The sequence below is a fragment of the Corvus moneduloides genome, chromosome 6 (genome assembly GCF_009650955.1).
Source record: "Corvus moneduloides isolate bCorMon1 chromosome 6, bCorMon1.pri, whole genome shotgun sequence".
Lineage (NCBI taxonomy): Eukaryota > Metazoa > Chordata > Aves > Passeriformes > Corvidae > Corvus > Corvus moneduloides.
In genome coordinates, this window is record NC_045481.1 from 59,602,355 (window position 1) to 59,746,533 (window position 144,179).

The following is a 144,179-nucleotide window of genomic DNA, read 5'->3' on the forward strand; positions in this document are numbered from 1 at the left end:
TTTCCCTTCTCAACAGAATCAACCTCTCAGATGCCCTCTTCCAGTTCCTGTATTAACTACTAATACAACTGGCCTCCCTCTCCTAGGAAGGGGAGACCTGCTGACAGACTAGCATTTACATTCAAAGGCTTCTTTTACACACCTGAATATTAAAAATTTCTCTACAAATGCTGGCTTCAAGCCTGTCTTGTGCCCCAGCTTTTGTGTCTTCTCCAGTTCATGAGGCCCTACACTTCTGTTTATTCAACTTCCTCCTTCTGAAGAGAAAGTAATTAATAAAAACTTCATAGTTCCTTCCTATTTTCAGTTCCCTCCACATGTTCAGGATGTAACCCCAGCACTCTGAACTTACAGCAAAATATGAAGCAGGCTCTTCTTCTGCTTTGATTTCCTCTACCCGTGTCACCTCCCTCAGTTCTAATCACAGCAGCGACCCCATTAACTAGACCATCATCCTTTTACTCATCCCACAGAGAGTACGTTCAGTCGATGAAAAAGTTGGATGTTGGTACCCGGCGACTCAATGTACTGTGGCATCTTTAAATTAAAACACAAGTTATTGTGACAGGCAGGTTGCAGCCACAGAATCATTTGCTATTTCCACATAAATGCAAACAAAAACCTAACGAAAAAGCACTTACTGCTTACCATAAAATGTATAGGATCTTTCTCCCTGACTCAAAACATGAAACTTTTCTGCTACATTGTCTCCTGTGCTGCTTCTGAGGAAGTGAAAAAGCTGTCATTGACACAGAGGCAAGCAATCCTATGTGAAAAGGGAAAGCAGGGAATCCTTCCTGATTGCAATGCACTGGTGGCTTGCTTAGAGCAGCATGAACTCTAGATACCTTAAAATTAACAGATTGCTATTATGTGGTGAGCTGCATATGAATCTCTTGGCCCATCTACTTCAGCTGTTTGGTTTTTTACCTGGATCTTTGTTGCAGAGATGTTGAAATCTTGGCCACATCTGAAAATAATAGTACAATTTACATCAGAATAGATGGAGACAGAATTTTATCCGAAGAATAACATATTGATGCCACCACCAGAGAACAGGCTTACCTGTATTACTGTTTGCTGGCACTAGTAATGGGCTAATGTCAGCAGAAATGTTTATTTGAGATAATCTGACAGTAAAACTGTTGTGAAGAGGTAATATGGCAGCGAATCCAGCCTTCCTATCAGTTTTCCCTGCTAAAACCTTCTGTCTGGAGCATTTTTACTCCTTTTTGAAAAACCTATTAAAAGAGCTATTGAGCGTGCAGTGCTGGAACATTCCAGCACTATTTGTTTAACATTTCTCCAAGCACTAGCTGAGAAAAATAAGTAAAAGCCACCAGTGTGGAAGATACAAAGACCTAGGGGCCATCTGAGCCAGAGGTTTTCTATCTTTGCAGCTTTTCATTGCCAAGGATGGTGTGGGCCAGATAGAGCCACAACATCAAGTGTTTCAAACCTACTGTGGTTAAGGAAAGGCCAACATAACAACAAAGCTCATTTATTTAATGCCTCCTGATGACAGAAGCAGTTACTATGGCCTCTGCATCTTTCAGTACCAAAACTGAAATGCTGAGTAGTGTTGGTTGCTTTGAACACCCAAGGGCCAAGCGAGGTCAGTCAGTAACTTAAATACAAGTATTTCTGACAAGCTAATGGCAGTAGTTTGTTGAGGAGTTGAAAAGAATAATTCAAAAGAATCCTACCTTTATCAAATGGTTCAGACTGACTCATTTCTGACTGAGAAAGCATAGTCACTAATTATTGCAGGGGAATGTGTGTATGCACCTTCCAAAAATTGATACGGCTGCTGAATTTCACATCCTACTCATCATCTCCCAGCAGATTTCTCAGTACTTGCTAAAAAAATCCCTTCCTGAGTTGCATCTGAATGATGTAAGTGTTGTGTTGAGACAACTGATTATTTAAAACCAGAATGAGATTTAATTTAGCTACTCCTTTTTAAGGATGCCAAGGCAAGAATTGTTGTGACCACCCCTAACAAGGCAGACAGACAAGAAAACGTAGCTGTGGCTTAATGACGTTACACAGTAATTCATATAGTCTGGAAATAATTTTGTTATCCTTCATATGGTAATGATCATCCTTTTTTTCCCCCCTTTCCTTCTCTCCATCTGTTTAGGGAAGGAAGGTTTTTTAAATAAGTCCTTTGTGAGGGCTCCCTTTACCCTCTCTGGATACAATATCTTGGCCACACCAGATGGTAGGACCCCTGACCCTTCCCCTGTGTCTCCCAGAAGTGTGTCCTAAACATTTAAGACAGTATTTTGAGAAACACTGGTTTTCTACTAATTTTGAACATTTTGAGGAATACTAGACAAGATTTTGTTTCAGAGCCTACACACCTTAAATTGCAGACTTCAGATGCTGGCATATTGTTTTTCCCACATCTTGCTGTTCTTTCCCACTAATCCACTGGTGAATGGGTTACTTATTTTTCTGCTCCTGTAAGAAAATGTATTTAACACCACTTGAGATGCAAATGTTGGAAAAACGTCTTCTATTTCAAAGCTCCCTATATTTTTTTTCTTTGTATAGAATAAACATGGACTTATTTTTAGAAAGACTCTTTAATCTGGGTAGATGATATAGATGCCTTACCTATTTTTCTCATTCAGAAAGTAGAACCACTGAATTTTGGCGCATCTCTTCATTTTACTGCACAAGTTTCATGAAGGAACTAAGACTTTTGAAGGGTAGCTACAATTTTCAATCATGCAGAGAGCCAAGTTTGTACCAGAATTTGTGAATGTCTTCTCACAACCTACCATGCTACTCTTTTTCATAAAATATAATTGGCTTTGGATGACATTGTACCCCAAATTAAACTTTAAATTACCCATTTACCACAGGCCTTGGTGGAGGCAAGGTTTTGCCTTCAAGAACAAAGCTTGAATGCACCTCAAAACTTCCAACTTATTACATAAATATCCCCTATATCCTGCATATCAACTGCACCTTCCTTAATATTTTTTTCTCACTCCTCTCTTTCCTTTGCTACCAATTTCTCCTCCATTTTAATGCTTTAGTTTTCATTTTCATACTTAATTTAAGTACCCTATCAGTGGTGGTACCATAATATATAATTATACCCTGCTTGTTTTGCTCTTTTTTTCTTCTCTCCTTTTTTAATACAGAGAAGATTCTTTTATTCATCTTATATCTTTCTTTAATTTGCTTAAATTGCATGTGTCTTAGTCTATAATTTCAAAGTTGCACAGGAAATGACCTACCAAGCCTGGCAGGTGACCCTGTTCCCAGAGTCCTGACAATGTGGTACAACAGGAGAGGTGAGATGCTGAGGTAAAAACATCTACTGAGAGCAAGTCATAAACTTCAACCCAGAGTCCCTGTGATTTAATCCAAAGCCTTTCACTGGTACCAGAAGTGAGTTTTAAGAAAGATCAAAATATGTATAGTAAGACTTTACCAGTCCCTTGGGAAAGCTTCAGCTCTGCGATCTTTTCCAGTATATGTACTCAAAGCTATTTAAAGTGCACGTACGTGAACCACTTGTGCTGTGCGTGGAAACTGCATGTGTGACTGAGAACTTGAGAAGTCACCTCAGGTCCTGGCATTGCAGGAATAAAAACTGTATCCAGACAATGCAGGGAAAAGCAGCCTGGCTGAAAATGGATCTGTATGAACATTACACACATGAGTTGCAGAAATCTGTATGAATACTTTTCTCCAGGAGGCTCTCCAGGCATTGACTCTTAGTACTTCAGCTCCTCTCTCAATTCTTGGAATTTTCACACACAAGTTGACAGCACATTAAAAATGAACGCAGCTTTATTTGCTAGATTTAGGTCTTATTAAATGTGCATATTAAATGTTAGCAGAATGTTTAAAAAATTTATTCTGACATTAGTGTATCATATGTATCAGCAACATACTCAGCGAACAAAAATGCCACTCGGTTACACGACAGTACAAGTCAAACAAGTGGAATAGCCAGAAACTCCCATCTATTTTCACTCCATTCTGTTGCCTCAAACAGACATCATTACATAAAAAAGTAAAAGCATAGTAAGAAAACTTTCTAGAAAAAACAGTATAGTGTCTCATAGTAGCATTCTTCTTTTGCAGTCCTTTGCTTAGAACATACCACACTAAATCTTCCCAAGGTATAAAACCTAAATTTTAATTGCAAAAAAAAAAAAAATCCCTGATTGTATTACACCTGAAATGTCAATTTTGTTTTGTGTCACTAATTCTAATGAGGCAATCTATTGTTGTTTAAATTACAGTAATTGCAACACAGAACTTCATTCACTTTGGTTAAAGGGCATTTTTAGATACTGAATCACATCAAAATGAAATATTCCAACAGTAAGAATCAGCACATCTCCAAACTGACCAGGCCTTCCTTACTTTTGTCAGTTTTCAAGAACACTTTAGGAAACTTATGTGAACCATTATAAACCCAACCATACTGACACCTTTAGTCAAAATACTTGCTTAATGGCAAGTAAAGGCAAACTATGATGTAAAAAGGTGTTAAGACTAATTTTTTTATGTGATATTAGCTTTTAGTATGACAACAGATTCTCTTTTCAACAGTTTCTGTATATGAAGAAGTAATGCTATGAAGTGTAATGACATATTTTTAAGATATATACACATTTCTTTCTAAATAAGCTGATCCCAGGTTTTCTTCCACTTTCTATTGTATGGTACAACATATACAAAACATCTATTTGTACTGCATTAAATAGCAAGTGATCTTAAAAAATAAGTTTGAAAGAAGCACGAAGTAGGAGTCAAAACATCAATTCAAATTTAGGGTCTGCATGCAGGGCTTCTGCATATCAATGCTGTACCCCAAACAAATGTATTTCCTTATTTTTCTTCATCTTGCTTTTAAACAGCATCGTTCATTCACAACACACCTATTTTGCTGATATCTTTTCAAGGGTAGTATATTAGGACACTATTACTAGAAGAAACTAATCTTCCATAAGCAAAAATAGTACATCTAACACTGAATTTCCATTCTGTTTTCCGCTTCAATCAGGTTGTACGTTTTGCACAGAAATATCCTTTTGCATCTCATTACCTTTCTGTTTGAAGCAACTGTTTGCATTGCAAACAGTAACAAACCCACGCCATCTAAATAAAGCAGTTTAATTAGCAGTTTATGTGCAAGATGCAGCACAGTGCTTTCATTGTGCAAATTGTGGTGTTTGATATGTGATTACGACTGATGGCTGATACTCTTCTTTGGCTTACACATTAAGCAGCAGAGCTAATTCATTTACACATGCATTCTTCCAACAGATCCATTATCTCAAATATATTTGAATATTCAAGAAGATGATCAGTTCATCATGAACATGAATTGCCAATATGCTTGATTGATCAAGCAACCTTAGAGAATGAAGGTGAATAACTTACAGTAACGAGAAATGTACATCAGTATCCACTCCTTGACTGGCAGCCAAACCACGTGATGTGTGCTCGAGGTAGGCACTTAATATTAATCCTTTAGCTAATAACAACAGCTCCACTCAGGACATTGATTTAAAACTGTTACAACATTAAAGTTACTTGCCAAGTACTCCAAGACACAGGCAAGGTTTGCTAAAACAAAATACCCTAAGTTGTGGTACTAGTAAACAGTACATCATTCAGCTGATATGGAATACAAATCTCGATTTTTATGCGTATACCCGCGAGGAAGTATAACTTTCAAAGTGCAAATAGAGCAAAATTTTCTAATTTTGTCTACCTGGTGTATTCAGCATGAGAGAACTCAATAATCCGGTGTTATGACAATCTGCAGTCTAGGCATGAACTGCTCTCCAAGAGTCCACATGGCACTGAAACCCAAGTGTGCCAAGGCAGGCATGGTTTGGTAACACTGAACAGCTCTGTCTGCAGGTTCACTATATCCTGATGCCTGCAAGCACATTTTGGAAATGGGCACTGCCCTGCAGAGATCATTTTCACACCTTTTTCCAAATGCAAAGAAACAAGGCACTAAGCATGGAAGCGTTGATATGTTTTAAATATACAGCAAAATCATAAAAATTCCTATCTGCTTCAAACTAGAAAATGATGGCACATTCTTAAACAGCTGGAAGCTACTTTGCCAATAGTTTATTATACATTTATAAACTCAGTAACTTCATAGAAAAGCCACCTAACAAAAGAGAAAAAAAAAATTCCTTCCCAAAGATTCAAAATGGGAAAAAAAACCAACCCAACCCCAAGCCTCAGGCTACTACGTATAAGGACAATAACAGCATAAACATAGATTATCCGGCATGCTTAAAATCTTGTGGATAAAAATCCAAGACCAAACCATTCAGCTAGATCTGATATGGTGGTCCAGCTCCCAATCCACTGCCATGGAGTACAGGCACACTCCATGCATCGAGGACAGACACACAGCTTTAGCCCTTTGCTGGCATTTCACTGAGAATCCAAACAAAGAAATAAATAAATGAGCAACTTTGGCCAAAACCAATGTCAAACACAATCTTCCAATGGTAGTTTTTGAGAATGAGAAATTAAGTAACTGTTATTCTCCAAATCACATACATCTTTTCAAAACCCCCTGCAATTAGGTGATTCCACAATATCTGCATTTAAAGAGAAAACTCTTCGGTAAACCATATCTTTATGAAAATAAATTATGGCTTTTTTTTCCTGCACTAGTATGAATTAACTGAATTCTGTGCCTATAAATAATTCCAAGTGGAATTAAGCCCATATGTCTTTAAAGATCAATTACTTCTACAAAATGTACAGAAGTTCAAACCAATGTTTCATAAGACATTATATGAATATATAAAAAAAAAACCCCAAACCTTAACCCTTCAATCAGGAGTGTTCTATTTAAGTGACCACAAAATAAAAATAATAATTTTTCAACATTTTCCACAGCAGTGGTCCTCTGTGGTATCCTTTTCAGTCAGCTGAGATACAGCCTGGAGTCTTGCAATTAGCCACACAGAGGGGGCTTGGTGGTAAATGACCTTATCATGTGTCCTGTGAGCCCTTTGTGGTTAACAGCGCTTATACCTGGAGTCCAAATTCTAGAATTACAAGATTACATTTACTACCCAAAGTCATGGGAAAATAAAAACCAGTGCCGAAATCATACAGTTAAGTAGATTTCCTAAAACTTGTAAGCTCAGTAAAACTTTTAAAGAAAAGTCTATCATCTTTGGACTGAAAGAGAAGGGTTGAACTCTCCTACAGCTTTCAACATGATGCATACTGAGCAAACCACAGATAAGAAAAGCTAAAACAAGCTAAATCCCCAACAGTTGGGTTTTGGCTACATTGCCCTGGATAGCTCCATTCTCCCTTCCGTGGCGATGAACTCCTTTTCTGTGGCTTGTTTATCACCTTGGCACAGTCTCTCCTTCAGTTTTTCAAGTTCATACTCATGTAGGATTTTTTGTGTTAAGTACTTTTCACGTTTTATTTTGGCTTTCACATCTGCAGGAACATCAGGAATCATCCATGCTACAAAGAACTTGACGATGAATACAACATGCTAAAAAGAAAAAAAATTAACAACTCATTACCAAATGAAACACCTTTTGTTTTATGTGTCACCAAATGGGTCACTTTTTGTTCACAAACAGAATACATTTCATTTGGCTGTCCTGGAACAATATATACCAAATTAATGTGTATTTAAGACGTGCATGAAGATTAAAACACACCGTCTTATGGAGAAATTTTAATTCCAAACCATTAATGATTTAGCAAATCCAACAGAAGAGTGTCAGGGCCTGAATCTTAACCATCACTTTTTAACTCCTCTGTGTGATTTGTTAGAAAGTTCACACAGCTGTGCTGATAACACTTAGCTTTTGAGAGCTGATGAAACACAGCAGGAAAAGTGATGAGAAGAGCACTTTAGCTACTCCGTTTTCCCTTCATAACTTGCAAAGCAGTGGCTTAACACTGAAGTGCCAGTTATCCAAACTATTGATTTAGCTGTTTTTAACCAATATACATCACTGCAAAACGCTGTCTGGATTTTGAATACAGTCATCTCACATACAGCTCTTTAATGAAAGCAAGACGAGTGGAAGTGCTAGTCCTGGTGGCTTTCATCTCTTACACTGGCATAAAGACTTTTTTTATTTTGCTGATTATTTTGATCAACATTAGCAGTCTCCTCAGCCATTTTCACTGTTCCTACTCTGAGGTCAGCTCGCTGAAGTTAAAAGGCCCAGTAATAGTAATCATTTAGGACATGAGTACTCGGTTATTACCTAGGGAACAGATTATTTTATACTCCCAGCAATTCTGTTTTCTGTAATATTAGTAACAATCTAGAAAATCACAAGGTACCAGTGTTAGAAGAAAATTTCGTTGGGAACATACCTCCATAATAATTATAAAGGCCAGTTTTGCAGCAAGAATGTGCCAGAACTGCATAGTGTGAAAGTATTTCCTCTCATGATCTGGAGGATATCGATAGTCTCTGTACCTGTTGGAATGACAGACATGCAAAGGTGAAATGTCACAGTCAGCCTGGGACAGACTGCAAGCTTAGTGACACTTACAAGCAAGTATAGCTGTCACTTAAGGAACCTTTTCTTGTTTTAAATGGTCTGTTTCCTTTTGCAGAAAAAGGTTGCCTCTCAATTTGTTTCTATCTTTGTGTTTGCTTAAGCACCCTCACATACACAGCAACAGAGCAGAGATGAGGATGTGAGACATGAAATTTGGTACACAGGTTACTTGTTTTTCAGGCAATGGTCAAATAATACAGGACAGAGTGATGGGATGTATCACAGGGTAATGGGCACGGATTGAATAAATGTGACAGACATGAACAGATTACGGACTGGACAGATGCAGAATTTCATTAAAGGACAGACTCGAGTACATGTTCTACACCACCAAATAAATGTAGCTTCTGAAGGTGCTGGGGTGGTTGGTTTGGGGTTTTTTTTGTTTGCTTTGAGATTTTTTTCATCAAATCAATACTCTTCTTTCACCCTTTGCAAAGTTATTTTCCAACTATTCTAGAATCTCCAATGCTTCTGCTAGCAAGAAAGGACTACTTTTTAAATGGATAGGTCTGATTCTTGGTCTGATCAAGCAAAATAAGGATTGATTTAAAATACCATATCTCATTTTCAGCTTTGGAATCTAAACATCCCCTTTTTTCTGCTTCCTTGTCCACTTATGCAGCCTAAAAATCTTTGAAAATACAGGCTGAAGTTCACAACTTCAAGGATATAAATTTCCTTCCTCACTCAAAAATCAATAGTGTAATTAAGTAAACAAAAAATCCAATGAAGAAAAAGCAAAATGCACATTAGCAACGAGACTCTTAGGGGTGATTTTTTTTGTGGTGATTGCTTTTGTTATTGGCTTGATCTCTTACCACCTCAAGCATTACCTTGTTGATAGCCTAAATATTACCTCGCACACTTCAGAATGATGAGAATGACATAATTTATTTTCTAATGGACTACTTAGATCTGCATTGATTTTTTTATGCTGTATTCTAAACCAGGTGATAAAATAATTATTATTACACCAACCTGCATATGACAAAGTTTTCTGGATTCTCTTTAGGTTCATTTCTCTCAGGAAAATCTGAGATTAGAAACACTGACAAACTGCTGTTTATGTATCCAGACATAGGTGAATCTTCATTTTCAGAATAAGCATAGTAGTAAACTAAACGAGGGATCATATCTGATGTGAATGCAACAATAAAGGCCTGAAAAAAAATCGGAATAAGAAATTAAGAAAGTGGCACACAAAATTCGTGAGCAGATTTATAAGGGGGTTGTGGTTCTGTGACTCTGGCATTACCCAGAATCTATTAAGAAAGGGTGAGAAGCATGATTAGGGCACTTCACCTTGGTAAAAGATGCTGAGTGCAGCCTCCGCACATTTTGCCTGGAAGCTTGAGATACTTAAGGTGCTGAGGTATCGTGCTACGTTGGCAGTACCTGCAAGTGGGTTTGTTGCCTAAGACACACTAAAAAGAGGCATCTCTTTTGCTCAGTAGTCTGCTTTACATATGCTTCTGATGAAATACTGGCATAGCAGTGTATATATATAAGTTACCAGCTTATAAAAACTACTTGGAGGCACTGCTCCCACAGGGGCATCCAGAAGCAGCTGACTGAGCAGAGTTCCCACAGAACAGGCCTCATAGTGACAAGGACAAAAATGCATCTGACCCACAGAATTCATCCACCTTTCCTGTCCCCTACAGTTCCCTCTGGGCAATCAGGGTGCTTCATCAGACTAAGCTTCGTACTGGCTTATGCCACTCCAAAAGGCTGGAAAACACACACAACTGAATGAAAGATTATGGCCAAAAAAATGTGGATTGGGAGCTGCACACTGCCAACATACGGACAAGCCAAACCACTTAAATGGTTTGATGGTATCTTTGTAGGTTAACAAGATACAGTGTTGATGAAGGAGAATAAGTATCAGCTGGTTTTTATTTTTTCACATTTTGAGTACATGGAAGAATCAGTGTTGATGTAGCACAGCTAACATACTTACATTAGTGACAACAGACAGGATGGCCATCCCGTTCAGGATTTCCTGCCACACTCCTATGCTATGTGCTTTTGCAGCCACAGGTCTTCTGTACTGAGTGGTTAATTTCCAGGAGTCTACTCGAATCTCCAGGATATTATTCATCAGAGCAAGAAGGGGAGCCAGGGGAAAGGATGCCACAAAGAGGGTAATGAATCCAAACTGAATGACTGCAAGGGAGAAAAAAAAAGTGTCAAAATCTGCTCTTCCAAAAGTATCCTCAGAATCACAGGGGTCTACCACTAGCAGACAAATGGCAAACTTCTGCCATGCTACTCAAGCCTGAGCTAAGTGACAATCAGCCCCAGCCCCAAGACTTCTCCTGTCGTTTCAGGCTGCCATTCAGCAGCACCCATAGGAATGGGCATTCACGTTCTCTGAAATGATGCCAGCAGTGCTGGATACCAATCCTTTCAGGGTGCTGCAGTTCTCATATGACTGGTGTGTAACTGCAGGGGAATTGGGAGGTATTCATCCATCAAATTTTTCACTTTTAGGCCAGTTTTATTCTCTTGCAGTTAGTTTGTACAGATAACACACCTCACAACCTTACCTCCACCTATTGTTACTGATTTAATCAAAACATTCATACCAATTCTATATGCAACAGTTCCACTGGGGAGTCTTGACATTAGTTTAAGAATTGCAAATAAGATATACAATGATCCTTTCAGTTGTTACCAAAATTGAGTATCTCAGTACAGAATGTGGTAATTCTTGGTGCACAGCCAATACTGCCACTGTATTTCAAATAAAGGAAACAGAGTGTTTCATCTGGTTTAGGTAGTGCATAAAAATAAATTCCCATACACCAGTCATTCACTCTTCCATGATTTCAGTGCTAAATTATTCACCTTAGACGAGCAACAAAATTCCTACTAGCTTAGCAGCCCTGGGACAATGTTGGAGCATAGTGGTTCAGTTCTGATTCTGGAAGAGCAAGGACATGGCTGGCACCAGTGATTGCTCTGAGTGTGTTAATTTCACAAGATCACAGCCCCGTATCAAATTACAGTGATAATAACTCTATGCATCTCTAGAACACTTAAAACTATTTCTGCAGAAATAAAACAATACAAACGTTCATTTTTCAACAAAATGTATCCTTGTAATAGCCAAATACGAACTTCTTTAAAGTCTCCTTTAGATTTAGCTTAGCTTCAGTTCTAGTTTCAGTTCCACAGGTTTTGTAAACTACTGTTATATGCTGACATGCTCATGTTACCTTTCAAAACCTGTATTTTCCCTTGCCCACACTCCCTCTGCTGGTCTAATAGACTGAACAGAAGCACTGATCAGTGCAAGACTAAAGCTGAAGGGATTCTCCTCTAGCAGTTCGTAGACCTCATGTCTGCAGTACCCATCCTTACAGCATATTTGGCACTCTTCCCATACTTAGAATTTCCACCGGCATCAGCTAAGAATATGCTTTGGAACAAGAAAGAACAGACACTAAGGCAGCTGCTGCACTGAGAATAATGTTCCTCATTCAAATGAGGAAAAACAAAAGTCTTTGCAGTGTTTCTGTGAAATTCCCAGCAGCTAAAGATGCAAAGACAGCTTTTTTTTTTTTAAATGGGCTGACCTATTTAATGCTTTCCAGCAGTTAATCATCCACTGTTATGCAGATGAAAGTGGTGGCATCAACCCACAAACAATTAATCGAGAAAATGTTCTTTTGAAAGTGTCAGTAACAAGGTGTCCTGTCCTCAATTCCAAATGTGTAATTTTAAACTTACCCATTTCTAAATATTCATAGAACAGGCCTAAGGCTCCAAATGTCTGCAGATCATGGTCTTGCTCCCAGCGACTGTATAAATTTTCGGGATATTTCTGGCTTTCCGACGACCCCACCAGTTACAAATCACAGCTGAATATGCAGAAAAAGTTAACATGAGAGAAGCAGATCAGATTGGTGCATTTAGAGCGTGGTGCTAATAACACCAAGCTTATGGGTTCAGTTCCTGCATGGACCATTCACTTAAGAGCTGGACTCGATCCTTGTAGGTCCCTTCCCCCTCAGGTATTCTGTAAAGCTCCCCTTCTTCTGAGCAAGCTCCTTAATACAACATGCTTCTATAAGCATGGTTTCCACAAAAGAGGCTGAAAGCCTCTATGAAATGAGTCTACATGTCAGAATTTGTGCTTAATTTCCGAGTTTCTTCTTATCTTCCTCATATGGCAATCACTCCTGCCAGGAATTCCTCTGGCTATAAGATGAGCATCTCAGTGTCAGAGGGAACTTACGGAACAATAGCCTCTTGGATATTCCCCAGATCTGTTTGCCAGCCAGACTATGGTGAGCTGTGTCGTCAGTTCTATCAAACAGCCCGCAGGATCGCACTGGTGGAAACAAACTGTGTGTTAATGGACATGAATAATGGGTATCACCCAGATAAACTATATTCTACTACTGTATAAATGCAAGAAAGGAGATCTTAAAACTTGGAAGGACAGTACTTAATTTCCACATGGACTGCCAGCTAAGCTACCCTCTCAGGAAGGCTGTTAGAGAAGGGCTTTCAGTGTTCAAAGTGTGAGAAGAAACACACACCACAACATAACCATTTGAAGACAGAGTAATTCAGGGATGCTTCAGCAGGACCTGCGTGCAGCACACACCCCTCAGCCCCCAAAAAGGTGAATCTTCTGCACTCAGTGAGCTCTCAAGTACCAGACTTTTTTTTCAAGACCTATGGTGAGACCTACTAGTATTTCAGGAGAACTGGGACCAAGAAAACCTTTAGGATTTTTCACTCTTGTGACTGACAGGTTTTCACTGCTGGTGTTTCCCTGTCTAGCAACAGCAGGAAGAGTCACTGGAAGCCTCAGCATCAGCTTCAGTATAGCCAGCTGAGGTCCAGCCTCAGTTCAGACCAACCCTGCAGTTGGAAATTTACGACTCTGCAGGTTGAAGGGAACAATCCACCTTAATTAAGAAAATCTTACCTCTTCATTTCGCCAGCGATTAAACATGTATGTGTAGGCACCTGGGTAACCCAACAAACTTCCCTTTGAAGAAGGCACATAGAAGGCAGGATGAATAGTAGTTGACAAACTGGAACAAAAACATTTTCATAGTGAGCCTGTTCTCATACTCATATGAGTTCTGGGGATCTCTGTGAAACCAGAAAACAGTAATTTTATGTTCCTTTATTCCTTTCAAAAGGATACAGATTCACAAATACTCATCATGTACAGTGACCTTAACGGAAAAAAAAGGAAAAAGAAGAACACCTACAAACATTTCAGCAGATGGAGTTCCTGCTTTCAGACACCCTACCCTTATTTTTACAATGCAACATTTGATGCAGGCAGGCAAAGGAAATTCATATTTAAAACTTTTATAAAATTTAATTTCCCCTTCTTTGTACTGTCCATTAGCATTTGTCCATCCCCAAAAGTTACACTACTTTAAGAGATCCAAGACGAATCTCGAACTAGCAGAATCTCCTTTAGTATGAAGATTTCACTGTAAGCACACACATGATCATTTTTTTTTCTTTGTGGTAGAGAAGTATGTTACAGTATTTTTTTCCCCAACATGCTGTATGTTTATACCATAAAAATCAGCAGAAACTGGATGGCCCATGTGCCTCTGAAAGACAAGGCTCATAATGGGCAGAAAAAATAGGGGGAGAGTACAGGCCATCTTGGAGGTACCAAACATCACCAAACTTTTGCTTAGGATTTTGCCGCCTTTTGCTGCTCATTGTCTATCACATTTATATTTTTAAAGGGAGCAGGAAGCCCTAAACATATTATTGTCAAATGTCCTGTCAAATGATAACACACAACCATTCAAGGAAGTAGCATAAGGAAATACACTACAAACATTCAAGTCCCTCTGAATTGCTCAGGGACCTGGCAGATGTGTTGAACTCACCTGCCTTATTGTAAAGTTGCTTTATATAACCGAGTAAACCGATGTTTTCCAAGCTTGGTGTAAGTTTGCATGCCAGAAGAACATGAGGTATTTACTGGGAACCTGATATTGGAGTGTAGGACAGAGCACTCAGGTGAGGCAGTCTGCCTAGCCTGCAGCTCCCTAAAATACTTTTATTTTCAGTGAGCTGTTAAAATACTGATGTGAGGCACACAAAGTTCAGAGCACCAGAGGCAGGTTATACCTGCTTGTCTCAACACCAAACTCTGGCCGAAGCATTTCAAGGTGTTCAAGAGTGAATAAATCTGGCAGACACTCCTGACAGCCCGGGCCAGGCGCAGCCACCTCGGCCGCCCGAGGAGGGCAGCAGTCCCACCCACACCAGTGAACTGTTCTGTTCCCCTGTAACACATAACCCCAGGTGGTGCTGACACTTGAGAAATCAATCGTCTACACTTGCAAACTCGCCAAATTACACTGCTGAGCCTTCACACTTATAATTCTTGATCCTCAAGAAAGCAAGATGAAAAAAATTACGATTTTCTGCTTGTTTCTGTGTTTGTTAGGGGCAATTTTAGTCATTACTTGTCCTGTTTCTGATTTGGCCAAGAGAGATAAGGAATACAGATCTCAGAGACAAGAGATGGCCTATGACAAATCAAAATAAACCAAATGCAACATCCCTTTAAGTTTCTGCAAGAAACACCTTCATTCTTGACTTGACTTGCAAGATCTCACAAAAAAAATCAACTGTTTTATGACAACTGCACAAACTGCAAGTACCTAATATTTTCAGCTCCCCTCCCCAAACTGAATATATTCTGCAATTATTTTGCTATGAAACACCTGCAGGGACTTCTATCTCTAAATCATTAAGGACAAATAAATGAAATAAAAAAACCCCCATATGTAAGAAGGGCTCTCAGGAAGGATATTTCCAGCATGCAAGCAAAGTCAAACACAAAATATATGACAAAAGCAGTCACTCTTTCTGGGCCTCCAGCTCTGCAGCGAGGTTACTGCTATCAATGGCTACTGCCACAATAAACACATCCTGGGCACAGCTTCTCATCCTGCTCACAACCTCTGCTTCCATCTGTGTAACTCCAAATCTGTAAAGCCAGAGCTAAGGGAATCAATGCTCAGAAAAAAATGGAAAATGTACTATCCCATCGCATATTTCCCACAGACTAAGATTTATGATTATTTAGTCTTTTTTTCTTGTAAAGATGGCTGTGATTTATTTTTTAAAATATATTTACAGGATTTCTAACTGAAATACTGCTAGTTCAAGACAGTCTGATCTTGCTTTGGTGACTCTAATACAACACAAGGTGATTTTTAACTATGTTCAGGTCTGTGATTGTCTCTGTAGACTAGTTTTAGTATAAGTAAGCATTATATGAAGAGAAACAAGGTTAGAGAACTACTGAAATGCAAGGAAAAGGTTGTATGGCCATGGATACACCTGAGTCATTGCTGCAAGCCACTGCATGGTACAGAGCTGCCATGTGCCTGAGTTGAGAACAACAGCACAGAACACCTTGATGGTGTTCAATGGAACCTTCAATGATTCCTTCAAAGTTTTGCCTACAAGTAAGTACCTCTGCTTACCCATATCAGTAATCCAGATGGCTATTCTCTCATAGAAGAAATTCAGTATCATGATGATGATAAAATTGAGGCAGGAGGCTGTGACTGAAGTTGCCAGCTGAGGGGTCAGTAACCCGCTGATGGGCTGCAGCGTCTGAGTGTTCTCCATGAGGCTGGCGAAGGCAGCGTACACTGCAAGGCGATACACTATCACAGCTATCATGCTGGCTATGATCAGGGACACCTGAGGAATGAGGGAGATTTGAAAGGACACTTCAGCTTGGTATAGCTATATTCTATAGCTATATGCATGCAGCTTTAAAAACAAGATGTAAAACCATCATGCTTTATATTTTTAAAATTTTATTCTTTGTGGATATGAGTTCAGCAGCACGGAAATGCAAATCAAACAGGCAAAACAGTTTGTTATATTACATACATTAAAACCAACAAAATTATTTTGTTGGCATAAGAAAAGCAGACAATAAAATGCCATATCTGAGAAAGTACAGAAGAGTATAGACAGGAGATGGAAAGGACACGCTAGATTAAACTGTCCACTCTGAAACTCACTCTGCATTCATTATTGTGAATTCTTTTCTTTGTTTGCCTTTACTACAATTTTTTCGGTGGTGTCCCTTAACCTCAAATAAGTCACAGAGAAAGTTATCCCCATGTTAAAATGTCTAATCAAATTACTAATTAGTGACAAATTTCCCATGTCTTTTTTAAAAAAAAAAATTATCAGAATTTAAGTGCACTTTAACTGGACAGCATGAAAATCTGCAGGACAATAATAAAAACATGTGTTAACATCACAATTAAAACCAATTTGTGTCAATGGGATGATTAGTAATAATCAACATCTCTGACATATGGTAAAACGATGATTAAAAAAGATGCTCAACCCAGAACAACACTGTAGCTCCTGAGATGCAGAATCTCATAGCCTGGCTAGTTAAAGGCAAATAAGGCTCCATCTCCTGAAACAGTCAAGTACAGCACAGTTCATCTTATTCCCACATTTTACTCCAGCATCGAGCAGCACACAGAGCTCTCACCAGCTGTATGAAAGTGCTCACATTTCAAGGGAAACCATCCAGAACCCTGTCCCTCTAAAATGGCAGACAGGACACAATTTTGAGTGTGCTGGGGGCGAGGGTGGGGGGTAGGGGGGGGCAGAAAGATCAGGACAGAAGTGGCCATAAAACTGCTACAAGTAAAGACAGTACCTGGAAAGAATGGTTAAACTTTTGCAAAATCAATCAGTAGCGAAAGGAAAAAGACCAACTTCCTGAGATGAGCAGACCACAACTATTACTGGAATGCTAGCTTAGCTGTCAAACAGCTCTGAGTCCACAACTGGACTCAAGTTTTATAAATTCTTCCTGCTGAGATTCCTTAAATTTGTCATTTGGATGTGCCAGTCAGAGTGTGCTTTTCTCCACTCCTTCAATTTTATTTGTTTTTTTAGTTGAAGAAATGGCTGTTAATGTGCTGCCAAGTTTGCTGCAGCACCAGGCAACTGGGTCTTAGCCATGCCAATATCCCCAGACAACACATGAACAATTTTCAATGCTCGTGTAAAGTTTTGCAACCAATTCTAGTTCCTAAAATATCAAGAGTGCATGTTTTATGACAGAATCTTCTATTTATGAACTAATGCCAGTTGGTAGAAGATGCAGTGAAAAATAAACCTGAATTTGATAAATCTTGGGACAAGGCACTGTAGAATGCTTACCCTCCTCTTGAAACAAGTCACAGAGTACTACAGATGGGTGCAAACCCCCAATGTAATGCAGGCAGTAAGGTGCAATGACAGAGCCTAAGTTTGATTGAATGCTTCATTATTTATGTAAATTAGAATTCTACTGTGATCAGAAAACCCAGATTCTAGCTATGATCTAGTTAGATAGTTTGGCACCATGAATAAATAAATTAATGATAGCCTCAAGATGGCAATTTCAGTTTTCAGTGCACTTAGAATTTTGAGTCATGAATAATGACAAAATAATTTTCTAAGTGAAGCAAAACCAGCTGTGGGACACAAGAAAGTCATTGTCCTGTACCCACATACCTTATTGGTTACTGCAGAATTAACTTATTTGAAAGCACTGTCCTTTCCACATGTCCAGTATAGCACGTGCTCTAATAGGAGAAATTACACTACTATTACCTCTACAGGTTAGCCTATAATTGGGTACTGATAAGGGATCACTGATAACCCCTACTGCAAAAAAGTTTCTGAAAAAACCACTGAGACAGTAAATTGAAGTGTCACAAAACAAAGGCTTGTATAGTCCGTTGAATTTTTATGGCAATTGTTGATGCATACTAAGAAAATACAGAGGAGTGCAGTTATCTCGCACTGAGATAGGAGAAGTGTATTACAGTCCTTTTCTATTTCCTAAAAAAAGTTCAAAAAACCCTATCTCACCTAAGGGATCCGGATTAATTTAGAGTCTTCTCCCTCAGGACAGCTATACAAGCACACCCAAGCCTTTGGCTGCACTCTGGTACAGCTGACTCATCTCACCTGGCTACAGGTTTTGGTCCATGCTGTACACAACCACAGCCAACCAGTCAGCCCATTACCACCCTGTCCTAACATGATCACTCTCTCTTGCAGAGCACACAGGGGCCAACACTTGCCTGCTGGAAAGAGGGCCAGCACCTCCCTGCTCTTTCCCTCAGCTGCAGCACAACCACAGCAGTCTGGCAGGGCTTGGGCCCTGTACAGCCACAGAAGAGGGGGGGTTTTGAGCCAGAGCATACACAGGGATGCAAACCAGCAAATAACACATAACTAGCAGGCATGTGTTTTCAATTAGTAGAGCTAACTAATGAAAATTGATTTACCTGAACCTGTTTTCCTGGACGTGCAGAAATTAATACTTCAGTAGAGCTACACTCTTACACATAGTGCACTGTTATTGAAGAGCTCTGTGCAATGTACTCAGAGCTAGTTACAACAGCAGAATTAATGCTGCGTGTGTAGAAGGGGGAAAACCCTCTCTCATGAGAAATAAGATTAGTATATGTAATTTCCTATGATTAAGGAGACAAGCCTGAAAGACAGGGCTACTGTTTATAGAACAAAGACTCTTCCCACATTCTGGCTAAGCTTCTATTTCTTTACTGAAGACTGTGCTATCTAAGTATAACTTAGGATTAGTGACAATAAGCTATTTATATGCAATTCTATGAAAGGGAAAAGATAATTTAAAAAATACATTAAACGGGGTGTGGTAGATGTTGTGTTGGAATGCAACCAGCTGATCCCTAAATTTGTGAAATAACTCTTACCTAAAATAAACTTAAAATGAAAACAATTAACATCTAATATTTATATAGAGTGTTTAACAGAGTTAAATTGGGTCACTAATTATTATCCCAATTAGATTTCAGAGAAAGGACTTCAGCAACCTTCATTTTCTCTGGTGTTCCCCAACAAAGTGGTTGTGTATCAGAAAGCAAAACCACAGCTAGACCAACTTATTACTTTAGATCATGGTGACTGCTTCTTCATATGTTGTGTATGGATAAGAAAGAGTGGTTTTAAAGGCATGAAGGTTTCAGAGGACTGCTACCCTGAAATGTGAAAGATGCTGTAAATATGGTGTCAAAACCATAAACTTTGCCTTTGTTTTCCTGATTTAATGTGTCGATTTCCTGTTACGAAACTTTCAGCATACAACTGAATTTGCACACGTGTCAACTCAGCATGTTCATTACCTGAGTTACGGGATTCTTCTTCTTTTGGGTACATTTTGCCTCGTATTCAGGCCTCAGCTGGAGCTGTTGCTGTTCCTCTTCAAAATCAACCAAATTCCCATTCATATTTCAGTCTAGCTTGCCGCCTCTTCCAAAACTCCAAGAAAAGTGTAACTACAATTTGAAAATGTTAAAATAGTGTCAAGGAAGATGTGAACAAGTTCATGAACCAAGTTAAACATCTGCACTGGCTTCTTTTCGGTGGTTTATTATTTATCCTTACAGTGTGACTCAACTATTTTTACTGACTACCTACTATAGCTCACAGATAAGACCACAATATGGATCCCAGTGATTTATTAGCTAATTGAATTCCAGAAGTGGATGACAAGGAAGATGCCAAGACAAGATATAGGTATTTCCATGGTTATGATGACCATGTTTTAATTACAGCTTAACTACTCTGCATATGCAAAAAGTAACATGAATTAGGAAAAGAACCTGATAATTCAACTAATTGCTGTGTATAAATCTATAGCACATAAATAACTATTACAACAAATAAGCAGAACAGCTTTCAGTAGTATGCTCCAAAGATTTCTGTTGCTTTTTGATGTTTATTTGATATCATGGCTCATTTAAAGACAGTGAATGTCTGATGATTTTCATATAATCAAGAGTTGGGCTGGCTTAAGAAATTTTTAAGATGCTAGAGGGAACTGATTTCATATATAAACAACTATAAAATTTATAATACTATATAACATTTTAAGAGCCCTTATAAACTACTTTAAAATATAAACATTTTGTAATCTGATTGTTCTTATTGGAACTGGAGACATTTTATGATGTAGACAAACACAGGAAAGCTTATCTTCTGCAGTTCTAAACTCTCTGGCTGGTACTTCCTGAATGACTAATCCATGTCATGCAAATGCTAGTTCTTAGGAAACCGGAAAAGTTTAGTAAAACAAGCCATACAACAAAAATCTTATTTGGTAACAAATACACAGGTTTTCTATTAGCACACAAGAATCTTTGTGAGTTAATGAAATATCTATATACAAGTTGAAGATTTAATTACGATATTTCATACAAACAGAATGAAACAAGAGAAATGTATTTAAAGAAATTAGAAACAATAACTATGCTATGCTGAATTGCAACCTTCAAAGAGTTGAAGAAAAGAACATGTATTCTACACAATATGAACGTAAAAGTCTGAAGAAGTATCATTGGTGTGAAACTATGATTATAGAGGCCAGAAATCACCAATTTCTACATCATCAGAACATACTACAATGCATGAAGTTCACTGGAGTAGAACCCAATGAATTTTCTCATCCCAAAAGTACAGCTAATAGAGTGGCAGTGATGGGACCACCACCCAGTGACAGGGACACAAAGCTCCCAACTCCCTCACAGGGACACTGATGATGTGCAGGACTTAGCAGAGAGGACTCTTATATAGGCTGCTCTGGTTACTAAGGAAAGAATCAAATGTTAGCAGTTGAAAGTACACAATACTTATGATATTCTTACAGTATCCTAGATGCATGCTAGATTTTCTTTGGGTTTTTTTAAGTCTTAATTCCTCTGTAACTGTGAATTATTTTCACTCTTTCATCACTTTTGCACCTGAGGCAAGATACTATGGTGAAGCCTTTATTCCCCTTCTTCCCACTTCATCCAGTGTCCCTCAGCAGCTTGGCCAAGATCTCCTTATTGCTTGACATAAAACTTACCAAATGTACTCACCCCATATGCCCATGAAAATGGCAAAAAAAAGAGTTGCCACGTTGTCAAACAAATGGGAATACTGCAACAGAATAACCCAGGAACAGGTCAGTACCCAGACAGTTTTCAGGACGAACAAAAATGGCAAGTGGCTGCAGAACCAGATACAGACCTGCGAGGACTCACAGGTGGTGTTTAGTCTCCAGTATTCACACTCTCGGTCACAAAGCGGGCACATGATGATCTCTCCTCCAATTGCAGGGTCACAGATTTCTTTGCTAGGGAGGAAAACATTGTAAAGTATCTGTTTCCACAGCATCTTAAAAGCTGTTACATGAAATTTATCTAAAAAAATAAATAGGAGCTTCATTTGTACAAAGCTCAGCATTTGCAGCTTCACACCAAAGATGCTGCATCTTGTCACATTCACTGGTGTTAAGCAGTGGCTGGTCAGGGCAAGCCACGAATGAAGCAGCTGCTACAAGGAGTAGAATTAAACAATTCCCTCGATATGGGCTTTTTGGCTCTATCAGCAATGAATCAGGAGTCTCTCAGGAGCTGTACTACACATGCACTGCTTTCAGGCAAGATATAAACCATGTTATTCCCATCAGGTTAGCAATGACATCAAAACACCCTTTTCTAAAAGCAGAGATACCACTTCAGCTTTGATAATCTGCAGTAAAATTTGCTACTTCAATTTAATGACAGTGGTGAAGTTTACAATCCTATGATAGTCCTTTAGTATCCAGAGAAATCTCAATATGTATAGCAGTATTCCCAGATGAATTTCTTAACCTAGCTAAAATATAAGTCTCAAAATTATATTGTTCAACAGAACAGATGAGACTTTTAACCTGTTACTCATCTTTTATGGTTAAACCTCAAAATTTTAGGGAAGCCTTATTATAGAAAACAGCAAGCAGTGAAGTCAACCCTCTTTTCCTCTCTCCACCCCCAATCCCTGAATACAATAAATCTTTGGACTTCTGATAAAAACAAATACTATGCTTATTTAAAAATAACCACCCAAACTATGGCTTCTAAGATACTGGATCCCTCTTTGATGAGAGAACCATGCTGATCTGTTTTTACTCATGCTTCTGGTTAGTACAAATGATGACCTACGCAAAAAGGTCAGACTGCTCTGCAAGATAGATTAAATAGACAAGCTTAAGCCAACAATAACACTTAAACAATTTGAGAGATCTAAGGGGTACTCCTAGGTCTTCACATATTGCAGGTTCTCCAACACAGAAAGCTATGCCCAACAAAATATTGCTTTTCACCTACAGGTTGAGTCTTACTAACTGATAGTTACAAGTTCTGCATGAGTGGTCCACCACCTTTTCAGTCAATAGACGGCTGAAGAACAAATTAGTCTGTCTGACAAGCTTTAAAAGCTTGTTACCTACTGAGTAACAACAACAAAATTTTTTTTGGCAAGAATAAAATTTTCACATTGCTTAGCTTTTGCCCAGGAGATTTTCAACATTATACTCACCTGCTCATATTTTCATCCATTGTAAACAAGCCATACAAGAAAACAGATTAAGCCAACAACTGCTGCAAGGAATAACATCTCTGTGTAAAATCCTAGCCAGGCAAAATAGATTCCAATCTTCCTCACCATAGTACTTCTGAATACAAAAAAAAAAAAAAAGAGCAATTAACAGGAACACCAAGCTAAATTTAAAAACTGCAGTAGAGCAAACTGGCCAGAGTAAAAGTGAAATACATGGCAAAATCTCTTTTAACAGAAGAGTAAATGCATTGAATGTACTGTGGAAAAGGAGGTCTGAAGCTGGCCATGAGAAGTTACTCAAGCTGCATGAACAAGGTGAATGATCACACACATGGCCTCTTTTGTCCCTTTTTTCCTCCTAGCCAGGAAAATCTGACTTTAAAATCACTCTTTCTCTTTCTACAGGATAGCTTAAGTGAGATATACTTTCTGATTTTTCCAATGAGTTACACAAATGAAACAGCACAACAGTTCTGACCACCATGGTTAAAAACAAATAGGTAATCCACAGAATACAACCACTTGTGTTACAAACAGGGAAACTGTAACCTGTGAACAAAGCACCATTCTGTTGTATCATATCAGCTGAATCAAAGGGATCTTAATGAGTTTAAATGTGGGGTTAGAACTAAGAATCAAGCTTCCAAGCTGATTTTATCTGTATTTTTTCAAGTCTGTGTTGAAATTTCAACATTTCAAATAAATCTTTAACAATTTTTTTGCAGAGAGTGATTAAAAAATCTGAGTATTCTATGTAGGTGCTTCTTTACAGCTGAATTATCTGTACTATACCTGACCCCAGGAGGACTGGCTAGATGGAAAAGAGACTTGATTTGAAATGAAGCCTTTTTCCAGTTCTCAAGTAGAAAGCTGTGTCATGTCCTCCCAGGACATAGTTCCCAGTTAATATCCATTATATATAATATTTATAATATTTATAATTAGATAATATATAACATTTTAATATCATTGGATCTTAAGTGGTAAAAATTTCCTAGCAGGATGAAGTTACAAATCAATTATACCCTGTATTACAGTGAAAACCAAGGAAACATAACCACCCCCAGGCTGTACTGTACCTGATAAGGTCCAAAGGCTGCTCTTTGTAGAAGCGCAAGAAACGGGCCCAACTCCATGTAGAGCGTGTACCTCTCACTGTCACAGTTTGGGTCGCTTGCCTTTTTCCAGTACTGGCACTGTGAGCAAATCAGAGTAAGGGGAAAACACCTCATCGACAGGCCTCAAATACTACATTGAAAGAGATGAACAGTAATGATGACGCATCCCTCTTAAGACTGTGGTGTTTGTCATTATCAGTATCTTAACTGCCAAATATTAAGAAAATTTTGGAACTTCATCACTTCTCTAGAAATCAAACAGCATAAAATAACCACAGTTTCTGACAGGTTCTGTAATTTTATTCCTTGCCATAGAACTCTGCTTCTAGAAATATTTGGCTATGTCAATTATGCAGTTTGTGATCTTGATTTTCCTTTTTTCTTAATGTCTCTCAACCACAAAGAAAAGCATGAAAATTGGTTTTCTAAATAGAAAACAACCAATAGAAGTTTAAGCAACCTAAAGTTTGCCTTTTGAAAATATTCTGAAAGATTAAATAATTATTTTTAGACAAAGATTTTTGAGGTTTTTCTCTCAAGTTTTAGAATTTTTTGGTAAGATTTCTTAGCATTTAAAGTTGGCTGTAGTTGTATAGAAGAGATTTTTGCTTTTTACTGTCTGTGGGTTTTGGTAGACCCTACAGTATAAAGTACTTGCCAGACTAGACTAAACATTCTAGATCCTAATCAGCCAACTTTCCTCCTGAAAACCTAAGGAATGTCCATTCACTCATTTATTTCTGTTTTCAAAGGAAAAAAAAATTCAAACATTTAAAAATATAAATCTATATACAGTATTTAAAAATGCCTTATGGTAGAATTCAGAGATATAAATAAGCATGTTAAGTTCACTAAAGCATTGTGACATCTGAAATAACCATTAAAAACAAGGAGAGAATTTAAGACTTAAACAACAAATTAAAACACAATAGTTAGGAGGAAAAGAAATTTAAAAGGGAAAAAACCCACATAAAACATGTAACCCATTTCTCTCTTGTTTCTCTATGGAATTTCAGGGACTAAATCTACACGTGTCGTATTAAAAACAGACCTTACAGCAAAACTAAACACAGTATTTACTACCTACCACATTTACAGTATTTGCTCTCCAAAGCTCCCTGGGAAATGGACAAGTGACCATTCCACACTGAACTACAGGGTTCAGGCTATCTCATCTGACTTCAGCCCAAAAATGGTACAATCACAAGAGTTTTTTCTCTAACTGCAGGTAGTGTGCACTACTGTGTAATTACAGTATGTGTGTGTACACACCCTGTAGACACACACTGCTGAATGTATGCATCTCCTCTAGTATTCATTCCATGTTATAATCTAAGGTACTACTGCATGGTCTGTGTCATCAACATTACAGGAATATGATGGAATAAGTCTCTAAAGAAATGGTGTGACTGACACATATTCTAAAAACTCACCCACAGGAAGAAACATTTCAGCACATAAAGCCAAATAATAGGGCTGACAGATATGTCTTGTGTGTTATGAAACAGAATCAATTACTGGACAAATTGAAAGGTTTGAGTATATTTTCACATCTCCTGGAATAGCAAATGTCACAGTACGTAAAAGAGTGCAAACCACCGGGAAATGCTCAAGAAAGCAGAAAACTAAAATACTTACATCATGAAGAGGATATGCAGCTGTATAGGTGCCATTGTTTAGCAGTCTCTTAATCCCAAATTTTTTCTTCCCTTCTTCTGTTCCATATGGGCAACGTGTAAGAATATAATTAACCTGAGATTCAAGGATGAGAATTTTAGGACCCTTCCTATTTTAAGGCATTTAATAGAAACCTATCATGGATGTGCACTGTGTATAATCTGCAGGAACCAACATGCAAAAGCAAGAAGTACTTCTTCAGAGGCCTTATCCCTTATAAGAACACTGAGGGCACAACTGCCCTTGTAGACATCCAGAAGATCTGTTTCCAACAAATATTATTCTATATTTCTAAGCAAGATGCAAAAGTACCCAGGCATCCCTGTATTTACCTCAGTTACCACGGTTTCTATACTCACTCCTTCCTTGCATGAATATTCTGATGGGGCCATGTAAATCTACATGTAAAACCTAAGTAGCCAAATTCACATACGTACTATTCTGTTTCTCATGGACGGTGAGAAGAAAGTGCTCTCATCATTAATGAGGTACAGCTCCTGCTTGTCCTTGCTGAATGGTGCCGTGAAATAATCCGGTTCAGGGTGCATCACCTTCTCAGGCAGACCTGAGCGGGGAAAGCACACAGTCCCAGGGGGTTCTCCACCATGGAGGGAATGTCATTTTCCTTGATGGGAACCTTAATGTTCAGCACTTCTGCATATGTGATCAGAACCTCCCACGGCGCATGGATCTTCACAAAGAAAATCTTGCCATCCTCAGATTCCTGCCCCAGAAAAGTTAAATCAGACATTAGACCAAACTGTGTTTTATTGCAAGATTTATGGGAATATTTTTTATACAAAATGTATTGCCTTTTACATATTTTTGAAGGATTAAAAAAAAAAAAAAAGGAGGGGGGAATAGAAGGACTTCCTCTGTGTGTGTGTATATATACTTTTTTTTTAACTGAAAAGCTTGAGTGGTTGGCTGTTCATAAAATAATCTTTGCTCACAAAGCATTTGAAAAGCTCACAAGGCTTTTCAAATTGTATTAATGCCATACACTGGAGTCCGAAAACTCTCATTACACGGGAAACACGTAGAATAATCTTGTCACAAGCCTCACAGAACATGTGTGTTCTTCTAGTGTTGCTCTGCATTCACAGGCAGAAGTTTGCAATCAGCAGGGTTTTTAACGTGGCTTGATGAATTCCCCACCTATGGATGTTAGAGAGTCTGAACTTCATCAAGAGTTATTTTACCCAACTCAGCCTCTGGCACGCTGACTGCATCAGTAAAAAATCGCACATTCTCCAGTTATTACACCAAACAGTACCACTCATCAAACATCCTCAAGTTTTTACACCACGGTCCTTCCTCAAAATTACAACATCCAGTGGGCATAAATTGCCTTCCAAACTTGTTACTCATTGTTAGGGTGGGATTAAATCAGCTGTAAGCATACTTCCTGTTTATGTGGCTTTAAATCAAATCACAGCTATTTTCCTTCTTCTTTTTATGAAAGCAAAGGCTTTCTTTTCATTATGAAAGCAAAACAAAAGCTTCCTCTTGAATCAAAATTATTCTTGCTTCACAATTCTTATCAATGTATCTGGAAAAAGGATTCAAATAAACATATTAATCTTGTTTCTCCAAAATTAGTCACCCTCCACTGAAATCCACGAGCATAATTTATAATTTTTTCTCAAAGAAACAAAGTGGTTTATTAATTTCTGGGTCGATTCTTTTGGTCCTAATTTTTCTTTTTTTTTTTTTTTTTTACCTTCTTGTCTTCTGTTTCTAGCTCCAAACCAGCCTTTTGAAGGTTGCTCTCAAATTCTTTTCTCCTTTCCTGAAGAGAAACAAAGACACTTTAGTAACTGATGAAGTTAGCAACTAATTGGCCACTCAGCGATGACTCCCTGGGTTTCACTTCTCTCAACTGCCCTGATGACAACCCCTTAATGCTATGTGACCTTCTAAAAGCAAACAGACAAAAACCAGCCCATGCATACCAGGCCACTTTCCAGTGAGGGCCAGCTTTGTGATGGGAACACATCAGGAATTGCACTAGCTAGCCACAGGACACCTACTGGGTAGGAAAAGGCTTGTTCTGTGCCATCTAGGTCATCAGAGAAGCAACCGATGTCTTGTGTCTTGAGCACTTCTGGCTTCAGGAAGCTGGTGTGTGGGGTGTTGGGTCTGTTCAAGTTTAGCTATATTTCCAAGAGAATGATGAAAAGAAAATTCTGGAAGCACGTGGAAGACTGACAGTCTCATCTATTTACCAGTTATACAATTATGCCTGATACAGATATTCAAGTACTGATTACAGACAATTCAAACAGTATTTCACAAACATCACTATAAAACTAGATAAGACCAACAAATCACCACGTGTGCTTAGCTTGCATAAAGTCAGCATGGACTTCATGCAGAGATAACACGCCTGCCCGTGGCAGTTTGTAGTGGCTGCATGACGTGTGTGAGCTCGATATTCTTCTTGAATTCTGGATTTTGCCAAGTACTTCCTAGGTGGTTCTTCCTCTCCTTCTCTGTATAATTTTTGCTCTTATTGAAAGCAAAATGCATTAATTTCCTCTTAATTATATAAAATTTGCTGAAGAACTGCTGCAGTAACAATAAATTAAGCCAAATATTGAGCCCTACCCTCTTTAAAATGCACAAGCTAGACAACAAATTTATTTTTGGCTAAACCCTGCCACGCTGTCTAATGTTTCTTCTATTGAAAAAGTCTTAACTGACGGTTTCAAACATACTTAAAAAACCCAAAACACTGTAATTTTCAGCCAGTTTTATTTTCCTGAATGTCTGTGAGGAGCAGACTGCCATTTCTGCATTTCAGTTTGCATAAACTACTCAGACAAATGAATACAGACTGAAGAACAGCTTTCATAGTCCTCAAATGTACACTAAGATTATTGATGTATTTTCCTGTGTTAGTGGCCTCTCATTTTTATGTGTCACATCTGATTTTGCCAAATATTACTATATATTAGATTAGACACTGGACGATATAAACTCGCTAATATGATAACTCCTGAGTTCTAGCACATGCTGGGGACAAAAGCAATTCCATGCACTATTTGTATCCTACAAACCTGCCTAAATGCAGGTTGTATAGGTGTATAAACATGCCAGAGAACTCCGGTTTGCTGACATGATAACCAGATAGAGAACAACACAGATAAAAGGTGATTTAAGAACGCATGTTAAAATGCTATAGAAAAGCTGACATTCAAGCCTAGTATCCAAAGCTACATGCTCCTCTGGATTACCTTTTCTCCTAACAAAGCATGCTGGTGTGTATTCCTTCTCCAGCAAACACTGGAAAGAGAGCCAAGCAAGTCAGCTCAGAGGGTTCTCTGGCACCAGACAGCTTCTCACCAGCTGTGCAGCTCAGGAACAGAGAGAGTCAAAGGGTCTTACTTATCTTTCCTTGCAACAGACTTAGTGTGATAAACTGCAGTGGTCTGAGAGAAATTACGCCCTTTTTACCACCTTGCTCTTCTCCCATAAGCCCCCTCCAGAAACCTATGCAATGTACTGTACTTTCCAGTTAATGGGAAAAACATTTTTAAAAGAAAATCAATCTGCCACAGAAAAAAAAAAAAAAATTCCTTCCCCTTTTCTTCCCAAATACTGAATTTCCTTGTGTCTCCATCAAAGGCTTAAAATGGACAAAACGTATCCTTGGGCCAGAGCTGGCTGTTTTTAATGTGTACTTGTTAGAATTTTAAGCTTATTGCCCCAAATGTAATAAGCTATACCTGGTGCATGTATTTCTGACTCTGCTAGAGATGCCACTCTGCAGACAAAGAGGGATGAGGGAAGCTCTGTGAGACATCACATCCACCGTATTATGTGGATATCTCACATAATGTGGGATAAGCACAGACTCTTTATCTAACACATGCTGGGCTGTAATGAACCATCCCAGCAAGATCAACAAAGCAAGATCCAAAGTCCAGCAGTACTATCATGCCCAGTGCAAATGTAACACTGCATGATCAGGTACGTACGGAAGAGAGACAACTGCTATATACCTGACTGTGATAATGACAGGTTAAACCTGTTGTATAACAACAACAGGTAACAATGCAGGCCCAACTCCAGGTGGGTCCCTTCCAACTCAGCATATTCTATGATTCTGTGATTCTATGAACTCCTGGCCCTGCACAGGACACCCCAAAAGTCACACCATGAGCCTGAAAGCATTGTCCAAATGCTTCTGCCAAAACTCTGCCAGGCTTGGTGCTGTGACCATTGCCCTGGGGAGCCTGTTCCAGTGCCCAACCACCCTCTGAGTAAAAAACCTTTAGGTCCTAATACCCAACCTAAACCTCCCCTGACTCAGCTTCATGCCATTCCTTTAGGTCCTGTCACTGGTCTCAGAGAGAAGAGGTTGGTACTTCTCCCTCCTCTTTCCCTCACAATAAAATTGTAGACTTGTGATGAGGTTTCCCCTCAGTCTCCTCCAGGCTGAACAAACCAGACGCCCTCAGCAGCCTCTTAAAAGGCTTCCCCTCAAGGCCTGTCACCAGCCTTGTGGCCCTCTTTTGGACAGTCTCTCAATCTCTGTCTCTTTTTATATTGCGGCCCCCAAAACTGCCCCAGCACTCCAGGTGAGGCTGCTCCAGCTCAGAGCAGAGCAGGACAATCCCCTCCCTCGCCCAGCTGGTGATGCTGTGCCTGCTGCACCCCAGAACAGAGTTGGCTCTCCTGGCTCCAGCGCACTGCTGACTCATTGAACTTGATGATTGCTGTGGGTCCCTTCCAAGGCAGGATATGCTCTGATTCCTTCTACAACTACCAGCCAAACTTCTGCAAAGCTGCGTGGAGAGGTGCCCAGTTTGGACTGAGCCCAGCTTTCACCCATTCCTGCAGACCTGTGGATGCAGCTGCAAACAAAGCTAACAGCAGCAACAAGCATCTGGTACTTGCTGCCCATGGCTCCCTAACTCTGGCCTAGCTGGTACCTCTAAGAAAGCAGAAGTTTCTGTCTGAAATTATGAGAAAACCAGGAAAGGAACTAGATAAAATTTCCTTCTGTATCTCTACACGCCCCTGGGGACAGGGGGACTTTGCTTCCAGGTCAACATAGAAGTGAGTTACTTTGCCACAGAGATCCCTGAGTCCTATGCTCTGTAGTTCTTGTGAAGAAATATACTTACGGACAATAAAGACTATGTCCTGGTCATATATCAATACTTTGTTAGATATTTTTATAAATTCTATTTATTTTTTCATGTTCACATACATTTCATATGGTGGTGAAATATTTTCACTTATTATTCTTTAAAGCTGGAGGCTTTAAGGAACAATAGAAAGTATTGTCTCAAAAAATTGTAATCCTAATTTGTGTTCAGAGAAATTTGTGGTTTGGATTTATTCCTGTAGCTTATAGAAGGCAAGTTCAAACAGCATTGAAGCTAGAATGTATCTGGAAATATCAAAAAAGTCAGAAGTTGTTCTGCATGAAACTAAGGCAGGAGATGAACAGACTGTCTCTTACATCTGTATCAGTGCTATATATTGAAACACACAAAGGAGTTACTTATCCCATTCTAAAAATGCAGAATAAGCTGTTTCCTTAGACAAGGAAACAAAACCCTTTGTCATGTCTGCTATTCTCTTCGTATGAACACTTCTATTCTTAGCTGTTCCATTTATGGTATCATTGTACTACCATAAAAGAAACATTTCTTTCTATGATAACTGTACAATAGCAAGTACAGTGTATGTCATACGAACTCCAGAGGCTGCAGTTCATCAATATTTAAATCTTGTTACCACAAAGAAAACAGCACAGTACTTGTATGCTAAGAAATCTGCAGTAATTTATGGACATACTAATTGCATAAACATCTATGCTGAACATAATTATAGGGCCAATGCAGATGCCCCAGGAACTGTGTAAAAAAATGTGTATCTCCATGCCTGTTCATCCAGTGGACCACAGAGTTAATCTACAGGGCCACTGGCCTTCCTCCACGAGGCCATAAACTCTTTGCAAGGAAAAGACATACACAGAATTACATCTCACAAGGTTTAATTAATGTGGATATTTAGGCCTTTTGCAAGACAGAGATGTTTCTTCCTAGAAGTGCATTTTTACCTCAAAGAGGAAGTACAATATTAGCTACTAGCTCTGGGGCTTTTTCCCACGTGAATCCTTCAGTCAATAATGATACCCATGGACATAGACTCTAGTCTGGCAAAAGATAACCTACTACCCCTAATGCCATAAAGCATGAGAAGGAAACTGCTGCACACAATATGAGTGACCATGTGACTCATTTTCCTTCCCACCTGAAACATCACCTGAATAGTACTAAATCTCCTCCCTCATTTTAAATATAATTCAAGTATGACTAATGGAAAAGTTTAAGAGTTGCTTTGACAAATTTTGCATTGGTATCTTTCTTCTCTCTACATTGAGCAGTCTTTCCTTTCTTCTTTTCTAAATGCATTTTGCTTCATGGGAGAAGAAAGCATCTAGCTAGGAGTCAGCCTGACAAGGGTCAGGGTGAGTTTGAAAAAAGTATGCTTATATATAAACATATCGTACCATAGCTATCAAATAACCTGGTCTCCCAATAAAATCTTTGTAATGTGGATAGCTGAGCAAAGCTGACTGAGATGCTTAATCTGGGAGAAGCATCAACCAGAGAAATGACAAATTCTTGGATTTTTTAAGGTAAGAAGAGTAAGATGCAGGGGCTGTGTTCTACACTGAATTGTATTTGGATGCAAGGACAGGCAGCATAAGTTCTTAATGAAAACAGTATTTCCTTCATAAAGAATGAAGGCAAAATGCAATTTTTTTAAACAGCCTAATCTTGCAGTGTTTTTCCAGAGGAAATCTGAATTTTTAATTACGAAGTACTTTAATATGACAAGATATAGATGGTAACTGTTCTTTGCTTCACAGACCAGTAGTTTTGATCAAGATTTTGTCATAAGGATTGGTATAATTAGTTTTTATCAGATACCCTCATCTTTCAGAATAATATTATTCACTTGAGAATGAAGTTTCTTTGGTGTCTCTCTCCTTTTTAAAATTTTTTTGATTGTGAATAAACTTTGGAGCTATATATTGGAGAGACTAGTTTGCAAATGTAACCTCTCCCGACTCTGAAGAAGGCAGCGAATACAGAGAAAAAAAATTTGAAATCCTGATTTTTTAAAAATATTTTCCTTTATATAAAATTTGTTGTCTTGATTGCATCTCGTAATACTGAATTTTTTATATAGCTTGAATTTATATGTTAGCCAAGTCAGACCTCAAGTTTAAGTGTGAGCTGATAACAAACAGTTGTCATTAACTGATTCCATCTGACCCACTATTACCGTTCAGGCAACTGGGTCTTGCTGGCAAGAGGGATAATCACTAACTAGCATTTTAGAGAAAGTTTCGTCTTGTGCTCTGTTACATAGGAGCACTCTTATCAAAGCCACTTTAAATATTCTTCTAGAAGAATGGAATACACATACGTAGAGACTAAGTCAAACACAGGGAAAAGCTCCAAGACGACATGCTGTGTTTGTGTTACTCGGAGTATATTTAAGACAAGAGTCTCAAAAGTATTAATGGAAAACTGCAGTGAGTCTTGGAGCTAAGAATTTAATTTCTCCTCTATCTACAGTCCAAGGGTGTGAAAAAACAGTCATTGTTAATCTTGTTTGGATGATCTTTGCTTATTTAGAAGAAATAAGCATTTGAAAGTATTTACAGACAGAAGTATTTACAAATATTTCTCCAAAGTCTCAGCTAGACTGTTAACTGAAGGAAGCTAAATAATTTGGATTACTCTGCTCAATTGTATAATATATTGCTCACCTAAGTAACAAAGGAGAGATCAATTCAATCAACACAGGACACAAAAAATCTAATAAAATTGGGTCCTGACACACAACAGTAAATTACACAGAAATTTCCATACATGGAATTTCTTTCACATAGCTGTAAAAATTTTTAGCTAAATTCTATTCAAGATGGGTCTAGTGATCTGAAAGGGTTAGTAACTGATATTCAGCTTATTATACATAAAAATTAAGAGGACTTCAAAAAGACAAAACTTACCAACTTTTTTTCCCATTCCTTATTTAGATCATCCACATAGGAGAGAAACAAAATCAATTCTCCTGACACCATCCCTGAAGAAAATAGAATCTTTGCTTTGATGTCTTTTATCAATCTGTAGAAGATACAGGCATATGAATAAAAAACCAAGTATTGATGTTTCTCTAAAATATACAGAATGCAAAGAAGTTTCCCAATATTGCCACAATTCTTCAGTTTCTTTACAGCTGAAGATATACTTGGGCAAGTTTTAACAAGGGCTACATCTAGTTTAAATAATTTCAAAATTAACTGCATATGTCTGCAAGCATTACATATAAGTAACTGGTACAGGAAGTATAAAAATATATATATATATATATGTTAGTGTAGCAATACTTGTGATACTTGAAGCAGGTAGCAAAATGTAAATTCCATGCATTTTCCTCTACATACAAGATTCACTAAATCAGCTACCAGAGAGACACATGTCCCAGCAATGACCACATATAAAAACAGCTCGCAAAAAATACAGGGGTGATGTTTCAAAACTGAATATTTACTTTCATGGGAAAAAAAAATACACCTAATAAATCAATGTAACAGGGTAATTAGTATCTCAATTGATCTATTAAAGGTCATATTTTAATTTACCAACGTGCCAGAATGTCTTAGTAACAACATCCACCTTTTTCACTATTAGGCCACAGTAATTAATGTTAGGCAAATAAAAGACTGTAACCCACTCTCCTAGAGAAGTTAACTCATATTAGGTAACATTATTTATTATCATATCAATATTCAGCTCTATCAAATCATGTACAAGACATACAGCAAAATGCTCTCCATAGAAGCTACTATTCTAGTTTAAATGTAACTCTGCGCTGAGGAAGGTTGGTGTTACTTTTTCAACCACACCTATCAGCAGAAGTGTATTTGTATAAGGCTGAATTGGCGTTTTATTTTATTAGAGTAGGAACAAAACAGAGTAACTCAGAGGATTATGTCTCTGTCTTTTCCCTCTCATACCATGCAAGGATGCATGTGTTCCCTGAGAAAGCACATAGTATTTATTCATAGCTGTGAACCTTGCTCCCAGTTAACAAAAGGCAGCACACAGTGAAGCATGTTATTACTGCAGCCATCCAAGCCACTTGCAATAGCATTCATCACTGCTTTAACCCTGAGACGTCGCTTCAGGAACAGATTAGACTTCCTTCCACTCTGCTGGAATACCAACAAGTAGTTAGGCCCCCTGCTTCTCTCCAAGAACCAACTGCTCCAAGCACATACATCCCAACTACAGTGAGCAAGAAATCCATGTCCTTTAAAGCTACGAAAAGCCTCCGCCACCAGAAAAACACAAGCGCCCACAAATAATATCACTATCATGTATTTTCCATTAAAGGCAAAGCTGGGCTGGAATCCGTTTGGACAGTAAAAATATGTTTCAAGCTAATGAATCCTATAATACTAATTGCCATCATTTGGATACTCATGCAGATTTTAAAAAGAGCAATAAGAAAGTGGTTTTGAGTGTAGAGCAAAGGTACCAAAACACTGGCTCATGCATAGTGCATGCATGTTCTGTTATACTCGTGTCAGGTTGGACCCACCGGGGACATGAAAAAGACAAATGGCAACCATGTAATTCCAGAGCTGACAAAACTACAAGTCATAAATATCCATGTAATTCATATGTTTATCTTTAATAGGCTGAAATTAAATAAAAGTAATTGAAAATCCCATTGTTCCATAGTGTTGCACAACTTTATGCATCTGCATTAGACACACTGGTAACTTGCTGAAATCAGATATTTGCATTATGGAGAATTCCTGTGTTCCTGAAGCTATCCTAGCCCTTGGGGAGCTACAAAACACTGTTGCAAATTAATGCAGCACAAAAAAAGCTAAAAGAAAGTATTTCCTGAAAATGCTGCCATCCGTTCTTTGCCTTCCCTCGTCAGCAATTTTGTTAAGGTTTTTTGCTGTTTATCTTCTTGAGAAATACGTACAGCAGATCATTAGACTACTTTGTATGACTGAAATCAGGACAGCTACCTCAGAATGCTTTTGCTTCAAATGCAGTATGTCATCTTACATGATTAAAAGGCTCACAAAAATCATGGAATCCAATAACAGAAAAGAAAATGCATTTTCTGTTCTATTTGTACTTACAGGTTTAGGTCTTTCTTTGCAAATATAATTGTGACTACATGCAAACTGCAACAGTATAGATACTAAGTTAATCAAACTAAACACAGTGCATAGAACCACACTAACATGCTGTATAGAATCAACAGTATTGTAATTATTCAGCATTACAGTAAGTGAACCCAAAGTGTATTCTAACAACCTACATGGTTAGTATTGCCCTAAAAAAACCCACCCCAGCCACTGATTAAAAAAGACAGTGACTTCATAAGTAACAGAAATTGTTCTAGTGGAACTAAATTCATATACATAAAGAAATAAACAATAAGCAAAACTTACTCCAAAAAAAAAGCTCCTGCTGAAGGAGTACACCAAATTGTTTTGGGTTGAATAGTTTATAACAATAATTCAATACAATTGAAGAATATTTAATCTTTATTGCCATCAAAATTTTGTAATTTTCTAAGATGTATCAGATCCTCAGTAATTAAAGGTCTTGACTATCAATTTAAGAAGATGCAGTAGTCATTGTCAGATCTGCTTTTAGAAGGGGAATACTTATCACTTTTCCTTGTCCTTCTGTACATAGGATTACTCATTATGGCTAGTGACAGGCCAGCTTATTAAACCCTAAAATTATTCCATTTTGCTGCAGTTGGATTTCCCAGGAGAACAAGATCAGTCTGGCATATGCCAGAGGTTTGTGCATACATGCACACCTACAAGTTTAATATATATAAAAAGTTTCTAATTTGCAATTGATTCTATCAGTGAATCTTTAAACACTGTGGATTTGTACATCTTATTCTTACAGTTCTTTCAGAACTGCATGAATGCAGTTAATCATCTGGGACACCTGCGTATTAAATAACACTAACAACCCAATCACAGAAAAGATTTCGAACTGTGTTCCTCCTGCAATACAAGTAACTGAATTAAAACTTCCCAACACAGAACAGATAGCAAGATGAAGCTTTTTAGTATTAAGTTACACCCAATGAGGAACTACAGAAGAGATGGGGCCCTGAGGCATGTGGTGAAAACTCAAGAAGCAACAACCACAAGTCACAACAGGAGAAATTCCTACTGGATGTGAGGCTGTGGTTGAGAGGGAATGGGGTACAACAGATTGCCCAGAGTGGACTGCATAATCTCCATCCTCAGAGATCACACAGCCTGATTAAACTAGGCCAGGACTGTGCAACCTAACCTAAGTTTGAAACCAGCCTTGCCTTGAGTAGGAGGTTGGCCATCCAGAGGTCCTTTCCAATGCAAGTTCACTGGAGGATTCTATGAAATGTTACTGCAAACATTCAGTATTTACCAGGGCTTTCAAAAAGTTGAATAAAGCCATCAACTACAAAGCAAGTTTACAAAAACCACCTGTTCAAAAAACAAATACTACCCTCTAATAGCTTTCCAGCCTCAATAGCCTAGTCATCTCTCTAAAAACTATGTGACCCTCACCGCTGTGTGGACAGATGTGCTAATTGAGTGCTGTAATGGTCTATCATGAAGAGATAAATTTTCTTTTCATGTGGCTACGTAAGTGCAAACTTACCGGATTCATATGGTACTATATCAATAGTTTATAGTTATCCTATATTTGATGATTTTTGTCTAGACAACCAGCACAGGCTGGGGTACTGGACATGTCCAACCAAACAACCCTCCAAGTACCCAGACTTGCAATCCTCACCTCAGGACACATCCAAAGCCCTGCAGCAGGAAACCCTGACTCAACAAGACAGGTGACAGGGCAGACCAAGATGTCAGTAAGGAAACAAAGCACAGCTCAAGATGAAGTAAGGCTGTAAGAGCCCATGGTTCTGCCAGACTGGTTTGGGCACAGGTGTGTAAATGCTGGCTGGCAGCCCTACACAACATTCAGATCCACCAACACTTTCCAGTGCTGCTGAATGCTTGCTGAGGAGTCCTTGCCCGCCCTGCTCCAACAGGTGCCTCTGAGACACTTTGCCAGGGCCAAGGTAAACAGTCGGACACAGTGAGCTGGAGAGCGTAAAGCAGCTGCTGAAGTGGCAGCAACCACTAACACTGGCACAGAGAGTGCTTCAGGGAAACGACTGTGGGCTGAAGCTTGAGCCACGGGCACTGTGCTGAATGTCACTGTGGCTTCACTTGCCCACCCTGGCACACCAACAGTGGGCCTTTGGCAGTGTGGACAGCTACTCCTTGATGGGTTAGCAAAACAAATATGTTTTGCAGATTATACCTGAATTATTAATCCTGTATGTTTTTATGGAACTCCAAGGGATTTCTATTTCTGGTTATCCACCCAACAGGAAATGTGTCTTTACAGTCACTTAGCACAGCTCTCACCTTGTAGGCATGGAGCTTCCTCCAAATACACTCTGCTACTAAATACCCCAGCCCTCTCTATGTCCATGCTTCAAAGACAGGGAAACTTGTCCTAGAGAAGTACTTTTCAGATTATTATTCAGTCAGAAAACTGCAAGTTCCTTAGGGCCTATGTTCAGAAACACCCTTCCCAAATCCAATGCCTCAGACCTCAAGGTTTCCCAAGTGTCCAACCCCACAGAGCTGGGACTGCAGGTTCAGACCTGAGCACCCTTCCCCTTCTGCTTTTGTATCTTGTATCTTTTTGTGGGAAGGTGGTTTTAAAGCAGCATTTTCAGTAACAAAGCAGTAACCAATACCAACTGGAGATGGAGAAACCCATTAGCTCCATTAGTTACAGCACAGGGAAGCAACTCCAGCTGTGACTAACAGGAAAGATGAGAGGTTACATTAATACCATAGAATGGTTTTTATGATCCCCATCAGCACACCAAGGAATTATATTATCACAGTCCTACATTACCAGGCAAAAACATACCTGAAATTACAACATTAAATTGATTTGTAACATTAAATTGATTTGAAACATTTGTCTGGCTTACAAGATACAGTCTACAAAGAAAATATTTATTTTATTAACTGCACACCTTTGATAATCACACAGGCAAGTTAGATTTAAACAGACAGTCTAAAAAACCCAAAGAAACTACATTAAAAAGCAAACCAGGTAATTTATGTATTAGCAATCCGTGGCACAAAAAACTTTCAGAATACAGGAATGGACAAAAATATAAGTTTTGAAAGCTGAATCAAAATACAAGAAAGACATCCATAACTGAAAGGGTAGGAAACATTCAATGGCTTAAAAACAAGTCATCGCCTTCACTTAGATCCTCAGTTTGCATGGAATATTTATATACTCCTCCTTTTCACTGACTTAAAACATGCTGCAGGAAAACCACATGGATTTAAGTGCTGCTATGCTAAATATGAATATATATATTTATACATATATATGAACTTAAATGTAACTTTATAAATACATATCTAAATGATATAATGTATTTCCAAAAGTAAAATGTTCCTGGAAATACATTTACAGAACATACAAAAATAAACAAGTACTCTCCTGAAAATCAAAATGGCAAATTTCTGGTTTACGCACTCAGTTTCCATTTTACCAGAGTCCCTTTCCATGAAGTTCTCATCATTATTCTTCCTTAAAGGAATCCATGCAACTGAAGAGCTTACTCAATTTAAAGACATGTATTAACAACACTCTTAACACACCCATTCCAGTTTTCAGTTATACTTCATGCAGGCTGTAAGGTTGCATACAGAACCATAACCTTTCCCATTCAAAGAAACACAAAATCCCATGTATTTCTTATAGCTAAAACTTGCAAGCTCCTTTTTTCACCTTCACTGATGTTTCAATTTTGAACCACATTAAAATCTGAAAGCTTGAAAACATGCATTTCAAAGCAGTTTAAGACACCAAGATACTTGCACTGAAATATAAATGCACATAAAAAGCCTCTCTGGATAAAAGAATATATTAGACAAGAACATAACAAAGAAAAATAAAAAGTAAGCTAGGAGAGCGTACATGTTAATGGAAGACACCAGAGCCGAAAGTAAGCAAGCAGACAAGTTTTAATACACCTCAGCATGTACTTTTTCAGCTATTTTAAATGACTTTTTATACTTTTTCTCCATAAACCAATAATGATTATTTAAAGTTTTCTGATACATTTGAGAATTTATACAGTTATCTTGCCTGTGAATTTCAGTAAGTGGCTATTCTGAGCCTTTCCTTATTATTTACTACAATAAAAAAAAAAAGAGGCAACATATTTCAAATTATGTCAGTGTTTGTTTCTTGCTCTTTAAAACATTTTGGAGTATCATGCTGACTCACAGAGCCCTCAGGCTATCATGATAAAAAGGAATCCCACATTTGTTAATAACACCAGAGTCAGAATACACCCTATATCCCATCAAACCAAAACAATGATAAAAAAGCAAACTTTCCAGTTTTCTCCACCAATCTTAACTTTTCAATTTTGTCTATTATTCTTTTGATTTGCTTCAATTTATCTTTTAAGTCATCACCAGGAATATATGCAAAACCGCATTCATTTTTATAAGCTAGTAAAAATTGTTTTTAGAAGGATGGCATCCTTGAAACTGGAAAATTTTCTGGTGAGGGACATTTTGGCATACTGTAATAGAAGACGCCACACAAATTCATGCAAGGAAGCATGAATACTTCTTACTGCTTACCACTTGATGTTCAGGGATGAGTAAAGTAGTCTCAGTGCTGTTTAGGCCCTGCCAGTGGCATCACGGGAAAAACATAATGTTGTTAGCGATGATGCAAAGGATGCTTTAAAATTAAAGGCTAATTCAGAAAAAAGAGTGTAGCTCCTGGTTTAAGTTGCTGAAAAGCTCTTCTGAGTGCTAGATGGATTTTCAATCGAGATAGTCAAGAGTTTAAACCAACCCTCTACTTCCTCAGACAAGCTTGGTCTCTAGCCTACAGCACCAACTTTTACATGGTCCATACTGATTTTTAAGCATTAATAATTACAATTTTTGGTAAGAGTTAAACAGTATTCCTCATCATTTCCATTAGAAAAAATACAGTCTAAACAAGTTGGTACAGATTACTGTTTATAAACTGACGAAGAACAACTGTTAATAGTATTCTCATTTATTTTGATAGCAAAGAGAGAAAATGTACACAGCATAGATGGCTGTGCTTGCATTTGGAACAAATGTCCTGCCCCTTACTTGGCTATTTTTTAAATACAAACTCAAATTATACAGTGGGCACTGAACAAAAACAAATGCAAGCAGACAAATCCTTAATCTCAGAGTGTAGACAAGGTAAATTGGTACCAGTAATTGCAGTTACGCCTAATGAGACTAGTGAGGGTTTCCCAGCTTCTGACCCACACCCAGTGGGGCCCTACCCTGATTTTAACTGTACAAGATCTGGGTGCTCACTGTTTTCCTGTGTTGGTGTGGAGGCTGCTGCAACATCCTCAGGCCACACTCCACACAGGATGGCAGAGCACAGCCATCCTACACACATAGCCATCACCTCTCTGGGGTCCTGGCCCACCACCGCGGCCTTGCAGCAGCGATGGGTTTTGAGATCAAGTGCTGCTATTGGAAGGAACAATGGTTTACAACACCTCAGCAGTTTCTCAATATCAAATTCCGTTAGTTGATAACTTATCACACTTTTGTTTTGTTTTGCTTTTGTGTGCTTTGACCACAAACCACAGACAGAATTAAACAGTGGAACCAAACAGCGCAAGTCCATTATGAAAACGCAATAGTTCTCTGTGGAATTAAATTAACTTTCAATAGAAGTAGAATACTAACACATTTTATTATTGTAGTACCATTTACTGGTTTAGAGTTGTAAAGTTTCAGAAAGTTTATTACCCTAAATCCAATTTTCATAAAGTACTGTTTATTATTTTTTAAATAATATTTTTCACTTTTAATACAACTTTTCTTGAGAGAAACCACTGAGGTCCATTCCTGTCCTGGTTACACATCAAGTAATACATACACACATCTTTACATTCTTTCTTAATGATGCCATCTCTGGGTATTTGCTTATCTAAGTAAGCCAAAATGCCCTTTTCAGAATGCAGTAAAATAACAGAAAGATCAATCTGGCTTTTGGCAAGGAATCCCCCTGAGAAACACTGCAAATATAAATAGCTGCACTGTGCTCTTGCCGTAAGATAGTCTGGACTGGGTTTAGAAGTCTAATCCTCGTGTCACTGACGCTACTGGAAAAACTTGCACTTTATTAGTAGAGTACTAAGGGCTGAGATGCTTGAGTGGAAAGTTCTTCTCCAATTTATACACTGTAAATATTTGCCATGTAAACTACTGTACAACTGAACATCGATGAAAGCACAGCCTTGCTTTTCAATGCTACCCTATGGCTCCTGACCTGTCCGTGGCACACATTCCCCCCATCCACGCTGGTACCCTTCCCTCTGCTTTTATCCAGCCTCTCCATCCCGTACTCCTCCCATTCACTGCTCACCACCTCCTCCATGGTTAGATGCAAATACAGGCTTTAGTCACCCACTGCTCCTCACTGCTCACACTGCTTCACTCAGAGACAAAATTTTAATACATTTAGTGAAACACTAAGCTGTGAGGTGAAGACACACAGCTGGCAGAGGCCTTCGTATGTTCCTATGCATTCTGTGAAATGCTTTCCTGTTAGCCATAGGATCTTACCCTGCTCAGTATAACTGTCAGAAATGAATTAGCTCAAGTCATTAGGATTAACTATTTTTAAACTGGTGCTCGCACCTTCTCCTGCACATTTCAAGTACTCTAATAGAAACACACCGCTTTTTCATGATATGCCAGAGTCTGTGTACAGCACAAAGGGGTTCCAGTGTTGGTAACATGTGACATGCAAAACAAGAATCAACTGAAATAATCCAACTTTGTTGAGATGAAAACCGAGAAGGCTGGCAGTTGTGGCAGCAGTGTTGGGCTGGTCCCTCTTACTCTGGAATCCACTCTCTTAAGTCTTTAATGCACTCTGGCTCTCCCCAAAATAGCCCTCATGTGTTTTTGTTAGGCTTGGAAGAAGTCTTTCTGAACTTCTTTCTAGATTTTGAAACCAATTTGGTCCATCTTTGCAATACTAATAATGGTATTTTATGTTTCTCTGTTTGAAGATCCACCAGTCCTGAATTGAAAAAACTAACAAGCATGAAAAGTAATGCACATTATGATGGTGTTTCTTCAGAAAAAAAATCCTACCTATTAATTTAGAACACCTGCAGCACCTGCTGCTCTGAAAAAAGACAATAATCTATCAGTCAAGCCCTAATAGTGGTAAAATGCACTGCTGTAATAAATTTGCTGGAGCTCTGCCAATTTACTTCTGCTAATCTGGCTTAAATAAAGACAGCTTGTTCTCAGATTCTTTTATGATCAAGTTACATTATGGAAAATCTGGATTAACAGGAATTTTTAGTAAGCATTTCACTGGTGTGAAATTAACAGAAAGGTAAAAATTTAACATATAACTGTGCAAAATCAATTCCTACCTTCTTACAGGTAGAATAGGGCACAGTTCCTGCAGTCTTACTCAGAGAGTAGTGCAGTCACCTGCCTTTTATGAGGCGGAGTCCACATGCACACCAAGAAAACATTTTAAATTACTTTGTACTTCTTAACTGGATAACAATAGTCCTCTGTGCAGATGGACCTCTACAGATGTCGATAAACTACAAATCGATGATTCGATTTTGCACAAAAGCTGTACTAATTTTACATTTATCCCATTTGAATGGCCTGAACTTTTACTAGTAGAATATGTAATACAAATTCAATTTTTTAACCTTTCTTCCAATCTTGAATTAACGGAGTAATCTTCTTTCCACTTAGGCACAGGAACTCTATCTATTTTGTCAATGTGTTTCATCTTCATTTACTCAGTAACCTGAACAACTAGTTACAATCCCTGAGCAGACACAGCATTGTATATTCTCCTCATGCTCTCTCTGCACAAGTAGAAAGCATAGAGGAAAAACAAATTCTCAGGTTTTATTTCATTCATTTTCCAATTTGCTTGAAAGGTCTTTCAGAGGCATTTATGTATTTCTTGGAACAAGAACTCCATAAAGACTGATTCAGGTAGATTTCTATGCAGGGATTCACTTAAGACAGTCGCCCATCCCTCACAGAAGTGGCTGCCTGTGTATTACTGGTTTAACAAGGACATAATCTGAAGTAGTCCCCATTGCAACACTTATCTGAAAATATCCCTATTATATCCTTTTTTCTCCCCCTTCTCCAGTCTGCTGTTTGGGAAAATATCTCCTTGCCTCCCTGCATGACAAAGCATCTAGAAATGATTTATGTTGTAAGTCTTGGAATATGAAAAGCTGATGAAGTCCAACTGATCTTATTTCTTTTGTCCCTGTGGAGATTAAAGAACAAGAAAAATAAGGAGACTCAAAAAGAAGCAGTTTAAAATAACCAGAAAAAACATCCAGAGTGAAATAGCAAGAATGCAAAATTGAGAAGGACCAAATGCCCCACTGACTGGTGCTCCAATGCTTTTTGAGCCCTAGACTTCATCCAACTTTTGTATATAAGCTGGCAGGCTTCACTACAGATCGTTCTTCACTTTTGTTTTACATGCATCATTCCTTTCATCCAAATCACATGCTCCTTTGCAGATTACAAAAGAAAGGAAAAAAGCCAAAAAAAAAAAACCAAACCCAACCACTGAATTATGGATGGGGAATGTTTCTTCTCTCCATATTAAATCTAGATTTATTTTTTCCCTCCTCTGTTGCTAAATCAACAGTAAGGCCTTAGCTTTTTTTCTGTGCTGCTGAACAGAGCATACTGTTGCTGGATGTTAAGTTTTTCCTCTTCCAAAAGAAAAAACAGCCTGAGCATAATTAAGTAGTGGCTTGAATGTAAGTTCATTTAACTCTTTCCCAATGTTTTTTTCATTAATTCCATTTCTGTTTTAAAATTACTTAATTTAAATTGGTTTAGGAATTCCAAATGTTCATATTTTTTAACTGCAAAAACATTGTTAAGTGACAAGAAAATTACCAACCTATCACAGAGGTAAAATCATTAAATAGAGAAATGTGCTACCTGTCAAAACAACAAAAAAGCACATTGACCTGAGCTCAGAAGGGCCTTGGTGAAAGGAGGAGAAACCATGCTGGGATAGAAGACCCTGCTGAATTCCTACAGGAATGCATCAAAGATGTTAAAGGCAACCTAGGAAAGAACTGAAGGAAAATTAAATTCTTCCAGTTTATATGGAAGACAACTGAAGCTGTGACAACACATGAAGACAAAAGATTAGCATTATATGAAAAAAAATCCCATAAATATTAGGGGCTATCTCACTATTGCAATTAATTAATAGAAAAACTTTAAAATATAGACTTAACCTGAATTCTAGAACATTAATAATCAAGAACTAAGCCTGTCATGGCTGCTAAGAGTGTGAAACTGGGCAAGAAGATGATGAGTAACTCTGTAACTTTCTGTCTGGCTAATGCACAGAAAGCACAAATCAGATAAATGACAATGTGTTAGGGTTCATTGGGTAGGATAGGGCAAAGCACAGAAAAGTACTAACTGAAATGTAAGCAAACATCAGATAACCAGCTGATCTGCAGAAACAAACTAAGGCCAAACAAGCTGTCTCAGAGGGAGCAATGAAAACAACAAAACAAAACCCCCAAGTTATCAACTACTTACTGATACTGCTAATACGACAATACTTTGTGATATTTAATAATGAAGTATGAAGAAAAATAATTATGTAAGGAAACATGTAAGTAGAAAACAAGAGAAAACGCTGCATGAAGTTACCAAGGAGAAATTTTTGAGAGGATAACCAGACATATTTTTCCCAGACATTAATGTGCTGAAGATCAAAGCCTCCTACTTTCCCAACCCATCATGAATCTTTCATCCTTCAAGCAAGGTTCAAATCCCATGTCTCTACATACATGACACATGTTGCACTCTTTCTCCCATGTTTCCTGCCTTTTCATACATCTTAAGTCATGAAGTGACTTCTTCCAAGCTTTGGTGAAATAGGTAATCTCCATCCACTCAGAGACGCTAGTAAAGTAGCTCAGAATCAGCTTATTATGGTATGATACCCTTTGTTCAGTGAAGCATTTGATATGGCTGTTCACTGAAAATTTTCCTGGAAAAAAAGATGATTACAACTCCTACAACAGATTCAGAAGGGAACAGGGTGAACATATGAATAAGTTTTAAAATGGAACAGGTAAATTTATGAAAACATTGGGATGATATGGCTGCATGCTCTAAGAAGACAAAGATCTGCGTAATCTAGGAAGCCCTTCTGAGTTCTGTCTTCATGTGATCATCTCCAGCTTTGGCCCTTACAGGACATTGAGAACATGTTTTAAGAAGCTCAGCAGAACAGCTGCAGTTTTTCAACACTCTATTCAACAGACATCATTTCTGATCAGTGCCCAAGGCCAGTATAAGCCTGTTTCGACAGAAGAGCTGTTTCTTTTCCTATCTTAAACTTCCTATCTTCCTTTAAGCTTGTAACAACAGTAAAGAAATCAGACAATAGGAATGAAAATAAAATACCAATGTAAAGATCACATATTTTCAATATTCATTTTGAACCAGTTTCTCAACTGAATACTGGCCACACCCTGCTACCTCTTCAAGACATTGTGTACTGTACATATTAAGCAATGAGGTACTATGAAAAAATTTACAGCTGATGATGCTTTTCATATTGCACATGGTGAGGTACTCTAGTAACTCAAATCTTCATTTGCTTTCTCACGAATCTTGCTGCACTCTCACAATGTTCCCAGAGCAGTGGAACTCCAGTGTGCTTTGATTTCCCCAGCAAGCCAGCAGTATGATATGCAGCACAAAACAAAGTGTTTGGTTGGTGCAGAAACAGTATGTTTTTCCAATTGTCAAAACACTTAAAGATCATGTGATTCTCATTTCAAGACTGATACAGGAAACACCATTAAGTTCATAGTGTTTTCTACCACTACTGTGTTGTACCACTAGCACTGGTTAGTCACTCAATGAGTGTCATGTCATATTCATGGTTTTTCTCTTTCAAAACAATAGAGGAAGAAAACTTTTACATGGATAAAAATGAGGTATAAGATAATCTAAAAAGAAATACTAGTTTTGAAAACGAATTGTCTTTTTCACAGCAACCATTCTTCTTCCTTCCTACCAAGTAGTACATTAACTAACACAATTTGTACTGTACCTTACCTCAGAGCTGCTTGGGATTTCTGATCCTGCAGTTGAAATAGTTTCACTTAAAGGTCCGTTGCACTCTTCCCCTAAGGAACATTGAAAAGGAGATTAACATAAATACATTCCTTTTTTAAAAATATTGTTGTATCTGAAAATGATGTGGATCTTGAGCATGGAACTATGAACAAACAAAAGATGGAAAATAACATTCATAATACATAAAATCTTCAAGAATTTTTCTTTGGAGGGGAAGAATTGCTGCAAGACACAATATACTGAGTCTGTACTACCTTGGTGTAACCTTGCATTCACAGAAATGTATTTTCAACTGTGACAGAAAAAAAATCTGTTGTCATCACGTATCTTTGTTGTCTCAAATATCTGCTAGGTCTAAGAGGGTCTCACACCCAGAGCTTTGCTGCCTCGGTTATGGAAGTTCGATTACCTATGGAAGTGTTTGCTAGAAATCAAATTAGGGTGTGGTTTCTTGTTAAGGGGTCAATGATGCAAAACCTCAAGATTACAAATGCCCACATAATGGAGATATGACAACAGGATCAAGAATAGTAATATGAACTTAATTAGTAAGCTTCTTCTTTAAAAAACGAACAAACAAACCCTAAAAAAACCTAGCTCCAAAACAACAACAACAATAAACTAAACAAAAAGCCCTGCCTTCATTTTAACAATAGTAGTGAACTCCAACATGACTTACCCACAAATAAAGTCATTCCACCAAAGACACTGTTACTGAACTGTTAATGCTAGAAGGAAAAACCTATTTAGCACCTTCATAATCTTAAACTGGATCGAGACACTGCCTGGGTTTGTGCCTCTGAACTTACATTGTCACCAGTTTCCTTTGGAGAACAACTCTGAGCCCATAAGCTAGGCTCCTGCTCCAATAAGTTTTTGTAAACAACCATCTCTCTGCTGATTAGGCAGATCAGACTCTTAAATCAGGCATCTAAATCACTCCACCAGCAATGGAAAAGGATAAGCAGTTTTGAAAACAGCTGATCAAAATCTAGACCATGCACCTAAAAATAGTGCCTCTTGCTTTCAGAAAAGAGGATTCATCTTCTTTCTCCATTAAGGAAGCATTGAGTATAGCCTAGACTGGACAGACTTGCACTGGACCACTGTCAAGACAGCTACAGTTAGACTATTTCTGCCAATAAAACATGCCTACTTTTCTTTTTGTAATCTGCAAATATTTGACATCAAAATTGCATCCAGGCAGGATATAAACTGGTTCTTCAAAAATATATAATAAGCTACTTAAGCACAGCTTGAGAGCATTTTGTTTCCTACAATTTTTTTTTCTTTCTAAGTTCACTTACAGAAAATGGTCTGTAATTTATAACCATACATGTGATGAGAAACCAGGCAATGGTATGTAAAATATGACAAATAAGTTTCAGAATGCCAAGACACTTAACATTGTTGCATGCTATCCTGCTAAAGCAAACTACACTTGGAAATCTGTATTAGTAGATACAATCTGAACATCAGGATAAAGAATGGGAGCATCCCCACCATGCTCTGCTACCTGTGCTGCCTAAAGCCCTGGGAGGCAGGTGGCTACTGCAGACTTAGCCAACGGTACGAGCCCAGGGCCCAGGAGCAGAAAGCCCAAACATTTTGTCACACAACTCTCCAGTTCCAGGCCAGGAACAGTCTGACACCTTGCCCCTGCAGCAGGAACATTCAATTTTCTATGCTGCTGAGGGAACTTGAACTGATTCAGTCGCCTGTAACAGCCTCTGTGTGGGGTTTTTTCTGGATTTTATCCTCTCTGTAGTTGTGAAAGTCTAACCTCAGAACAAATATAATTCAGAGTTCCACATTTTAAATGCTTTCCCCAGTACCATAGCTGATTACATATGCAACTTGTGGAAGGAAATCCTCCTGGTATCTCTGTTCCACTTAAATAAACCTGAGTAACCCTAGAGCAGCACACAAGAAGGTAAAAAGAGAACGCAAAACATACATTAACTGAGAAGTACAACATACTTAGTACATTCACTCCTTGTAAAACATGTAATCAGATTCCTGAACATGAGCAGCACAAGCAACACACACCCAAATCATGTAGGAAGGTGCAAAGAGGCCCCCATCCCAGAACTGCACCAAGCACCAGCAATGGAAATGCCCAGTTAAATCTTAACCAGGAGAGCTGCCAACAGATAGCCAGCAACTGACTTGCAAATCACATTGCAAAAGGCTCATATGTGGTACCAAAGACTCACATTAACTGAAGTCTGATTTCCAAAAGGCTCCCAGCAGAAAAAAAACAAGGGATAGAGGACACAGACAAAAGGGAGGAGGTAAAACGCTGGTTAGTACGATACCTTCTGACTGTGATGGCTTGAACTTGGTGAGAATCGCAATGTCATCTTTAAAAGGAAAAAACACTTCAGTAAGAACCAGAAGTAAAATTCACTTTAACATGAACCCATTTCATAATTATCCTCTATCCTTTACAATACAGCCACCATATAAAACAGAAGAATAAGCCCTGGACACCAGACACTGTGACCTAGACAGAAAGCATGGTGCAGGCTCCTCTTGGAACACCAACATTCACTTTTTTGTCCAGGCACCTTATTCAGCAACACAAACAAGGATTCCACTTTTCCTTATCAGCAGCAGGGAGGACCATCGTAGTTTCTACTAGCCAAGAAAACTCTAAAATTCTAAAAAATTTTTTAATTCTTCATTAAATTACTGCTTCATTTCTAAAGATGGGAGTAAAACAATAATATTCTGATAAAATTCCGTATTTAGGGTATGTCCTTGTTCTTCAACACTACATGCTTTTATGTATACAAACAGATCTAGAAATAGCTGCACGCCAAGAACAACAAACAAGGACACTTACAAAACTAAGTGGCCCTTTATTATAAAATTTGTTTGTATAAATTGCAGAAACTTTTTGAAATGTTTTTTGTTCAAAATTAACTCCAGTACAACTCCATGACTATTAAAACTCACTATTTTTTCAGAAATGTATAATTTTTGCATTTGTTCAAATCACTGGCCTTTATGGGAGTGCACATATCCTAGCTGAAAGAAATGCCTCTTTCCCAATGTAACTGAAGTCTTCAGCAGCCTTACAATTCTTCACACAGCTATTTGTAACTCCTTAAACACATATGCCTTGGCAGTGTGCACGTTACTGTAAATAAGCAAGCTTCATATGGCCTATAATTCTGCAGTGTAAGACAACATATGCTGTCCCAAATTACACCCAACCGCAGGGCAACCTATTTAGAAACTTGTGGTATGCCACCCCTAAGAATTACAGACCATTTCTACTTCAATTACAGACCCAAATGATCAGAACAACAGTAACCCACAACAGAAATCAACATTCAGTACTGAAGACTGGAGAATATAATCAAGACTGATTTCATCTCTTAAAATATAAGTAGTTGACTCACAAAAAAGGTACCTTCGTTATTGTAATCTTATGATTTCTGTAACAAGAGTAAAAACGGCTTCTTGTGTAATTAAACAATTAGAAATTCTATAATAGTTTAAATTTGTTCACAGTGCCGGAATCACTTTGTTTTTCTACATGGCAAAAGTGATGAGTTAGGAAAAGGTAAAAGTACATGTGCTGTTGCAAATAAGTAATGATGGCATTGGGAATCAAGGCCTCCCATAGACCCTATTTTCTGATAAAAGCTGCAGCAAGGTAAACAGCACCAAAAAACAAGCTGCACGTTCTCCAGGAGAAATGCAACCTGTCACAGGTCATGTCCTGGTCACAACAGTGGTGCCTCAACTAGGCAAGTAAAAGCCCAGGACACAGACCTAATGACAGGACTTCTCACTCAACGACTGGTGCACTTTGAAGAATGATTTCAACTTCCAGCACTCTACTAGATGCAGAAGAAGCACACTCCAGAGGACACTGGCATCTGGCCTTCAAAGCCATACGAAGAAGTCTGCCTTGCTAGGGAGAGAAGGTTTTTTCGCCATACAGGTGTGGCTGGACTGTGCTACTCATATTTGGAAGCCAAGGAAAAAATCCTTGGCTTTTTTGATTACTAGCATAGTCACAGCCATGGATGCTCTAGCCCCTTTAACTGCACCTAATCCCCACTTTCCCTGGAAGATGACAATCCTTTTACTTCAGCATCCTCAGTAAGTCCAAGTCTGCTGGAAGATGGCAAAGAAAAAAGCTTGTCTGATAACGCTGCACTTGAAGTACAGCTGAGCACACTGCATCTGGTGTGCAGATGCTGCAGCCTGGCACAAGTCAGAGCAACTCCGCCTCAGAAAACAGAGTAAGAGAAGGCTTTTAAGTTTTCCTTTCTTCCAACTTCTATAACCCTGATTCATCTGCACCAAGTACAGTTCTTGACAGATTGTTTACACCAGTAAAAATGTTTACGTATTAGGTACTTCTAAAATCAGGTGGCAGATAAAGAGACATTTCTAGGGATCAAAATTTTTGTTTTGCTACTAAAACTAGAAAATCATCTGCATTTGCACCTAAGACCTCTGATAGAGTTATTCCAAAGTAAGTAATGCTACTTACTTAGCAGCAGTAAGACAGTATTAATACTGATTCTGCTATTTCAGTATTGTTTCCAAAATACTGCTTTCAATTATTTCTGCAATTTTCTTAGACACAATAACAGCATCCTTTTCAGCCAACAAAACCAAGCAGAGAGCTTTCAGACCATAGACACTGTTCTGCATATATCTGACGTATTGGCATATTAGTTTATACACATGCCTATCCCTAGAGCAAAATTTTGATGGTCCAGGTAAAATGAAAACAAATAAACCACCCAAAACCGTAACAAATCCTGAAACTAATACTGCAGTTGTTATGAATTAGCTACTTTGCACTATGAAGAAAATTCCCAATATTCATTTTTAACATGCTACAAAAGAAAATGTTACTCCTAGATGTCTTGAAGTTACCATCTTAATAAACCCCCTGCCATTATGGATCACCTGGCCTGGCTGACAGAAAAGAGAAATCAGTTACTCCTTCCAAGTAAGCATCATAATGACTATTGCAAGTGCTTCCATACCTAAGGAAAGCAGCTTCACTTATCAACTAAACTTATGCACATACTGATCATAGCCTCCTGAGCTGGATGACAGAGTTGCCACAGGGAACTGGAGACCCACCTAGCTGACTTCCGAGAAACCAAAATAAGGTTATTACTCCAGCTGGCATTGTCTGAAGAGTAATAACTGTGCTGCTGAGCCAAAGGTTCAATCTTAAATAATGCCTGAAGTGGTGATTCATGCATACACAGAGATGCCCCTAAAAATGTAAAACTATTTAACAGTGAAAATATTCTCAGTGAATCCAAGAAAGTCTATTGGAAATATTTTAAAAGAATTTTATTAGTCCCTTAAAAGAAAGAAGATTGCATTCAAGCATAGGCTGCTTCACTGACATATTAATTTTCTTCATGGGTTTTATTATTAAACAAGCACTTCCAGAAAACAAGTATTTATCAACATATCGGAAGCAGAAGAAAAATAACTCCTTAATATAGGCATAAATTTGGAAACCTGTTCCTAACAGTAAGAAAATCTCATTTAGCATTTGGAAAAGACATGAAGTCCTAAGTCCTAATCTCTAGTATAGTAACTGGGTACTTTAAATCAGAATAGGATGTTTACCCTCCACTGCCTCCGTTTTAAAGAGCCACAAAACCACCTTCTCTTTTGATTAAAAGCCACCAGGATAGCAAAAAAGAGAATATATTAAATAAAAAGAGAAGTTGTGCAAATCTGTTTTTAGCAAAAAAACCCACAAGCATAGTGTTGTAACACAGAACTTGAATGGCATTTTAACGCAATTCAGGCGACAACCAACACTCTATCTTACGTACCAGCACAGACAAGACTTAAAGCATGCTGTGAGCACTCAGACCTTCCAGGCATCATCGTTCTGCAGAATGACACACATAAACTGATTAATAGGTTCAAATGCATTTTAAAAAGCTTTTTTTTTTTTTTTTTAAAGAAAGCTCAGACTAGGAATAATTGGATTAAGTCAGGTATTTTTAAACTGCACAGCATTTACATGCATGTGAGTAAGGGGGACTAGAATGACAAATAAACCTCAGCAGAACAGGGTGGTAGAACACCAGACTGCAGGAGTTCTGACAGCTCATGAAGCAATAGGCAGTGCTTGTTTGCCTTTAAGAGTATTTATACATTCAGGGCCAGATTTTATCGGCACTATCTGACTGCAGAGGCAGGCACACAGCTCCAGCAACGGCCTTGCACATCCATGAAAGTGCGAGGTGCTCTCACCTCTCCTTCAAGATAAAATGAAGAAAGAGGAACTGCGGGATTGTTTTTCATCACAGCCCAATGGAACCACGAGCACTTCAAGAAGTGTTAGGCACAGACTTGCTTTCCTAGTGTGCCCAGAGATACACTGAACATCTCACAGCACCATTCATTAATGCATTTCTCCAACTTCCACTAAAATCACTGATGTAAACCCTTAGGCAACAGAGTCTCCAATTTCTTTCCACATTTGCAATACACAAGTGTCCAAAAATAGTGGAGGGCCCAGTGCACTGGTCATTCTGTGCATACACATTACATTCCTACCCTTGGATGAGAGATCTTCTTATAGATGTTGTAACTGAAAAGGAATACACAAACTAGGAAACTAATGATGCAAATATAGCAATAAATTTTTTTAAGATCACCTCGAATTTACTATCCTCTGGTGATATTCCACAGTTTCATGTTATCCAGATATTTAATTTCAGATGGCCAATTTAAAATTTCTGGTCCTTTATGCTCTACCTCACTCAATACTCTTCTGGTTATGCTTCCAATGAAATGCATCACTGGAAGTTTTGCCAGTGTATTCACCAGGTATTTAATTTTCTCACATTAAACAACATAAAAATATACCAGTATAGGAAGATGTTTTATAACCAAATGTAAGATTTACAAGAATTGCAAGAATTGGCATTTTTGTCCAAATTACTTAAAAAATGATGGAATAACTTTGGAATTCCTATACTGGTCCCAAAGAGAAACTGTTCCTATCAATCAAGAAAATGATCAGGGCAATGGACCATGGTTTCCATTGCTTAAAGTTTTTACTTAAGCACCAGTCAATTAACAGAATTGAAGTAGGCAAAGTGGTTTGAAGAACCAAGTGGCATGAAAACCACATCTGCTAGCCATTACTTGTTGGCATGGTATATTTCTAGCACACTATAAATGGTGCAAACATAGACTTTCTGATTTCCTACACAACAGTTAAGACAATTCCTTTGAATAACAAACTACAGGGGCCTTTCTAATTTAGGGCTAGTGCAGAAAATGAAAGGACAACCATCTGCATCATGAGTCCTGCCCATATGGTTTGCTAGGGTTCTGCTGTCTTGCCAAAGGCCTCAAATTTCATATTTACCCTTGTAAGCCAAGTAAAGAAGATGAGAATCCCCTTGGGATTTCCAGTTATAAGACTGCACTTCATGCAAAGATATACTCACTTCCTAAAAAAAAAGCATTTGGAACTTCACCACATCTACTGGTCCTCACTGAGAGCCGCTGGGGAACAAAGGCACGAACACCACAGCTTTGACAGCTTCAGGTTTCGATGAAAACCACACATCTATATAGTATAATCCAAGTAAACAAATCCCAATAGACTCAGCTCCTCCCACAGTGTTTAATCTAACACAAAATGTTATAATTGTTACAACAAAATACACAGTGTTACACAATATGTAACCACACACACAAGGTTTAATCAATAAATAATTCCTGAAAAATAACTGCAAATCCTTCCATAACTATGTTATAATTGCAAGAACTATCCCTAGCAATACAGCTCAAGGACCTTCCTTCCCCTTTCTGCATTTATACACACATGCACATGGAAAGCTATCACCAAATACAATAAAATTACTGCAAGACAAGAAAATATAACCTGGTAATTACACTGCTCTTTGGTTCAACCCCCAGATCACAATAAAAAACTAGTGCAAAAGTTCACTGCATTATTACCTTGCCTCTTAACATCTGATCCCATTTTTACGTTACCTGTACCTTCTTGATGACATATTTAGGTTAGATGACTATTTGTCTCCGCCACATGCATATGCAACTCATTGGTTTAAAGATACTAAATATGAAGACAGTGGTATTTGCTTTCTTGGTGTTTTTGTTTGTTTGTTGTTTGGGGTTTTTTTTTCACAAATTATATGCCAACAGTTCTCAAGCACGATTTTAAAAGCACATTTCCAGCACTGCCCTTATATCTTATCCTAGTGTTTCCTTGTATCACAGTAATTATTCAGCCTTTGTACACAAAGGTTTAAGTGTACTTCCATTTTATAATACATTTATCAGTTTATTTCTGTAGGGAACACCTCAGAACAGCACACCAGGCAGTGCCTTAGTTGCAAACTGATGGAGAGGGAATCACCAAAAGAATATAACTCTGCCTTACACCAGAAGAGAGGCTGGTGGCTTTCCTGGTGTTTATTTGGCATTCACAATCCAGAACCTCTGACCCCCCCCACTGAGCCAAACCATTCCTCCAGGACTTGTTGTGAGGGGGAGACAGCTGCAGAGCATTTTCATTCATCTTCTCAGCAAAAAGGTGAAATTGTAAGTCACTTGTTGCGAAGAGACTAAAATGCTTTCACCTGTGATGGCAGGGCCATCACTCAATTCTGCACCTGAGGGATCTTAGAGGTCTTTTCCAACCTTAACGATTCTATGAATCCAGCTGTATTTCCCAGCTTCCCAAAATGTGGCCTGAATATCCCACATAATTGCTACTGGGTTTAAATGGCATGCACCGAACTTAATGCCTCCTTTGCTACTCACTGAACTGCAGAGAGTGAGTTTAATCTCATATGCAGGGTTCTCACCTAAAATGAAAATGTTGCCCAAGAGCAATTTTTTTTTTTAAACTGACATAATCTTTGGAGAAAAATCCATATTTAACAGCTGCAGTGGAGTTGGGTTTGATGTTTTAATTTTCGCATTATAATCACCACAGCTATACACTGATATGATGCAAGCTGTTGGGATGAGTTCGCAAAAGCAGGTTTTCCTACTACAAACAGGAGTTTTCTGTTATGAAGAGGTTTAGCTTCCAATAACCAACCTGTATTTACACTGTGCCCCCACTAAAGAAATTCCACTCAGAAAACAGACATTGGTTGGTCTAAGAGAGTATTTTTTCCCCTGCCTTTTATATTATGAACTATTATCTAAATTTCTTGGACCTTTTATTTCATTACCTAGGAATAAACTTCCAAACAGCTTTCCTCTTAACAACCCCTTTGGTTTAGCCCTGTGGGAACATGATATCCCATGCAATGTTTCCACAAATAGATCAGAAATTACTACATACATTGCGACAGTAATTGGAGACAGATGTAGTCTTGAACAGAGGCCTGTATTTTATGTTACTGGTATGAATTCTGATCAAATAAGTGAAGTATCATTTTATTAAATGACAGCAGTATTTGGCCCTGAATGCTGAGGTATTGCGAGATGCCAACATACTGGCACAAGCAGTTTGCAAGTCATGCCATCAGCTTTCCCTGATGTTTTTCCACCTTTCTCAGAGGTTACACAAGCAAGATGACAACCAGCCTAAGTAAGCCTTTGAATTGAGATCGCTTAGAGCGTTTTGAGTGCAAACCAGGCTCCTGGAAGTTTTAGAAGAGGAGCCATGTGTATAAAGGCAGCATACTTCAAATCATGGCATGGAGCCAACAAGCAAGCTTCCAGAAGACTGGCAGGCTTGGGATATATCCTGCAACACAGCTACTGTAGCATTAACGTGCTGGGGAAAAAAAAGATACTGAAAGTGAACGTAGACATAAATATTCCTAGCAACATATTGCAGTCTTCTTCCTCTCATATTGACATTCCATTTTTGCAAGTTCAGTTTTCTTAAACTTTAACATTTGAGGTAAATGACACACACCTTCCAACAGAAAGCAAAATCACACACACAAAAAAGGAATTTTTTACCTCACACAGATGCAATTCAGCAGGAAGTCAGAAAGCTTCCTTCAAGGTAAGAGTTCTGGCACACAGGCTCTAAACAGGCCTTAAAGTTAAACTTTCTGCTGCTGGTACAGTCTTGCATCCCCACAACCTGTTTCCCAGCATTCAAGTTAAATAAAAAGCAGTAGTAAACCAGAATTAAATAAACAGGTACTATCCAAATACAAACATGTCATTAAGGAAAAAAGTAGCAGATATTTTCTCTCCTGCCTTGCTCCTACTGACTTACACAGGCCCTGCTTGAGCATATCAGACATCTAGAGCCTTAGGAGGCTTTTCCTTAAAGGCACAAAGCATGTGTTTGGATCTACAAGAAGTCCTGCTGGCAATATATGCATACTGTTAACTTTTCTTAACAATAATTTAAGGAAGGTTTTGGGGGTTTTTTAACCTTGAGAGACTTTTGGGGAACAAACTAACAGAAACTTTAAAAAGCCCATATGCAATTTGTTTCTGTTTTAGAAAAGTGGTGAGTTAACAATATTGAACTGAACTAGAACATGATTTCGTATGGAGAGTTACATGCTACTGTACAGCAAATCCTCGTTAACCATCCTTGGACACTGGAACTCCTCAAATTTCCTTATATTCACTATTTATGACTATTAAAAAACCACAAGGCTCACGGGAAAACTGAATACTGTGGAATGAAGTTTACAAATCTGACTTCATAGAATCATTCCCTAAATGGGAATACTTTGTGTGTTCTGTAAATATTTTTTAGTGTCAAGGTACTTCAGAAGAACAACCCATGGAGAGAGCAGCTCAGTCCAAACACTTTTCATTGCTCCCAGGCACTGGGATGGGCGATGACTCAGGTCTCTCACATCCCCTTTGGAATAGGATCGCTGGCCAAGCGGCTGTAATATCCATCTGCTCCAGTTCCTAAGAAGCCTGCCAGCTCTACCAGGCCTTCCCAGAGAGGGCAAACCTTTGTCTGACACTTGCTGTGGATGCCTGCCTCCCCACAGCCGGACACCCCTCCTTGCTGTCACTATAAAGAGCTCATTTTGGGTAGTTTCACAGTCAATAGTGCCATCATACCTCTCTGAAACAAGACTGCCAAATATTTTGAAAATCATGATTTGCCACTAGTGCCCATGGTGTTTTAAATGGCATTATATATGTTTTTCTAAAAAACACAGTGTAGTCAAGCTGTGAGGGGGAACATATAACCTGAGAAGCCAACAAAAGGACTTTGTGCTTCTTTCCTGCTTTAAGATTTTCACGTCTAGGACTGATGGCAAAGCATTATTTCCAAAAAAAGAGATCTTTTTCTAGGTCAGCATTCTCCTTTTTTTTTAAAAAAAAAAAATCTATACAGTTTCATTCTGAAAATATCAACATGCTCTCTTACATCTGACTGTTGATTCACGTTGCCAGGTGAGGTGCTGATAAACACACACTTGTGTCATGTTATTTTACAAAATCCTAATATGATCACATTTATTATAAATAATGACATACCATACTGACACGAAATGGAAACAGTAACCTCGCTATAGCAAAAAAGCAAGGCCCTGACACGAATCCACTGGCCACACATCCCCTGCCGCAGGGTCTATCCAAAGCTGAAGGGTACCAGCGCATCTGGTAGAGAGCGAGGGGGAAGAAGGGTGCTCACACCTTCCGAAGTGAGGTGACCCGGTCTGCTCTGAGCCTTCTTGTAAGGGCAGCCTCAGCTGCTGGAAGGCAGCGCCCGACCCCAGCTGGTGCTTCGGCGGAGGCTGAAAGTTTGCTGTGCGGCAGAGGGACATCTGTACCTGCTGTGTCTTTTAAGATAAAAATCAAGCGGGTTCTCTAGCTTTTGCTCTTGGCAGGGTGCTGATGTTAGAAGCTTCATTTTCAAGGTTTATTTGGGGATTATACAGATCTAATCATAGTTTGATCATGCTCATGGAAAAGTGGTTTTGCTCTCAAGTGGAAGCCGAAGAATTAAAAGCTCGATGCAGGAGGGGTCAGGATTCATCCGCGATCAGCCCCATCTCACAGACGCCGGCCTGCAGACCCTGGGGAGGAACCAGAGCTCCCCAATGCCCCACACCACGCTCGCCTCCGCTGCCTCCCACCCGCGCCGCTTCCATGGGCCCCGAGTCACCGCTGGGCAGGAAGCGCTACCGCACCCCGGGGGGCAGAGGCGGAACAGAGCCGCGATCCCCCTTTTCCGCCCTCTCCTACCGTCCGCCGACAGAGCCATCTCGATGAGCGTCTCATTTGCTTTCTTCCCCAAGCGGTTCATGGTGGCCGCCTTTCCGCTGCTGCTGGGGAGCGGCTGTGCAGCGGAGCCGTGACTCACGGGCTGGGCAGCCGCCTCATGCATGCGCACTGCCCGCGGAGGCGGAGCGGCACCGCGCACCGGGGCGGGGGAGCCGCGGGAGCAGCCCCCGAGCGGGCGCGGTCCTCGGGGCCCAAGCGGGGCCGTGCCCGCGGGGGGAAGAGCAGGAGATCGAGGGATGGGCTGGTCCTATTCGGGACGACCCCAGAAATTACGCAGTGTGCCTGAGAGCAGGGTCCATGACATGCGTGATGTGGGCTCAGCTGTGCCGACTGTGTCCCCTCCCGAGCTGCTTGTGCACCCACAGGAGCAGAACGGACCTGGACGCTGCCCAAGCATTGCTTGCTCAGCAATATCTAAACCAGCCCTCTGTTATCAACACTGTTCTTATCACAAACCCAAAACTTAGCCCCATAAAAGCTGTAATGAAGAAATTTAACTCTTAACTCGTGAGGCTCCATGCACAGCTGCTGTCCCTACTCCTGGAGCTGCTACCATTGCCATGCCTCTAACAGCCGTAGCTTCTCATCACTTCCTTCAATCATCTGAGACAGTTTCCAACAATCTTTGTTCAGCGCATGTATTTAATATTTTTTTTTGTTTCTTAATATAAACTCAGTCATAGTTTCAAATTAACTTTTTGTATATTCATCTTTTGCTACCTGAGTAATCATTTTATGCACCAAACTGACAGGGAGTTTTGTTACTTGGGCAACTGTAACACAACACCACTTTCATGACCAATAAAAATTCATGGAATTCTTAATAAAAAGTTAATCAAGTCAGTCAGTTGAGTTGCTGTGCTTGTTTTCGGATCTATACACAGAACTAAGCCTTTATTTGTGCAGCCTAACTGCTTCAAGAAGTGTATTTTTAGTCAGAAGCAAGACCTAAAAATGTGTCTGGTTGCTTTCCAAAGCCTAAAATGTTTAGTTGGGGTTTTAATGTCCCAATGCAGGATGGTGGAAACAAAGAAGTTGGGTTTGGCGCACCAAAAGGTGCCCTGAAACAGCTTGTGACTGCATACAGTGCATCAGGTCACAAGGCTCCGTTTAAGAGCTGTATGTCTAAGCCTTTAATTTCCTCCTAGCAGTACATATCTTGGATAAATGCTTTTATGCCCACAGAAGATGCAATTAGAGTTGCTATTCAACAAGAGCCAGAAACAGCAAGAACTGCCATGGTCATTGCTCAGTTTTCCTCCTAATTATACGCTCGTGCTTCCCAGCTCCACCCAGCAGTGAACCCAACCATACCTAAAGCTGTGTAACTACCCCAGCCAGAACGCCAAAGGAGATTTTACTGACCCCTGTAATTGAACAGGCTGATAGTGTGTCGAGGCTTTGTGCAAATTACACAGTGGCCTGTGGTAGGGATGGGACAGAAGGATGCTCTTCCACAATGAGGGATCTGTGGCGGCGCACAGGAGGTCTGTGCAACACCAGCATTGAATTTTCTTGCATATCCAGAGTCAAACCAGCCATTGTCTTAACTCGGTGGTTTCACAGTTTGCCCAAGTGATCTAGGACCACACTTCTTTCCAAGGGTACACACCTTTTTTCCCTCCCACCTTCCAGTTTCACTCTGAATAAGGAATGCTGATAAGGTGATGCATGACTTATGTCAACCTATTAAACCAAATTATCATTTTGTGGGTTTGAGTTTTTTTGGGATTTTCGGTTCCACAAATCACTGCAAGCTACAGGTAAGACCAAAATAAAGGAAGAGATGGGGAACCACGCAATGGTAGGACCATTTAATTCCTAAAATATTAATACAGTAGCCAGGTACACTGTAATATTTTTGCTTTTGGAGTTCAAACACTATTTCTAACACAGTGCATACATAAACCAAAAAATAATAAAATACCTAGAAGGCTGTGGGTAAAGGTAGCAAGCATCACCAAAATTGCTAGCAATGAATACACTTAGCATATTCAGCGGCCAAGAGTAATCCTTTGTGCTGAAGGACAGCAGGTAGTTTGGAGCCCTTATAAAGTCTTCCTTTCCATTGATTGGCCTTTTCCAAGGCATAATTTTTAGGCCTTCATATTTAAAAAAAAATATTAAACACAGAAAACTGGTGGGATTGGAGAACAAGATTTCAAAGACATCTCAGTGCCTATTGTTGTCTCAGGTAAATACCCCAAGGCTGTTAAAAAAAAATTCTAACATACAACATGGGATGCCAACTTTTAAAATTCCATTTAGAGGGTTGTCTAAAACTTTTGGCATGGGAGCATCTTTGAAAATATAAGCTGAGTCTTAAATCATGTGGAAAATTGAGCTTTTGTGTCTATCAGCTAGATGCTCTAAAAAAAAATTTCATTCTTTATCAGTTGTCGCAGTGACCGCTCTCTTCAGCCCGGCCAGCACCTGCGGTGTGCAGCAGGAGTGGGAAGCAGCCGAAGGCTCGAGGCTTTAAAGCTGCTCCTCTGGAGTTAAGCTCTGCCCAGGGGAGCTGAAGCCCCAGGTGCTGTGGCTGTCAGCAGCCCCGACGAGGAAGAGGATAAAAAGTTGCGGATAGGCTTGCCTTTGGATATAGTTTCAGATCTACTGCCTCAACGAACCGCAAGGAGCACAAGCACAGATCTGGTCTGTGCAACAACTTATAAAGGGAGGTGTTACAGTGGGGATGGCCTGACAGGGGACCAATAGGGGTCTTTGGGGGAGGGATATGGACCGGGATAGACATTCATACCGGACCAATAGTCTCGAGGGGTGGAGGGGAAGATGGTCACATGCCCCAATGGGGCGTCCAGGTTTAGGGGATTTCCAAGAGAGGAGGTACCCGAGGGGGCAGGGTTTCAGGGGACTGACGGGGACCATATAGGGGTAATTAGGGAGGGCTTGGGTGACAGACACAGAACAGTCCAGAACTCCGGGAGGGGTTTGGGTGATTGATAGGGAAGGTGCCAGAACAAGGGGAGGGGATAACCATATTGGAAGCACCGGGGGAACAGCTTGGATCTGGGGCAGACCAACTGGGAGTAGTAGGGAGTAGTAGTGGGGAAGGTAGGGACGAACCATTAGGGTACAAAGAACATACAAAATACAATAAAAACATCACATCACCACAATCAGTCCTCTAGGAAAGAATCTGATATATACAGCTTTTGCATTTACCACTTGTGGACCTACCTGTAAGTTGTTCAAATAACTTATGCTTTCAGGATTCCCTCTGCTATGTATGTCATATATCCATGTTGGAGTCTCAGAAGGTCTTTAACAAGTTTTACATATATATTCAGAGATTTAGTAAGTTTTGAAATCACACTGTGAATACAAGTCAGAAATACTGAAACATAAGTTTGAAACAGAGACATGAGCAAAGAGGGAAGTGGTGTGTCTCCTTCCCAGCCTTCTCAGCCTGCTCTTTTTCCACTGATAGCTGAACAACCCCATGGATGTGTTTGTTGTGAGATTTCAGCACATGTGCATCCCAGAAACTAATGTTGCTGCCTCTGATATTTTCAGGAGTGTGCTTTGTCAACCAGTTAAAGGCTGTTGAGGATTTCTAGTTGAAGAGCTAACTTATTTGTTTCCCTGTCAATTAGCTCTTTAGAATATAAGTAATAATATAATTTGGAAAGAGATTAATCATTTGGGCACCTGTAAGGCCTGATACCGAAAAGGCTTAGAAAGGTAAAGTGGGACTTAGATGGAAGTTAGGTACCCAAATCTATCATTATAATAGCCCAAACTGCCATTCACTTATTTTTGGGGTTTGGTGGGATTTTTTTGTTTGTCTGTGGGTATATTTTTTGTTTGTTTTGCAGTTTTTTACTGGGTTTTTTGTTGTTGTGTTTCGGGGGTTGTGGTGTGGATTTTTTTTAATGCACAGGGCGCACAGTTTCTATATCCTAGTGTGCTTGTTTTGCACGGCCTGTTTTTTGATAGCAGGGGGGCCACAGAGGTGGCTTCTGTGAGAAGCTGCTGGAAGCTTCCACCATGTCCAGCAGAGCCAGTCTCTGCTGCCTCTGAAGATGGACACGCCACTGGCCAAGGCTGGCCCAATTAGAGAGGATGGTAATGCCTCTGTGATGACAGATTTAAGAAGAAATCAAAACAAAGTGGGGCACAGTTTTTCTCCTAGCCAGAGAAGGGAAGGAGGTGAGAACATGTGAGGGAAAACAACAACGGAGACACCAAGGTCAGTGGAGAAGGAGGGGGAAGAGGTGCTCCAGGCACCAGAGCTGAGATTCCTCTGCAGGTTGTGGTCAGGACCATGGTGAAGCAGCCGTGCCCCTGCAGCCCATGGGCATCCGAGCAGGATGCAGAGATCCACCCACAGCCCGTGGGGGAGGTGCCCATGCTGGAGCGGGTGGATGCCTGGAGGAGGCTGTGATCCAGTGGGAGACCTGGTGGAGAGAGAGGGCCCCTGCTTCCAAGCTGGAGCAGCCTGTCCTTGTCAAACCACGACAGTTTTTTCATGCAGAATGCAGACATTGCTCCTGGTACCTCTCACAAAAAATTATCATGGTTTAACACTGGCCAAATGACAGGCACCCACGAAAGTCGCTTGCTCACCCTCCCCTGCCACAGCTGGGCAAAGGAGAGAAAAAAATTTAATTAAGGCTTCATGAATTGAGATAAGGAATGGGAGAAAGCACTCAAAGGGCAAAACAGGCTCAACTTAGAAGTATAAAGTGAATTTATTGCTAACAAAATCAGATGAGGATAATGAGAAGTAAAATACGCCCTTAAAACCGCCTTTTTTTTACCCCAAACCCCTCCCTCCTTCCCACTGACAGCGCAGGAGACAGGGAATGGGGGTTTTGGTCAGTTCGTCACCTGAGATCTTCCACTGCTCAGGGAGAGAAGTCCTTCCCCTGTGAGACCGTGGGGTCCCTTCCCACAGGAGACAGTTCTCTGTGAACTTCTCCAGTGTGGCTCCAATCTCACGAGCAGCAGTCCTGCCAAAACTGCTGCAATGTGAGTCCCTCCCAGGGGCACACAGTCCTCCCAAAACTGCTGTGGTGTGGGTCACTCTTCCACGGGGTGCAGTGCTCCAAGGACAGGCTGCTCCAGCCTGGGAGCAGGGGCCCTCTCTCTCCACCAGGTCTCCCACTGGATCACAGCCTCCTCCAGGCATCCACCTGCTCAGGCGTGGGCACCTCCCCCACGGGCTGCAGGTGGATCTCTGCATCCTGCGTGGATGCCCATGGGCTGCAGGGGCACGGCTGCTTCACCATGGTCCTGACCACAGCCTGCAGAGGAATCTCAGCTCTGGTGCCTGGAGCACCTCTTCCCCCTCCTTCTCCACTGACCTTGGTGTCTCCATGTAGTTTCCCTCACATGTTCTCACATCCTCCCCTTCTCTTTATCTAATTCAAACTGTGCCCCCACTTTGTTTCAATTTTTTTTTCTTAAAAATGTTATCACAGAGGCATTACCATCATCTCTAATTGGGCCAGCCTTGGCCAGCGGCATGTCTATCTTCAGAGCCATCAGGGATTGGTTTTGCTGGACGTGGTGTAAGCTTCCAGCAGCCACCTCTGTGGCCCCCCTCCCCTACCAAAAAGCCAGGCCGTGCAAAACAAACACATCTAGGCAATAACATCAGTTAAAGTGGGAGAGCACAGGACAACTACTGTGAGTGAAGGGGATCAGCCTCTCCTGATGTCAGGCTGCCACACCAGGCAGTGGGCTGCTGTAGGTGTGGGGAGGGAGCAGCCAACTTGGCAGGAGACAGGGATGGATGAGGTACTGTGTGCTCACCTGTGGAGGTTGCTGCTGCAAAGAAAAGAATGTAATAGCCACTGTCGGAAGAGAAAGCCCAATGGAGATGGCAGCTTGTCAGTGTTTCAGTCTCTGCTCCACAAACTCTTCCTGCACATTACTCAGTGGCTGTTTGAGATCTGACTCTTTCTTCCCATTACACACGGTTCCTCAGGGAAACCTGGCTGCTTGAACACCATGGTCAGGGGCTCAGAAATACAGCAAGGCTTGCTGATGGGCATGTGAATTTGTGTATTGAGAGACAGCTGATCCTTTGTGCCTGCTACCGCACAGCCCTAAATAGCCATCAGGAAACGGAAAGGGAGTGTCATAAAGAACTGTGCTGAGAGGCGGCAGAGTGCCAGCACTTCTTAAAGGAAGTAAAAAGTTTAACTAAGCATGCAAAAGTTCATCATTAGTCACTACATTTTTTTCTATGTCTTCACGTTTCAGTCAGCTGAAATTGCGGAATGCAGTGCAGACAGCCATAAGCACCTATGCTGTCTAAACAAACAGATGACTTTACAGATACGTGTTTTTCTTGGCCAGTTACTACATATTGACAATAGCAGAACTAAACTCAAGTACTCGGTTTGCACTGTCCCCAGGCCAAGGAAAGCGCACGGGCGTGGTCCCAGCTCAGCCGAGCCGCGTCCCAGCCGTGCTGACCGCGGGGCGAGCAAAGGCGGAGACGCAGGGACCGCTGTGTGCCCTCTGCGTGAGCAGCAGCGGCTCGGAGGGAGCTGCTGGACATCAAGGAAACCTTAACAGCAGCCTGGATCCCCTTTCGGGAACAGACAGGCATTTTAGTTCTTAATCTCGCAGTTACATTCCCTTAACTGGATAGCGTGGTTTACAGCCGCCATCAAAGCCTTCTTAAAGCGATAATTCAAAGAAACCACCCCCCCCCCCAAAAAAAAAAACCACCCAAACCAAACCAAACAGCCCTCCCAAAAGACCCCACCAAAAAAAACCCAACAACCCCCAAACCAAACCAACCCCCCCAAAACAAAAACCAAACCCCCCGTCGTGCCCCTTCCCACCCCCCCCCCCAAAAAAAAAAAAAAAAAAAGTAATCCTACAAGAAAAAAATACTTTTATGTGTTTTGGGGAGTGGAGAGAAATAATCTGTTTCTTGCTGGTAGAGAGATTCTTAAGGATGGTTGAATATGTACAAAATCTGTTCACTAACAAAGTGTGAGGCTTGATACTTTGCTCTCGTCATGTCGCCATGGACATAGTTCCATTGATTTTGCTATACTACTCCTAAACTACATGAGTGAAGTTCAGCGTTTAATTTTAATGGGCTGTGCACTGATAGGTAAACTCACAGAACAGGTTACCGAATCGGGTGGGGTTAGGAAAAGGCCACTGCATCAGTTCTGGCACTTAAATGACAATGTTAAGAAATTGCATCATCTTAATAAATTCCTGTGTCCTTCTGGTGAAATCATCAATATTTTCACTTGTCCTTTTATAGTCAATTTGCTTTCTCAGGGTTTATTGCCCTCTGGTGGTGATAGTCTTTTCTCCTGTGACAATAGGGATGCTGGCATCTCATGCTTCATTTTCGTTTTAATCTGTTGTCTGTTGGTTATCCCAGCGTGATAAATAGATAAAATAAAGTCAAATTACGTTATTTTTTTAACACAGAGGATTGTAGAGTGAGTAAAGGAGGCCGATGTGTGAAAGCCAGAGCACTGAAATGATGCAGGGAGCTCAGCAGCTGTAGCAAAAATATTAATAAAATCAGTTCAGTTCAGTGTGCAGTAATCACCTTAGACAGTAATGCAGAACTGAGTGATAAAGATTCCATAAAAGTACAAGAGAACGAAAAACCTGCAGTTGCATGAGATACACACAAAGATTCTGTCATCACAAGTAAATTTTTGTTAACCATAATTTCTTGTACACAGCTTTTAATGACTTGTACATATCTCATAAATGCTCATTTTAAACTGTCCTTGATTACGTATTTTATTACAAAGTGTATTGAATGATATCAAGAGATCAGCTTTTTTGTAAAAAATTCTATAAAAAGGTAAAGCCCTCAGTATGCATATTAGTAAGTTACTATTTACTGTTTTCAAGCACAACTTATGTAGCTGGCAGACTGGTGATAATAATAGAAATAATAGTACAAATGATTGTCTATTCACAAGGGCAGTATTGAGTGACCATGTTCTTCTCTGCTGTTTATAACATTCTCCATGAGGAGATGACAGTTACAGCAATTGTTTTAATATGAGCATTAAGAAAATATTTCACATTTGCTGTTATAAATGACTGTTAAATTCTGTATATTTGTTAGACCTATATGTGGTTTTCAAAGCTTCCATTCATTGCAGTGCACATATATAGCACTCCTATAAACAACTTAAATGAAGGAAAAATCCTTTCCATGTTGGCTTCTTGGATATCAAATTATCAAGCTACATATATCTCTTTTCAGCTCATCTTCTTGAGTAGACTCTGCAGCTTAACTCCAATGCCTTGACTGAAGGTTTTCATTCTTTACAGCCTCATGCAGCTTCCAATTTTGACCTTTTTTTCCATCAGTCCCGTTCTCCTTGTCCCATGCAAAAGCAGAGAGATTAAACTGTAAAGGCCTCTATCTTACAGTGGTCTAGGCATAGGTTTACAGGTAACACTTCTAATGAGAAATTAGTGGAGATAGATGGGCCAGAAAAAAAAAGTGCAATTTTCTATGGTGATTAGATACAAGGAGAAAAATAGCATTCCTAAGAGCAAGCAAGATGAAGGTGTGTAGGGCTATCTGTCTCAGGGAAGCCTGTGGGATGGTCATAGGGAAAAAGGAATGTGACTAAGACGTTTCCGCAATAACCAGCCCTACCCAAACACACAGGTTTTCCCAGCTTCCTGGGGCTGTGCACTGGCTGATACCATCTCACAACACAGCTGTGTGCTTCAAGGGGCTGTTGTCTGGCCTGTGCTGGCCTGTACCCCAGTGGATGTCGAAACGCTGAAGTATGCTGGAAGGCAGCATAGAAGGTAAATTAAATAGTGGGTGATGTCAGCCTTGATCCAGTCTACTCAATACAGTCTTGTTTCTAGTTCTAATAAAACTGGGGAGTGGCAGGTCTTGGTTGCTGCAGCCCTTCAGTTTCCTTCTTGTTTTCACAATTTCTCCACGCAACTGTGTGAGGTACCGTTACTGTATAGTTTCCAGCCTTTCCCCAGTCCCTAGCCATAGCTGATCCCTATCCCAGATCCTGTCTGAGTAATGCAGCACTTATTTCCCCACCCAGGGGGACCATTATGCAGAGTTGTCAGGGCTGCTCCAGCTGGCCTATCCATCCCGTACACAGCTCAGCCTGGGCATACAGATCAGTTGTGTGAGCTCTGCAAACATGATAAGCATCCAGGAGCAGCAGGAGCCGTGAAACACACAAGCACCCTCAGCCACATCAAACAGAATTGTAAGTATCAAGCAAAAGGTAAGGTGACAAATTAAAAAAAAATTATCTAAAAATCAGTACTTTAAGATCAGAAGTATGAATAGTAGGATGATATCAATATAATCTTATAATTTATGTACACATTCTAGACAGAAAAGAGTCTGTGAGGCACAGAGTGAAAAAGAATAGAAGCAATAAATAAGAAAAATGTAATATTAAATTAAAATGGCTATTGGCTGGGAAATATATTTGAAATTTCAGGGAAATACCTAAAAGCCCTCAAAATGCAAGGTGATTAATCTCCTTTCAAAGAGGCCTACCAGTGCCATCAATAAAGTTTCTTTTTTTGCTATTTACCTCTGACTTCAGGTAGGAAAGCCAAAGTGTAACACAAATAGGCCAGCACATAATTCTGTAATATCTGTGGAGCCAATTTTCCATTTGAACATTTTTTCAGTGGCTACCTCTCAGAATCTTAATTCTCCTTTCCTGCCAATTGGCTGAATACATTACACGAGCTATGTATCTCTAATAAAAGTCAAATCTCTTTTCTTGAAATCATTGCAACTTTCCATAATTAATTCATGAGTTCTTATGAATTGTAAATTATATTGTTTAGCAGAAGAAAAACTAGTTGGGCCTTCTAACTATTCCTTCTTGGATATCCATTCAAGTGCATAATAAATGAGGAAGAGTCTCATTTGTCATTTTTTGTTTCTTTCATTTTAAAAGTTCTACTGTTTCATACCAGTTCAAATCTGAAAAGAGGCAAAAATATACTATGGTAGTTACTAATTGTATCATTTCTGAAATTCTGAAATCCTTGAGTCTTACTGTGTTAACTGTTAAAGATTTTTTGTGATTGTTGAATTAATTACTTATCCTATACTTTTGGATCGTTTCCTTTGGGTTATATCTTCAGGTAAGTCAGTCTACTAAAATAGTAGTGTAATAATAGTGTAAAATATTGGTATACCTGTCAAATGCTTGAGATTACTGGGCTTATCCTTATCTTCAAACATAAAAGATGAACAGACAGGTACTTGTTAATAGCCCAATGTATTGTAAAGGAGAGAAAGTGATATTTGTGTAATCTGGTACGCAAACTGTGGTACTGCAAGTATGATAGTAGGTCTGTTTTTCAAGAACTCCTGTCGGGCTTTTTCCCAAGCTAGGCCTTTAAGTCTAGAATAACCTTTCATTTTCTTGTATCAAACCTCAGTTTTCTCATGGTTCTTAGTTTCTCAGAGACATAGTCTGGGCTCCACAATTTACAACTGTGCATGGATCAAGAAATGAGCTAGTATAAAACAGACAGCACTTTTTGGCCAGGCTTTTAAAACCGGTCAATTGCACAAGGAGTCAGTGATCATATTTTCCTTCATGCTTTTCCGTGGGTTACTGAAGAAGCTACAGCATCAAGATTTGCTCTTGTAGTGGGCTGATTCTGGCTCTGAATTTGCTCATCCCCTGCCCCATCTGTTCCAAAGGGTGCATTAGGGGAGTCAATGTGACATTACATAGGAGGGATAACACCAGCTTTCCTGAGTCATTTCTACATTAATTAAGTAAAATGATGCTACTTCATTTTTCAGTTCAAAGCACATCTGCGTGTTTTGATAAAAGTCTTGAATTAGATGAATATTCAAAGCAATTTACATTTTGATTTCCAAGCAATCTTTGGAAATAGAAGCAAAGCCCTAGGTCTCTTTGTGTCTCTAAGTACACTAGCTCTTAGCCCATTTTTGCCTGATGTTCCCCTAAAACTTGTCTGACTCAAGTTAATGGAGTTGGCTTATTTAATCTCTTCGCTAAAACTTTTGAGGAAAAGTTTCATAAAAATTGACCTTTCAGTAATAAGTCTGTGGCTTCTGATGTGATTTAATTTTCCTGAGTCTGACACATTGAGAACTAAAATGGAATGACATTTTTTAGAACTGTCAGTAATAGCTGCTGTTATCAGTCATGAGCAAGCGAGGCACCATCTGAGTCAGCTAACTTTGCCTTGGCCTGCCTAACTGTGCCTTTGTTTCTTCATTTCCTTTGTACTTTCACAAAGTAATGAAGTTCTTAAGCGTCATCCCTCCATTTCTGTTTGTAAAATTGATATCCTCCCCACTCATTTCCTGTCATGCTCAAATGAAAGCTGAAACATGCAGAGCATTTCTCTTTACCTTGTATTTATGAACATCCATGTTATTTTAAAATAATATTTCTGACTGTGTTTTAGTATCTCCATACTACAGCCTTTAATAAATGTTAATGGTCTGTGAGTCCATCATTGTTTTTCTATCTGCATGCCCCAGAACTTACATTCAAAATCTTTTATTCTTCTTCTGCTGTAATGCTTTTTACAGATATCTGATAATCTTTGTTCTGAATTAATTTTCAAGATCCTGCTTTGCTGCTAGATTGGGGCTCATATTCTCTAATACGGTGCAACTGCATATGTTTTCAGAGTCAACAGCAGTTGCAGCACATGCTTTAATCAATCTTTCTTAACACTGATCCTTTTAGCAGCCTTCTCAGACAGTGGAGAATTGACTATTAGTATTGTTTTACTGCGGTACATCTTACTAAATCATACAAGAGAGCTTCCTCCTCCAAAGACCAGCAACTTTAATACAGTCCTTTCCTGAAGCATGGTCAGTGTCCTATGCTGCTTCATGGGCACTTTTTTTACATTTTGAGAAACACGTCTCCTGTATTTTTCCACTTAATTTTTTTCTTGTTGGTGTCATTCATTGTTTTTAGAGCTTGGAATTTTGTAATTCTTTCTATTGCTTTTCTCTCACAAGAAACTCTTGACACACAATTATGTTCCTCACTGTGATAATGTGGTGCATCAAGTGCAGTGACCATGACTGCATGCTGTGTGAGCAGCTGGATTTGAAACTTTACCTGTGTGGATTCCTAACACTGACTGGTTTTAAAACAGATAAAAAACCAGGCCCAGACAGTGATAGGATAAGCATTGTCATCAACTACTCTTCCCGAACAGTTCCCCTTGTCAATACTCATAATTAATTTGATTGAAACAGTCCAGTGATAATCTATCAATTCAAGCTTCAATGATAAAATTATTAACAACAGGAATATTGCTCTGTGTTTTTACACTATACACGTCAGCAGTTGCTTATCTAGCAGGCAAGGACTATGTCAGGAAATAGGGTCTGGGGTGAGCTGTATGAAAAATGTGCAGAGACTGTCCTCAATTTTATGCCATGTTGTGAACTTGGCCAAGTGAGCTTAGCTTTGTGCAACAAATTATTTCCAGTGATACATTTCAAGATGTTATAAATTTGCCAGTGAAATAAGTTGGTTCAGCAGGGTGTAGATGTATCTGAGCCAAATCCAAACAAATGGCTTGGCTGGGGCCTTGTTTTGCTATTTCAAAATGTAACATAACCAGCAGGAACCATGAAGAGGAAGGGGATCACAATTGCCTTAATGTTACAGTCCATAATAGTGATGTATTTAACTCCTGTTAGAGTAACCTGACCTTAACTTAGTTTTTCTTTCCTACCTACATTTGTACCTTCTTATTCTAAAACCTGAACTACCTCATGTACAATTTAATGTCACCCAGATACAAAAACCTAACATATTCTCCTGCTAATTCTTTTCTGATTTTTCACTCTTGTGAATTCAAAAGGCACTGCCTTGATGTGGTCTAGTCAGCCTCGGTCTTTAGCACCTTTGCTTCTAGACTACCTTCCAGCTGTCCTGCTGTGTTGTCAACATGACCAGAAGTAAGACTTTTGTTCTGATGGCAAGAGGCTTATATAAAAATATCTTCCAGTACAGAGCCTGAATGAGACTTAGATAACAGAGCTGGCAGGGTAGTGATTCTTAGATGTGATGGGCACACTTAATAGCTAGGGTTTGTTACCGTATATGTCTAAAATACATGTTTAGGTGTTGAAAGTGTAGTTGGAACAAGGAAAAGTGATGGGAAAGACAGACCACAGAACAAGACATTATCTAAAAGTTTCCTTTAATTGAGACTTTTTTTTATTAGTTGTTTTTCCTAATATTTCAGAATGAAGATGTTTTCCTTTCTGTATGTAAAAATATGATCTGAGGAAAACAAGTTCTCTCTCTACTTTCCTTCACACTTTACAGCTGTTATTTTGTTCATTTTCTGTTACAGTCTCAGACATCTACATAGAGTTAAATTATCTGTAATCTGAATAATAATTCATGTAGGTTTGCTACCATATCATGTACAGTGTTTTATGTCAGTGACTCACAAACTTATTTTTACCAAGAATTCCTCTGGTATGTAACTTGACTTCCCAGAGCCTTCTTCACCTCTGTTCTCTCTTCTCATCCCACTGGTGCTGCCTAGCTCTTCTTACGTGCCTCCAGATCCCTTCCCTTTCCACTGGATCCTGATATCACCCTTCCTTCCATTCCTCCCCTAATGGGCCTTCCCTCCTACCCTTATGTTTATTTATCATTCTCTTCCCAGCCAGCTTGGAATATATTTTCCTCTTGGAATTCCAGTGCTTTTCCCTTAAGAAAGAGATGAGGGCATGGTAACAGTAAAGGGTTTTTCTTGCTTCTGGCCTTCTGTTTTTCCTGCAGAGCCACATATTCTCCCTTTTCCATACTAGCAAAACTAGATTTCCTGCTTTCTGAAACTGAGATTGATGGTTCAGTGGATAGATGCTGTCACAGCAGTGTCCCAGTGTCCAGCGTTTTCTCCTGGAGATCAGGAAGTATTTTATATCACCTTTGAATGCACCCCTGTCTCTTTGTCTGTAAGTATTTGAAATTTGACAGTTGAATATATAAAACGTTTCAGCATCAGACTGCTGTGGGTTGTTGCTGATCCTGTCATCCTTTGGTCCCAGCATGGTCCCTTTGGAAGTATTACGATATCAATCAGAGGGAAAAAATATTTATCCATTTGAATCTAATGGTGGTGTAAATTCTATGGTCCTAATCCTAAAATGTTCAGTTTGCCCTTTTTCAGACAAAATTTGCACTGAAGTTAATGGCTCAAGATTTTTTTGTTACTATTATAATGCCACTGAAAAAGATAAAACACTTGTCAGAAGCATTTTTTTTTAGATAGCAATGCACTTCTTTCTTAGATGAGGAGAATCAACTGGAAAACAAATATAATTGAGAAGATCTTTAGGCATTACAGGCATTACACAATGAACAGAGATGCTTTTCTGTAAGGGTTTGATATGACAAGTTAGAAATCATTTTCATTTCTTTTAAATTAGCTTCTGACGTTCTCAGAGGTTTTGTCTTGGGTTTAAAAAGCACAAAGCAGAATACTGTCCCCAGAAAAAGATGCTGTCCTATGTAATTTCTTCCTTCTTTGCTTGCAATCAATCATTCTTTCATTGATGCTCATCTTAGGTGCTGCTCCTTGGCTGCAGGACACTTGTTGCTATATGATACCCATGATCATCCAATTTGCTAGGTTCAGTCATCTGTAGATAGGGTCTGGAACATGGTATTTTGATTTGATTTGATGTGAAGAAGTGTGTTCTTCCTTTCCTCCATTGTTAAATGCTTTCCAAGAAGTATTTGTGCTTCGTTTCTGGCTCTGCCAGCACACAGCAGTGTGGAAGGGATGGAGTTGCACAGCAGTACCTCATGGAGCTCCCTTGAATTGCTCCTCCTGGACACAGACGAATTAGAAAGATGCACAAAGCTCTTATTTGGGGAACACCCAGTAATATTTTTTGTGTGTGTTTTATCCACCATTTAGACATTCACAGTCACTGGCTTTTTTGGATTCAGACCTGGAATAACAGACATATCATTCAAACTGGGAGCCCAACTGTATTTTCAAGAGCTGATGTCAATCATTTGAAGTTGATTCTTTTAGTAAGAAGTTTGCTGATCTTGAGACTTTTTTGTTCTATAAAAACGATTGCTTTTATTCTGACCAAAACAAGAGAGAATTGGCACAAGGTTAATTATGTAAAGCAAGGATATTAACCTGGCAACAGAGAAATGCCAGATCGGCAGAAATGATGAGTTAGAGCTATTGCTTGAGAATATCTCCTACCCCATGGAATCTCTTGCTATTAAACATGTTTTGTTCTATAGACTTGTTGACAACAGAGTAAAGATTAAGGAAAGTGACTCTAATCCACCGGTTTGGGCATCCATCTGGTATATTGGAAAACCAACTGTGTTCTTCAGCCCCACAGGCATAAAGGTTTCTGTTAGAATGGCAGGAGTGAATTATGGATGACTACAGCACACTACAGAAAATTACATTAGCATATGTAACACAGAGAGGGTTAAGTATAATTACACTAGCTGTACACAGCAAAGTGTGGATGAGTCAAAAAACAGTGAGACAAATGCTATTCCTGCTGAATAGCCTTTGTGTGCTTGGAGAAAGAGATTTCAGCCTTCCTTTGGTTTGTATAATGTGAATATTTGCCTGGCATACTTTTTTGCCAGAGACCAGTATGTAGCACAGATGTGGGGTTAATGATCAATTCACATAAGACACAGCTAGGATTCAACAGTTCAGATTTTATATGCCCTGAAATGCTTACAGACTGAATAAAAACTCTTTGCTTCCTTCATATAGTAATATATTAGGTTCTCAGTGGTTGCAGGTTGGAATAGTAGAGATGATCAACGAGTTTGCCACAACTCTATGTTTGTCAGGGAACTAGGGATAGGAAAATAAACACATGAGAACAGGGAATTTTTGGAACCATAGTAGAAAAGTATCTTAGTGCAGTTCTCAGTCTAGAGTATGTATAGCTGCTACCCTGCCAGCAGAGAGAGTTTCATTTGAAATTCAAATAACTCTTTTTGAGACTTTTATTTAGGACATATTTAAGGCCTTTAAAAAAAATCTTCAGCTTTTGGTTTAAGCTTCAGATAAGATGACTGCAAGCACCTCTGAGTATATAATGTACCTCCATTACCTGTTTCTTGGTGTAACAGGAATATTCACCAACACTTTCTTTGGAAAGGGAAAGCCATTTTGTCAGCAGCAATACAACTTTTGACTGCTAAGTACATCAAAATGAGAGACTTAGGGGTTATGGCAATTAGCAAATGCTGCTGCTGATATAATCCCATAAAACTTGATGCACTTTTACTTTTCTAAAATTTCTATTTATCAGCATATTGAAGGAAGCTGATGTCTGTACATAGCTACAGAAACGCTCTAGAGTCTGAGTGAATTTATTAAACTTACAGTCTTTCCTGTCTCCATTGTCTTAGACTCTGTTTTTCTCAGCAAAAAATAGATTTGGTCTTATCAGTGCTTAACCTTGTGTTTTGTTACTTGTTAGCTAGCCTTGTGTTTTGTAGTTTAATACCTCTTAGATTGCATAACTACCTGATTCTAATTCACCCTGTGAATATTTGCCAGAATGCTTCTATTGTTTCTACATCCCGCTTATACAAGAATGTTCCCTGGTTTCTTTGTGCTGGAAGAAGGTTATTCATGAGCTTAAAGGTGATAGAAATCTTCCTTTTCATCTTTCCTTCTCTCCTCACCTCACAGCCACTGTGATATATTAGTGGAGTGGTTCTGTGAATATCAAGTGTAGAAGTTGTGGGATTCAGCCCTAGTGCTTCCTTCTCAGAGTAATCCAGCTGTACATAGTAATCTTGCTGAAATTAATTGCTTACTGGAGCGAGAGCTGTGTGCAGTGTAGGGCTCTAGGTTCTGTCACAGCTCTACAGTTACTATTCATTCTATAAATTAATCTGCGATATTCTTTTAACAATGGAAACTAAATGCATCATGCTAAAATCAAATCGATGCCATCCAGATCAGTCACCAGGGGCTTCTTGATCTCTTTCTATCAAGGCTTTTGTTATTGAGACATTCCCTACAAGCTGTCAAATGGTCCTACTCAATAACAATCAATAAAGTAAGCATCCCTTAAAAATATCCCCAGGGAATCTTTTTAAATTGAACAGGGAGCAATATATCTTTTAGTGTCAATAATGCTGAAAATGTTAATTTGGTTGATTCTACTATGTGCCTTCTCGAGTGATATTCCAAATGCTGTTCTGGGAAGATGACTGCTACTTGAATTCACTCTGTTGCTTTCTGCCTGCTGCACCAGTCTCAAATCTGTAGCAAGGGCTATCTGAGATAGGCTGTATAACAAAAGAGTGTTCTGGTGATCTGATTGCTTTCTCAGCCTTTTAAATCTAACTACTGATAGTGATGCTCTTAAATTAAAATCAGATGGCAAGGATGAATGTGCTGCTAAGATGTTCTCAGATGGCTAACTGATAGAGTCCCTACACGAAGCAGAAATGTGTCCATCTGCTGAGCACAGCATGAGTCTGATTTACTATACTATGCAAAGCTGGTTTAACACTAGTATCAATAATGTAATTTTCTTTATTATATAAAGTGGGTAGAAAAGAATTTTATGATGCAAATTTAGTCTATTAAGGGCATTTCTGTGAATAAATTACACTAGATGTTCTTTTAATTCTTGTTAGCACAGATTTTTTTTCACAGATGTCATTTTTGGGCATTAGACAATTTTTTTTTTCTCCTGCTGTTGTGAAAGAAGAACTGCAAGTACTGACATTAAACATTTTCGGAAATTTGTTCTGCTCTTTTTATAATAAGGGAAAGCAGTCCTGCCAAAATTCAAACCTTCCAGTGACTTAAATATTTGTTTTACTGTATTATTTTTTAGGTGCTTGATATCAACCTAAATAAACTAATTAAGGGGCTATTTCTGAAGTCCCAATTGCATAGTTTTGCCCTATAATCCTGCTTTTATTTGTTAATTTTTTTTTTTTAATTATATCTGTGGTGGAAACAAACTGACAGTTTTACATGTGACTACTAAAATAAGTTTTCAATATAAATTTGGGTATGAGATTACAAATGCTAATTACTTCTGATTACTAGATGCTCATTTTTGGGTTTGGTTGGGCACCAGAGCAGCCTAGAAATGGTGCATTTTTTTTACAATGAGGGTGATGAAACACTGGCACAGGTTGTCCAGGTCCAGAGGAATTGTGGATGCTTCATCCCTGGAAGTGCTCAAGGTGAGGCTGAATGGGGCTTAGAGCAACCTGGTCTAGTGGAAGGTGTCCCTGCCATGGCAGGAGGTTAAAATGAGAGGAGCGTGAGGAGTTTTAACGTCCCACCCAACCCAAGCTAGTCTATGATTCTGTGTCCCAACCCGGCCTCAGCCCATCCCCATCCCCACAGAGGTGCCTGATGCCCAAGGCTGGGGCTGCCCCAGTGCCCTGCTGTTGGCTGGGATGGTAGGACTGGGCTGGCTGCCAAGGATCCCCATCAGGCACCCCGGCCATAGTCATGCATAAGGTGGTTACTTAAACCCCTCTCCTCGCAAGCAAAACACTCGAGCGAGGAAACACCATTTGCAGGAGTGTGGGTGAGCATGGTGCTGACCCAGCCCTCCCATGGCTGGGTGAGCACTGTCATGGTTGGCACTGGCACCTGTGGTCATGCACGTGGTGATGGACACGCTGCTCTGGGAGCCACTGGAAAGCACCTAGTGGGCTCAGACATAGGAAACTGTGTAGATGTCGTGGTTTAACTCCAGCTGGCAACAAAGTACGACAGAGCTCTCACTCACTTCTCCCCCCAACCCCGTTGGGAGGAGCAGAATTAGCAAAAAAACCAGTGAAACCGATTCACTTTAATAACTGAAACAAAGTAAAATTAAATGTATAATAATAGTAAAAATAGTGATTAAAAGAGGGATGGGGGAGAGAGAGATAAAATTGAAGAAAAACAAGTGATGCACAATAGCATTACTCACCACCTGCTTATCAATGCCAAATCCCTCCCCAAACCACAATCAGCCCCGCTCCTGAGTAACTCCCCAGTTTATATAGTGGGCATGGTGTGAAATATCCCCTTGGCCAGCTGGGGTCAGCTGTCCTGGCTATGCTCTTTCCTGGCTGCTTGTGAAGAGATGACACTCTGAGAAGTGCTTGACTTACATTAGGCCCTACTCAGCAACGATCAAAACATCAGTGTGTTATTAGCATTAGACTCATACTGAATCCAAAACACAGCCCTCTACAGCTACTAGGAAGAAAATTAAGTCTATCCCGGCCGAAACCAGCACAATATATAAAGCGAAAACACCGAAAGCACCTCGGTGAGTTTACTGCTGTTTGACAGTGGGTGGGCCGCCGTGAGGGGCGAGCCGGCAGGGGGCGCCATCAGCCCGCGCTCCGCGGTGAGAAAGGCCTCATGCTGAGGCGGCAGGAGCGGTGCGCCGTCCCTGGGACACCGTGAGGGGGCTGTTCCTGTGGGGCACCGTCCCTGGGACACTGTGAGGGGGCTGTTCCTGTGGGGCACCGTCCCTGGGACACTGTGAGGGGGCTGTTCCTGTGGGGCACGGTCCTGCCTGGGACACCGTGGGGGGGCTGTTCCTGTGGGGCACGCTCCTGCCTGGGTTACCGTGAGGGCGGCGTTCCTGTGGGGCACGGTCCCTGGGACACCGTGGTGGGGGGCGTTCCTATGGGACACGTCCAGCTCGGGCTGCCACTGCCACGGAGTCTTTCAGCTTGGAAAGTCCTCTGAAAGCATCCAGTCCAGCCGTTAGCCCGGTAAATACCTCCAGGGCTGGTGACTCTGCTGGTTCTCTGGGAAGCCTGTGCCAGTGCTTCGCAACAGTTTCTGAGAAATTTTTTGCTAATTAAATACCCTTTGCAGGGTAAAACTAAACACTTCTTTTTGGTTTAAAATATTTTAAAGGCCTGAGTCGGCTCAAGGATGATGAGTAATTCTAATTCTAATAGAAGCCCTCTAATCTTGTCACATTTCTCAGATGAGAAGGGAGATGGTTATACCTGAGGAGTGAACACTGACCGTCATTTATGGAGCAGGTGCTGTTTCCAGGAGAGCTGTGAGCAGTGCTGCCGGTGGCCTCAGTTATTTATACTTGCACCAGGGAATGCCAGCGCCTTGACTGTGAGGTGAGATTGCCTTGTGCTTAGTGTGATAAAATAAACAGCCCTTCTGAGAGGGACTTGAGGGTGGCTGGTGGATGAGAGGCTGGACATGACCACCCATCTGCCCTTGCAGCCCCAAAAGCCAGCCATGACCTGGGCTGCGTCCAAGGCAATGTGGGCAGCAGGGTGAGGGAGAGGATTCTCCTCATCTGCCCAGCTCATGTGACACCCATCTGGAGTGCTGCATCCAGCTCTGGGATGTCGGTCACAAGGCTTGAAACTTCAAGCTTCTTTTGTTTAAGTAAATATAAAAATAAGTAAAACATATGAAGGCTTCCTTTTCAAATACTTTATGGCCAGGAATGCAGGCCTACATCATTAGTTCCAGCTATCTGCTGTCACTGCAGGTTTTTCATCATCTCTTTTCCAAGGTTGTAGTGACTGCTGCATGCTGGCAGAAATCTTTACAGGTGTGGCAAAGGCAGAAAGAGGGAAAAAATTCTAGAGCACTATCCTTGGCAAGAAAATTCCATTATAGCAAAGGAGAGGTTTAGGTTTCTGCTCCAGTTTTTTCCCGTGTTACCTATAAATGAAATCAGCTTTAGTTGGGATTGCTTTTCATTACTGGCATTGTAGTGCAATGCTCTGTGTTTTGCTCAAAGGGTATTTACAGAGTTATTCATCAATAATAAAATATCAGCAAAACATTGTGGGAAAGAATTTCTTAATTTTCTGGTAGCATGATGTTACAGAAGACTTCCTGAATTGCCAGAGATCTGCCGGGATGAACCACGCTTCTCATAGAGATATGATGGAACTCCGTTTATTCTATTGTCAGACCCATAGTTATACTCTAATTCCTCAAGCACGCATAAGCAAGCTCCATACTGTTGGGTTACAGCTACTGTTCACGCGGCCTTTAATAGCAAATGATTGGTTACAGATTAATATGCAGGTGCCTAACTAACATAAGTCTTTCTCTTTCTTTCTATGGTCAGCATCCCTCTCCGCAACATCCTGTCGGCTTGCCACATCAGTATTGCTCTTCTCTTTTTTCCCTAGTCAAGGACAGTTCACTAATATAGCTTGGATTGTGCATGTATACATGTCCCTGTTCACTCAGCCATTTCTCTACATTCCTGTTTGTCTCCTTGCCATGAAATCACCAGTCTAAGATCATCATCAATTTCTGTTACCCCAACCTTCAGCCTTTCATCTGAGACAGAAAAACTTTCATGTGCACTTTCACCAAGTGATTTTCTGCAAATCAATTTATGTATGCCTCCTAATACGGACCATGGCAAAGAACCACGGTTAGTTGTCCTGCCATTGTATAAGCTTGATTGATACACATTAGGGGGAATAAAATAATAAAGGACAAAAACTTTTAGTTGAGGGAACAGTATGTGTGCATGGACTCTTGTCTGTACTTGATTATTTTTTAGCCCTCCATTTTAATCCTATGTGACCCTTTCCCAGATGTCAAATTATATTTACCCTTGTAACACACATAGTTTTCTCTTGGTTTTGGTTCTGTAGGATAGTTCTCTCAAAGTTTTGTTGGTTCATTTTTGAGAAATCCTGCTGTGTATTTCAAAGAAGTATGTCCAGTCTTCCTCAGGCTGTTTCATCAGCAGCCTGAAATATTGTAGCAGCAAAGATTACAGACTCTCATCAGGGAAAGCAAGCACAGGCAAGCACTTAATTGTCAGAAAGGGCATAAACATCATCAAATTCCAATACTGTGACAGCTCATTGATTTAAAATACACTATTGACAGCCATTTTTGTTTTTTTCCCCCCCACACTTGCTGTCAGGAGTATTCTTCAACAACATTTATTTAGAAGTATAAATTCCCATACTGTGGAGATTTTTCCCCTCAAGTAACTTAGTGCTTTGAGTGATCTTGGTGAGTTTGCAAAAATCGTATCTTAAATTTCCATCTTCCAAATTAATGTTGCTAATGACTCTATAACTATACCAGAATGCTGGTATTAGTTTGTCACAGTGTATGTGTTATAAATGTATGTGTAGGTTGGATGAGTGCAATACTTTTAGACAAGGTATTGGATACTGTGGAAACAAAATGAGATTTCATAGAACCGGGTTGGTTTCTGTGAGCCAATGTATTTCTGTCTTTGTCTCAAGTAGATCCTTAGAGATCTGATAGATCCTTAAATGTTGTGCTTTAGGGTATTGGTTTTTTTCTTTTAGAATAATAAGTTCTTGGAGACTTGGCACAAATGGAGATGCCCAAGTCTCTGAAATGAGTTACAGACTTTAGAGGCAGAGGACCATTAATATAATTAGGCTCCTATTGTGCAAAGCACTGTGCAAAAATTAAAAGAATGGAAAATCTGTGCTCAAATAAATAATCATTTCCAAAACTGAGCAGATTGCTGAATGTTAGAAAATGTCTGGGTAATTTCAAAAAATGTTCAGTTGATAGAAAATCCTTTTGACACATTAAGGCACTGAAGGTATTTCTGGATGCAAGAAAAAAGCAAAACTGAAAGGCAAATCCCCAAAAGGCAGCTCCATGTTGGGGCTGAGGAAGCTGCAAATTGCACCTTTTATAACCCAGGAGAGTAAGGGAAGGAAACATGGGTTTGGGTGCACTGTTTCCCTTGCAGCCCCCTTAGCTGGCAGAAGAGGAACGCGGCTTTTGTGCTAAGATTTTGGCAGACTACCTAGAACAGGTCTGTAGAAAGAAACTAAAATTTTCTTTCTGTTTCCCAGCTAGCAAGAGGTGCAAACACATGTATTGCCACCTTCTCTCTTTTTTGGTAATCCCTTCTGGTGGAAATAACTCTTTAAAATATTTGCCTAAAAATATTTCTTAATATAAACATTTCCACCATAAGCACTTGTATTTTCTAGTTTGGTTTTGGTGTTCTTTGAGCAGTCTGCTACAAACTGCACACAGCTATGGAAGACATCTTTCTCAAATTGGAAGGTTGAAAAAAACTGCCCTTAACCAACTTCAAGATGGAATAATTTTGGATTCAGACATAAAAATAGAGTCTGTAGCTGGTATACATAGTCTCTTTATTTGCTTGAGTAACAGTAGAAAAAAAAAGTAGTTGCCATTTGATATAATTCTGTTCCTTAAAAGATAAAAAGCTTAATTCACACTGGATATGTGCATGAGAATTGAGGAATTATGGTGTTAAGTCACTTACATTTTTAGAACAGTTGAGCTTGTCAGTGCCTACCTCACTTTTAAAATGGGAATTTAGGTTCCTAAGTAATCAGTGTGCTTATTAAAATTTTGTTATAAATGGCTTTTTCAAGCACTCTGGCTTTGGAGTGTGAGCATCTCTACGTTACATCCATACTTCTGAAAATCCTAGAAAGGGTAAAGATATCATGTAAGTAGACCAGCTGCCTATCTTTTCCTCCAGGAAATTCCAGTGAATTGTTTTTGATTAGATTAGATTTGATTTTGTCTTTGAAAAAATTTGCTGCATAATTGCTAAACATTTCTCAAAAGCGTTTTGTACAAACAAACCTCTGCTTTTTTTCCAAGGTATTTTCTAATGTAGATTTATGGTGGTCTTGAAATCTAATCACGAAATATTCTGGAAAAATATGTACTTCTAAAAAAGTGTGCCATATTACTAAGACACAAGCTTTTCAGTCTTCTCAAAGTCAGAAAAAGGGGACAGTAAGTAATGTTTTTAGATGTGAGATCAGTTAGTCACTACCATTCCTCATTACATTGAACTGGGAAGCATACTTGTTTCTGACAACCTGCAATTAGAGAGTACAATTTGCTTCTTGACTCAGGGAGTGGTGATTTACATGCCAAAAAAAACCCCCTGTTTTTCTTATGCTTTGTTATGTAGAATAACCTGGCCCTTGCCCTTCTTCAGGCAACACAGGACTGAGGCATTGAGGGTAGTTTCTCAAGGGAACTTCTGTTGATGCAGTACTAACCTACGTAATTCGTAACTTTGCATACCCAGAGGGCTAGATGAGTTCACAACGAAGAGAAAAGACTATGAATTCTGTCACCCAGTCCTTGCATCTTATATGTACCTAAAAATGGGTTTGTAATTCAGCATGCAGAAATGGCAAGGGGGAAAGGCTACGAGAGGGGGCAGCCCTGAGGTTAGTGCCTTTGAGGAGCTCCCCATCTCTCATGGCCCTCCCCAGCTTCTTGCTACTTTTAAGAAACAAATGTTAATTTCCTCAAGGACTTAAATTAATTTTTGAATTCCAAGGATCCATCTCAACCTAAGAGCAAATGATTTTTAATTTTTCTATGAAAAGAAGAAGTTCACAAGGGAAGATTGAGAACAACTTGTCTTGTGGTTTCTGGTAGGATACTGTCTTGCTGAAAGGTTTGATAAGTCCAAGTTTTATAATATAGTTAAGCTTTTGATCTGGATTTTCCAGTTCCTAAATAAATATTCTGCTGACTTTATGAAGATTTCCGATCCTCTCTTTCATTGGGTTGAAATAGGCTCAGAGTATATAGTTAGCTGCTATCTGTGAGAAACAAAGGGGAGTGTCAGTGTTACGTGTAACAGGAGTTTTAAAGCAGGAAGTGTCCACAGACTTGTACTAGAATATGGAGACAGGAATATAGAAAGGAATTCCAACCTCAGTGTGGTCAGAAAAGCCTTTATCCAACTTTCCTTGATGAAGTCTAAATGAAACCTTATAGATACCACATATATTTCAGGTTGGGGTTTGAAGTGATAGAAGTGGAAACAAAACATCAAGACAAAAAGGCTCTTTCAGACAGGAGGAGAATAGCAAATGCTGTCATTTTCAGAAGTGTCTTGCTAACTGCTACTTGAAGCCTTGCTATTGCTAAAATAACTGAAGCCTGATATTTTGTTTAGTCAGGGAAATGTCATAGCTAAGTAATTTCTTCCTTCTTACTGTGATTGTTTTTACTCCCTGGTATTTCATATTGTTAATTTGGTGTTATTTAAGTCTGAACTACATCTGAGTTACCCCAGTTAAGGATTTGGCTTAGAAACTTCAATTTAATTTGCACATCTGCAATTTGCACATCTTAATCCATTAAGTAAAACTTAATTTCCATATCATTAACATAAGGGGGGGAAACCCTACTCCATGCCTGAGAACATTTCTTCATTCCATATATACTTAGTACCAGATTTAAGTGCTTGTGAGTTCCCATTTTTTTGTAGATAAAATGGAAAATATGAATCAGATTGGTATCCTACCCTCATATTTTTGGGATCTGAGATCCAGAATAAAATTCAAGTGCTGACCTTTAAATAATGCCCTGTCTAATTTTGCATTAAATTCGTTGAAGAGAAAGGACTATCCTTTGGATATTGCTGGATATTGCTGCAGTGGATATATTTTCTGTGCTCTGTGGTGATTCCTGTGAAATACTATGAACAGTGAGAGATTACTCTGTACAGTTTATGATGGTAGCCTTGCTGATAGAAGCAGGTATTCTATTACATTAATGTTCCATTTAAGTAGCAGATTGCCAGACACAAACTTTATATAATCTCATTCCCCATATGTGCAATATATGTCTCTGAGTATGGCTTTGTAGATTCATTTAGCACCTAATGCACTTTTAATGAAAGATGGTTTTTAGCATCTCTTTGTAAAACTTGTGATGCAGTGATTTTTCATAGTGCTTCATAGAAGAGGCATTTATAATTTTCAACAGAGTTATATAAGTCTGATATTCGGTTTACTGGAGGGAGGGGGAGAAGTAGGAAAAAGGAAAGTGAATTAGGTCAGAAACCTCACATATAATCCAATACAGCCTCATTACATTTCATCCTGCTCTTTCTGCTGAAAAGTATGAGTTAAACTGATGGGCTGTTTCTGCTGGACAGCTCAGATGCAGAACTAGTAAAATATCCATCCACCTATGTATCTCACCAAAACCTATTTGACAAAATATGTAATCAAGACCATTGATTATTCACAATTCCAGAAGAATGGAATTAAGTATGGGAAGAAATTAGTTCTCGCACACAATAACTAATGTTGAACAGGATCCAGAAACCATTTGTGTATCTGCTTTCCTGTGTCGGGCCAACCAATATGAAGACCTACTGCTTGCATTGCAAATCCATGCTTCATTTCTGGTTTAGGAGATGTAATGGGGGTGGTGGTCATGGCGAAATTTATCTGAGCAGAGCAATCAAGAAGAATGGAGGCAGTTATGAGGGGTTTGCATCTGACTTTAGAAATCTAAACTGAAGTAAACAGACAGCTGTAAAAGAGAAGACTAATGCCTTGGTCTTCAAATACAGACAGTAGTTACAGTGGTGTAGCATATTAGACCAGACCGTGAGCCAAAATAAATTTAACTGGAAAAAATGGTGTTAATAGTTCTCTAGCACTCTTTTAAAAAACTTGTCAAAGCTGGGGATCTAATTAATGCATTAGATCACGTTGATAGCAGATGGAAAGCGGACTGTTTCTCAACTGGTTTAACTCATGTTAGTGAACTAAGTATAAAGCAGTACAGGAGTGAAATATTGTTTAGGAGTATATGAGTTGAAATGGTTCAGTATTATCTAATTACCAGAAAGAAAATTGGAAAACCTGACGAATATTAATGGGATAGAATATTTAAATGATTATTTATCATTATATTTCAGGATATATTAATCCTGAGCTTAAGCCAGTATTTTCTTATTGATCCTGCTATTCTGAATTTTTAGTCAGAATCGCTTGTACCTCTTCTATCCTGTTCTGTGTCAGGTAACTCATATTGACTACCACCAAGAATAGGACATAAAATTACATGAACTTTTGGGTTGGTTCAGTAAATAATATATTTTTCCTCTCTGGCAGCAAATGTTTCCAGAGTGTACAAAGCGAAATGGCAAAAAAGACAAGTGGGAAAAAAATTCAGCCAAAAATCTGTAGCAGTTCTTCATTTTCAGAGATAAATTTCTCATGGAAAATTTTACTGTCTGTTTCTGTAGACCATGAGACAGCAGGTAGATATTATTAAGATGAAATATTTAATAGCCTTTTCCTCGATTAAGATACTTCATAACCATCTACAGTAGGGGACAGCACCTAATGAGTATTGTTCCCAGTGGAATTTTGAACCAAGAATTTACTTAATGTATTCACTAGTGAACCCACACTTCAGATCCTTGCTTTCGTGGACCACACTTATTTAATAAGAAACCTAAAAAATTGTACTGCTCATGACATTTTTATTATGTAATTTCCTGTCTTGGTTTGAAAGACAGTTGTCTGCTAAGGAAAGACAGGGGCCCCCCTTGGAATGGCAGATGCGACCCCCCATCCCTCCGAGTTATTATAATTTTGAAATCAAGGGGCTTTTAGGCAAAGATGTGGAAAATAGGAATAACAGTTCTTTACTATTATATATCTGTATGTGTATAACCAGTCAAACAAACAACAATAACTATGGCAGTAACAGCAAACAATCACAAACCCAGTGCCAGCCTTCTCGGCTGTCGGGCCCTTTCCCCTCGGGTGCAGTTCCGCTCGCAGCCGGCAGGGGCGCTGGCGGCTCCCGGTGAGCAGGGCAGGTGCGATGGTTCCCCTGCACCTGCAGGGGGCGCCTTGGAGCGAGCTTGGGGAGTACATGGCACTGGTGGCCTGGGATCCTAGGAAAGGGATGGAACAAAAGCTTCACAAACCCCTGGGCAGCTGATCCTGGTGTCTGGCCGGACTCTCGGGAACAGCAGGCTGGAACGGCAGGCTGGAGCAGCAGGGACGAGCACAAATCCTGGGTGGCAGACGCGATGTATCCAAACGGGGAACTCCCCGGAGGTCTGGGCAGTTAGGGCAAACAGGGCTACAACGAAGCAAAGGCTCGAAGCAACGGTGGGGCAGGGCGGCCACTGCCCAGCTCCCAGCGGGGCAGGGAAGGCGGCTTTGGGATCCCGGGGCTTCTCCAGCAGAAGGAAAAGCAGCCGAAGAAAGCAGCCTCCCTCTCTGTCCAGAAAGCAGCCTCCCTCTCTGTCCAAATGCTGGAGACCGACTGCCCACACACCTAGGTGAAACAAAAGAGTAGCCAGATGTGCCGCACTCCGTAGCCGCCTCCTTTGTTTTTCTTAAGTACCTAGCCATTTGTCCCCCTAACAACATGTATGGGGGAAATTCCTTTAACAGAAAAAAAGCCAGGAGAGCTCCTAAAACCCCAACATTATCCACCCCAAATTTTTCCCATACTAACATGTTACATGAAACTTAACCCCTTTAACCGTATAAATACATGCATCACCTGAATTATATACATATATACATGCTGATACTGATACAAGTACAGAGCCATGGGTAGTTCACCCTAAAACAAGGTCCCCTTGAGGTAAGCATCGGGTCTCTCCATCCTTTTGCATCACCCACCAGGTGCAACCTGGTCCCTGAGCAAAAACAACCCCACGGATGGGTCTGTCTTTGCTTGAGGCAGAATTAACCCAAACAGTTTTTCCAAGCATACCTCTCATGTGCACCACTGGAACCTTATTCCCGTCTGTTGTTTGTAGGGGTTCGGATTGGGGAGGGCCTGCTCGGCTGGTGGAGCCTCAGGTGTTAACTAACCAGGTGGCTCTTGCTAAATGCACCTCTGAGTTTTTGAAAGTCCCCCCTCAGTGCCTTCAAGGTGGTTTTAAGCAATCCATTACACTGCTCAACCTTCCCAGCTGCTGGTGCATGGTAAGGGATGTGGTATACCCACTCAATGCCATGTTCTCTAGCCCAGGTGTTTATAAGGCCGTTCTTGAAATGAGTCCCATTGTCAGACTAGATTCTCTCAGGGGTACCATGCCTCCAAAGGACTTGTTTTTCAAGGCCCAGGATGGTGTTATGGGCAGTAGCATGAGGCACAGGGTAGGTCTCAGGCCATCCTGTGGTGGCTTCTACCATTGTGAGCACATAGTGCTTGCCTTGGTGGGTTTGAGGCAGTGTGATGTAATCAATCTGCCAGGCTTCCCCATACTTGTATTTGGACCACCGCCCACCATACCACAGGGGCTTCACCTGCTTGGCCTGCTTGATCGCAGCGCATGTCTCACAATCATGGATCACCTGGGAGATACTGTCCATAGTTAGATCCACCCCTCAATCTCATGCCCACCTATAGGTGGCATCTCTGCCCTGATGGCCTGAGGCATCATGGGCCCATCGAGCTAGGAACAACTCTCCTTTGTGTTGCCAATCCAAGTCTATCTGGGACACCTCTATTTTTGCAGCCTGATCTACCTGTTTGTTGTTACGATGTTCTTCATTAGCCTGGCTCTTGGGGACATGACCATCTACATGACGGACCTTCACGGATAGCTTCTTTACCCGAGTGGCAATACCTTTCCACTCCTCAGCAGCCCAGATTGGTTTTCCTCTGCGCTGCCAGTTTGCCTTCTTCCACCTTTCCAGCCAACCCCGCAGAGCATTGGCTACCATCCATGAATCGGTGTAGAGGTAGAGCTTTGGCCACTTCTCTCTTTCGGCTATGTCCAGAGCTAATTGAACAGCTTTGAGTTCAGCAAATTGGCTCGATCTACCTTCTCCTTCAGTAGCCTGTGCAACTTGTCATGTGGGGCTCCATACAGCAGCTTTCCATTTCCAGCTAGTGCCTACAATTCGGCAGGAACCATCAGTGAAGAGGGCATATTGTCTTTCACTCTCTGGTAGCTCGTTATATGGTGGGGCTTCTTTGGCACGTGTCACCTGCTCCTCTTCTTCTCAGAAGATAACCCAAAAGTCTCACCTTCCGGCCAGTTTGTGATTATTTCCAAGATCCCAGGGCGACTTGGGTTTCCAATTCGGGCACGCTGCGTGATGAGGGCGATCCATTTGCTCCAAGTAGTGTCGGTGGCATGATGCGTGGAAGGAACCTTTCCTTTGAACATCCACCCCAGCACCGGTAGTCGGGGTGCCAGGAGGAGTTGTGCCTCTGTGCCGATTACTTCTGAGGCAGCTTGGACTCCTTCATAAGCTGCCAAGATTTCTTTCTCTGTGGGAGTGTAGTTGGCTTCAGACCCTCTGTAGCTTCGGCTCCAGAATCCCAGTGGTTGGCCCCAAGTCTCACCAGGCACCTTCTGCCAAAGGCTCCAGGACAGACCATTGTTCCCGGCTGCAGAGTAGAGTACGTTCTTCACCTCTGGTCCCATCCTGACTGGGCCAAGGGCTATGGCGTGAGCAATTTACTGCTTGATGTGGGCAAAGGCTTGCTGCTGTTCTGGGCCCCAGTGGAAATCGTTCTTCTTGCAGGTAACCAGGTAGAGAGGACTCACGATCTGGCTGCACTCGGGAATGTGCATCCTCCAGAAACCTATGGCGCCTAGGAAAGCTTGTGTTTCCTTCTTGTTGGTCGGTGGAGACATTGCTCCCAGGACACTTTACTCCCAGGAACTGGATCTCTTGAGCAGGTCCCTTGACTTTGCTCTTCTTGATGGCAAAACTAGCTTCCAGTAGAATTTGAATTATTCTCTCTCCTTTCTCAGACACTTCGGTCGTGGTGTTCCCCCACACAATGATGTCATCAATGTACTGCAGATGTTCTGGGGCCTCACCCTTTTCCAGTGCAGCCTGGGTCAGTCCACAGTAGATGGTGGGACTGTGCTTCCACCCGTGGGGCAGTCGATTCCAGGTGTACTGCACACCCCTCCAGGTGAAGGCAAACTTTGCTGTCAGAGGAATGGAGAAAAATGCATTGGCAACGTCAATAGTGGCATACCACTTCGCTGCTTTGGACTCCAGCTTGTACTGCAGCTCCAACATGTCCAGCACAGCAGCGCTCAATGGTGGAGTCACTTCATTCAAGGCACGATAGTCCACAGTCAATCTCCATTCCCTGTCAGACTTGTGCACAGGCGAGACGGGGCTGTTGAAGGGTGAGTGGGTCTTGCTGACCACCCCTTGGCTCTCCAGCTCACGGATCATCTTGTGGATGGGGATCACAGCATCTCGATTTGTCCGATACTGCCGGTGGTGCACTGTTGAGGTGGCAATTGGCACTCGTTGCTCTTCCACTTTCAGGAGCCCAACTGCAGAAGGATTTTCTGATTGTCCAGGCAGGGTGTTCAATTGCCTAATGCCCTCTGCCTCCACAGCAGCAATCCCAAATGCCCACCTGAGTCCTTTTGGGTCTTTGATAGCCATTCCAGAGGAAGTCTATGCCCAGAATACACAGGGCCTCTGGGCCAGTCACAATCGGATGCTTTTGCCACTCCTTCCCAGTCAGGCTCACCTCAGCTTCCAACAGGGTCAACTGCTGTGATCCCCCGGTCACCCCAGCGATGGATACAGGTTCTGCCCCCACATGTCCCGATGGCATTAAAGTACACTGTGCCCCAGTATCAACCAATGCATCATATTTTTGTGGCTCTGATGTGCCAGGCCATCGGATCCACACCGTCCAGAAAACCCGGTTCTCCCGTGCCTCTTCCTGGCTGGAGGCAGGGCCCCTCTAGCCCTGGTTATCATTCTTTCCCTGGGCGTACATGCTCGAGGTACCTTCAAGGGGATCCAACATATCATCCTCCCTTCTGTAATACCTGGCAGCTTGGTCACGGGAGGCTGAGGCTACTTTCACCTTAGCGGGACCCCCTCGGTTAGTGCCTCCCTCCTTGAGTTCACGCACCCGCGCTGCCAGGACAGAGGTGGGTTTCCCATCCCACCTTCTCATGTCTTCCCCATGCTCGTACAGGAAAAAACACAGCTCAGCTCGTGGGGTGTACCCTCTCTCTCTGGCAGGGGGACGACGGGCTCTGACTTGAGGGCCTGTGACTTGCATTGGTGCCACACTGACCTTCCTCATCTCCTCCCTCATCTCCTCCCTCATTTCCTTCCTCATCTCCTTCATCTTCTCTTTGAGGCCCTGGACCACAGCAGAGAGATGAGCTTTCAGCGGACCATTGACCGTACTGTCATAATTCCCGAGCTCGTTGGTGACAGAGCCCACTGTTTCTAGGTTATTGTCAGCATCAATCGTTGCAATGAAGGTGGTGTATTGTGGTGGCCCTAGCTTTGCCAGGTTCCACATCATCTGTCTTGTGCACCTGACCTTATCGGGGTCATTATCATGCTGTCCATCCCTCCCAAAGAGTACCTCTAATACTGCCACCTCTCTTAGCTGCTGGATCCCTTCCTCGAGTGTCTTCCACTGCATTCTATGACGGTACTCCTGCATTCTTTCTTTGTGAATGAACCTTTCTCTCACACACGTTAAGAGCCGCTCCCAGAGAGAAAGGGGCCCTGGCTCCCTCAAAAATATCTGATCCACACCTGGTTCCTGGGTCAACGAACCCAGATACCTTGCCTCACCACTATCCAGTTGCACACTTGTGCCCATAAGGTCCCAAACCTGAAGCAGCCAGGTTGTATAAGGCTCACGCTCCCTTCACACAATGTCGTTTCGCATAGCACGGCGACTGTTGTACGACAGGGACTCAGTGATGATTTCCGGCTCTGGCTCTCCTGCTGGTTGTGAGGGCCTTGGTTCCCCATCATCATTAACTGGTCGTACTGATTTGGTCTTACACGTCCTCCTTTGCACAGGGGTGACTGCTGCTGGCTGTGGTTGTCCTTGTGGTTTAGCTGGAACCTGGATGGTTGTAACATCCGTGGGTTCCACTGCTGCACCATCGGACTCACCCTCTTTGGGGCAGGGAGAGGGTTTTTCACTAGCTGAGGAGGTGTATTCCCTTAGCACTTGGCATATCCCCTGGCGCACCTGGCGCATCTCCTTCACCAGTACCTCCACCCAGTTCGGGTTGTCCATTTCTGAGGTGGGCTGTTGGGCGGTATCAGGCTGTGGGGCAGGGTCTCTAGTGTCTGGGGCTGTGTCAGGCTCCGGGGCTGGATCAGGCTCTGGGGCTGGATCTCTAGTGTCTGGGACCGTGTCAGGATCTGGGGCAGGATCAGGCTCTGGGGTAGGATCTCTAGTCTCTGGGGCTGCTATCTGGGTAGTTATCCAAGACAATCTCAACGTATCCCTGAGTGCTAAATAGAGCAGGCCTACCAGTACCAGTTGGTTAGTACTCAGAGGGAATCTAAACCCTTTGAAAATTATTTCAGGGTGGGGGTTTTTTTGTTGGTTGGATTTTTTTGGTGAGCTTAAATATGCCATGAACTTATGCTTTTCCTTCTACATGTCAGAATCTGGATGCTGGCCCTTTGACTGCTGTTGGCTTTTGGAGAGTAGCTGTAACTGATTATCCTTCAGTAGCTTTCTTTTCCCTCTTCCAGAGTTCAGACTTACTCAACCTTGTCTAGATACCAAGCTAAAGTAACAGTGAATTCTTAACTTGAGTTTCATGGGCTTCATTTTCTAGATCCACTAATTAGGTAATCCTGTAATTAAATCTCAAAAGTAATTCCAGCTAGTGAAGTGCCGTATGTACTGGAAAGACTGGGAAAAATGCAGCATATATGTCATTTTCCTTTAGAAGGAAGATAGTTTGACCCTACCATTTCCTTTATATGTCATAGCCTCTAATTGCAAAAAAATTATGTTCACCTTTCTTTCCTGTCTTACAGAATTGACACCCACATGCCCTGTTCTCTTTCCAGGTTTGGGTGTCCATGGTCACTGGGGTATATACATGGGGAGTTCTCTTCAGCCATCCTGTTGAATTTAGGTTGTTGTGTAGCAATGAACTCAGGATTCACTAGGCCAGTAAGAGAATAGAGTAGAACATGGCTTCATGGGTAGGGCACTATGTGATAGATGGATAGCTTCAGTTCTGCTCCAAGGATTCATATTTTATTCAATGCTGTTTCATCATCTCCCCTTTCAGCTGTGTTTTAAAAGGAAAAGAATAGTCCCTGCTTAGCTATTTCAAAGATAGGTCACAGACCTCTTCTTTCAGGAAAGGGCTAAAAGCTGTAACTATGCAACAGATAAAAGCATTTTCCTGCAAAATGTGAAGCACAGAGTAGGTCATGGTCACATTTCAAATGCATCCTTGTGCTTACTGTTTCCTAAAACAGCTGCTTCCAAAAAGCACCTCCTTGCCCTCCTTCTCCCACAATAGAAAATGAATTCTTGAAATACTTCTATCAGGAGCAAAGGGAGGTCTAAGGAAAGATTACTGACTCTACCTTTTTTTTCATCCTCTTTCTCCCTGGTAATCATGTGAAAAGTGCACACTTGTTACTGCGGGCTAAGCATGCTGGAAGAAGGCATGAGCAAGGCTCAAGGCTCCAGTGTGCCTTATCCTCCTGGCAGCTGCTGGGTGAGGATGTTTAGTCTCTCCTGTCCCTCTTCAGCCTGCCTGGCTCTGGCCTGGCTGTACCAGCACCTCTGGCAGATCTCTTCTTACCTGGCGGGGTAAGGTAGTAGTGAATCTTTACTGTGAGAAGAAGGCCATTTCCCAGTGGATGTCTTTATTACGAACGGGGAAACAAGGCCTAAGGTTAGTGATGGGATGCCACACAAATCCTCTTTAGAGCAAGTTTGGCAAGAGCTGAGCTCTCTTGATCACTTGACAACAGGAGTCCCAGATGAGTCCCCTTCCGCTGGAGCTTGGGTGATTAAGAATTTTTGTGCAGGATATAAATAATCTGGATGTTTATGCTAGAGGAGCGTCAGTGAAATGGAAGATGAGGCAAATAGCTAGAGCAATCCTCAGAAGGGAAGAGTGTGAATTTGTGAGAGAGTGAACACAGAAATGAAGAAGCTGGAGACAGGAAGAAGGTCAGAATTATCTTTAGACCAACAATAATGCTAGAGTCTAGCTTTAGTACCACCTATTAATGTCTCTTTGGATGCCCTTTTAATCCTCCCTTGTGGAGCAGTGGTGCCTTGAGCAGGTATCTGGAGATCTTTCAGAGAGGTTGATGCTGGAAAGTGCAAGTTCAACTATGAAATGCCTGACTTGCAAGTGCTTACTCTCGTTGTTAGCTTTGGCTTTGATACCATGGAAGAGGAGAAAAAAGCAAAAGGTGAAAGAGAAAAAAGCAGCACAATTTAGCAGGAGACATTCTCATTGTTGGTGTCCTATCTAGTGCTGGTTGCTTGTTATTTTCTTCAGGTTTTTGTTTTCCCTAAAACTGCCCAGTGCTCATCCTCCAGCCTTACAAAACATGGTCATGGTTGTGGGTACAAAAATACAGCTAGCAAGAACTTCTCTTGCTTCTTTCCCATGCCGTGAGATATTTTTCTCTCTCACGGAAGATATTAGCAGAGTTCTATAAACTATGAACACCTGCGACCTTGCAGAGCTTTGTTTATGGTACAGTAGAAAAATATTTTGACAATGGATGTTTTAGGATTTTAGCCAATCACCCCGAGGGGTGGCTGATCCTTTGACCAATTATACTATGAAGAAAAAGGTCTATAAAAGAGTTTGCAAAATAATTAAATAAATCAATCTTGCTGCACTATTCCTGCCTGTTGGATCTCTCTCGTCCTCCCTACCACTGCGGGATACCGTAATACATGGTATTTGTGATTTGTGATGGAAAGCAATCCTTTCCTACATTTTTTTCCAAGCCAGCCCTCCCAAAATTAGATATTCTTCCAGCTAGCAGAGAAGACAAGACTAATGTGTCATCTTCAACCTGGTAGCTGACCTTCATCTTATATGTAAGAAAGGGATATTCATTTAATTTACTTTTTTGGTGTGGTGGTGGGGGGGCTGTGGCTGCACTGCAAAGCAGTCTGAGCAATCTGAGAAAATTAGTTGAATGGTTCAGCTGACATGCATATGTAACTCCAGGCCATCAGGATATTCCAATGAAAACTGGGTGACTTGAAGTATGATAAATAAGAAGAGGTTTTTTCATTGAGCAAATTCTAACTTCACTATGCTTTGATTTAGACTTTAAATAGTTACAGTAGGAAAAATTGCATGGTAACAGACAAAGGCAAACTGCAGATTTTTTCTGATTTACTTTGTATCCCAAAATTATCACATTAAACAATGCAACAGGATGTGATGACCCTGCAACATTTTTATGATACTACCAAAATATTTTCTCACAAATTAATGTCCTCTGACAGAAGCATAAATATATATATTCAAATTCAAACCTGATATAGATACAAGTGTAATGATAATGAAAGTAGCTGTCAGGGCTACACTGGTCTTGAAAGGTGGTAGAACTGTAGGAAGACATTTTAGTGATGACAAATGATCCCATCTGTCTTTCTGCATAGGGCTGGAGAACAATCTGAAGTGATGTAATTTATCTAGTTGCATCATTAGAGAAGGGTGTTGAAATATGTTGCATCTATTTGTGCAAGCTGTGCTCATTCTTCAGTGTTGTTTCCTTGTGAGCAAAACTTCCTTTTCCACTGTCCTTCCTCTTTCCCGACCTCCAATATAAGAGGAAGAGGATATAAGACAGTAACTTCTTAGAATCAGTGCATGATAAAAACAACATACAATATATAGAAACTTACTAGTCTTAATATATTGATTTGTTAAGCTGTAAATAACATTTGAGTTTCTTGTATCCCAGTTTCCACACAGGCATCATGTCTTTCAACCTTTGCTTGATAAAGATTGTTTCATGGGTGTAAGCAAAAGAAGGTGAAATAAAACAATGTAAAATGCATGGTCCTGTTACTCACAGTGTGTAAATAATGACTAGAATGAGACTCTATCAGCACTGAAATTTGCTGGTTTCTGAATTCTTTTTGTCAGGGTTTTACTTTTTGGGACAGCTTTTCCTATTAGGGTACTGTATTTCAAGTAGTCAATGAAGTGTCATGCGGTGAATTCTTTTCAGTTTTAGTTTTGCATTTTTATTCACTTGCTTTCCTTCTATCTATTTTGGTTTTTATCAGAAAAGTGAATGCTTTACCTCTTTTCTTACCTTAATTACAAATCAGTTTTGATACTAAAATTGTAAAGAAGGATATTTCATGAATATTTGGCCTGCAGCTTGGATAACAGTAGCAAGATCAAAATCCAGTTTTAATAAATCTCCAATATATTTTCAGCATGTCCTTGATCCTGTTATCTGATATTGCGGTTGTCTCCAATGAGCAGAAGCACGTCATGTCATATGTTTAATTAAAGTTTAAAGTTTAAATTACTTATTTAAACATAAAGTTTAAATAATATATTGCCCATTCCTCTACTTCGTGTCTTTTCTGTACATGGACAAGGTCTCTGAACACTAAATGCTAGTTTAGGCTTTCAGAGGCATTCTAGGACCTCTAGTACCACTGCACCTCAGGTAATAAAATCTTATCTGACTTATGGAACTAGCAGAAGAAAACATCCCTTAGGGTCTGTGTTTTCTCACAGTGAATACATTATTGTCTTCTGCTTTTGAAGAAGTTTTTTCTTTCAGTATTACAACTGCCAAACAAAAATGCCCCTAAGCTTGCCTTTCTGAGATTATTCTGTAAATTCAATCAGGACTTTTTCTCATATTGGTCCCTACTTTTTTCCCATTCCAACTGCATACCTTTATGATGCCAAGTTTTACTTTTTCTTTTGAGAAAATATAAATCCACCCATATATTAATAGTGATTTCCCTGTTCACGCTTCCCTTACTCTTTTCCTGAATCTGATGGCAACATTTTGAGGTATCATATTGGTCCGCCCCAGAACCAATTTCATTCTGATAATTCCCTTGACCTCTCTTAGGACTTGTAGTTCAATTCAAGCCAGACAGACACTTGCTTTGCACAGTTGTATTTTATGCTTTTGAAATTGAGTCCAGCCCAGGTCTTAATTAGCAATGACCTATTCCCTGAACTCTGGGTTGGTAAGAGAAGATAAACAATTCTAGGTTGGTAAGCAGAAGATAAACAGCAGTTGCAGCATTCTTGGCTAAGAATCATGCCCTCAATGCCTATGCTTGATGTGCAGGCATAGCCCCTAAGCTGCTTATGCTCATGTCCATCTGCTGAGATGGCAGAGTGCCTTGTCACAAGTTGTTTGGACTCCTGCCTTGAGCACAGAGGTGCCAGGCAATGATCAGCAGCCTGCATGACAATGCAAGCATCATTTCTTCTAAAAGAACAGCTCCTTTAAGCAATTAGTGTATTACAGGCTGCTACCATGGGCCTCTTAGAGCATGGCTACACCTGTTGGTAATTATGTGCCAAGAAGAGAATCCATGAACCATACCAGAGAGCAGTCCAACCAGTGCAGTGTCATTTTTAGTGCCAAGGAGACAGGTTGCACTGCCGCAGGGGTATGAAAACTCATCAATAGTTCTCAGGGTGTCAAAAAAAGATCTCAGCAGGCCAGAACTGCCTGGAGGTGCATCCAAAACAGTCACTACAATGGCCCCCAAGTAGCAACTAAAACAAAGTAACAGTAACAGAACCTGTGTGACAGCTTTCCTCATAGAATTGGTAATTAAATCAAGATAAAACAGGATAGCTTGGTGCTACCCTCTTCAAAGAAAAATAGAAGACTCTGACCTTATTCTTTCCACTGAATAAATACCTCTTCGATTAAAGAGAAGGTAAAATTCTCTTTTTTTTCGGCCTAATTAAGAAACCGTACAGAGTAGTGGGACTCAGCATAGCAGTACTTAACCACTTTGCTACCAGAAAAAACAAAGGGTAAGGAGGAAATTCTGAATAATGCTCCATGCAACTGCAGTAGAGGGGAAAGCACTGAAAGGCAGGTCCTTTTTCAATATCTGTTTTGTCTCAGGAGTCCTGAACTACCCCTCAGTTTTGGGTACAGTAGCTGCCTGACAACAGGAGCAATTCTGTCAGTTGGGGTTACTAAAAGTATTTTGTCTTGAGATGTTTTTAGATCACCACAAGCCACTTGTTTTGGAGAGAAGTCCAGAAGCAGCTTCTAATCCATTCTGCCAGCCCCATGCTATCCAGAAGTCAAATCTACAAAAAATGAGCTAGGATCTTTTTTAACAAAAACTTTTTTTGGGGAAATGAAATTTTAACAGCTTTTATATGCGTTGTCCCAGTTTGCTCATTTCAAACGTGAAAAACTGTTTATATATATATATATATATATAAAATATGTATAATATGTATATAATATTTTAAATTTAAAATTTCTGTTTAATTGAATAAGAATGTTTTTCTTTATTTTTAAACTGCATTGCAAAATGTTTTAAATTGAGCAGATTTGGCCATGCTAGTAAGTTTTAGAATTTTAGTAGTCTATAAAGTTCATGAAATATTCATCTAAGAGAATCTTGAGACAACATTTCATTTTTATTTTTCTTATACAGCAGAGAACTGAAATCAGTTGTACCTGTACTTCTCAGCATTAGCCTTGGGGTAATTTAAAATCCTTGAGTTGCTGGAGTGGACAAAAGGACTTGTGAAAGTCTCTGTGTGTTTCCAAGGACGTACAATGAGCTGAAGGGCTGTTACCAGTCTGCTCTGGCTTACACGCAGCTGTCACAGAATGATTCAGGTCTCACTGTGATCAGTGGGAATTCTGCCGTTAACTTCATTAGGACCAAGATTTGCCCTAAGCCCCAGCTGATATTTGTGTACACCATTGGAGTCATGCTATTTTCTGCCAGATGATCATTTTGAGTGCCAGATGAAGGGATTTTGGCAAAGCCTGGTGAACAAAGGCTGTTGAATCCTTATTATGGGAAAGTTTTGGTTGTGAGACAGGTAATAGCCTTTGGATTTGCACTGTACAGCTGAGTTCAGAAAATAGTCTTTTGTGTGCAGAGTCATGATGAATGCCAGAGACTGGGTCTTTTACACCTGCAGGTAACATCACAAACAGCAAAAAAGGCCTGTGAACATGTAGATAATGTAATTTAAACACAGATTGGACTTTGTGTGAACCTTTCCCCTCTAATTGGAAAGAAATACAAAATGAGCTCCATAACAAAAGAATATTGAATACCAAGTAAATAATCCATTGCATTTCTTCTGTGTGGTGTCCAAAAGACTGGATTGATATTTCAACATCATGTCACAGATTCACTGACTACAGAACTAGCTTATTCTTCATGAAGCATCTTAGCCTGGAATTGTTCTGTCTGGAAAGTAGGATTTACTCTACTCACTATAGTTTTACATTTGTTGATCTGAAATTATTTTCAGAATAACAATGTAAATAGTCACAGCTCCATTATAAAATGCCGTCTGGCAGCATATTTATTTATTTTGTCCTTGGGTCTATACATATAAATCTTACTGATAGTAATACAGTTTCTTTGTATAGACCCAAGGATAAAGTTTGGTTAATGATACTTTCTTCTTACACAATGTATAGATAAGTTCCTGCAGGTTTTTTTTGGCTGGCCATGTTTTATGGTGGTACAGCTGACACAGAAACTAAGTGCTGATCCCTTTGCCAGCCTCTCAGGAATGATGCCAGTACATGAGGAGTTGTTGCTCATACAACTAGCACCTGTATTCTTTTCTCTTGGGTAGCAGAAAACAGATGGAGATTATTGTACTCTGAAAAACCTGAGTCTGATCCAGAAGATAAACTTGGAGAAGGAGAAAACACTTCTGATCTTTCATTTTTCACTCTTCTATGTAAAAACCTAATGCAGCTTTCCTTGAAGGTAACAAGCCCAGTTGCATTGCTTATGATGGGAAGAATATCAGGCCTTGGCCTTTCTGCTGAGATCAACCAAAAGTATAATTTAAGGGTGACTGTAACAATGTGATGTAGTTATGATCTACAAAAATTTCAGAAAAGCATAGAAAGCATAACAGTAGTCATTGTCAGGACCATCCAGTGCAGCATCTTGTCTTTGACAGTAGCCAGTAGTGGGTGGCTAGGGGAAAGTATGGCAGGGCAGATGATGATACTTCACAGGATTTTCTCCAACATTAAATGAGAAATTCAAACCTCTGTGATACAGACCACACAGAGTCAAAAGAGTAACTATTTTCAGTCTCTCATCTCCTAGTTTGAGTTTGAAATAGCAGAACACATCAGCTCCACATTTCATTACCACTAGCAGCTAGTTCAAAGCCTGAGCTAGGGTAAAATTATGGGCAAAGCATGCATCAGACTCTACATTGTGTGAAAAGACTGTGCTGAAGAGCTTGAAAATTTAAGAGAAAATTGGATGCAGATTAAAAGGCCTTTTAAAACAACAAATGGAAACATTCCCTGGATGCCTGCAATCCTTTTCAAATACAACTGACAATTAATTCCTCCTAAGTTCATATTTGTGTTTTGTAATGAAATGCTGCAGTCCAGCATTTTATCCTAAAGAAAACTTTTACTTCCTCATATTTTTAAGCATCCCTTGCTAATTAATAAGCTCCACTAGGACAAGAGTTAGTTCTTTTAAAATTAAAGCTAATCTTGAGGCCTGTCTTGTTTGCTAGCTGCTCTGCGATTTACTTTTCACTGTTAGGACTCAGAACGAGAGAGACTAGCAAACCTCCTTGTGATCCACAGAGCCTTTGCACTGCAATGAAAGCTGAAAGCAAAAAATAGAAGAAACTGCTAGCTTCTCACTGTAAGTAAGAAAAACAGGGAGGAGAGAGGAATATAAAGGGTGATGCTTCAGTAGTAATGATAATAAGGACTCCATCTCCATTCCCCTACTGACCAGAGCAAGTTGTTGAATTAAGCAAACACGAAAAGGTCAGAGGAAAGAAGCCAACAATATCTCTTTTTTTTTTGTCTGTAGGACACAGGTGGAATTTAGATGCCCAGGGCTAGGTAACATTTCCCACTGCCCCTAAAACCCTAGCAACACCTGCTTTCAGAAGTAGAATTTTGAACACAAATACTAACAAGTTTGCAAAAGCAAAGAGAAAGGTGTATGCGTGGAACACCTGCCTTGCCCTTCTGTGGTCCAAAAGCAAGGTGCAGGGGTTCCCCAGTTTTTCTAAATATCTGAGCATGCATAAGTGTCCTTCAGGTCAAGACTTACATACAATTGACTGCTTTCTGTCAGATGGAGAACTGTTTGCTTTACTTCTATTTGAAGCTAATTCACAGTATGGTTTCTGTTTTCTTTAGCCAGTGACTGGGAAATTTAAAATACACAAACAGTCATAGGAAAAAAATGCAAGCCTTTTGACTTTCTTCCTAACTTGCTGACCTGTCTCTTAGTTTACATTTGCTTTGGTCTGCTGAAGCTTGATTTTATGGCCTCACAATTGTTCATCCTCTGTGGAAGGGATCAAGGTTGCTTTTCCTTGTTACTGTATTAGCCAGTCATTATGTGCTATGTGTGGCAGTAGGATATTGAATGAAGTCCCTCCTGTTGAAGTGGTAAATGTACCCAGGTGTCTTCGGATAAATGGTTTATGTTATTATTCAATAACTGAAGTCCATCATCCCCAAAATGTAGGGGTTTTGATAAAGTTGGGTGTATGAAAATTTTAATTTTGGGATTTGAATTACTTTAGATTTGGTGACTTCAGGTATGTATACATGAACAACTTAACTCAGGAGTGTGTTTTCAAAGCAAATCTCCCAATAAGCTCACAGTTTACCATACTGTGTTTTGTGTCACACGGTAATCTCTGAACACAAACTGGTTCCCTTTCTGATGAAATTAAAGTGGTAAACATATCTAAGCTTTGAATCTACTGTACTGTAGTCATTAGTGGGCATTCAGTTAGAGTTCCTCTGAAATAAAACTTTCAAAACTTTATAGTGTGGATGTCTGTTCTCCAGCAAGAATTGTTTTGCTCTATAAATATGCTCTGGTTGTGCTGCACAGCCTGTAAGTGCAGGCATAGATTTATGTTAAGCTTTGACCTTCTTTTCCTTTATCTCTACTGAAGAAATCTGGAGAAGAGGAAGGAAGGAAACCAATAGAGAGCATTTCAGTGGACAAAAACCAGCTGCTGACTGACACAGGTAAAGACATAGCTATATAATACACCTCACACAACATGAAAGAGAGAGAGAAATAGAAAGAGAAATAGGAAAACTATTCCCTCTTTCCATTTCCATTAAATGGATTTTAGGTTCTATAAAAATACATGGTTAAATATAATGTTTTCAGTCCACTTCAAAAGGATGAGTGGTTAAAGCTGTCAAAAGGCTTCCTAGTGCAGCATTCACAGATGTGATTAGGGACTAGAAAGCATTCAAGGACTTTGATTCATGAAAAAATCTGATTGAATCCTAGGATAGGCAGTATCCTGCCTGTGAATCTCAGAAGGAATAGCTTGGAGTCAGCTGCAATTATTGCAAAAGCAGGCTAGAGAATTAGAACTGAGCTCAAGTAAGTAAGTGAATAAATACACTGTGACCCTCTCCACTGTGCACTCTACAATACTAATTAAAGAAGACTATGACAAATGAGCCATGTTTGTAAGTAATTATGAATTTATGGCTCCTTTAAGTTTAATAAGGTAAAATTATAAAGGGAGGATATTTTTTCTCCCAAAATACCTCTCTTAAATCTGTAAGGCTGTTTACTTTTGCAGCAGTTTCTGTCATTTACCAAGAATACAAGGATGTTGTACAAAACCCTCAGTGAAACAGTGCTCTGGCAGCACAGTTCCCTACACCACCTCTTTCAGAAAGAATAATTAACCAGGCTCCCCAAAAAAGGTATGAAAAAGAATATGTATTCTGTGACTTTCCACAGAGTATTTCGAGTTGGAAGGGACTCACAATGATCATTGAGTCCAACTCTTAAGTGAATGGCCCGTATAGGGATCAAACTCACAACTTCGGTGTTATTGGCGCCGTGATCTAACAAAATGAGCTAATCTCAGGATTAGGATTCTTCAAATGTTCTTGGATAAACACTTGCACAAGTAACTGTAAGTGAAAACATTAGATATACCAAAACAGTTGATAATCTCAAGAATTCAGAGTTGTATGAGTACTCTAGTTGTCAGAAGGTGACAACACAGTGTTGCAGATCTGTTCTACATTTTTTGTTCTGGGACCAAGAAAACATAAAGCAATGCAGACAATTTCTTGGATTGATGACAGGAAACAATAGCTTTTAATTTAATTGTGGTAAAAATCCTTGTCTTTACCTTGTAATCACTGAAGTTTTAGCCTGCTTTTCTTTCACCTCGATGTATGACTTCTCTGTGCTGATAAAGTAACTAGTGAGGTTTGAGTTCTCTGTAACTTTCTGGTAGATTTATTACAAAGTTTCAGGATTATTTATCTATTTTGCACTTATAAACTTTGTGTTGATGATTGTTGTACTCCTTATGAAGTAGTCTTTGGCAGCCTTCTTAAAATTTGGCAGTATTAAAAAAATCCCGAAAACTAAATGAATTTTTACTTCAGGCATTTTTTTATTCCTCTCTCTCCTGGGTGTTGTTTAATTACATTATTCATCTCTGTACAAGTCATAACAGAAGATCTCTGATTTTTTAGGAGTAAACAACAACCAAGAGATAAGAGTCTTATGCATGCACAAAACAATGTATGTGTTAATCTGTAGTTAGCTATTTTATCATTTGGGAGAAGAAATACCTAGAAGTACAGCCATAATGAAGATCAAGTGAGGGCAGTTTTCCTGTGCTGAAGAAATCACAGCATATAGAATATATACTAAGATTGATCCTTTAAATTGCATTCAGGGAAGATAATGACATCTCAGAGTTGGGTTAGATACAGCACTGTAAGAGATGGGGATCTTATCACTGGAGCCTGCATGGTTTCATTTGAACCCATTTACCATTCTCATTCAAATCACTGTAATGAGAAAGAAGCTCTGTTATATTTATAATGTTTCCTGTCAGCCTGTAGCATGCAGCCTGTTACAAAGAAAGCAGTAAAGCACAACACTTGCATCTGTTTTCACTGTTGCTTGTTTGCTGAAAGGAAAGTGGGAAGAACAATAGGGCGCTGCAGTCAATGTGTGTTCCAGATCTGTGTGCAGCGCAGTTCATCCATCCGAAGTGGGTGGCTTTAGCACTCGGAGGATGAAATGGTAGGGCATGGATTGATAACAGAAGAACCATTAAGGTTGGGAAGATCTCTAAGATCATTATGTCCAATATGACTATATGAAGTTGCATTCTGTCTTTGCTCTCATTGCTTAATTTTAAGAGTGTCATGCTGGTGGGAACGGTATGTAGTAGAGAGCACTGGAAGGTAACATCACTCTTTGCAGAAAAAGGCTATGGATTCTGCAGAGATAATGTAAAGTTTCAAGTTGTTTCCACTGGGGGACAAATCACTTATACAGCATGATCTGAACAGCTTGCTTTCCTATTCAAATATGTCCAGCTTCAACTTCAGCAAAACCAAATGCAATGCTATGCATTGAAGAACAATGACAATGTAGGTCACATTGTCAGACTTGAGGGACTGTGCTCAAGACAGTATTGACTCTGGAAAAGATTTTCAGGTCATGCTGGGTAATCAACCCACCTTGAATCTGCTCTGAAGAGCTCCAGCTGTGAGAACACGTGTTGAGAAGAAGGAACTTTCCTTTGAGAATTGGGAAATTATATTACTTGTGTGTGTGGCATTAGTGAAATTACAATTGCTCACGTTTTTAAATGAATTTATAAACTTAAAGAAGCCATTGTAAGACCTTGTTCAAAGATGGGTGATTTTTTTAGGAATTTGTGGTCTTCAGTGAATCAGTAACCTATTTGAGAACATACATTTCTTCATTATCTCTAAATTAGAATAAGGAACAGTGTATGTTCTGTTATGCAAGAACACATTTGAGTGCTAGTAGGTGATCTCTCTATTCTTCAAATTGTCATTAAATATCCTCTGCAAGGACCAGTTGTAGGTATAAGGTGGTATAGTCATTACATAAAATCAGTGTTTGCACTGACATTAAGGAAATCTTTGTGTGACTGGTGTGAAATCTTTGTGCACTAAACAGACACCTACCTATTTAAAGTGCAATGAAAATGGAGCAGTGCCTTTTTGTCTTCAGCATGGATGATGGTGGACCAAGGGGGTCTCAGTACCTTGAGCTGGAGGACCATGTCTTCAAGAATGATCAACTCCCAGCTGATCCTGAAATTGTGCAGGATCTGCTGCTGTGCTGGATCCTTACAAATCTATGGGGTCTGATAGGATTCATCCAAGAATCCTCAAGAAGTTAGCTGATGTCATCGCAAAACCCGTCTCAGTGATTTTTGAGCAGTCTTGGGAATCCAGAAAGGTTCCAACTGACTGGAAACTGGTGAACATTGTTCTGATTTTCAAGAAGGGCAAAAAGGAGGATCCTGGAAACTATAGGCCTGCCAGTCTAACTTCAGTCACTGGTAAAGTTATGGAGAAGATTATTCTGGGAGGTACTGAAAAATACCTGAAAGGCAATGCAGTCATTGGTCACAGGCAGCGTAGCTTCCTGAGAGGAAACTCCTGCTTACCAAAACTAGTTTCCTTTTATGACAAGGTAACTCACCTGGTTGGTCAAGGGAAACCAGTTGATGTAATCTCTTGGGACTTCAGTAAAGGTTTCAGTACTGTCTCTCAGAGTGACCTTCTGGACAAAATGTCCAGCATAGAGCTGATAAACACATCGTGATGGGTGAGCAACCGGCTCATGGGTCGGGTGCAAAGGGTGACAGTGAATGGGGTGGCATCAGACTGTCACTAATGGGGTTCTGCAGGGCTCTATCTTAGGCCTTGTGCTTTTCAACATCTTCATTAATGACTTGGATGCAGGATTCAAAGGAATACTAAGCAAATTTGCAGATGATACAAAACTGGGAGGAGCCTGCAGGGAGGCCCTGCAGAGAGATCTCGACAGACTAGAGGACTGGGCAATCACCAGCCACATGGAATTCAACAAGGGAAGGGGCCAGATTCTGCACCTGGGATGGGGCAATCCTGGATGTACAGACAGGCTGGGGAATGAGACACTGGAGAATGGGAAAGCAGTGCCACGGAAAGGGACCTGGGGGTCCTGGTCGATGGCAAGTTGAATATGGGTCAGCCGTGCCCTGGAGCCAGGAGGGCCAACCCTGTTCTGGGGTGCAGCAGGCACAGCATCACCAGCTGGGCGAGGGAGGGGATTGTCCTGCTCTGCTCTGAGCTGGAGCAGCCTCACCTGGAGTGCTGGGGCAGTTTTGGGTGCCACAATATAAAAAAGACATTAAGCTGTTAGAGAGCATCCAAAGGAGGCCACAAGGATTGTGAAGGGCCTTGAGGGGAAGCCGTATGAGGAGCGGTGAGGGCACTGGGTCTGTTCAGCCTGGAGGAGACTGAGGAGAGACCTCATCACAGTCACAACTTCCTCATGAGAGGAGGAGGAGGGGCAGGCACTGATCTCTGCTCTGTGACAGATTACAGGACCTGAGGGAATGGCCTGAAGTTGCATCAGGGGAGGTTTAGGTTGGATATCAGGAAAATGTTCTTCACTCAGAGGGTGGTTGGGCACTGGAACAGGCTCCTAAGGGCAGTGATCACAGCACCAAGCCTGGCAGAGTTCAAGAAGCATTTGGACAGGGCTCTCAGACACATGGTGTGACTCTTGGGAATGGTGCTGTGCAGGGCCAGGAGTTGTACTCAATGATCCTTGTGGGTCCCTTCCAACTCATCTTGTTCTGTGATTCTGTGATATACCCTTCTTTCTAAGTGCCTTGAGTGTCTTCTGAGGATATGCATTTCAGTGCCAATACAGTGTTGGTTGCTTTGCTTTGGAAAAGATCTGCAAGAGATGATCACCTGTATGATTTAATCTAAATATAATGCAAATATTTATTTAAAATATTGTGAGGAGATATAATAGAAAATATTTTTCCTTACACATTTATAAGTTTATTCTGTCAAAAAAGCTTCATCTGTGTGCATATAAGGGAAGGAGAAATTTTGCTGGTACCATGGCAACAATCTCTTTATTTTGTAAAGTCTTGTGGCTTCCTTCATTTTAATAGAGTAATTTTGTCTCTCTTTTATTTTTTCCCCTCCCATGAGAACAGCAGATTCTTTACCTGCTTTCTACCCTCTTTCTTAGTGAATGTCTCAGTTTTCTTCATGTACATCATGGAAACCTGGACACTTTGAAAGACTTATTTAAGAGACAGACTTAACTGAAAAGTATTTGAAAACTAAAACATTGAATTCCATCTGCCTCATATCCATGAATCTTGCTTTGTTGAATTTCTCTATAAGAAAATTAATATATCAAACTATACAGAAAAAAAGCAGAGGAGCGATAAAAGCTAAACTTAGCTCTAGGTTGCTGGAAGTCAAGGGTCAAGTGCAAAGAGAACAACTTTGTAGTGTATGATGTTCCTGTCATGTAAAATATTCTGCTTTTTAAATAGTTTATCTAGAAATAGAGTTATTACTCATAGAAAAAGCTCAAGTTTCAGCTGTAAACAACCTGGGATGGGCATACAATCTTGCAACAGTACCAATCATTTCAAAGGTTTGTTGGAATATAGCCTCATAGGAAATAAGCAGTGGTTATTTGCTATTCGAGCTTTCTAAAAATTTTTCTAGAATTCACCTTTGTCAAAGAGTACGTATCTAAATTTCACAACAGTAAGGAAATTCAGTGATGACTCAAAGTGGAAGTTTTCTACTAAGCATATATCCTTCCCTTCAGTTAGAGGCATATACATAATGCTATTATAATTTTTTCTATTTATGCACCACTGTCTGTTCTTCAACTGGAGGAACTGCTCTCCTAATTTATAATTATTCCAACACTTGTTCTTTTCCAGGTTTACAGGTCTGAATTTGAGTCAGAAAGGCAAGAGGTGACTGTGTTTCTTTTGATATGACTTCAGCTGCTGTATACACGGTACATACATGCTTGTATCATTTCTTGGATTGGATTTCTGAATATATTATTAGCTTTAATTTCCAGCATAATTAACTCCTCCACTATATTTGAAGCACTTGGTGAGTTGACAGTGCAGAGATAGGATGGGATGGTGGAAAATGATGTAGTTTTTCTAGGAGACGCTTATACAGAATTCAGCTGTGTAAGTGAAAGGCTAATCTGACTCCATAAAGTTTTAAATTTCTGAAAATATCCCCTTATTCTTGACAGTAGATTTGAAGCAGGAGGGAATGTGTGTAATATAGAAATCAGCCTGAAAAGTAAATATGGGGAGAAAGCCATTAAGAATGAATGATGCACAGAAAACAGATGCTGAGAAATCAGCCAGCGTCATAAAAATTTCCACAGTTTAAAATGAATCCTGCCTGTCAAAAGAAAAAAAAACAAATCCCAAACATTTCCCCTCCATATTATAAACTACAGGCATATCGAAAATGTATGCATTTCCTTAAGTAAGGATCCTAAAATTTGCTCAGGATTATAATCCAATCCATCTGTACATTATAGCTAAAGCAGGCATACATGTTTCAGAGCCACTGCAGTCCTGGGCAGAGAAAGAGATACACCACTGAGACACAGGGAAGCTCTCCACTTGGAGAGTGTTTCCTAGTTAGAGTTGAACACCTTGCTCAAGAAAGGTCATTATTTATGATAGAAGTCACCCATATGTAAAGGGCTGATGCACCACTGCATAAAAAGTTATTTAAGACAAAATTTTTGCCTGTTTTCTGTTGCTGGGTACTGAAAAAGACTTCTAGGGTTAACAGATTTTTGGAGATAGGAAGAATAGCCACTTTCTTATTGTGGCTACACCTATGTCAGCAAGTGATGCAGACTGCAGGCAGCAGTAGCTGTGTGGAATGGAGGAGCTAATGTCCATGCTGTATGCATTTCAGGAGGTTTTGTTTCCTTGTAGTCTAGTTCTGGTTTCTGTGGAAGGAATGCATGTAGGTGCTTTGGTGTTGCTAGGTGTCCTCCTGGAGTACACCTCTGGATTTATTTCTACTTGAAGAAGGACCAATTCATACAGTCCAAAATCACACTGCTGTGAGAATGAAAGCGCAGTAAATGGGAATGTTTAACAGATTGGCATAAAATCTGCTCCCCTGATGTACACTAAAATGCTAATGCAGAGGTGACCTCTGTGTTACATGTTTCTCACCAAAGGAAAGAGTATGTGTGCAGATAGTGTACAGGTAGGGCAGAAAAAGCTGCTGTCTCTAGGTTTAGTAGTGGAGGCTTTTATTTTGGTGCTCGAGGTCTCTTCTGTATAAGGTGGAAACATAAGCTGATTTAGAATGGGAAACTATTTAAAAGCAGGTATCATTTTCATCAGACTAATTGGTAGAGTTTATATTTTATATTTATATCTTTTCTGTTTCTAGTTTTTGACATATAGTCCTTTATCAGGTCATATTTGGAGATGTGAGTATTCAACTGTAGGGACCAAGGTTTTTAGTAAGTACCATACACTGGTAGTTTTCATTGTCTTCAAGTGAAGCTGTTGGTGTCAATTGTTGCTAAACAGTGCTGCAAAAGCACTTTAGATTGTACCCAAGGCATGAGGGAAGCAATTTGAAGATTTGGGTCTAAAAACCTTGAGACAGAAATGCTGCCTACAAAAAAAAATTTGATGAACAAAATACTGTAATGCTGAGCAGCACATTTCTGTCTTCAGAAAGCACAAGTAGCCCAAAATATTCTGTATTTTTTATTGTTAATAATAAATGTTTGTATCACACATTTACTATAATTTACCAAATTTCCATAATTTAAATGAATGATGACTCTATTTTAATGCATCCTTCACCTTGGAGTAAACCTGGAGCCTTCTTAATCAGCAAAAGATTATGTTTACTCCAAGTATATTTTGAATAGATGTATATGGTATGTCAGTGCACTGTACCAACCAATCAGTGAAAACAAATGTAGTGCTGTATATATCTATATCTGTATTTTAAAAAGCACATGACTAGTATTTGCAAGCAATCCCACTCAATAAAATAGGAAGAAATCACAAGTCTCAGTTTTCCTATGTTGCAATTAGCACAGTCATGGCAGATTTATAAAGCTGAATTGTGGCTCAGAGTAGCCAAAATGTTAGGGAATAAAAAAGGGTATATTAGGTAGAAACAATATAAGGAATGAAAAGGGGGAAAATAAGTAATAAAAAAATTTAAGAGATTTCAAGGAACCATGTGTGACCATGAGTTAAAATGTAGCCAAGTTAATAATGAAACAGAAGGCTATTGAGAAATTTGACTTGCTCTTTTCTGATACACTTAAATTAGTGTATGAATTAGAACTGAAAATTAATTGACCCAAAGACATGATCTCCCTATAAATATCGGTTCTCTTGGCACTGTCTTACTTTTTTTGATCAATAACTAAACATTGTCTATACAGATAGCAGGTTTTAAATATTTTTTCAGCTAAGTAATTCTAGTCATAATTATTGTATCTTGAGCTTCATTCAGGTTACCTTAAATTGACAGGTCTGGATTTGAATGTATTTCTATTTCAGTAATCTCTGAAAACATCAAAATTGTTAAGTCTACAATCCCCAGTATTTCAGTGGAACATTTCAAGAGTCCACAGTTCCTAATAGAAATTGTTGGACTGTATTTTTTGGATAAAAATTCTAGAATTTTATTGTCTGCCTCATGATAAAATTCTTAATACAGAGAAATGCAAAGAGCATAGGTATTTATCCTGATTTTATCAGTCTCAGATTTTTAAATTTTCTATAGTATCTATTTAATTAATAGACAAGATGTCACAAAAAAGGGTTTTCCTTTTTTCTATATTAATTATTATTTTAAATATAGTATAAAATTTTATATTATTCAGTACAGGGACATGTGAAATAGATACTACTTTTCTTGAGATCTTGTATATTGGGATTTCTGAGTTTAGTAAATGGTACTACATTATCAACTTCATGCATGCCATTCCCCAAGAGAAAATATATAAAGCCTTTTATTGCTGTGAGACACTCAGAGTGCTCCAAAACAGATGCATTGTTCCAATGTGTAGTATTTTTATTACTTAAAGTGTAGGAAAATTTATATCGAAAGAAAATCTAAACTGTTTCTTTGGTGTTACTTTATACCAATATTCACAAATAGTCCAGTACAAGATCTTCTTTACCTAAAGCAGAATAGAATTTAAATAAAGTGACAACAAGGCTTGAATACAATCAGCAGTGAGACCTCTAATTATTTTTTTTCCTCTTAGTTGTATTCTCCATTAGGTGTCTTTGTGTTCATATATTAACAGCATATTAAGCTGAAGAAAATGCAGAACAAGACCAAGAGAGTTCTGTATATCTTTAATGACCATAGGCTCTGTTAAATTAAATAGGAACATTCTATGGAGCTAGGGGTAGATAAAAATCTAATTACTTTTGGCAATGTGCTCATATCAGGGAAAGAAAATATGAACACAAAGATAAGATATAAAATACTGAAGTTGATAAAATGTTGTGATCCTTTTGGGTAGCCCTGATGTTATCTTTATTTATGGTGGCTCTCTCATCCTTAATAGAGATAGTAGCTCTGAAGTAAAGAAATACTTTACTACATCTGGTCTCCATGGCAGTTCCGCTGCCTTACCGAGTACTAGAAATCCCTATTTCCTTCTCTTCCTTGTACCTCTCAGTAAGCAAAAGAGTAATTGAAATTGAGTATTTGAAAGATTGTGGCCCAATTTGCTACCAAATAATGATAAAAGAAGCAATGGAAGCCAATATTGTCCTTTGAGCACTTATAAACTTTTGATGCTTACAGCCATGTGGCTGCAACTGTGAAGGAATGATGTGAACAGAAGCAGGCCAGATTGAATCAGAGAAAATGAAAGAAAGGATAATGCTTGTGCTTCCTTAGACCACCTATTTCATGCCTAGATGTTACAGGATTTATACTTGGGAAGAGAAAAGGTCTGTATGTGAAAACCAGAAAAGACTCTGTGGGTCTGTCCCTTTTATTATATTGCTTTTGTTAAATATTATAGTGAGTAAGCCCAGTGCTATCAATAATCATGGAAACAGTTTTGCAATTAGACAGAGCACATCAAAAGTTTGCTCAAAGCTGGTTTTTTTCAATGGAAAAAAACATTCTAAAAATTCTGCTCAGAGAATGGAAGCCTATGCATAAGTTATGTGAATTGCACAGTCAAAGCCAAGAATTTCTCATGAAATGTTGATGAATGATGAGTAAAATGGAGAAAATAGCAGTCTTCATATAGACACATACTGGTAATTTTTGTACCATTAAAGTTCTGTATGTCCTGAAACTTTGTCTACATCTTACTGGCGTGTATTCAGCCAAAGTACCTCATGTTGTACCAGACAACTATTCCTCGTGGGAGTTTCACCTTCTCACATCAGATCTGATCTTATTCCAGTATCTTCTGAAACTTGATCTTGCAATCTTTTGATTTTCTTTTAAACAGTCTCACAGTGCCAAGAGAATTTAGTTTTATCTGCCACTGTGCTACATTCTACTCATGTTCAAACTTTTACATTTGCCTTTAACAGTAAAGTTCCCATCCATAATTTTTCCCAAACAGCTCACTACCTTCTACTTCCAATGCTGAAATACTTAGTGTTCCCATGCTCCAAGTCAATTTAAGCCTTTCCAAATTTTATTCTCCTACTGCTTTGTATTGACTGTTCCTAATTCTTACATAAGCGCATTTCAAGGTCAGTTTAACAGTTTCTCAATTCCATGTTACATACCAGATAACTGTAGGACGCTTAAGTGTATAAAGCTTGTATTTTAGAAGTGTTCTTTTGCTGCCTTAGCTTCAATGGATTGCAGTGACTTTCACTCCAGTCCTTTGAATACTTTGGTAACTAAACTGAAAACTGTCCTTTAAACTGTGATCCCTCTTGGTGGGGAGAAATATGATAAACTCAAGAATCTGGAACCCCTTCACTGGGAGCTGCATACTAAGTTAACATGTGTGATACAGAAATTGCCATTAAAAAGTTAAAAAAATTAGGAACTGTGATTGGCATGGAGAAATTATTTATTCAGGTATGTACACAAAAAATTAGTCTGCTTGACTGAGGAAACATGGGAAAAAAAAGAAGAAGGAAAAGAAGATGACTTCTGGGGGTTTCATAATGCCATCATCTTGTGTTTGCATTGCTGGCAGCAGCAGCTGTAACGGGAGCCCTCGTGCAGATGTAGGCTGAAGCCTGTTTTGCCTCACCTATTCATGGTATGCCAGTCTAGCCTTCCTGACAGCAGGCATCACGTTTAACTGTCATGCCTGAGCTGATGTAATTTGGATGAGTGCCCCACAAATGATAATAACTGCATATTTGGTTTATGTCCTTGTTCAGAATATTCCCTATGGAGCTAGAAGACACCACAACTCATAATAATGGTACAAGTCAATATTGCAGAGATCAAGAAAACTATTTGCTTAGCATTTCTAAAAATCACATTTATTATTACACTGTATGGTATGTGTAATCCAAATATGGATCCAAATATGGCCTGTTGCTGTTGGGGCGGTCACGACACACATGGACAGTGCCTCTTTTAAGGGCCAAAAACCCATTTATTACACAAAGCAACCTCTTTTATACACATTTTGTATGTCATCATTTGTGTTATAGACTCATTGGCTGCTAAACTACTACAATAGGCTCATTGGCTATTATTAACCACAGCATACTACCATTGGCTACCTATGGCGTAAGCATTCAAGCATTCAGAAAAATAACAGGTGCGGATATGTTGCTGTTTTCTCCTTCTACTGTTTAACTTTCTTGCTTCTGTTGATACGACATTCTCATGGGTAAATCTAATTGTTTTTCTTCTCACGGACTTTTCTCACAGTCCTTTTCTAGCCAAAGTAACAGGCCTGAGCCATAATTTTACAAAGGCAACAAGGCCTTCATTTTATAAGGTTTTACTTAAATGCCACAATGGCCTAAGGAATGGAAACAAGCTAGCGAAGGAGAAATTATTACAAATGTCAAAGTGCTTTCAAAACAGTCTTCAGTGCATGGAAAAGGTCCAAAAGGCTGTTAGGTTGGGGTTTTTTTCTCTCTTCTAATCACATACCCTTGTGTAATGGACTTGGATTGATATTGGGGGAAATGGAAGATGAATCAAATGCATTTTCTCTCTTTTCATCAAAGCAGTCCTTTGTGTGGGTCTTCCTTGACACATTTCCACTTGCAAGTTGCATCTTCAGGCAATGAATTCATGCCAGTAATATTTCAATGAATGCCAAGCTGAGCATAACAGTGTTATTCTAGAACATGATTAAGGAATTTTTTTGATTTCCCTTGTCTTCACTGGAATACTGGAAAAATACCAAACTGAAGAGCTGATATAGAGCTGACAAAGTAATGAATCACCATTTCCAAGTCTATTAAATTTTAAGAGTTAAGAATAACTGCTTGGTTCCCTTTTCTAGAGAAAATGCAGCATCAGAATGACATTAAGTCAAGATGGAAATTTGGAGAAGGTAATTCTGTTTAAATAAATCTGTTCTGTAGGAGGGGGACATGAGGACATGGGTAATCTTCCTTCTGTGTAGGAGCCTGAAAAATGTCATGGTGCTTCATGTTAGCTAGCAGATGAGAGAGCTGTGTCATCCTGTTTACCTGTGATAGTACAAGCAGTAGCACAGCTCATTTGAGTACATCTTATTGTATGTATGACTTGAATATTGACTTGATTTAAGAAGACTGGTAACAAATAGCTATGTGGATGGCATCCATTCAGAATGGGAGAGAGTAAAGATATATAAAGCATTTAACTCAAGCTCTTTTGAATACCACTAAACTGTAGGTGCTTGTTTTCATTTGGTTGTATCTGTGAACTTCTCACAAACCTGAGTTCTATTTATTATATATACTGGAGTTCTTCTGTAAATCTTAAAAGTTGTGGTTTATTGATATACTACCGGTTCAAGTACTGGTTGGAAATAAAAGCACAAATTCATGATTAATGATTTTTTTAATCCCTGAAGTAAATCTCTTATAGCAGTTACATACTCTGACCCCCAAAAGATCTCATGACCCTTTGATCCTCACGGTTTTGAATATATAGCTCCCAAGGAACAACACTGTGTTATTACACTGCATTTGCGCTTCTGTCCTGGCCAGGACTGCACAGGTACATCTTGGGACAGTTGAGGCCAACCTCCAGATTCAAGCTGCTGGCTTGACCTCTGCAGTCAAGTGGCTCAAAACTGTGTCCTTACCTTCACTTGTGTGTGTGTTCAACCCATCCTGAAGCAGAGAATGCTCAGCTATTAGCAATCTGTGCTTTTAGCACTGTGATGTATTGGTAACATGTCTTAAAGATCAAATGTATATGAAATAATTTTAAAATAAAAAAATACTCTGAAGTACTGACAGCATAGGTTCAGTTGGTTCAGTTGATGTTGGGTCATTTGCAAACAGTGTGATGCCAGTCATGTGAAAAATAAAAATGGCTGTTGGCTTAAGTAACTGGTGCCTCAGCAAAGGACGTGCAGGAGATACAACTGCCCAGGACTTGAGTCCTTACTGCTTGAATCCTTGGGACACTGACGACAATTGCCAGGGTTTGATTCTAATGTTGGCTCAGTTGGAAAGTGAAAGACTTTAATTATCTGATACATGGAAGAGTTAGGTTTTGTTTTCTTTAGAGGCATAGATCAGCAACATCATAATTTCCCTAATAATACAAGAAATTTTAAATTAATTCTAACAGTCTTTCTCACCTTTATCTGTATCAATTTTACATGCATACATAATTCGAGGAAGGACAGACCTGACAATATTCCAACATAACTTTAGAACAGAGGAACCTACAAGCAAACATAAACTAACAATGTCAATAAGTATGCCAAGACTTTTTGGTTCTTTCAGAAATGAATCATGCTTTGATACTACCTGTTACACAAGGGTTTGAAAAGATCTCTGATTTATTTCAAAAGCTACGTTTACCTTTGGAACAGCAATGCAGTATCTCAAACTCTTCTTTGTGTAACTTTCTCTGTAATTGAGACCCTAGGCATACTTCACACCTTCACATGCTTTCAGAAGGCTCAGCAGAGATCCTTTGCAAGTTTTATGTTGATGTAAGATGCCATAATCATATTTCTAAACCGAAGTAACTCAAAGACAATTGTAAAATCAGGCTTCCCACTAGGTGGCAAAGAGAGACAGTGATTTGCAGTGCATTTCCACACATGGGAAAATGAGGGTGAAAAGCAGCCAGCTACAGAGCCAGGTTTACAAAAATATATTGTGTTTTACTGGTCTAGCTTTTTGGAGTGAGGTTGAGTCTGAATAAGTGTGATTCTGGAAGACTGGAAGGAGCAGGCTGATTAAGGCAGTTGAGACTAGGAAACAAAAGCTATCTGTGTGAAAGGAAAATGTTCTAATTTCAGTTTGTCCATTTTAATAACCCACTTGAAAGGTGTGTGCTTCTCCTATTAATTTCTTATAAATTTTAATATTCAGTGTGCAGCACCATGATATTGTGGTCAGCTCAGCTAAATTGCTGAAGTAGTAAGCTTATAAAAAAGTAATATAGTTAATGAAGAAATTCCACTAACCACACTACAGAATATTAGAAGTATGGACTACCTCTACTGCAGTTACTAGAATTATCAAAGCAATCCATTGCTGCAGGTAAACCTATATATAATTGTGCATTTACAGCCCACACCTGCACAGTACTTCCTTGATCTTGCAAGGTCATATCACAACAATGTGGAGCAGGAGCTTTCATAATAAGAAGAGTCAAAAATTTTGAGAGCTTTTTTTTCCCTTGTGTTTTTCTCTACCAATGTAAGGATCAGGTGAGGTTTTCATAGGTTGGATGTAAGGTGACTGTGACATAGTATTTATCATAAAACAACAGCTATGCTGAGCAGCTGAAATTTGTTACCAGCATTTGTTGTTGCATTGTCAAAATATATCTTATTCAGATTTATAAAGAATTTTAGCTTTCCCTTGGAAGGAAAAGAATGCAAGTTTCATTTGTGGAATGTAAACAAAGCACTACAATTGGTTGTTAAAATTTTATGATTTTTGGCAAAATTCAGCTTGTGTTTCAGGTATTCTTCCTGCTGGAAAGATAATGAAGCTCAAGAAACTCTATTTCAAGAAATGGGAGAAAATTTTATATATGGTTTCTCTGTACTTTCTATTATAATATTTTTATGCTTATTTTCAAGAGCTCTAATATCTCAATGAGTTATAGGAACTTGAAATTTGAAATAGACAAATAATCCTGACACAGGTAGTCTTTTGTTCAGAAAAAAATCATACTTCTCAGGACAGATTTTAAGGTAATAATAAAAAAAGTCATTTGCACTTCATATATTTAATAATATTCGGCTCACATTTATAAACTTATTACACAGAGAATGGCAGTAGAACATGGTGGAAACTGATCATGGAGAAAGAGAAAACTAGTCTTAAAAGAAGATAATCTTCCCAGTGAACAGTGGCCAGGATGTTTGTTTTATGGTGAGGCACAGGAATAGATAGGTACTTCTTGCAGGAAGGCTTATTAATTGATAGAATTTCTGTGCTAGAAAGTTTAAATAGTTGTATTTGATATGGATCTTGGAGAAAAAAGCTTAAATTATTTTTTTTTTCCTAGGAAAAGGTTATAGTTCAAGTGTAAGGAAGCTACTAACAAGAATGAGGGGAGTGGAAGAAACGATGGTGGAGATCAAGAATACAGAGGATGGGAGGAAGACATGAAAGCTGAGATGTTTAAGTCACTAGAATGACATATATATGTATGTATGTATGTATATGTAATGTTTCAGAGAAATATGAGGAGTTGATACTGGTAGTGGGAGTGTCAGAATGCCTTGAAGACACTCAGGGTGAAAGGATGATTTGATGGGAATGGAAGACCTACAGTTTGTTAAAAATAGGGAAAATAAGAAGGAAAGGCAAGATGCTCCAGCACTGGAGTACAAGAGGATGAAGCTCCATTGTGCGTCCATGGAAGAAGAGAAAGAAAGTACTTTTAGAACCGTCAAATTAAGGTTTTAAAAGTTTATTTGATAGAAACAGTGCCTGTGTGGGAAGTAACATTCAAGGACAAAATTTCACTGTGCCTGAAGAAGAAACTGCCTGCTGAGAAATTTTCCCATATATTATATGGAATTAACACAATGGCTTTAATCCTGTTGTGACATTGAACACGTGGTTTATTATAAAGAGGATTGCTTTGGAAAGGCAGTCTCAATTTTCTTGCTAGATAAGAGAGAAAATGTTCTCTTGGCTTCCCACTGCTATCTGAGCATCCAACAGAACTGAACTAGTCTAAGTGAAACCCTAAAATAACAAGAATAAAGCTTGTGTGAAATCTCACAATTTGTATAAAATAAAAGGAATTTTTTTTTGAGGAATAACTATATAAAAAATGAGTATCATCCAGCTGGATTCATTAGTATCGGATTCAGTAGATTTTTTCTGCTGTAAGTGTACCTTGAAAGCTCTTTCACCTGCTTTCATTTGGTTTGGTCATCTCATTAATAACCACTTTCTCCAAATGTCAGTCAAGATCTGGAGAAAAAACAAGTTTCTCTGTGATGTGTTTCTTCATAGATAAATTTAAAATGCACAGTCTATTCTCTAAACTCCTCTAATGAAGGGATAATATGAAAAGTCCACCAGGTTATTTAGAAGTATGGTTCTGGAATTTCAGATATGCTTTGGATGCTGATTTCTCAGGGTGCAACAACTCTTTGGAGAACTAAATATTAAACACAATCAACATGTGTTTTATGCTTCTTCATGGAACACATCTGAAGGGTCAAGAAGGTCCAAATTCTTGACTAAGTGAATACTTCCCAGAAGCCCCCTGAAATTACATTAGAATTTTGCTTTACATTTCACTTAGTATAAGTTAATTGAACTCTGTTTCAAAGTAGGTGGGCAAAGAGAACTTAACCAGATTTCCACAGGCTGCTCCAGAAAGCAAAGCATATGCCAGCATTTGTGAACTTAAGCAAGAGATTACCTGTAGAAAACTGATGGCACTTTCTACCTCAGATTTATATTTGTCACATGACTAGAACCATAACTTACAGAGCCTCTTAAAAGCTACTAGAGTGATCTAAAACTGTTCTCTGAAAGTGTTCGGTTGACAGAGTTCACTGCTATAGCTCCAGGTAACATACATTATTTGAAGACATACTGATAAGTGGTAAAAAACATTGAATAGGACATTCTTGAAAAACAATAAAGTAATAAAGAATCCCCCAAAAGTATTGTTTCTAGGTAATACCTATGCGTCACTTACACATCTATACTCAGTTTATGCTAGAGTTGTGGCTCTAAAAATCCCATTGATCTTCACGGTGCAAATTCTAAATAGTTATAGGGTTTACATATATATATATAATATAAAAAAAATATATAAAAATAGATATTTGCATTTTAAAATAGTGATTACATGCTTTCCCTTATAAAACTATCTACATAAATTAAACATCTTAAAACCTAGCTGTCATCAAATGAGTTTTAGAATAGCTAGCAAAAGAACTTTCTGGATGGTGATCACTGATTTTTTTTTTAATACATACTGGAAAAACACAGACATTTCAAGGGCTGAAATCAAGGTTGTACCATGACAGTTTTGTTTGTTTGAATTAACGTCCAGACATCTCACAGTGTGATCTCTGGCAAAATAACGGATGGATTGATATAGGACTCTATTTATAAACAATTAAAGGGCAGTAATATAATTAAAGCACTACATTTGTTAAGAAAAGGCTTTTTAGTCAGGCAGAAAAGTCCAGGAAAATCAAAAGGCTAAAAGTCCAGAGAGAGAATGTTGAGAATGTTACGTTATTCTGTTAATATTTTAAATGCTGAGGATAGCTAAAAAGGGAGCAGTTTACAAAGAGTTCTATATTTTTTCATCACTAGGAAACAGTAAAATCAAGACTGGTTATATTTCTGAAAGAAAATGTCTTGCCCACACCCAAGTGTGAAGCTGGAACTAGTGCATGAACATCAGCTAGTGCGAAACAGGAGGTTAGAGTACACAGTTAAAATGGGTTTTTCTAGACTTAAAAGGCTGTAATGTGTGAAAGAGGAGCATTGCAATACCTAGCTTTGAACACAGTAAATTAATTCCCTTTGTACTCTTTATAAGTAAGCAACAGTTCTGGCTTCAGTCTTATATTAAATTATTTTCATGACAATTCTTTTATGTTGGAGTAAGTTAAATGGTGAAAATCCGTGTTTGAAGAGGATACTCAAAATGTATGTATGTTAAAAAAAAAAAAAAAAGGAGCCCTGAATTTTTTGACTTTTTATGTTTGATTTGCAGTGGGAATCCATATTTTTATTATAGTTGGTAGTAAACCAGTGATTTTCTTGTGAGCTGAGCTGAATTTCATTACATCAAAAATTGAAATTTCAGATTTGAACTGCTAAATTATTATTTGTAATTATTATTTGTAATGGTGCAAGAAGTACAATGAACACAGGCTGTCTTTCAGATCTTGGGTATTCTGTATGCTAGAGATGACATTTCAAAATTTGTTTTTCAAGCCCATTGGATTTGCGGTAGAGTCATTGAGGGAGAACAAAACACAGAGCCCTATGAAGTAATTTCTGACACAGTGCTTTTCTTACTTGAAACACACTTTAAAGCTAATACTTGAATTCATTGTGCTGTTGAAGTACCACTGCTGTTCAAATGATGCTGTTTACTGTCAGAGCAATAGTCAAAGGCAAAAATCTGCCAGTGTCTCCAGCATGTGCTTAGATGTTCTTTAGTCTTGGCAGTGCTGAGCAGCTCAGTGTCTTCCTCATCCCTAAGCCTTGCTGGGTCTAACAAAAAAGGCACCTCAGTACCCACCTCAGCGATGGAAAACACGTGATGGAATCCACTGGAAAAGCTCTACTGAAAGCATCCTGGAACACATAGGGGTAAGAGGTTTCCTGCTGCATGTGGGAGACCCGGTTTGATTCCTCTTTGACAAAGTGGATTGTAGCCCTTATCCCTACCCAAGCAAGCGAGTGCGCTCCCTCTTGCTACACAGGATGTTCTGGTTCTCAGTCTCAGATGGCCATTCATACCTATTGCTGACTGGGACTCTCTTTACTTATGGAGTAATACAAAGCAATTGCCCTTCCTGGATTTAAGAAAAAGAAAGAAAGCTCACATGAATTTATGTCTTTAAGTCCTAAAGCTGATTTATGTCCAGCATTCATTAACAGCATGAACAGGGCTGCTGGGCATCCTTGCACAGCTGCTCAGGTATGCTGTGCATTACCACACTGAGGTCAAGCCCCTAATTTTGAAGTCCTCACTGTTTCTGTGCATGGTGTAAGGAGGACTAAATACTTTATTCTTTGCTGTGACTTTCAGTTGCTGTAATGGCAATCCTAGCAGATGAATCCTGCTGTGAACCTGGTCCTTTAACCTGTGTGTGCTTTCATCTGATCATCTGTTACAGGACGTATAAATTCACAGTGGACCATTTGGGAATAAATATCATAAGATACACATTATAACCCAGCAGACCATAGCAATTGCATATAAAACATTATAGGATATCATTAAAACATTTACAACTAATTAGTGTAAAGCAGTAGACTACCATAATTATCATCCACTAAATAATTAGTATTAATTACTTAGAGGATTAATTAGTTTGCTTCTGAAGCACTTTGAAGATGGAAAGCAAAGAATAAGTGCCACGTATCATGACCTGTGTTCCCTTACAACTGAATATAACATATTGTCTAAAATGCATCTTTTTGTTTATACAAAATTGTATTTCATTAGGCCAGTATGTCGCAACATTATTGACTGGATCTGACAGGATTTTGTTGCTATGAAACCCATTCAGACAAGTGATCCTTTCACCAATCTAAATGAGTGACTGCAGCTCTCCTATAGGGAGATCTAAGACTTGGAGGAGAATGCAATTAAGATTCATCATGCATAGGGAGTGAAATTCTTCCCCGTACATTGACCCGTAGTATATTTTTATATGCATACTAGCATTAAGAATCTAATTTCTACATACTGAGAGCAAAATTTGCCCCTGAAAGAATTAATTGTAACTAGTTCAAAGGTGCTGTTCAGGAATTCCTGTAGTTCTTGTGCCTCAAAAAGCCCCACATTAAAGTTCCTGATTTTGTGAAGTACCAAATGCCAAGATCTTCTAATAATTATAGTGGGAGCAGTTGCTGCTTTTCAAACCTCTGAATCCAACATCCTTTGCATAGGCTCTGAATTTATCTGGTAGGAAACAAATCTCTGTGTGTGAGAGATCTATTGGCTCATCAGTGCTTCTTAGCAGGTATGCAAGACTGTGCAGAACTAAATTAACGGTTTAATTGTGGTTTTCTTTTGTATTCCATACAGAGTTCTGAATGTTAGATATCTGTAAGGGTCTGTATGTTGATCTCTAATATAAATGCTGTAGTGTTCTGAAAATGGAAAATAATCTGAATTGTCCCTTCCACAAATGGAAAAAAAATCTAGTAATTAAACCTTGTTGTACATCATGGCAAATTTACTGCATGAATATTAAAGGATGATTAATGGAGTTGTGAGTCTCTAAAACCAAGGAATGATAAGGAAAATCCTGTGATAAATCCCTAACTTCACAGCACTGGAAGACATTTATATCTAGATATTGCAACAGTCTTGATCAGTTTATTGTCAAGAGACAAAAGCCAACTGCAGTATAGTCTTAGACATGAAGAGTCAGCAAGTGACCTTCAGCTCCTTTAAATATTTTTAGAGCAATTATGTTAATACTTGTTCTTAGGCACCAAAAGCCTTTATGAGTTTCATTTATCCCTTCTAGAATTATGTCAAAGTGCACCAAAAGTATATTAACTATAGACAAGTGATGAGCTATTCAGCAGGATCTTAAACCTTAGTGAAGAAGAGGTTTAATAAGCTGAATATGATGTTGGTATTATAATGCCTACAATCCTTAAATATTTATTTCAATTTTCTTCAGTTTTGGGGTGAAGGGGATTAAAAGAACAAGGGTCCAGTGTTAATTAACATAGCGTGTTTCTGAGTTATATAGCAGTTGCAACTGTGTTTATTTTTTCAAGTGAAAGTATACTGGTCATTCAGCGGGAGTTCTGATTTTACTTATGGACTTTTTATAACTCTGAGGAATTAATTAAAAATGTTTGTAACCCTTTGAAATTCCACATGTTCTGCCATCTATGAGGACTAAACCATAAATGTATTCTTTGCTCTTTCCTAGTTTCAAGAAAGGTTGGTTATTTATGCTAGAAGTTTATGAAGACCATAGATTTACACAGTGATGGGTAGAGCCAGGAGGTGGACTCGATGATCCTGATGACTCCCTTCCAAATCAACATATTCTCTGATTCTATAACAACACAGTTATCAAAAAATACATACTGAAAATCTGTCTAGAGAGTATGTGAGCAGTCACAGTCTAAATTCAGTGCAGTTAAACCATGTACTACATACTTTTAAAGTAATTAATACTTCTGGGTTGGAAGGAACTTTTAAAGGTCAGCTAGTTCCAACCCACCTGTAATGAGCAGAGGTATCTTCAGCTAGGCCAGGTTGCTCAAATTAGCCAACATCTGGTTCGGTTTGCACTTTTCTCCTCAGGATAAGCATTTGCAGTGCCTTTGTTTGAACCAGATGTCAGAAGCGTAGCTGGTTGTGTAAAATAGACAATACTGTTACATTTTCCCAGATCAGCTTAGCTTGGCAAGAGTTTCCTTCTCCTTCTACTCAAACAGCCGTGGGTATCCCAGGTGAAGAGAAAGAGGAAAAAAAATCCCTACCAGCAACTTTTTCTGAGATCTGCCTCATTTTCCTGTATCTCTGCAATCGTCACAGTTAGACTTGGAAAATTCCCACTCTGACCCAGAGGACATAGGACTCTCCTCTTCATCTTTCTTCCTACCACCCCTCACCTATTCTGATTTGAACCTGGAAGCTGCTTGATTATTTTTAAAGAGCACAGGTCTCCATTCTAAATGGCAAAGACACTTACCCTTGATGGAGAGGTCACAGCTGAAAGCCCTTAGCTATCTATTATAGGTTCTCACATGCTGCTTTGGGAGCATTTTCCATTTTCTTTCAAATGATAGACACTGGTCAAGTTCTATGGCCTCTGTTCCAAAGGCAGCAGCATCTACAGGATTGGGCTCTCTCTAATTAATGTTTGGTGGCAGTTTCTATAGTGAGACCCAGAACTGAATAGGGCTGAAGATGAATACATTCCACCTTTTTCAGAAGAGCTGTTTCTGGCCAAGACTTATTTGCTGAGGTGGGAAAGAAAGTTAGTCCAGGTTCTGCCTCTGGTGTGACAATCCCCTGAGTAAAATAAACATGTCTTCAAGACACTCAGTTTGATGTTATCAATAAGCATTTCTTTGGCTTTCATAACAGGTCATAAAGAAGGAAACTATTTCTCATATTAGCAAGTTTCCTGCTATCTGAAGCATTACAGGTGTTTCAGGGAGACCGATAACAAACCTGGTGGACAAAGGTTTTTTGGAGACTGCCTGCAGCTTCTGCTGAGGAGACAAAGATAGTGCATATCATATCTCTGAGTCACACAACTGCTGAATGTAAATCAGCATTACTACCTCATTCATCAGCATGATGTCTTTAATTGTGAAGCTGGAAGAATAATTTACAGTCTGGAAAACAGCCCAATTTTCAGGAGAAGCATTTGTATTAAATGATCAATGCAACACTGAAAAAGTGAGTGTGCATAACCCATTAATCTTTTTTTGAGCCAAGAAAAAAAGCAAATGCCATAGCCATGGACAGCAACAAATTTTATTCTTTAGGCTCCTGGATAAACTGAGATTATGGTGTTATTTCACTGTTACATCATTGTACTTGATGTTAAGTTCATTGATATTAATTTTTGTTGACTGGACAAACAAAAAGGGCTGTGTATTAAATATTAAGCTTTGTTAAGAGCTGGACAATATTATTTTACTTCTTGCCTAGAGTCTTGCAAACATAAAAGTTTTATTCTTATTTACTTAAATCTTATTAAAATGTTTCTTTTCCTTTTGTGAATCTCCAAAAGGACAAGCTCAAGACAGATCAACAATTATACATATTTTCTTTGGAGAATGAGTTGCAGTAAGCCTTCTGTCCAATCCTGTTAATAACTACATGTCATGAATATAGTTCTTACTGTAATTAAAGCACATAAAAATAATACCTGTGTCCACATATGCTAAAACATGAGCATGGAAATAATGAATATAAGGAATAAAACCGAGGAAAGTATTTTCTTTTTTTTCCCCTTTTAGAATGCAGAACAAATATCAGGATTCACCTGAAAGGCTCTTTCATATCACTGTTTCCTTAGTCACCCAAGCCTACGTTGTATGCTAAGTACGTTGTTTCAGGAGATCTGGAGTATGAACAAACAGCAGCTGAAGAGCACTAGCTGTTCATGAGACCATCCTTCCAATTATCTGCTGGGTATCTAGATGGTAGTATGGTGTGACATAATTTCCTTGGCACATTAGTATAGCAGTATTTTAACATATATTCTTCACTTTTAGGCATTCCACTGATATGAAGGTTTGGAAGATATTTCTTAGTGGTTTCAGAAACGCTTTCTTCACATCCTGAATAAATGGCACCAAACAAAGATCACACTTGTGTTGCCACCTTTAGGTTGTCATTTCAATGGGTGGAGGATGTTAACAGTGAGGATAACATGATCCTATTGTGTGGTAGGCAGGACAACATCTGTCTTTTTTTCCCTGATGCTTTCCAAATGCTGTAAGGTCAAAGGTGTTTTGGTGCCGTTCATTATGTCCATGAAGCATACAGAAAAAGGGGGTCCAAAAAGTTTTAATTTCCAGCTTAGGCAACTATTTGAATTGACTTGCTTCTTCAAGTTGACTTAGATTTTTCCACTTTTTGGGCACCAGAAAATGGGCTTTATAAATATCTGCAAGGAGTCAGTGATAGATATTTGACGCTGCTGAATAATTATTCAAAGCCTTCTATTATTATTTTTGGAACAGAGGTAAATCGTACAAGTCACACTGCATTGCTGCCTGGGGGATTCTAGGTTCAGCTCAGAGGAAAACAACTTTTCAAACATTAATGTATGTTTAGATCTTAACATTAGACTGCTTATAAGAAGAGAAGAAAAAAACACAAAAAGAATTGGCAATCTGGATTACCTTCTATTTTGTGTTGACATTTTTCTTGATTATTATTTGCTTTAGACACTAAATACACATATAATTTTCCTAATAGCATCTGTGTTTTCTCTTTGTTTGGAACTTGAAGGCTGCTGGATCAGAGAAAGCTCAGGTTTTCTCAGCATTACAGAACATGTGGAAAGCAAATTGGTTTGAAGTGCTGGCTGGTGAGGTCCAGACCTGCACTCCTACTTCAGTATTGACATGCCTTGTGTTCCCATCCCACTAATACTGCTGCAGTCCTATCAGACATATTGAATGACATCAGGGATGATTTGGAAGAAAGGCATTCAGGAGACTTGTTCCCTGTTCTGTGATGTTCATATAGGAAAAAAAATCGTCTGTAGCACACTCGATCAGTCAATACCCAAGAGTGACTTTTCCTGCAAAGAACACAGTATTAGACATGTCAGAGTATATACTGAAACCCATCACTATTTCTCAAATGCTTTTGTTAGTTTTAGAATAACTAGCTGATATTGTAGTGTAATAGACTCTTTTTGCACTTTGCTTTTTGTTCAATGCTAATACTTCTTTTTCTTTACAAGTTCAAGATTTTATAGATCAGTGGTCTGCTCTAATCAATCCTTACCGCATTTTCTCATGTCTTTCAGTTACTCCTTATTCATATTTTGTACTTTAATTTCTCTCAATTCCCCTTTGCAAGTCAGTCCTCTTATCTGTGTATATTCTTGTTGTGCTAACATTCTTCAGCGTTTTCATGTACTGAGAAAGAACACTGGAAAGTGACAACTCAAAACCAATATATTTCTATCTTGTTAAAAATGCTGTTATTTGCTTCAGTTCTACCTTCCATGTCTGCAGTCACCCTCTCTGAAATTTCTTCAATCACTGCATAAGCAAGGCCCATTTACTACATTGTCAAAAATCTGAAATTATACAGGCCCCATTTAATTTTTTCTGAATATTTTCCTACTTTTAGGCGTCCTGAATAACAGCTAACATGGGCTTCATTATAAGCTTTTTTGCAGCCATCTGGCTTGCAATGTATTCCTGATAAGTGTTTTATTTTTCTCCTTTATCTATGCACGTTCTACATGTCTTGTCTTTTTCAGACTGTGAATGTTTGTTCTGTTTGACTTGCTCCAAAAAAGTGTTTTATGGGATTTTTATTTTACCTGGAATGTGTAGGGATTAATAATTTTTACAATATAAAGATACTTTTCTGTGTGTTCTCAAATATATTTTTATATGTGGTTGTTTGTTAAGTATATTCTTATGTATCAGTATATAAAACCACTAAAATTATATTCTGGATTATTGCTGTAACTGCAAAGAGAGTTACCCGACAAAGTTTAAGAGAATGAATCCTTCACTATTCTTAACGCTAAAATAATATTAAATATTCCTTTAATAATATGAGTGATGTCCATATGAGTTGGGCCTATATGCCTTGTGAGTAATTCCAGCCACTGACAACCCCATCAAATGAAATTATGAGGAGTCCTCATTCATATTCTTCTAGGAATGAGTCAGATGTCTGGCCTTTCCTCCCACTGCTTTTCCTAAGATTTCATAGAAAAAAGGTAAAGTATATACTGCAAGCCAAACAATTATCACCAGATAATCCTGTTTCTTCAAGGCTCCATATTTTTGTTTGAAATTTTCAGTAGAAATTTATCAGATTTTTTCATGATTATGATGAAATGATCTCCAAGTTTTAGATGTAGTCACTGTGTATTTTTAATAGTTACAACTATTCTACAGAACAAGATTTTATTACTTGGATATTAATACAATTGTGCTTAGAAACAAGAGGAGCATTAGAGATAACATGTCTATAATTCACAGGAGTGGGAGTAACCTTTTCAAATTATTTGACTATTTACTGTAATAAAATAAATTATGATAGCCTTTGACAATTACAGTGGATTTCCTAAATTTCTAAGAATTCTGCTATCATTTGATATAAAAACACTCTTGTCCCACCACAAAGATGTAAATGCAGTTTTCACGGGGTTGCTGGGAGTTACCGTGCGCTGCCATGGGAGGACAAGACCTGGTATAGCCAGTTAGGGAATTTTAATGCCTCTGTGCTGTAAGGGTAGCATAAACTTCTGATACACAACAATGGCTGCATTAAACTTTTGAGGAAAATTGTTAGCTAAAGCCCTATATGTAAGGAAAAGCTGTAAAGTCTGTCTGCTGCCTGAAATTCACTTGTTTGAAACCAAGTTTACTTTTGCCCTTTCAGACTTTTTATAGTGTGTGGTACAGATTGGTGTAGACTTAAACCAAACTGGTCTCTAAAGTGTCATTCTCACTGCTAGGGAAATTGCCCCAAAACATTCATAACATTAAAGTGTGTTTCCTAGCAGAGGTGGCTTAGACCAAGTAGGACTGTCTCAAAAAATGCACAGCCACCACTCAAGGCCATTTTACAGTCCGCAGTTCAGGTGTGATTACCCTGACTCGGGCACGATTTAAAGCAGTTCATCTGCATGGACATAAACCAGAGCGAGAGTGAAAACCCTCACCTCTTTCCCTAAACTAGACCAGACACAGCCTGCATGTATTCATCTGAAATCAAATGGTGAATATATTGTTTTACAAAGTTGAGAAAGTGTGAGGGGCACACCTAGCAAGCTTTTTATCTTTGCATACTATAAATACTTGCAGCTTAAATGCATGTTCTTGAGTGTTTGCATACTCTCTGGATTTGCAATTTTACCTCAATAAAATCTATCACTTAAACTTGGCAAACATTTGTTCTGCTTTGCATCATCTATAAACTGCATTGACATATTATAACTGTCCTTCACTGTAGCTGGTAGAATTTTACACTCCATAAGTCAGTGTGGAGCTTGTCTTGATGTCTGTCTACAGGCGTAATATTTCCTACCTGATTATCACCTACAGTACAGTTATTTAATCCAGGGCCTCTCAAGATTTTTGGCACACGAACATGGATACTGTGTAGTGGATGGTATATTAGCTGTATGATGTATATGAATCTTTTCCCCAAGTCATTCAGAAAAGCACTGGTTTCTGTGTGATATTGTTTTATGTTGTTCAGTTCATATGCTAATAAATAATGGTAAATAATTTCCAATTGTATCAGTAAAATTAGAGTAATAGAATGAATATGATTTCTAATAATAGTTGATACAAAGAAAAATATTTATTTTGTGGTGATTAGTATATATTATCCAGAATCTTTTTATTTCCATGATGTATCTCTGCCATTTTTTTGTTTACTTTTTGAATTTCAGATACTCTGCCCCACATTTATCTGTTTTTTCCAGTTCTACCAGCTTATATCCAGCAATGAAAAAATGGAGCAAGGATAACTTGTGAAACTATAAAAATCTTGTATTTTTGTTTGAGGAAAATTAATCCCTGTGTCCCATTTGGAATCTTTGCAAAAAAGAAATCTATAAGAAACCAAAACCCCTGCATGTTTTATTGAAGTATTTTAGCTGTCAGATGTGCAACTATATGTTGTAGGTCCATTCATAGTAATGTTAAATGGAAATCATTCTTTAATAATGTGAATGGGTAGATCCAGATTCTCTGTACACTTTATCCATGAAGGTCTCCACAAAGCTGACATGCTGGGAACCACTATGGTTGAATCACTGGGTCAACACACTTTATAATGTTTTCTCTTGAGTGCTGCAAGCAGGTTATAGAAACACAGTGGTTTGCAGTTATGTTTTCAATTGCTGCAATTGTCACAGCCACCAATAAAAATTTAACATTGCCTGCCATTGAGTAGCAACACATGATATTTCAAAAAGCTTTCTGCTTAGGAGGTAGAAACAATTCTTTTTAGTTCAACAGTTATGGATTTGTGACAAGAATACCACCTTTTTACAGTTTATGCAAGTAAGTTTTCTAAATTCATATTGAAAAGAGCAAGGGAATGTATTATGTGGGCAAACTAGACTTCATCTTATGGCTGTTGCCTGGGTGAAATATTTTCAGTAAATCACAGTCTTTATGCTGTCCTTGGATCTTCTGCAGTCTCAGCTGCCACTGCTGTAAAATGTACATTGATTTCTATTTGGTATTCAGACAGAGAGAAAGCTGTTTAATCATTTGGTTTCTGACTTGCTAATAAAAAACCTGTCTTCTTTAATAAGTTTATTTTAGATAAAGCTACAGTCTCTGCCATAATTTGACATACTTTCTTAAGTTTTTTAAAGTAACAAATGATGCTAAGGATGAGACAATATCACTGTAATTTCTTCTTACCAAGTGAATGCCTTTGTGATTTGCAGTTGCTCAACACTCAGAGAATGAAAGCTATTTAATCATTCTCCATATGAATTGTAAATAAAGTTTTACAGTTGTCCTACATTGCGGGGAATGAAAGGAAAAAAAACGGAGAGAGACTTCTCATTGTAAGGAAACCATTTCTAATAGTGCTATGTCTATACCCAAATGCGAACATCTTTTATATCACTAACAATTTTCCACCCATCACATCTCATTGATATTCTGCTTCATTAAAGCCCCATGATAGAAAAGTTATTAATTTGCAGAGGCAGTTTTATGTCAGATTGGGGGAAAAAAACCCAACCCAAGTCTGATAATATAATTACTGATGTTGTATGATGGGAAATCACTAATATGATTAGAAGTGCCTGACAGATTATAGTATGAGATTTGATAAAGTCCACCTGGGTTTGGAGAAGTCAATTGATCAAAGTCTCGGCTACTGTAGGGAAAAGGGAATGGAGGAAGCAGCAGGGTTGGACTGAAATCAGAAGAGCATGAATCAGTTTCTTTTAATGGGTCTGAAGCTGGTTTGCTCTTTGTAGCCAGACTGTTCTGTGCATTAAAGATGTTCTTCAAGTTTAGCATTTGGTTCCTGTGTGATATGACACAGGCAGGCAGCTGGAACAACCACAAACCCATGGCTGAAATGCAAAGAGTAAACTTATTTCATTACCTTGCTAACTGGAGGATCCCGAAGCAACACCTGGGTGGGGATACACAAGCGGGAACGTTGGCACCACCAGGCTCAGTCCATCTTGACAGGCAGCAGGGCTGCTGTTTGCACCCATTTATCAGGGGCCCATGCACAGGACATGCTGTGACCTCCCCTGAGCTTTTCATGATCTCTGAGCTTTGGTTTCTCTTCCAAAACAAGGAGCTCAAGTATGTCTGTGAGATCACCTCCAGGTCTCCAAACACCTACATTATCTCTACACAGAGATTCTACTCCTCAAAACAGAGGATAAACAGCAGTGGACATAATATATGGGGTTTGATATATAATTAAAAAGCCATTGTTGTCTTTGAAAATCAAAAAAAACCACCCAATGTAACTGGCTTTTTGAAAGCAAAATTTAGCTTTTTGCTTTATAATGGTCTGTGAGGGTTTTTTCCTCCCCACCTTGTTGTAAGTATGCAGTACTGCTTTGATGTGACCTTGTAACTGTGGACTTTGGCTTAGTTATGGAATAGCTTCCAATTTTGTAATAATTTGCATATAGGATGCAGAAAGAAGAGTATTACACAAATAAATCATCTACAGCAGTGTTTTAGTCATCTGTTCAAGAAATGCTTGCCTTTGGTAGAACACTTTCCTCTGCAGAGAATGAATGTGCTGCTCCACTTAAGCCCCATTTGTACTTCCTGTCTACAAAGAAGAGTAGGTTTCATACATCTGATCAAAACCCCCTCTTTTGTTTCAGAATTCTGAAATCTAAAAGATATAATGTGTATTATGTTCCTTTATTTAAACATTTGCTTCACCTTGTTGGTCTGGTTGCAGAAGGTAAGCAAAAATCACTAGATTTTTTTTAATCCAGTCTCATCTTTTACTATTACATAACTGTTGTTAAATTCCAAATTATCATTGAATCACAGAATGCTTTGAGTTGGAGGGGACCTCTAAGATCATCTAGTTCCGAATTCCTTGCCATGGGGAGGGACACTTTCCACTAGATCAGGTTTCTCAGGGTCCATCCAACCTGGCCTTGAACACTTCCAGGGATGGAGCATCCACAGCTTTTCTGGGTAACCTGTGCCAGCGCCTCACAGTAAATAATTTCTTCCTAGTATCTGATATAATCTGACACTCTTTCAATTTGAAGCCAACCCCCTGTGTTCTATCACTCCATGCTGTTGTAAAAGGTCCCTCTCCATCTCTGTTGTAGCCCCTTTAGGTACTAGAAGGTGCTATCAGGTCTCTGCAGATAATGAAAAGTCTCTGGTTGTGTTTTCCTTCTGCTGATGCTGATTCCACTGTGACTTGATCTCAGATAAGTGGTTCTTTGCACTTAGTGGTCAGAGAGTCTTTGAGCTTTGAAGTTATTCTGCTTTCTTCTCAAATGTACAGTTTTCATCTTAACTCTCTCAGCTGGGTGGCTGGAGAAGGAAATGCCCTTTCACAGTTGGAAAACAGTTAACATGAGCAAGCAAGGGCCCAAACTTAAAAGTGAAAATAATAGTTTGCATTCAAATCCTGAAGACCCCAAAGCTTATTTCCTCCCAAACCAGAAAAAGTTAAAAGGAATCAGACTCTTTAGGTAAACATCTGCTCTGCTGAGAAAATGTGTTGATGAATTATTCCTAAATGTGATTTTGCAAATATCATAATGCAGAAATACAACATGACTATGTAAAGCTAAAAAATTAGTAGTTATACCACTGCGAGATGTATGTAATAATTGTGGTTCATATCCTCATCTAAAGACAAACTTTATGCATTGCAGATTAGGGGACAAGGAAGAAAAATGGTGGTTCAGACAAACTTAAAAAATTTCTTAATCCTTTGGACATCTTCAGCCTGTGGGAGCTATGTCATAAATCCCCTGAGTACAGCATTTTGAAATGCATGACAGATTGTAAAGCCATGCAAAGGTTTTTTATCCATTCAGTAAAACCTGAGGATTAATTCCTTTCATGTTTCCTGCATGAGTATGTATTATAGAATTAATATCATCAGAGGCAGATACCTATTTCCTTTCATCCTGCTGCCAGGCAGCCCTTCAAACAGCCTGGCTCTGTCTTCTTGAGGACCTCTTCACAGGTATTCAAAAGCTGCTGTTCAGTCCTCCAGAAGCTGGCTCTTCTCCAGGCTTCTTCTTTTAAGTCCTGAATGGCAGCGCTGCCCACACTACCACTGAGACCCTCAGCTGGTCCCTCATTTATAGTCACCTGCTAATTTACTGAGCTCCATAATCTCTTCTTCATCATTGGAGGAGGTGAGTGAGCATTGATGAACAGAGTAACCAGGAGAGGTCACAGTACAGTTCCTAAGGCACCACTTTGACATACAGACCCCTGCCAGGTGGTCTAGTCCATCCAGGTGAAGAATGAGCACTAACTGCTACTCTCTGAACCCTTCCATCCAGCCAGATTTTTTACTCATCTAACTGTTCACCTATATAGACCATAATGTCCTTGCTGGGCTACAAGAGTATAGTGGGAGACAGTGTCAAAACTCTTGCTAAAGCCAAGGCAGATGACAACCACATCTCTCCGCTTGTCCACAAACCTAGGTATTTTATCATAGAGGGTAGTTGGTCAGGCATTATTTGCCTATGATAAATCCATGCTGACCGTCCCCTGATCACCTTCTTCTTCTTGATGTGCCCAGAACTGTGCTTTAAAAGGCTTGTTCCATGATACACTGCCAGTATTCAACACCATCCAGTAAGAAATTCCTTATTACAAGCAAGAATGAGTCAGATGCTTAAAAGAGCTAGGTGTCATGTGTTTTACAGCATTTTACAGAAAATATATCTATTATTCTTCCCTTTTGTTGATACTTCAATAATGCAGGTGCTGCATGTATCATATTTTCCAGTCCAATAGCAGTAATGAAAGGTGGGTAATTGAAGCTGGTATAATATGCCACTTGTCACTATCAAAGTTTTATAATTTTGATGTCTGGGTATCTCATATATGGGCTCCCATATTAAATAAGCCTTCCTGCTGGAGATAGGGTCAGAGTTTGCATTGCAATCCTGAGGGATATGGGTGCCCTACTTAGTGCCATCTAGTTTCTGAATGGTATTTACCTAAGATCTCTTTTTTATTGATATTTTCCACACAGCAAACATAACTGAAAGTTCTATTCCTGTGACTCCAAGATACCATGGAAGAATGTCAGCCTGATTCAGAAATTCTCTGTGCCTCACTGCTTTACAGTTTTTGAAGTACAAGAAAATTCTGTGGTCTTTGGGGCATGTAATTTCATCCTCCACTTTTTAAAATTAATTTCTGCCATTGGAAGACAAAGCAGTAATTTTCTTACTGTTTTTCCCAATAAGTATTAAAACATGCCATTAAGGTTGTGACCAAGTATCCCTAAAAGCACAAATAATAAAATTTAATAATCTTTCTTGTGGTAAGTCGACAGAGGGTAAATCCAGATGGTAATTTAGCACAGTTCCAGGGATGCTGTTAAGTTACAGTGGCTGGAATAGTTCCTTGATGCAAGTTCCACAGCATGTTCCTTCACTCTGGCTTCCTTTTCCAAATGATATTTTTTCCCCACATGGGAGATAGTGAGCTCTAGCATATGGATTTCCTAGTGTTTTCCTTTGTCCAAAGGGCAACCATGAGTCACCACAAGGCTCCATAAAGAATGCAGCCTTCAGTGGCACAGATTTAGTCTTCAGTATTTGCTTTTGCACTAATATTGATTGTGAATGAGTGGTCTAAAATGTACTTCTGAAGCAAGGCAGACAGGCTCAATGCTTTTTTTACTAAATTATATATAGATATTTGTGACATTTTTCTATCCATATGCTGTCTAAAATGAGGTGAGGAAAGATGCTTAATGTGGGTACTTCAGCAGTTTTTCTTCGTGGAGATAAACACTTTATAGAGCTATGTCTAACTCAGTTGCTGGTTTTTTTATGTAAGTTAAAAATAAAACCTGTGTTTCCCACTACTGTTTTCTGTAAAAACTAAAAACTACCTGTTTTCTGTAGAATATAATCTACTGGTATGTCCTGCCAGGATACTTAAGATACACCACTTTTGCTTCTTACAAGGGCCTAAATTAATGTCTGCTGTATACCCCATACAAATATTAATTATTCCAAGGATGAATGTGGCTGCTCAGTACTGAAACAAGCCAGTTCTTTGTCTGAATGGATATGCTTCCCTGAACACTGGCCAATGCCTGATGGCTGAAAGGCAAATGAAACTTCTCCTTGTAAAACTGTTCAGCAGTATCATAAGTTGACAGGGAAAAAAATAATGTATTTTCCTATGCTCATTTGAGTTATTGATGATTTTTTTCAGATTAAAAATAGAAGCATAAATTATCAAAGCAAAATACAAGGTGAGAATAATGATTCTGTGTTAAGTCCTTTCTGAGTGAAAGACTGGGAGGAATTGGAGGCACCAATCATGGAGGCAATTGTGAGAGGCAGCCACTTGGCCAGGCCCACATGTATCAGTTGGACTTGGGGTAAAAAGATTTTAGAAGCCAAAGTACAGCCCTTGAAGACCTCTAGGACTTCCTTGAGCATAATCTGCATAGAAAAGTAATTTTCTTTATGTGTGTCAAACTCAGGAAAACACTGCTGTGTCTTGTCAAAACAAAACTACCTCCAAAACTACCTCCAAAACTGTGGATCCACTGCAATCCAGCAGTTTTGGTGAGGTGAGGTTGTTATTCTTGAACTCTAGCTCTAACCCCAGTCTCAACACTAACCACAGCCGTAGCTTGACACTGGAACTGGCCAGTGTCGATGTCGTTCTTCCTAACTCTGTCAGCATATAGCAACTAACCACTTTTAAGATCTGCTCAGTTTTCCAAACCTTTATCCTGACCAGAATTACAACTCAATGCAATTCTCTGAGGAAGAAGGAAAAGCCAAGCATTATTATAATCCCTAAAAGTTTGTATTTTGAAGAACCCAAACATAAACTTGAGCATTTATGTTCCTATAACTCATTATACCCACAGGGAACAATAACATTAGGAATTGATTACTGCTGATATCACCCTCTTCATAGCTGTGTGGACTAAGTTGATTCCAGTCACATACAGAACTTCTGACATTTTACTTTTTAAAATTCTAATTGTTATCCGGACTTCAATTTTCACCTGAAGTATCACCAGACTATCCTTTTTCAGGTTAAAATAGAAAATAAGATACTGGAGCCTTTTGACTTCAGCAGTCTAACTCTGCTGAGTTTTCAGGGTCCATCCATTACTTAGTTTGACTTTCAGCTTCCACTGTCCATAATGTATCCACTATTCATTATTTTAATTTCAGACAGGGAACCAATACTTGGACAAAAATAAATGGTTTAACACCTAGAGAAAAAAGATTGAAATGTATTAATACCAAGCCTCTTCCTAATTTATTAACTGTGTACAGGACAAAAGGTTTATCTTTTCCAAACTCCTTCACACATCTTAAATCCCATGCTTTACCCTTTACCCTTACCAAACTGAAATACCAATATTAAAATGGCCAGGGAAGTATAGGGGGAAAACAATTGAATCTATTAACATCATCCATTTTCCTTATTTTGTGGCATGTGTAGAATCTAAGCATTATCTGAGATACTGCAGTTGTAGTTTTCCAAACCCTGGCGAACTCTAACCCCAATAATACAAGCTGCTAGTATGCCTCTATGCAAAAGAAAACACAGCTCAATTAAGTTGCCAGTACATGGGCGTTTATATATAGAATAAAAGTATTACTTTATTGGTTTTGTGGGTTTTAATCATAATGTCTTGCTTCTGACTGGTTATATGATCATTACTGGATTGACTCCAAGCAAGGACCATCCTAGGACAAAGAGATTCAATACTTGATTTTCTGGATCATATATGCCTGAGGATGGAATATCTTTGTTCTAGTGAGCGTGACCCCTTGCCATACTCCAGTGGCTTCCCTGAGGATGTGTTCACACTGACCCAACCACAGGGTGAGCTGAGGACCACGCCTCAGGCATTTTCCTCACATATAGAATTTTTTTGTTCAGAATTATGATGCAATCAAAGGCGCATCCCACAGGGAGATAGTAATATTTTTCTATAATATGGGACTTGTGACTGTTTCTCAGATGAAAATGATTCAAGAATACTCCTCTTTCCAGACCAGTGACAAAATTAGATTTACAGCAAAACAAAAAACACGTGAAGACCTCTCAGGCGGGGAGCTACTGAGTACCCGAGTTCCCAGCTGATTCCAGTGCTGCCTTCCATCTAGTCACAGCCTTCGCTAACAACCTGCCCTTTCATTTCAGCAGAAATTCAAACAGGAGAGCTGAAATCACTGCCAGGCAACCACTGGATGCAGCACACCGGATGGAGCTCATCAGCCCTCTATATATAGAAGCAAGCTTTAGGAGAGTTATAAGCTGTGCTTAGAACTGCTGATGTTAAGGTGAATTTGTCTGTTTGAATAGTTTTCTTGTAAGCATCAAGCAGTAATAGTCTTGAAGTGCATTGTTACCATACCCTTATGCACTTAAGGAAAATTCAGTGGTGGTGTTGCGTGCTAAGAACATAGAGGTATATGGAGGAATGGATTTCTTCAGGCTCTCTGGCTTCCCAATATGTTTTTGGTGGCAACTGGTTTACAGAAAGGACCAGAAACAAATATGATGTTCTGTGGAAGAAGCCATGAAGAAAAGTTTTATTAGTTCTGTTGGTCTCTGAATATATTTCTGTTGGTATAACAGCTGTTATTCTGTTTTACATAGTAATTAAACACGTCACCTCTGAAAATTAGAAATGGGAGTTGTTACAACTACTCTAGGTGAGGCTGCAGCACATTTCTTTTATCTTTGGTGCAGAGAAGTGTTATTTAATGAAGGCTAAAAAGTAATGTTCCTAAAACATTTGACACTAGGAAGATACTAACAATATACTAACAATATACTAACAATAACTAGTGATTTGATAAAGGGCAGAGATCCTGCCCTTTATGTCTACCTAGTGCTGACTTACGTGTGTTTGTTATTTGCATCATAGCATTGCCTGTGTAGCTCTTAGGACCCCCTTAGGCATCCAAAGCAGTCTGTGTCTCAAACAGTCTAAAAATTCCATGATGGAATGTATTCTTCTGAAGAATATTTTTCTTGTATTTTTCTCTTATTAGGTTCCTATTTCAAGTGAACGAACTGTTTACAACACTGTCGTTTATGAAGTTCCCTTTTGTAGTTGAAGATTCATGTAAATGCTACCATGCAACAAATTAAAAAATTTCTCCAGTTCAAACTGCAATTTGACTATTTCTGCTGTGTAAAGTCTATTATCAGACCCTTGTTGAGGCACAGAACAAATTTGGATGAAAATGATGAAATTTGGATGAAATGGTCCTCCATCAGGGCAGACTACAAAGATCCTTCTCTTAGAGGTATTTGCCCTTTTGATGCATAAAATGCATGCAAATTTGTTTGAAAAGTGTGAGTTGATTAGTAAAAGGAAATTCACAGTAATTGTAGTGAAATGAAAAAAGAAAACAAGGCAAAAGCATTGGAAAGAATATGTTTAATTGCATGTAATTACTTGATGTGGATTTCAACCAGGGAAAGAAAGGGAAAGGAACATGCTAAATAGTGTTGATGTGGCAATTACTCAGTGATGATTTTCTCAAATGACTGAACTTTGAGTATTTTTTTTTTTTAAAGATACAACAACAAAAAAACCAGGAAAAACACACACACTACTTTTCTATGTCATAAGAACTTCTTTGCTGTATCAGTCAAAATGTTCTGCCATGTCCTTCATCTCATGATTTTGCATGTGTAGACAAAATGAACTTTCCTGGTAATGCTGTGTCAACATGCTAGGTAGGATAAAAGTTTAATAAATTTAACTATCAGGGTGTAAGTAAAACATTGCGTGTTTTTATATGATAGCATAAGCACTTCAAGATTGAGCTTCTCAGTTGAACAAATTTTTTGATGTATCAGGTTTGCTGACAAAAAAATCTGAACAAATTGCAGTCTGGTGAAATAAAAATATGGCAAAAAGAGAAATAGAAGTCCAATAGAGGTGCAAGGTTTCTAGCACTAATTAAAAAGTTTTTGTCTCTAAACAAGTAATCAGACTATGCTAAATAACTAATATATTTATGGTCCCATCCAATCTGCGACTTTTAATCTATATTCTGCATAGATGATAAAGTTTAGGGATGGATTACCTTATTCCATTACTGCTTTTTATAGTGAAGAAATTCATACAAACACTAAATCCACTTTGGATTTAGTGCAAATGACCCTTGATGATCTCAAGGGTCTCTTCCAAACTAAAGAATTCTATTGTTTGGAGGGGCATGGAAATACACATTCTGAACTATGGGTTTGGTTTTTTTCTTTCTGATACTGTTCAGTAAGCACATTATATGTTTTAAGATGGTGTCATAGTAAAGACAGATGGTGGAGAGAAATGCACAGTACTACTGCTGGGAGGTGACGGAATCTAAATGTAGCTAGGTGGACAGATGCCTACCTATGGATATCAGCTAGTGTGCAATCAGGAGACTTTGCTGGGGACCACTCCAGGAAAGCAGAGCACCTCCCTTGGAAGGCAGCGTCTCCCAGGGACACCCACAGTGGGTTCGTGGGAGAGGATGCCCATGAAGATGAGCCCAGCCCCTGAAGAGGAGGCACCAGGTGAGGGACAGGGTGGGAGGGGGAGGCCGGTGGTGGGACAGGGCTCACCAGTACTATGCCGAAGCAACCACCTCCGTCCCAGGATGCCTCCTCCCCCTGCCTGCAGGTGACAACAGGCAGTGTCAGGGCAGCCAGGGCCAGGCCTTGTCCCTCCACGGGAACAGAATGATGTCATCCTCCTGCTCACAGAGCTTGGGGAGCATCAGGAACATTCCAGCTTGGATGAGGGGGTGCAGGGACAAGTGCCACAATTCTGCAGGTCGTCCTGGCCAGCAGCACTGCAGCCTGTAGTTAGCACTTGAAACACCACAATATGTTTCATTGCCTTAGCTGAAATATTCTGATTTTAGAAAAAGGAAAAATATTACCTAACTCTATGATATTTTTTCTTCTTCAATTGCTGTCATTTTTCTCCAAGGAAGCCTTGTGTCTGAGTATGACAGGGAGATCCAGCCGTTAAATCTGGTCTTGTGAAGCACCTGCTGTGCATGTGAGTTTTGAAAATGAACCCCTTTTTCCTCTTCCAGACTATGAAGAGATTCAGATCTGGAAGAAAACTGAGAATAACAAAACTGTCACAGTGTCATGAAGTACCTTCTTCATCTCTAAAAGGATGAAATATCTCAGAGTGCTACAACGCGAAAAGAGTTGGTTGATGTGCTGGCTTTGCATGGGAACTGTATGGACAAGTATGTCAATGTCATACATATGTTCATATGCTACCTATGTGGGTTTTTCCTGTAGCATAATGTGTGTAGCTCACACATACTTCAGAGTGCCAGTGTGACCACCTGCTGCTCCAGGTCACCTGTTGCTCCAGGTCACCTGTTTGGCTGTAGTTATATAGCTGAGAGTGGGTCACAAGTGAGGGGACCGCAGCAGCATCCTGTAACACTGAGGAAGAACACACTCGTTGATGGGATCCTGCACTGTCAGGCTGTGCTCCTTCCCTCGTATGGGAGGATAGGCTTCACAGGGGGCTTGCAGTGTAACAATTCCGTATGAAACCCATTCATCAGCCTTAAGCAATAAATAGGAATTTGAAATGGACATTGGCCAACGTGATTTTTCACCCTCTAGTCCTGTAATTTTCATAAAAATCGGTCTACCTGCACTGTTATGGACAAAGGGTTGACTTCAGAAACTGAACTGCATTTCTCAAACTCCTCAGTGAAATTGCCTTTGCCCTGAGCTTACAGGCTCAAGCTTCAAGATTTTATTAAAATAATACATAAGTAAGAGTTAAATGTCAATTTTGCTAAATTACTGCATCTTCACAGGGCTGATTTAAGAGCAGATCAAATCAACTTCCTACCATGGCATTCAAAATTATTACTGCAAAAATTACTATATGAAATTTGATAAAATTTTTCAGTGTGAAAGCTCAGTTTTTTCTTAACTTTGCATAAACGTGTGGAAGGAACAGCTGTTTTCCTTTTAATCGGGACTCTTACTGATAATCCTCCAGAAAGTGGGGCATCAGCCCTGCTGGTTAAATAAATGAATGAGTCATTCTCAGGAATTGATGGTTAACTTATCTATTTAATGGTATACAGGAATTAAACTACATTTTTCAATTTGACAGATCAAATTTTCTTCTTATATATCACTACTGTTAAAAAGATATTGTTTACATTTATCTTTTAATATGTAACAGTGTCAAGATTACAAAGATTTAAGAAATCAGCGATTCTTACGTTATAACATCTTCTAATAATGCCTCATCTTCACTCTGGAGGCTTCCAATAAGGAAAGGACAAATGTGGGAGTCTGGGACTTTCCTTCTAAGAAATTGAAAATAATGGAAGAAAACTAAATAGGGACAGGAGAAAACTGGTACTATCCTTCTGAGAACAGAACTGAACTCATAAATGAACTTAGGACTGTTCCTCAGCATTTTTTAGAAATCTGTCAATGCACCTGTGACTGAGACTGGCTGTGATTGCTGTGCTGGGCAAGAAAATTAGAAGTGAATTCTAAATGGCAAATATTGAGGAACCAGTCCAAGACTTTTTAACATGTGAATACTGGATTACTTTCCCTTCTCTATCAGAATAGTTTCTTTGACTACAATACTTTCTAGAGTTTTCCCAGGTACACAAATACAACTTTGTCTCAGTGTAAAGGATTAGTCAAGGTCTAGTTGTGTTTTGCTTGGAAAAAATTTCTCCCTGCTATACCTGCACCAGAACAGGTTTATTGGTGGAATTTTCTTCTGCAGATGTGGTGATTTTTGTTTTGGTGGGTTTTTTTTGTTTTTGTTTTTGTTTTGTTTTGTTGTTTTTTCTTTTTTTTGGTCTTAATCTGGTGTATTTCTTTTTTATTTCACTGTGATGGAACACCACTCAGCTGAGTAGGGAAATATTCTCTAGTTCAGACTGTAATTGAGTAGAATCTGACTTATTTGGGGCTGAACACAAAAGTGAGTATAAATCAAGGAATTAACAAAACCAAGAGAACAGACTACTTTCCAGATCTCAGAAGGCCAGTGCCGGAAAGTTTATTGTAATGGAATTTCCAGCCAGAATTTACAGGCTCAGGAGGTTTAGTTATTTTGGATACATTTCAGATCAGCAGAGTCTGCCTGCCATGCTCTCTGCTCCTGTTGTAGCATTTAGTTTTGTGACAAAGTTCTATGCAAGAAACAAGATGGCCTGTATCAGGACACTTTGTCAACTTTATTTTAGCTACAGCATTTTCAAGAGGAAGTTCCACAACTGTTATTCCTTATATCTGTGGGTCAGTGTCTATGCTTAAAATGGTTGAAAAGGATGTGCAAACTAAAGGCCTGTTTCCCACACGCTGTAGGTGTCAGCTCAGCTGCTAGACACTCTTAATATGTGTAGTGTTACAAACAGCAGTTCACAGAGCCCTGGGGAAGGCATACTATTAGTTGGAAGTTCAGCTACTTCAGTTGGAAATTTACCACAAGACACAGAGTGGTTTCTTTGTGGGGGTTATCTTAGCAAGGTGCTTACTAGGGGATCCATATGCTTCTACTTACTTATGTGCTTCCAAGGATGACATTTGCTAGCACAGCCAAAAACCCACAGGGTAACTGCATATGAGCACAGTATAACCCATTACAATTGCATTTCCTCTTGTCTGTAATCAGCAGAACTCATCTTATAGAGTGTTTATCTCCCACTATTTTGGGTGAGTAGACCCACTCTAAGTCCTACTACTTCCATATCTGTGCTAGGGTTCATCCAGCACAGAGTACTTGGAGCAGAGCTATGGGGAAGAGGTACTGTGAAACTTCTGATCTCTTGCCTTCCTACTTTCTCCCTATTTCCCTGATCCATAAAAGTGTTTAGCCATGACAGTACTTCTATTCACTTCATGTCCTAAGAAGTAAGTGCTAGTTGCGCAGTGGTAGTGCTGAAACTGTTGATCATGCCGTTATTAGATGACCCCTGGCATTCATCAACTAACTGAGAAGCTGGAGACCATGAATTTCCCACGTCCCGAAATCACTTTCAGAAACTGCTGCACAGTCTTCCACAAAATCCATAACTTAAAGGCAGAGGTGAAAATTTAGGGAGTGGTGACTGACTTCCAGCTGTGATAATTTTGCAAGGCTACTGCTAGGGAAGAGGCAAGAGTTCAACCCCCTGACTGGATTGAAAGCAGCCTTACTGCGAACAGCTACTGAACCTGGCGAGAACATCTAAGTGCTTGTTAAGCTGCTGAAAGGTGGATCTGACAGCTGCTCCTCGTGTGCATAAAAACATGGAAAGCACACAGTCCTGAGAAATGGACAGTTGAATGTTAGTTGTTTCTAAGTGACTTCTAGTGCCAAGAATGCTCGTTATGGGATGATGTTGGGGATATAAATAGCAGGAGATAATTAATTGCATATTGTGAGTGAGGAAGGACTATGATGTTAAAAAATGAGTTTAGCTTGTTTTGGGGGTTTTCTGTTAATTTTTCTGCTTTGGGTTAATTTTGCAGTAGTGAGGACACCTAAATATTTTTTCAAGGCTGAAACTAGTACTGTGGTTATCTGTTGCAAAAGTTCTGAGTCTCTTACCAGGTTAATTTTAACATATATCCTCACCCTTGGTCTTTTATCCCTAGGAGGAGCTGGTAGTTCTACTAAAAAAAATCAAAATCAATCTCATACTATGTTCTTCCTTTTATTAAACTTTTTTACCTGATATATGAAGTTTCTTTTTTGTTTCCTTTGGTCCTTCAGTGCCATAAGGGAGAAAAATATTTAAAAATAAATAGATCTGGGATGAGCGTCTACTGCCTGTCCTTTTTCTGTTGGACTCAATTGCTTTCATACATATTTTTACAAGCTTTTCATG

General features: G+C 39.3%; 1 protein-coding gene and 1 long non-coding RNA gene across 2 annotated transcripts; one reads left to right on the forward strand and one right to left on the reverse strand.

The window, feature by feature from the left end:
- Nucleotides 1-3,795: 3,795 nt before the first annotated feature.
- On the reverse strand, nucleotides 3,796-59,518 carry ANO5 (anoctamin 5). Its single transcript, XM_032111407.1, is given in 32 exon segments — nucleotides 3,796-7,531; nucleotides 8,374-8,479; nucleotides 9,546-9,727; nucleotides 10,531-10,736; nucleotides 12,306-12,395; nucleotides 12,398-12,436; nucleotides 12,814-12,858; nucleotides 12,861-12,909; nucleotides 13,516-13,566; nucleotides 13,568-13,668; nucleotides 13,671-13,685; nucleotides 16,067-16,289; nucleotides 16,954-17,028; nucleotides 19,781-19,873; nucleotides 19,875-19,933; nucleotides 21,518-21,578; nucleotides 21,669-21,774; nucleotides 23,001-23,041; nucleotides 23,043-23,136; nucleotides 24,101-24,150; nucleotides 24,152-24,217; nucleotides 25,778-25,891; nucleotides 26,254-26,379; nucleotides 26,382-26,540; nucleotides 27,540-27,608; nucleotides 33,864-33,908; nucleotides 33,910-33,978; nucleotides 35,025-35,069; nucleotides 40,602-40,649; nucleotides 47,145-47,215; nucleotides 49,484-49,528; nucleotides 59,358-59,518. Coding segments are annotated over 32 exon segments (2,907 nt in total). The 5' UTR covers nucleotides 59,500-59,518; the 3' UTR covers nucleotides 3,796-7,309.
- An 8,927-nt stretch (nucleotides 59,519-68,445) lies between these two features.
- LOC116446038 lies at nucleotides 68,446-120,997 on the forward strand. Its single transcript, XR_004241002.1, has 5 exons — nucleotides 68,446-68,614; nucleotides 79,384-79,531; nucleotides 102,127-102,202; nucleotides 107,965-108,044; nucleotides 117,716-120,997. It is a non-coding gene; the product is annotated as an uncharacterized LOC116446038 (long non-coding RNA).
- Nucleotides 120,998-144,179: the final 23,182 nt, after the last annotated feature.